The sequence below is a fragment of the Camelus ferus genome, chromosome 19 (assembly GCF_009834535.1).
Source record: "Camelus ferus isolate YT-003-E chromosome 19, BCGSAC_Cfer_1.0, whole genome shotgun sequence".
In the NCBI taxonomy this organism is placed as follows: Eukaryota; Metazoa; Chordata; class Mammalia; order Artiodactyla; family Camelidae; genus Camelus; species Camelus ferus.
Window position 1 is genome coordinate 15,278,667 of NC_045714.1, and position 112,708 is coordinate 15,391,374.

The window sequence follows — 112,708 nt, forward strand, 5'->3', positions numbered from 1 at the left end:
AAGGGACTGAATGTCTCTGAGTCCTGGCCCTGGGAAGGTGCGGCTGTGGCAGCCGCTGTCCGTTGGGACCTTGAACTCTTGGTCCCCACCGGCCTTCCCCCTGCAAAGCAGGATCTGGCCTCTTTTCCAACCTGTGACCATGTCTTCTTGTGGCCACCCTCAGGGAATCGCCTGGCCCCTGGCAGTGCCGAGGCAGTTTGAGGCCGTGGGCTTTATTGGGGTTACTGACCATTGGAGCAGTGTTTGTCTACTTTTGGGGGGGTAGTCCAAAATCAGCGGCCAGCACCTTGCTCCTCTGTGCCCCAGAACTGGGCTCTTGGCCGGGAAGGTCGTTTCAAGTCTAGGGGTGATGGGGCACCAGCCTCACCGAGACTTGAGAATGAATGAAGCAAGGAAGGAGTTGTAGTTGGGAAACAGAGGCACAAGGTGCACCCCTTCGCTGAGCCCCTTCCACCCGCTCTGTCCACACTGGAGCAGCTTTGGCTACACAGCTTGTGGGCAGGGCACAAAGGACAGGGGTAGATTTGGGGCCTGCTTCTTTCGAGGGAAAAAGTGCCCACAGTGGGGCAAAGGCAGGGTGGGGCCCTCAGTGGGGAGGTAAGTTAGTCCTTCCCTTGGAAATCAGAGCCAGAGAGGCCCATGTGATCCTTCCCTCATTCCTGTGCCTGGGGTCAAGACATGCAGGACTTGGGGAGAGGGGTCAGTGTGTGTGCCCTGAAGTGCATCCAAGGCTGCCAGCTTTCCCTGTGTAAGTCATGTATGATGCATCTGTGTGACGATGTGTGTCAAGCAGTGTCCTGTTTGGTGTCAGGGTATGTCTGTGTGTCCTGTACTAGGTGAGAAGGATGCCTATCGTGTTTTAGCATTCAGGTGATGTAGTGTGTAGGAAGGTGTCTGGGTCTCAGCCGGTGTTTGTCCAGGCAAAAGCGTGTCTGGCGATCAGGGCATCGTGTTATGTCATACGTGTTGTATATGGGGTGTGCTGCACCTGGTGTTTTTCTGTCTGTTAGGTGATCATGGGATGCTGGGACACTGTGTATCAGGTATGTTGTGGGTCTGGATGCTGGTGTCATTGTCTCTGTGTATGAGCGTCTGTGTGTCCAGACTGCAGCGGTCAGTTTCTGCCTCTGTGTATTTGCTCGTCTGGTTGCTGTGTGGGTATGTGTATCAGTGCATGTGCTGCCACACGTGTGTTTCTTATCTAAGTGCATTGCCCTGTTGGGGTGCTAAATGAGGACCCCAGGAGATAGCTACTTCAGATCTCTGAAACCTGTGAATGGACTTTATCTGGAAAAGGGCTTTTGAAGACATAATGAAGTTAAGGATCTAGAGATGAAGAGATCATTCTGGGTTATCTAGGTAGGCCCAGTGACAAGTGTCCTTGTAGGAGGGTGATGATACCACGGAATCCAGGGTGGAGTGATGGGAGAACCCGGGATAGGTAAGGAAGCGTTTTCCCCTGAGCCCCGGCGGGAGTGCTGTGCCGCTGAATTTCAGGCGTGCGGCCTGAGGAACAGTGAGGAAGTCCATTTCTGGTGTGTTAAGCCTCCCAGTTGTGGTCATTGGTTACAGCAGCCCCAGGAACCTAACACACCTGTGTCCGAGCGTCTGGGTGCGGTCCACAGGGCTGAGCCCTCCTTCATAGCCTTTGCCAGCTAGCCTGGCAGGTCCGGGCGTAAACAGGCACCCCGCCAGGATGGAACACCACTGCCCCCTGGTGGCCACAGCTGGAGACAGCTGGTCCCTGACTCCCTACCCCACATGCCTGGTTGGCCAGAGCGGGACACCACACTTAGGTCGCTTGAGAACCGGGTTTATTTCTGGTCTTTTTGTCAGAATGTAAAAAAGTTAGCACAGAACAAGGAAGACAAGACAAGCATGGTGGGGCCAAAGGGACAAGACAAGGAGGGGGAAGGAGGTAAGGGAAAGGGCTCCCGGAAAGGGAGCTGTCCTGATGGCAGGAGGTGGCCAGGGGCACTTGGGGCAGCCAGACAGTATAAGGAGCTTCCCGTGGGGGACACAAGGGATGGGAGGCACCAGGCGAGTTGTTCGAATTCCACTTGGGACCTACACACCCAGCCTCCCATCCTGAGGCCAACTCAGAGCACAGAGAAGGGGCTAGAGGCTCAGCCTCATCTGTCCCTGAGATTTTCAGAGTCCCCTAGGGGAGTAAGTGGGCAGAGGAGCAAGAGGGTGGGGGTGCCAGGACCACTCTTGCTATCCCTCTGCTGGGCAACGCCAGCTAGCCCCAGACCTGGGACTTTCTGGCCCACAGGGCAGTTGCTCAGATGCTGGCTGGGTCTCCAGTGGGTGGGGCATGGGATGCAGCCATCAGGACAGTTCTTGTGTGGACCCGGGATTTCCTGGGAAAGGGACAGTGGGAATGCCCACCCATGACTATGCCTCAAAGGTGATCTCCGTGACCCTGGGAGGAGAGGGATGTTTCCAAACCAAAGGCCAGGACACGGCTGAGCCCAGTGCTGGGTATGGGGTGTGGGGTCCTCACTGTGCCACTCGGGTCTCGGGTGCGTGTCCCAGTTCCCGCAGGTAGCCGAGAGTGTGGTGAGAATTTATGAGAATAAATGAGTGAAAGCACTTGGCCCGCTGCCCTGCCAGGCCAACACTGATGCCCATCCTCTGGGCCGGGGAAGGGGAGGGCACACACCAAAGGGAGCCTTGGCAGTTTGTCCCACCTGTGCAGGGCAGTCCTCTGGGTGCTTGGGGAGGGCCTAAACAGGGGGCAGACCTCCAGCCCTGGGAGAGAGCAGGATGCCTAAAGGACATGTGACTTAGCAGGCGATGGAGGACAGACATTAACGGGGTGAAGGGAACATAAATAAGCAGGCTCCCTGGGAGTCTAGGGGACGTCCAAACCCTCTCTGGCTCCAGGTGGCTGTCCTGCATGCTGCCAGCAGCACCAGGGGGTGGGCCTGGGCTCAGGTCCTAGGACGAAGGGCCACACTCAAGCAGCCCCTGCCCGCCCAATCCCAGGCACAGCCCAGAGTGCACAACCAGAGGTGGCTGGAGGTGGCAATTCTGGTCCCACCTGTCCACGGGACTGGCCTCAGCCCCTGGGGCCTCCTGCAGGGTCCCAGAAGGGCTGCGCAGCCAGCTCTGCCTCGTCCTTGTCAGGGGCTCCGGTCACAGTGCTGAGGTCTGGGGTTCAAGCCTCAAGCAGCAGCTAGGACATGTTTCCAAAGGAAGCTACGGGGTGGATGGGGGTAAGGAGGGTTGGGGATCTCCAGCATCATCCACTCTGCCCTGAGTGCCGGATGGACCTTACTCGGGGTCCCGCACTGCTGAGGTCAACTCACCCACCCTACTCTGGGACCTCAAAGCCCAGCCCCTCCCTCCCTGCCCCCCCAGGCCTTTCCAAACCTCTCCGGCACTCCTGGCCCCTCCCACTGACCTTGGCTGAGCAGCTGCAGGCTCCGCCCCTCCTCGCGCACCTGCAGGCGCAGCACCTGCTGCAGCACCTCCTGTCGTTGTGCCTCCTGTGCCAGCCCCATCCGTTGCAGCTTCTCTGCATTCAGCCGCAGCAGCGCCCGGCCTGGGGGGTGGGGAGATGGGTCGAGCCGAGGTCAGCATCCAAGGGGCTTCAAGGGCAAAGGCAGAGAGAGAGAAGGGGGAGGGGGACACAGAGAGACTCAAAGACAGGGAGGGAGGGAGAGAAGGAAAGATGGGGTGGGTGGGGGGAGGCAGAGACACAGAGGGTGACTCAGAGAGACAGGGAAAGAGAGGGAGACAGGCAGAGGAGGACAGGGATGAACAGAGACTGGCCAGAGCAAAGCCGGGTGCAAACTGAAGCAGAGAGACTGGGAACAACGATGAAGATGCTGCAAAGAGATGAAGATGCTGCAAAGAGACAAAGACCCAGAGGAGAGAACGACACAAAGAAGACAGAAGCGGGGAGGGGCGAGGGGGCTCTCTCTCTAGTGCCCCTGGGTCCCTGGGCCTCCTGCACCCCAGCCCCTGGAGCCCTCCAGCCCCCAGGCCCACACCGGTGATGGCGTGCTGAGAGAAGGCCTCCACGTAGACGAGGTAGTTGTGGGGACAGTGCTTCTTGAGCCACTTGCAGACGTCCTGCTGACTCCACAGGACCACCGGCCTCGTCAGGCCACCCAGCGAGGGACTCGTGTGGTATAGGCCATAGTGGTCAGAGTACCGGCCCTGTGGGGAGAGGGGTGGCTGGTGGAGCAAGGTGGTGAGGAGGGTGGGGGCTCAGGGGGGTGTAGCAGGTGGGTACCTGGGGGGCCTCTGTGCCTGGCTGTTGCAGGAGCTTGACTGGCCGGCCGCCAGCTGCCCTCTGGCTGCGGGAGTCGTGCCATGTGAGGCTGGTGCCTGGCGTCCGAGGCAGGTGGCAGGGGATGCTCTCGGCAGACACCGTGTGCTCCAGGAGGGTCTGACAGAAGCTGAAGTGGGCAGTGGCTGCAGAGCAGGGGTGCTAGGTCAGAGTGGTCAGGGCCAGGCCAGAGGCTCCTTGCCCGGGGCCAGCTTCCTGCTCGGCCCACTTTCCCTCCGCTGCTTTCCCACTAGGGGTTCCCAAGCCCCCAAAGCAGATGGAAGCTTGCGAGAACTGTCCTGAGGACTCCACCCAGCCCAAAGCTGAAGAACTGGAAACACCTCTCCCAGTTAGAGTCCACAGTCTGTGCTCTGGGGAAAGGATAGATTCTGTTTAATTAGAGAGAGATATGCCCACCAGGAAGTCCAGCACTCAGAGCCAGGCGAGGGGCTACCCTGAGACAGCCCAGCGCTGCCTTGTCTTGGGCTGGCACGTGCCACATCAGACCAGGGCCCGTGCACAGGACTTGCCTATGAGGAAACTCTGGCCCCATGGTCCTGGAAGACCCTGTGTGGTGGGGAGACCCTCATGGGTGAGCTACCCACCCCTTGTCATCAAAGGCACTCAGTCTATGCCACCAGACCTGGCGTTGGAGGCTTGGCCTCTGTCCTGTTGTGCTCGCTGGCTGTGACAAGAAGCCTGAACTTTGGGCAAGCTGACGGGGTTCCTGCTCCCTTACCTCCCACAGGCCCCTGGCCCCAGGGCAGCTCCTGTGCATGGAGGGTGTCCAGAGGGCATGGGCTGCTTCGTAGAAGCGGGCAGGGTGCAGCCAGGTGCTCAGGGACCAAGGGTGATGCCTTGTGCTTTATATTCCAATACCAACTTCATTACATTCATCAAGTTTTGGTTTTCCCGTAATTTCTGTGCTGGTTGCTGACATGACTCCGGGGAGGGCAGGCACCTGGATGGGCCCCTCCCAAGATCTTGCACAGGTCTTGGTACACAGGAAGTGCCCAGAAACATTGTGAATGAATGGCTGGATGCAGGAAGGCTCTGCTTGGTGTCCACAAGTCAACAGAGCCCTAGGGAGAGACAGGAAGTGGGACCCAGCCTTGCCCCCATCTTTATAGCACACAGGCCCACCAGCAGGATCAGGCTCCCCTTCCAGGGTCCTTGACCTAACCCATTCATCAGGAGAGTGAGAGACCTTCCCCCAACAGATACAGCTCACCCCCCCCCCCACACACACACACACTGAGGGCAGGGTTTGGTGATGTGCCCAGGAGGTCTCGGTACTGGGGGAAACCCACATCTTACTCCCCCTCCTTCCACCCCATAAGATGCCTCCTTCCTCCTCATATTTGCAACTTTGTGAATCAGAAATTTGAGGTCTGGGGTATGAGACAGGGTGTGGCCAGTGTGGCGGCACGGAGGTGGCTTCTAGTACCATGGGAGAAGACTTGTTCTAAGCCAACACCGGTCAGGGGACAGGCACCTGGGTGACAGGGCTTCGCCTAGCTGGGCCTCATACCAGCCAGGCCCAGGCCAGAGAACCAGTTGGACGCCTCTGCCTGTGCCGCACCTGTCCCGGGCCGCCAGACCCCTCCCATTTCCTGCCTGCGCTCAGGGGGGATCTCCATCTGTTCAACAGTCCGTTGCTCCCTCCCAGCCCCAACCTCAGAATTCCAGTAGGAAATAGGGGTGGGGGCTCCTGAGACCGGCTGTGGCCTCGGCCACCACTCTGCTCCACTGCAGGGGCTGGGGAAGATTTTCTCCGCGCAGAGGAAAAAGTGACCGCAGGGTGGTGCTAGCCTGGGGGACAGGAGCCCCCGCAGGTCACCTCCCCCTAAGGCGCGCTGATCCCTAAGGCCTGACCGCCGCCCCTTCATCCCCGCCCCAGCGCAGGACAAAGACACCAGGGACCCTGTTCGGCCAGGACGCACCCACGACTCCGAATGCAGCCGCCGTTCGGAGTCCGCCAGGACCCGCCCCTGTCCCTCTAGGTCCTCAAGCCCCCAGCCCGCGATATCCCCCGCTCCCGGGTCCAGTCCCGCTCACCGTCCACATCCCGGCGCTCCCCGAAGCCGGTGCGCACAGCCCCGGCTCGGCCTCGCGGGGGGCTCAGTTTGGTCCTCAGCTCCGTGAACATGGGGCCCGCGGGTCCCCAGCCCAGCCCGTGCACACGCCCCTCGCCGGGCGCAGGGCGGCCCGTGCGGCCAGCGGGGAACGCGCGCCGCCGCCCCGCCCCAACCGGCCCCGCGCCCGGCGAGTCTGCGCGGCGAGGCACCTGCCGCTGAGCTTGAGAGCGGGGCGCGCTCCGGGAGCTCCGAGTTTTGTCGGCGGCGCGCGGACCTGCGTACGCGGAGGGTGTCTGCCGCGGCGAGGGGCATCCGTGCGCACCCAGGCATGGGACTGTGCACCTACAAGGGGTCCAGGCTCTGAAGGATCTGAGGCAGGGACGTAGGGGTGCATTAGTTCCCTGTGTGTGTGGAGGGTGGGGGGGTATCCTACCTGCTTCTGGGACCCTCTGCCCACTGGGACCCAGGTCGAGGGCCCAGACCCCCCCACCCCCAGGTCCCTCCATTCTCCCACGTCGGTTTACTTACTTATTCCTTTATTCGTGCATTCTCTGGGCCTCTCCGGAGGGCTCTCCTTCAAATAGCCACTCACTTTCCTAGAGAAGCCAGTTTGACCCTCTCTTGCCCCCCACCACACTATGAAGGTCAGGAGGGCAGCTGGGGTCTCTCTCTTTCCCTCTGTAGCCCCAGAATCTGACTCAGTGCCCACGGTGTCACTCCAAGGGGCTCAGCTGGGAACAGGGAGGAGAGAGAAACTCGGAGGAGGCCGCAGCAGACAGGAGGGATGTGTCTGGTTCATGACCCCTGTGAGAAGTGTTTGGGTGGGCTGGGGGCTACCTGGTCCAGCAGAAGACCAGACTTGTGACTAGCTTTTTGCCTGCTCTGCCAAAGAGACCGAAGGCTCTCCCCAGGTGTATGTGGGGGCCAGAGGATGTCCTACACCCACCCCAGCAAAGGTGCACACGGACAGGCAGACATGCATGCATAGGACAGTCTTGCGTATCCACCTAAAACATGAACACAGATGATCTGACTTGCACCAGTGCCCACCAACACACTCAGGTAGATTTGCACTGAATCCACCCACATGCTGTGACCGCCTATGCCCACACACTGACTTACTCTGTTGCATTTATTTATTTTCATCAATTAGCTCCTTAGGGTCTGGGCTCCCACCGTCATCGGAACCACCAGAATCACCGGGATGTTCAGGGTATGGTGGGGGTGTGAGTGGGGCTTGTATAGGTACCAGCGCCAGGACCGAGCCCAGAAATCTGAGTGCGAAGAGCCAAGGCAGCAGTCTGCACACGGGGGCACCGCAATCACGACACATACACACCGCACAAGCTTACACACTGGCTAGGTGTGCAGCCCGCTCAGATGTGTTAGGCCCTGCCCCAAGCCAGGGCGACTCTGAAGGGTAGGGTGGGCGGCTCAGGGGTCCCTGACGACGGAGCTGGCTTAGGGTGGAAGGGGACCCATGGGTCCTGCTCAGACAGGCACGTCTCGGAAATGCATCGAGAACAGGCAGTGAGAAGGGACGCCCCAGGCTCAGCGCCGAGGTCCTGCGGAGCTAGTCCAGGAAGATGTCACCAGCCCACCGCGCCGCGAGCAGGCGCTGCCGCGCGAGCGCTCGCCGCATCTCGGCCTCTCGGTAGCGTCCAGAAACCACTGGAAGCCGCGGGAAGTCGCGTTTCGGGAACTTCCGCCCGAGGAGTCCGTGGTGGGCGGGGCTCCGCTCTGCTTCCGGGGCGCGGGTGACGCAGGCCGGCGGCCTCTTCCTGCGGCGGGGCCTGGGACAGCTGTGGTCTTTCGCCTCGGTCGCGGCCTCTGTCCCGTTCCTTCCCCGTCGTCGGTATCACCAGCGCCATGAACAAGAAGAAGAAGCCGTTCCTGGGCATGCCCGCGCCGCTCGGCTACGTGCCGGGGCTGGGCCGGGGGTGAGGCCTGGGGCGGGCCGCGCGCTGGGCGCAGGGGCCCGCGCAGGACCCGCCGGAGGCGGCCGGGTCGGGGCAGCCGCCGGCGGCGCGGGGAGGGCGAGAGTAGTGCTTGCGTGGGGTCTGAAGGGTGCCGGGCGGCGTGGCGCGGTCCGTGAGGGAAGACGGGCGCTTTGGGTTAGGACAGACCCGAGGGAGGCGCCTGCCGCCAAGGGGGGGGGAAACCTGGACTTCGCGCGTCGGCTCCGAGCCCGGTTTTCGTCTCCGAGGTGGGTGGTGACACCGTCTTGCTGTCGCAGGGGCGAGGGGCCGAGTCCCTGTCACGTAGTCAGAGCGCCGGGGCCACCCTCCCCAGGCCGGGCAGACCCCCGGCCTTGTCGTGAGCATACCTGATTCTCTCCCCACCGCCCCGGCCACTCGCTGTGCCGTGTTGGCCGTCATGCACTGCTTGTCCAGACTCCCAGCTCCCCAAGGCCGGATGGCATGTGTGAGGCGTCAGAGTCCCCCGTGCCTGCCACACAGATGACTGCCATAAATTGAGTAAACAAGCAGTCATTGTCATCCTGTTTGTTGTTCGTTTGGTTAGGAAGGAAGACAGTTGTTTCTCCCTTTGGGCATATTATGGGTGAATTATGTTATGGATGTCACAATCTGGGGTACACACAAGTCTAAGATATTGACACCATCTTCTGAGAACCTGTAGTTTACTAGGAGAGATGTGGTATTTGCATAAATAAGTACACAGAGGAACAGATTTAGAACTCGGGTTCTAGCAATCAACATTTGAGCCAGTTTGGGGTAAGATTCAAGGTTAGGAGACACTGATGTTTTCTATGTTGGGCAGTTGAGGAAAGAGATGAGGCATGGAGGAAGAGGAGGGAATTGCCAGGAGTCTCTGTGAGTAGAATGTGTAGTGGGCGGAGGTCACAGGAGCCAGAGCTCCTGCAGGCACTGGAGAGGCAGAGCTGTGCTGAAGCATAGGAAGGTTACCTGCCGGGGAGCTAACTTGGTTGCCAGCTGTGATGGGAGGAGGGATTTTGGAGGTAGACCCGAAGGACTTGGTGATGGCGGGGAGGAGGCAAAGCTCATGCCGTGGTGCCCAGGATGCACCGCCACTGTCAGCTGAAACAGCTCAGAGCAGCTGCAAGGTGGTCACAGAAGAGGAACTCTGACTGGGCCAAGGGGTCTGAGGTCCTGCTTGGATTTGGAGAGGAAGGTGATTAGCAGGTTGTTGAAAACGGGAAACTGGGACTTGGATGAGGAGAGGGTTCTGGTACCTTGGCGAATCTCTGTCAAGGAGGTTGGAGGGTGGCAGAAGATGGCCTTGGTAACCACCTCAGGTTTCCCTCCTGAGGAGAACAGATCTCTGATGTTTGGGAGCACGGCCTTGTGTGGTTCCTGCCACCGGCACCTTGGGAGGTTTCCCAGAGGAGTTGGAGGTGCTGTCACATGGCTACCATGGAGGGAAGAGCCCAGGGACAAGGCCAGCCAGATAATCAAGCATCTTGGGGTCTCCTGCAGTGCCACTGGCTTCACCACCCGGTCAGACATCGGGCCTGCCCGCGACGCCAATGATCCGGTTGATGACCGCCATGCGCCCCCGGGCAAGCGGACGGTGGGGGACCAGATGAAGAAGAGCCAAGCTGCGGACGATGATGACGAGGACCTGAACGACACCAACTACGATGAGGTGACCCGTGCTGGCTGGCTGGCCGGCGCCCACTTGCCCCACTTCTCACCCTACTTCTCACCCCACTTCTCACCCTGTGACCCTGTGCGCTGCGGGCACTGGGGGTGGCGGGACACTTGCTATCTCAGCTGCTCACGGACTGGGGGGCTCGCTCAGTGTGAGGGGGAGCAGGAAAAGTGGAAAGAAATATACACTGTCTTCAGAAGAGGTGCGCTTGCACATGTTAGAGCTGCTGTGTTGGGTTTTGTCTCGACCGGGCTTTAATAAACATTTTAAGTGGAATTGGTGGTAATATCTGCTTTCTTTTGCTTTAGCAGTCATCTTCTTAGTTGGTATTTGGTCAGCTGATGTTTTTTACAGGCGTGTTATGACAGATGGCATTTCTCCCCAGAAGAAAAGATTTTTAAAAATTCAATTCTGAAATAAATTTTTTTTATTTTATTGTTTGGTGGGGGAGGTAGTTATATTTACTTATCTGTCAATTTTTTAGAGGAGGTACTGGGGATTGAACCCAGGACTTCGTGCATGCTAAGATGTGCTCTGCCACTTGAGCTATGCCCTCCCACCTCAGTTCTGAAATAATTTTAAATTTACAGGGACTTCCAAAAGTAACATGAAGAATTTCTGCATCTCCTTCACAAGCTTCTCCCCATCTCACATGACCCAATACTAGTCTTGAGGGAGGTTGAAACTGATGCAGCATTGTTAACTAACCTCCAGATCTTTTCTGAATTCTACTGGTTTTTCCACCTCTGTCATCATGCTTCTGGCCCAGGACCCAGTCCAGGATCCCACGGTGCATCTGTGTCCCCTTCTGTGTCTCTTTTGATTGGTGCGGATACTCTGCCTCTCATGCCCTTGGCTCTTGAAGAGTACTCATCAGCTCTTTTCTTATCCCTCAGTTTGGGTTTGACGATTTAAAAAAATGCTTAGCAAGCATTTTGCAGCCATACGTGCTCTGTTTCTGCTGGTGGGGGCTGTGCTGGAGGAGAGGCTGATCTCTGTTGTGTGCTTCTCAGTTTAACGGCTATGCTGGGAGCCTCTTCTCAAGCGGGCCCTACGAGAAGGATGACGAGGAGGCGGATGCTATCTACGCGGCTCTGGATAAAAGAATGGATGAAAGGAGGAAAGAGAGACGGTAAAGCTCTTCACACTCTATTTATCCAACTTCTAAAAAAAGTTTTACTTTGGTTTATTTCAGACTTGGAGAAAAGTTGCAAGAATAATATGTGTGTCTGCTCAGCTTTGCGGTCACCTGCGTCTTTCTTTAAGGCAGTCACACTTGGAAAACCCTGGGCTGTTGCAGAGTAGCCTGGGGACTGGAGTGGAGAGCTTTCTAGAAGTCAGCAGAATTTGGGGAATTAGTCTGACTACACGTCAGGGTTACCATCTTCGAAATGTGTGTGGTGATGTTGGTCACTGTGTACTAGGTAAATTAGAGGTTAACTGAAGATGGCAGGTGAACATTTCAGTCCTTGTGGGCAGGTGCTGTGTCTGGAGAATCTCGGTCCACACAGCAGGGCTGGGCTGGGCTGGTGGGGACAGACTGCGTGAGCCTGGGGGAGCGAGGCCCAGGCAGGCCGAAGGAGGATGTGCCTTGAGTCTTTGGGGGTCTGTTGAGGGAAGACCGCTCTCCCGCAGGGGCCCTCGGGTGGATGTGCTGCATTGAACTTAGTCCAGCACGTCTGCTGTGTTGATGTCACCTCCGTGGCAGCTTTCTGATTCCTTGTCCTTTCTGGGGAAATTTATGCAAAGTCAGCACAAGGTCTTGCAAACTATAATAAGTTTTATTACTTTATACTTTTTTAAAATGTTTTATTACAGAATGAATACATTCTTATTGTAGACTATCAGGGCAGTGAGAGTAATTGTGGATAAGAGGATAACACTTACTTGTAAGTCTGGAATGTAACGGTTAACATATTGGCTCACTTTTTTCTTTCTGTTGCTCATCATACGTACAATTTTGTTACTTCCCATAATATATGTAGAATTTTAAAAATTTTCACGGTTTTTTTTCAAGATTTTTTTTTTTTTTAGAACTTTTTTGGTACTACTTAATTAATTAATTAGTTAACCAATTTTGGGGAGGAGGTAATTAGGTTTATTTGTTTATTTTTTAATGGAGGTACTGGGGGTTGAACCCAGGACCTTGTACATGCTAAACATGTGCTCTACCACTGAGCTATATCCTCCCCTCAAGATTACTTTAGAAAAGAGAAATACTGCTTTTCAGTGGAGGTTTAGAAAAATGTTATTAAATCAGTGTGAGTGAATTTATATATGTATGTATACATACATATATAGTAATTAAATGTGCATGGTTCGTGTATTAAAGAAGGTTTGATTCCAGTCTTCTGGCATTCATTCATTAACACATAGAAAGTTGTCGTATTAAGTGGTTTTAGGGAAGTGTTGTCTTTTGAGAAGTTTTTGCGGGACAGACAGGTAGAGGGAGCAGTGGGGCGGACACTCATGCCCTGTGTGGTCTCTGTGCTGCACACAGTTTGCACATTTGCTTCTTCTGCATCCGCAGGTGGTCTTCGCTGGGCCCCTCAGGGTGTCTTCACCCCAGCACCGAGTAGTCCGTCTTTGTTAGCCAGTCCACATCCCATTTTCCCTGCTTGTGCCCAGAACAGCATAGAACTGCCTTTTCCGGGCCAGGACACAGTCGGAGCCACCCCTCAGCGTGTGTCCCGCCTCCGCCCATCTCCTCAGGGTGCCCTTTTACTTGTTACGCTTTCAGCATTTCCTGAGGAATGGAAAATTGGAGCCTGAGGCTTGATTAAAATCTTCGGCCAGAAACGGAACGTCTTCGGCCAAAAAACCTGGCGGGGATGTCTGTGTGTGCTTTCTGTCAGAAGCCATGATGTCAGACCATCTCCAGCCCACAGAAGGGTGTTTGTCTTTTCTAGGCATTCATTTGTCGTAATACTTTCACATTCCCACCTGACCTTCTAGAGGAAAGTGTACATCTCAGTGTTGGGAAGTCTTAGCTGCTGGGCTCATGTCCACTCCAGTTTACCCTGCTTGGTTGATACTTTGCCAGTTTCCCACTGCTCTTTGTGTTCACATCTGACCTGGTCCTAAATCACCAGCAACCTAGGAGCTCTCAGTTCCTGGAGGCCAGTTAGCATGTGGGTGAGGATATAGACCATTAGTTCTGGCAGACGAGCAGTGGACAGCTGGTTTGTTGCAGGTGACTTGACTTGGAAGGGTGGGAGACAGTGACAGATTGAGCAGAGAGTTGGATGGACAAGTGGAGCAGTGGTTCAGATTTTCTTCTGAGTTGAGTATTCATGGGATGGCCCTACGGAGTTTTGTAGAATTTTAAAGCAGTAAACACACTTGTGTTCAAATGTAAGTATTTATCAGAGTAAGACAGTGGTTTTTTTTAGTGAATTTCTGCATGTTTTCATTTGGTAGAGAATTGAATTATTTGTGAATATATCCATTGTTGCCTTAAAATATATTTGATTTAGGTGCTGAGTGTGTGGAATTACTCTTTTGGTGATTTAATTAGGATTAGTAAAATGACTGTTTCAGTATGCACATCCAGTATTTATAACCTATGCACGGATTTTACTTCCTAGGGAGCAAAGGGAGAAAGAAGAAATTGAGAAATACCGTATGGAACGCCCCAAAATCCAGCAGCAGTTCTCAGATCTCAAGGTGAGCAGATGGGTGGAACTGTTGCTCACACGCTGCCCAGCAGAGAGCAGACTGCTCTGGGGTGAAACTGATGAGACTGTGCTAACTTTGCTTTTTGTTCAGTTCAGATGGAAGGAAGGTCCCTTCTTTGTGTGTTTACTTACACGTATATGCAGGCAAAAGCCTCTCCTCACCAAAAAAGTTGGGATAAATGAGTTTACTTTCTTTGTAACTTTAACTCCATTTAGATGTAGGGTTTTCTAAACTGTGTCTTCTGGGCTTTGACAGTTTGCGTCTGAGTGAAGTAGAGCTGGTCCAACAAGTTGATTTTCCAAATGAAAGAGATAACTGTCTTTACATCAAACTCTTTTCTAGGGCATAATGATTTGGGGAACAAGGGTCAGGGAAAGCGTAGTTTTTCTTGTGCATGTGAAATTCTGCCAGAGAATTAATGTTTTGGGGGCCGACGCTTGCAGAGGAAGTTGGCAGAAGTCACGGAGGAAGAGTGGCTGAGCATCCCTGAGGTTGGCGACGCCAGGAACAAGCGCCAGAGGAACCCACGCTACGAGAAGCTGACCCCTGTTCCCGACAGCTTCTTTGCCAAACACTTACAGACTGGAGAGAACCACACTTCGGTGGATCCCCGACAGACTGTGAGCATCTGAGGAGGGTGGCTCCTTTCTGGTGGGAAAGATGAGTGGTGGGAGGGGCGTGGGGTGCTGGAGTTGGAGGAGGTGCTCCTGCAGGTCAGCAGCTGTGCTGCGCAGCAGTTCCCGCATCAGGCTACATGGAGGGATTTTGGAAAGATGAGGTTCTCCCATGTGAAAACACAAGCCAGCATCTTATGCTTTCTCCCCTCAGCAATTTGGAGGTCTTAACACCCCCTATCCGGGCGGACTGAACACTCCATACCCAGGTGGAATGACTCCTGGACTGATGACACCTGGCACAGGCGAGCTGGACATGAGGAAGATTGGCCAAGCCAGGAATACCCTGATGGACATGAGGCTGAGCCAGGTGTGGTTTGTGTCCCGTGTGGGTCCCTGTAGATCATATCAAAAGGTTTTTTGTTTTGATTCTTAAGCGGATATATATTTGTGAAAAGTTCATCTTTTGAAGTGCTTTGTCACAAGTTAAGCAGACCAATGATGACATACTGGTCCTTGTCCCTTTAGGAAAAGTGGCAGGACTCTGCACTCTGGCCGGCCTGTGTAGCCACCTATGGGGTGGGCGCAGGGGCAGTGCACTGAGTGCCAGCAGCGGAGGGCCAGCCCCCGGTGTGGTTCTCCTGCTCCCTCAGGCCTCAGGCCGACGCAGGTGATGGAAGGCTGCTTGACGGGCGCCAAACGAAGGCCACATGGCTTCCCACTGACATACCAACACCCTTCCCACTCCAAAAGCAGTGATTGTGCATGCTTTCTTCCTGCACCTAGCAGTTGTGCTGGTTCCTAGGGGCGTGCTCTTTGTTCAGTGCTCGTGAAAACCCTGTCTCATCCTGACGTGCACATCAGAAACCGTGAAGGAAGTCCTTTTCAAATTTGACTACGTGCAAATTACAAATGTTTGCATAATAGAAAGCACCATAAAGTCAAAGGAACCAACACACTGAAGAAGAGTCATCATGCACATGAAGCCCAGAGGCAGAGCAGCGTGTGTGTAGGGAAGCGTGTCCACCCAGAGGCGTTTGCACACGCCAAGGACGTGTCCAGGGCTCCACACCTAAGCCACCAAGGAACGCTTTGTGTAAACATTTTTAAGGAAAATTTTCACACATACTTAGAAGTAGAAATTAGTAGAGTGAGCTACTCAACCATTACTGTTTGATGCAGTGGTAAATTTTTAAATTTTAATTGGATTTTTGCTGTACTACTTGAAATTTTTGTGGTGAGCAAATGTTTTGCAGTAAAAAGAGCTTAGAAACTTACAGATCTGAAAAACTACATTTTCATGTTACTAAGTATGTATTTTATAAATGGGAGAGCAGTTCGTTGTGTGTGAGTATCATGGTTTAATCTTTGATGGGCCTTTTGGGTGGTTTCTACTTTTTTTTTTTTTGCATTTTTGTATGGTCAGTTCACAATGTGTCAATTTCTGGTGTACAGCACAATGTTTTGGTCATATATGTGCATACATGTATTCATTTCCATGTTCTTTTTCATTATAGGTTACTATAAAATTCTGAATATAGTTTTCTGTGCTGTACAGTATAAACTTGTTGTTTATCTATTTTATACATGGTAGTCAGTATCTGCAAAATCTCGAGCTCCCGATTTACCCCTTCCCACCCAGGTTTCCCCTTTTCCTGTGATCACAGACCCTGTTTTGGTGAGCTCCTTGTGCTTCTATCTTTGCAGGTGTCAGTAATCATTTTTATAGTATCTTTAGTGAAATTGTTGGATCTGCATATTTTCACTTAAGTGCAGAATTGTCACTCAGAGACAAGACATTTCACACTCAGCGTCATGGGTGAGCATGCCTGGTCACACCAGGTCATGGTGATCACATGGTGGTCACACCATTGGCAACCCTGGTCAGAGGGGTGTTGTCTTTGTCTTGGCCAGTCTGAGGGGCACATCCCTCCCACAAGCCCCCCACTCAGTCTGCACTCCTGTTCGGGGTGGAGCTGAGCCTCTCTCGTGTGCTGGTCCCTGGCGCCCCTTCTGTGAAGTGCCTCTGCTGTCAGTTGCCCGCTTCCCTCTCGACATTGTTTTATTGCCAGTATCATTTATGTTTTCGTGTGTCTTTTTCAGTTCATTATTGCTTTCACACTTTTGTGTGGAATATAGAAATACTTTCTGTAAAAAAAAACTTGGTATTATGGTACTTTTTTTTTATATATAATGTAAAGTTTACATTTTTAAGTGTATAGGTCAGTGGCATTAAATGCATTCATATTGTGCAGCCATCGCCACCATCTGTCTCCAGAACTTTCTCATCTTCCCAAACTGAAACTCTGTCCCCATTTAGACACGAACTCTCCATCGCCTCCCCCAGCCCCTCGTAACCCCATCCTGCTTTCTGTCTCTGACTTGACTTCTCTAGGAACTTCAAACGAATAGAGTCGTACAGTGTTTGTCCTTTTAGGACTGGGTCATTTCACCGAGGCTCACTTACGTCCTCAGGGCTCGCCCACGTTGCAGGACATGTCAGGATATCCTTCCTGTTGAAAGCTGAACAGTACGACACTGTATGCCTGCACACAGCACATTTTGTTTGTTCACCTGTCACGACGCTTGGGTTGCTTCCACCTTTTGGTGGGATTTGGGGTGGCTGCGAGCCGTACTGCTGTGAGCCTTGGTGTACAAGTGTCTGACCAAGTTCCTGTTTTCAATTCTTTTGAGTATATACCCAGAATGGAATTGCTGGATCGCGTGACAATTCTAGGTTTAATTTTTGAAGACCCACCATACTGTTTTCCACAGCAGCTGCACCGTTTTAGGTTTACAGCATGGCAGCGCTGCACAGGGGCTCCAGCTTTTCCACGCCTTTGACAACGCTTGTTGTTTCCCGGCTTTTTGGTGGTAGCCGTCCTGATGAGTGTGAAGTAGTGGTTTCCATTCGCATTTCCCTGCTTGGTGATTTATATCTCTTCCTTGGAGACGTGTTTGTTTAAGGCCTTTGCCCATTTTTTTTAAAGGACTTTTTTCTTTTTAAGAGAGCTTTTAGATCACAGCAGAGTCTCGAGGAAGGTACAGAGATTTCCCACATGCACACACACAGTCTTCCCCGTGGTCAACATCCTCCACAGAGTGGTGCGTTTGTTAAATTCATAAACCTATGTTGTATCTCATCATCACCCAAGTCCATAGTTTGCACTGGGTGTGAACATGATTCACGGTGTTGTGTGTTCTGTGGGTTTGGACAAGTGTGCAATGACACGTATCCACCATTACAGTGTCACACAGCCGCTTCACTGCCCTCAAGGTCCCTTGTGTTCCGTCTGGTCCTCCCTCTCTTCCTCCCTCTCTTCTACCAACTTCTCATCTTTTACTATGTCCATAGTTTTGCCTTTTCCAGAGTGTCATATGGTTGGAACCTTTTCAGACAGGCTTCTTTTACTTAGTTATATTCATTTAAAGTTCCTCCATGTCTTTTTGTGGCTTGAAACTTACTTCTTTTTAGCTGAACGATATTCCACTGTCTGGATGCACCCCAGTTTATTTATTCATTCACCTGCTGAAGGACATCCTGGTTGCTTCTGCGTTTTGGCAGTTGTGAATAAAATGCCTGTAAATGTATGAGGTTTTTGTGTGGATATGAGTTTTCAGCTCTTTTGGGTAAATACCAAGGAGCGCAGTTGCTGGATCGTGTGGTAGGAAATCGCCAGACTGTCTGCAGAGTGGCCGCTCTGTCCTGCATCCCCGGCAATAGCGAGCGAGGGTTCTTGCTGTGCCACATCCTCGCTGGCACTTGGAGTTGACAGGGTTCTGGATTTTGGCTGTTCTGATAGGTGTGTAGTGTTATTCCATTGTTGTTTTAACTTGCATGTCCCTGATGACGTGACGTGGAGCATCTTTTCATGTGGTTTTTTGTCATCTGTGTATCTTCCATGGTGATGGGTCTGTTAAGGTTTTTGACCCGTTTTTTCATTGAGTTTGTTTTCTTGAGTTTTAAGAGTTCTTTGTGTATTTTGGATACCAGTTCTTTATCTGATGTGTCTTTTTCACACGTTTTCTCCTGTCTGTGACTCGTCTTTTCATTCTCTTGACAGTGTCTGTCACAGAGGAAATTTTAAATTTAATGATGTCCAGTTTTTCAGTTTCCTACACGGATTGTGTCTTTGCTGTTGTATTTAAAAAGGCATTGCCAAACCGCAGGTCATCTAGATTTTCTCCTGTGTTGCCGTCTGGGAGTTTCAGAGTTTCGCACTTTACCTTTAGATCTGTGGCTCGTTTTGAGGTAACTTTTGTGAAGGGTGTGTGGTTTGAGCCTGTGTTCATTTTTTTGTACCTGTGTGTCTAGTTGTTTCAGCACCATTTGTCAAAAACTGTTCTTTCTCCATTGCATTGCCTTTGCTCCTTTGTCAAACATTAATTGACTGTATTTATGTGGGTCTCTTTCCAGGTTCCTTATTCTGTTTCGTTAGTCTGTTTCTCTTTTTCGGGGGTGGGGGCAGCAATACCACGCTGCATCGGTGCAGCTTTATCGTACGTCTTACAGTTGGGTGGTGTCCTCCAGCCTTGTTCTTCTGCTTCAGTGTTGTGTTGGCCTCCTCTCCGTGTAGACGTTAGAATCAGCTGGTGTGGATCCACGAATAACTTGCAGGGATTTTGATTGGGATTACAGTGAATCTTCAGGTCAAGTTGGGAAGAACTGACTTCTTGACGATGTTGAGTTTTTCTGTGCATGAGCATCTAATCTTTCTCTGTTTATTTAGTTTTTCTTTGAGCTCACTCATTAAAGGCTTGTGGTTTTCCTCACATATACCTTGTATGTGTTTGTAAGGTTAGTACCCAGGTGTGGGTGATGTTGGGGGCACTGACCCGTACGCGACGGAGGGTCTTCGCGTCCTGGGATTCAGCCAGCAGCTGATCGTTGTAGTGCTGCAGTACGTGTTTAGTGAAAAATTGCAAGTGCGTGTGGACCCACGCAGTTCAAAGCTGTGTTGTTCGAGAGTCCAGTGTTTCACAATTTTGGGTGCTAATGTAAGAGCTGTGTTTTTAATTTCAGATTGCTTGTGTTCGTTGCTGGCGTGTAGGACAGTTGTTGACTTTTGGATGTTAACCTTGTGTCCTGCAGCCTTATTAGCTCTTGGAGGTTTTTTTTGTTGATTTTTTCGGATTTTGTACATAATCAAATCATCTGCAAACAAAGGAAGTTTTATTTCTTCCTTCCCATCTGTATGCCTTTCATCCTTTTCTTATCTTGTGTTTTTGCTCATTTTTCACTCAGGTTTTTTTGTTGTTGTCACAGTAACTTTAAGACTCACAACTAGAGAGAATGATACAATGAATTGCTACGTGAAAACTTAAAGAACGTTAACTGAAATAATCTTACTTTATGATTTCTGGGTTTCACTCATTCTCAGGTGGACCTTTCTTATGTGTTCATTTTAGTTTTTTCCCCTAAGACTTTTACGGTTTCAGTTTTTGAATAGAAATCTTTGTTCTGTATGGATGAAATTTGCATATTTCATTACAAACTATTGTTTAAGTTAAAGTTGTTTTTACTTTCAAAGTTTCCATATCCATTGGTAGTCAGGACTGCGGGAAGGGGCTCCTGGGACCCTCTAAGGACTTTGTTTCAGGCATTCCTGGCTCTGTCTGACCAGCTCTGCCTGGCCTGTGTTGCAGGTGTCTGACTCAGTGAGTGGGCAGACTGTGGTCGACCCCAAAGGCTACCTGACAGATCTGAATTCCATGATCCCGACCCACGGAGGCGACATCAAGTGAGTGCCTGCAGAACCACTGGCCTGCGCAGGCTCAGGTCTCCTGGAACATTTTGGATTTCATTTGAAAAATAAGCAACCAAAAGAGGATGTGGATGGTCTAAGAAATACATAGTGGAGTAGTTCAATTTTCTGTTTAAAAGTATCTGTGTCCATGTCCATTCACTGTGGACATTAAATGTGTTGAAATGACACTCCAAGTCTCTGCTCGCTGAGCTGGCGAGCAGCTTGCTAGTCGTGTACCAGGCCTCTGACCTCGACCTGGTGCTCAGGGCCTGTTTGCGTGTGTGTTAATAAGCAGGCTTGGAAGGGTGCTGATGGAGTTTTGAGTTGGTTTTATCACTGGGGCATCAGATTTGCTGGTTCGGAAGTCGTGTCTGTAGTGGCCCCTTGGTGGGCCAGGCACACCCTCAGCAGGTGGCGGCCTGACCCTGTGCTTTCTTGCCTCTCAGTGACATCAAGAAGGCGCGACTGCTCCTCAAGTCTGTTCGTGAGACGAACCCTCACCACCCGCCAGCCTGGATTGCATCGGCCCGCCTGGAGGAAGTCACTGGGAAGCTGCAAGTAGCTCGGAATCTTATTATGAAGGGGACAGAGATGTGCCCCAAGGTAGGGCGTCCTCCTGGAGGGAAGGCTGCCCAAGCCCCCGAGGGACCCTCAGTGTCTATGCCACATGGGCGCCTGTGGGAGTGAGCTTGGCTTAGAGTCAGCTGCCTGCCTTTTGGTGTTTAGGCTGCAGGCAGGTAGGGCAGGCGAGGGAGGAGGGAGAGTGGGAAAGGGTCTCTCCTGCCTGTGTTTACGCGGAGTGAGTGCTTGACTGGGCTAGTTTAGTAGCAAGATAACCTTAACCAGAAAGAGCAGAGTCGGTCAGCCCGTCTACCTCCCCTGACGTTAGAGACCTAGAGGCGAGCGCTGACGCTTAGGGGCCCACCCCAGCACTTTTTCTGGGAGCGGCGTGGTTAGATAAGCTTCAGAAGGCCCTGTGAGACCCTCTGAATGACCGTGTGCTTGCTATGAAGACGGGGGTACCCTTGACTAAGAAAGATGCCCCGTGGACCCCGGCCCAGGACGTGAGGCGTGTGTGGGACCCCCACGGCCACCTGCCTGTGCGTCTCCACCTGGTCCGTGGGTTGACGTCCTATCCTGGAGGGCAGGCTCTCCTTTCCTTTCAGTGTTGCGGCACGTCTTTCCCCACCGGACACAGACATGTCATGGCCACGTTCCCATGCGCTGGTGTTATAGGGGGTCTCAGGTGCAGGGCTGTCTGAGGCTGAGCTGATGGACTTCCATTTGACTGTAAAACCTGGGTGCCGTGGATCTGATGAACCCAGCCCTCCTGTTTCCAAGGCCTCTGTGTGCGCTTCCGGGGGTGCCCGCTGCTCTGTTGTGGCCTCCAGCCTTGGACACTTACTGTTCTGTCCTTTACTCTACAGAGTGAAGATGTCTGGCTGGAAGCAGCCAGGCTGCAGCCCGGGGACACCGCCAAGGCTGTGGTAGCCCAAGCTGTCCGTCACCTCCCGCAGTCTGTTAGGATTTACATCAGAGCAGCAGAGCTGGAAACAGACATTCGTGCCAAGAAGCGGGTTCTTCGGAAAGGTGAGCCCCGCTTAGGGAGGCCCGTCAGGAGCGATGCGCCTGTGCTGTGTCCCCATGAAGAGTGTTGTCTCCTCCACTCCAGTGCTGGGCTCCTGGGGGCAGCTTCTCTGCTGCTTCACACAGGCTTCTGCTGGACAGCTCAGGAATGGTTAGCGTTCTCCAGGCCTTTTTCTGGGCTGGGTGGCTTCTGCCCTTGGACCCTCTGTCAGGGAAATTTCCACCCTGGCTCGGGTGCTTGGGTTGAGGTCACACTCCTGCCTTTTCCTGCCATGCGACCCGCAGTGAGTTGGGCAGTTGCTCTGGCCCAGTTCTTCCTCAGGTGCTGAGCTTGGACAATGCTCGTCCAGGGCTTGTTTCCTGGGCCTGATGAGGTGGTGTGCAAAGGGTGGGCAGAACCGCACGGAGCAGGATGTTAGTTAAACTCCTTCCCATCTCATGACATTCCTGCAAGGCAGCGCACTGGCAGTATGTGCCACTGGCTCGTGTCACACTGAACGGTTTGCATGCCCAGGAAACGGAGTCGACCCAGGAGTACCTGCCACGGTGGAGCTTTCGTGGGCAGTGTGTTTTTTGTGCCTGTGGAATTGAGAGCAGAAGAGTGTCACTCCTTCCCCAGAGCTGTGTACCAGGCGCTGCTCGTGATCTCTGGTCCGCCGCAGGTGCTGGTCAGAGGGCTGCTGTGCAGTGAGCCTGTGCAGGTGGCTGTGCTGCCCGCGTTTGTAGCAGGGGAGAAAGAGGTGCATTTTGTGGAGTTGAGGGCCGTTTTCCGGGGGAGGTTTCTGGCTCTTGTTCTTAAGATGTGTGTTTGAACCGTCAGAGAGAGGCGTGTGCCCTCAGTCATTCAGAGATTACCGGCGACGTCTCTGACTCTGCTGTCTGTTTGATAGGGGCCAGGTGTTGGCCACCTCACATGTGACCCTGACTGTGCGTGAGTGTGTGTGTGATTTCAAGTGTGTTGTCCTCTCTCGGGTCTGGTTTCTTGATTGTAACCCTGTTGCATGTTAAGTGCTCAGAGCCAGTCTCTTAAAATGAGGCCAGAAGCAGAAAGTTAGCGCCTGTCTTGGTTTATTAAATCAGCTCATCTCTTTTCAGCCAGGAAAATAGTTCTCTAATGACAAACACATTAAACTCTGGGTAATTAGCAATATTTATTTAGGAACGCTCTACTGAATTTTCCCTGCCACAGTGTGATGAATGGTCGAATGTCTTTGTGGCCACTCCGCCTTCACCATTTCCAGTTGGCTTCACATTTGGAGAGGGGATTGGGCATGAAGGTGGGGCCTTCAGGGGAGCATTGAGTGCCTGGTTTCTGGGCTGTCCTGGGCCTAGAAGGGAGAGGGCCTCCTGGCTCTGCTGGCTCAGGTTGGCCGAGGTGGGGACAGCACCCAAGTGTCCTCCCCTTGGGGCTGGGCTGGAGAGCACAGTGGCCTCTGTCCACAGGCTGTCTGGTTCAGACTACTCTCGGCCTCTGGGGACACCTTGGCAGGAGCCAGACTGCTCAGCTGAGGTTGGTTGTGACACTAGTCCACAGGCTGTTGATGAAGTGCCCCGGAGGAGTTCCCAGTCTTTCCCCAAAAGTGGAGCTGGGGTCCTGGGCATCGTGCCCGCTGCTGGGTGAGGTTAACGGGCCCAGCTGAGTGTTCTGTGCCTTAGAGACTGAGCTGTGCCGGGTGGGGAGTGCAGGAAGAAGATGGGTAGCTCTGTGCTGGCTCCCTCCACTGGCGCCCTACCGGGTCAGGCTTCTTTCTCTGGACGTTTCTCTGAAGGCGCGGTGCCTTCAGTGGTCTTGCTCTCTTGGGTTCCTGTTAACTTTAACTCCGAGAAATAGGGATGTTCAGTCAGGACTCTGGGCTCCAGTCGTGGTGTCCCCTCCTGTACATGGTGGCAACTCAATCCCCTGTGGGAGTCAGGCCACTTCTGCAACCAGGGCTGGTCCAGTGGCCCCAGGAGGCCTGGGATCTGGGCCCGCCTCTGCTTTCAGGGCAGTGGACCCACGGCCGTGCGCCTTCGTGGACACATCTGCCCTTGGCATGAGAACTCTCAATGGCAGAGTTCAAACGTGGGGATGGAGTCAGGCTCTCCCAGGGCTGGTGACAGGCAGCCCAGAGCCACTCGAGCATCAGCGCTCCTCTGTGGACCTGTGTGTCCTGTCTAGGGGAGGGCCCAGCTGCAGGAGGTTGTCTGTCATGGTGTCTGTAGCATCCTGTTGCTTCAGGGCGCTTCTCTTGCTGGTGCCCTGCGTGCTCAGCAGATGGCCTACAGCTCTACCGGGCGGTGGACTGGATGGTGAGGTGTGGTTAGGTCGGGGAGAATTGGGGGCCAAGCCCTTTGCTGCACCTCTTTTGCTGTGAAGTGAGTTCTTAAATACGTGGTGGGTAACTCCACAGACGGTGGTGCTGGCAGAGCCCTGCAGGCAGGGAGGGCCAGTCCGACCCCATAAGAACCAGCGCCTGCCCCTCCAGATGGGACAGGTCTAGGGTGTCGGCTTGGTCTGGCCTGGGGTGTACTCAGCTCAGTGGCCGGCAACGTCAGAGCCTTGTGAGGGGATCCTGTGTGGCTGTGACCCTGTCTCCACGGCGCTGTGCGCGGCCCCACAGAGCAGACGGTGGGCCTACTGCACCAGGATGTGAAGCTTCCTCCTCAGAACCCAGACTTCCACCGGCTTCCTTCCGGCTCCTGGAGACACAGTCAGACCTCTGCTGCTGCCTGAATCAGCGTAGGTCCGTCTTCTAGCCCTCTCGGTTGATCAAGGGGACAGTTGGGTGAACATTGGATTCCAGGTCAGGCAGCTGTGCTGGTGCGCCGTGCAGAGCCCTGTGTAAGGCGTGCCGGTGTCTCCTCCTTAGTCCTGAGGTGATGAGTGTAGGGCCGGGGGAGGTGCAGTGGGTCAGCCAGTGTTGGAGCATCGGCCCCAGGGCCCGGGCAGCCCACCTGCGCCGTGCCTACCTCCGCTCTGCCTGACCCAGGCTGCGCCGCATCTGCTCTAGCTGTGTGCTGGTCTCAGAGAGTGACCAGTCAGTTGAATGAACCAGGTCACTTGTCACTCAGCGTCCCTAAGCCAAGGGTCTGGTCTCTGCCTGGGCCCAGCAGCCAGCCAGGGGCTGCCAGTGTCTGCAGGAGAGAGTAGCTTTGTCCCACAGTTCTGGAGGGGCTCTGACTCCCATTAGGCCTCCCCTGAGGCCCCTTACGGTGCCCTGGCTGCCCCTGGGAGACCAAGTGTTGTTGGATACGTGAGGTCAGAAGCAGCCTGGCTGCAGCCTGGACCTGCTGCAGAGCTGTCTGCTGCCCTGCTCACCCCCCACCCGCAGCAACCTGAGGTTTTCAGGAAGTGGGTAAAGGGACACCCCGAGGCACTGTTGACCCCTGCAGAACCCTGGGCCCCAGGCTGGGGCATCGCCCACCATGGCAGGTGGCTCTGGAGTGGCAGCTCATTGTGCATCATAGAGGGAGGTCCCTGTGAGCCCTGAACCATGGGAATCTCTGAAACCCACTGAGGGTGGGCCCCTGGGCTTCGCGGGGTGTGTCCCCACCTCTGGCCCACTTGTGTTGAGCACCTGGGTGTGTCCTGCTGCTTGCTCACCAGCGTGACGGCCGCCAGCCAGGGACTGGCGTGGTGTGCTGTGCCCTGGGTGGCCGCTGACTTGTTTGGCTGTTGGGGAGAAAAGGGGCACCCTGTTTTCATAGGGCCTATGAAAGGGAGAAGCCCCATCTCCCTAGACACAGGAAGCGGGCTGTTTCTGCTGGACGGACTCTCAGGGTGTCACACCCTGGCTTTATCCAAGTCCCCCAGTTGGCCCCAGTCTTTGCCCAACTTCACGTGAGAAGCTTTGTGGGTCCGCAGATTCTGCAGCATTGAATCTGAGGTCTGCTTTCCCTAGCCTGGCCCATGTGTTTTCAACAAAGAAGAGCTCTGTTGGAAGCTGCCTTAGAGGTGTTCTGGTGTCGTGCCGTCATCAGCTCTGCGGTCCCTGTCCCTCTGCCCGGGGCTGACTGGAGGGCTTGCTTCGCCCTCCCTGGTTATCCCACTGCAGGGCTCCGCTTATCTGCCTTGTGTTTGGGGCTTTTCAGTTAGTTCATCTGAAGGCTCTGCTGCTTAAACAAAGGTTTGGAAGCTTCTGGACTGCATGATGTGGTAGCCTCTTCTGAGAGTGGGTCCCCTTCCCCGGTGTCACTGCGTGTGCCTCTGAGGCCCCCCTGCTGTCAGCGTGGAGCAGCTCCTGGTGCCTTGGCTCTTGTGCTCCAGGAAGGAGCCTCAGATGCACACAGCCTGGGCAGGTACAGACCCCAGAGCCATGTCCGCTTTCTGTTCTGTGGTGTCGGCACGCCCGCGCCTGCAGTCTGTGCAGTGGGCCTTCCCCGTGCAGGGTTGCCGTCTCCCATCTGCACTGTTGTTTGTCATCGACTGTTAAGTGTGGGTGGGCCTAGAGGTGACACACAGCCCTCTCTGCTGCCCTTGCTGACTCAGGGTGTCGGCGCTGGCCTTGTCTGTGTCTGTCCCAGACCTGAGGGGTCCATGTGAGGCCCCGGCCTGTCACTCAGGCCAGAGATCATCTGGCCCCACCGGCAGCAGCATCCTCGGCGACACAGACACGGTGTGTTGCTTTCGCTTCCCCTGTTCTGTGACCTGGTTTCTTGTTGGCCCTCTCCCAGCCCTTGAACACGTTCCAAACTCGGTTCGCTTGTGGAAGGCGGCCGTTGAGCTGGAAGAGCCTGAAGACGCTAGAATCATGCTCAGCCGAGCCGTGGAGTGCTGCCCCACCAGTGTGGAGGTGAGTCCCCGCCCCGGGGCCTGTGCCTGAGGTCAGCGTCCAGAGTGGCCTCAGCTGGGCATTGAGCTCCGCGAGGCTGTGGTTTCTGGATGGTAAGGCGGTGTGAACCCACGGGCTACTGCCCTGTCTCACGGCTGCTGGGCAGCGTGGTCGCTCGAGCTCTTGGTGGAAGTGCGGGGGCAGCATCCCAGCTCACCCCTCCCACTGCAGAGAGTGCTGGGCTGAGCTCTTTCTGGGCCTTCCAGTTCAGCCCAGAGTTTGTCAGTGGGACCTGGGGAGGGAGGGACAGAGGAGACCAGTGGGTCTTGCTGCCAGCCCAGCATGGGGTCAGCTCTGCCTCAGAGCTACTTGGATTACTTTACTTTTAAGCTTTCTGGTTCACAGCATTCTCTGCAGTGATTTTTAGTTTTCGTTTTATGATATCCAGTATGTCTTTAATTATCCTAAGGGGTATTGTGAAATTCTCCAAACAAAATCAATCTTAAGTTATTTACATAAAAATAAATAGAGCCCATACACATTTTTGGTGATGAAATACCGTGGAGTCAACAGCTGGGGTGTGAGAGTTCCAGACGGCTGAGCACCCCTGTCCTTTTAGCTTGTGAAGGCAACGGGTCCTGCTCACTGTCCTGACACCTGCAGTGAGCCTGGCACCCTGGGGACCTTTAACCAGTGCATGGAGCGTGTGACCGAGAATCTGTCAGCTGTTCACATTAATCAGTCACTAGATAGTCAGAAGCATAACCATTGAATAGTCACCAGAGGAGGTGAAAAGTGCTGCTGTGCGCATTAATGGGCCCTGTTTAAATGGTCAAGAGCTTTTACAGAGAATTTGTGCAAGTGTGGGAGGCCTGTTGGGGTCCGTGTGACCTGGCAGGTTGCAATGAGTGCTGTCCCTTCTCCCCACACAGCTCTGGCTTGCTCTGGCGCGGCTAGAGACCTACGAAAATGCCCGCAAGGTCCTAAATAAGGCCCGTGAGAACATCCCCACAGACCGGCACATCTGGATCACGGCTGCCAAGCTGGAGGAAGCCAACGGGAACACTCAGATGGTGGAGAAGATCATCGACCGGGCCATCACCTCCCTGCGGGCCAACGGTGTGGAGATCAACCGGGAGCAGTGGATCCAGGTGAGGTCGGCACGGGCGTGGGAGTGGGGACTGCGGGATGTGACAGATGGCCCTAGAGGAGGGCCTTCCCTGGCTGACCACACGATGGCTGAAGCGGAGGGCAGGAGGGCGCGAACATCTGCAGAGATTCCCCAGCCGCTGTCTTCAGAGAAGTCAGGAGACAAGCAAGCAGGCACAGGTGTGGCCTTCCCTCACGTGATCACATGTGGCTCTGCATGGAGTTAAAACCCAGAGTGCGTCCGGGGGTGGGTGCTGCTCTGAAGAGCTTCAGCACACAGACGCTTGCAACCGGCCCCGCTTTCTGAGTAGAAATAGTAGGATCTAAAAGAGAACGAACCTAGGGCTGCTTTCACTCTCCCTGTCTCCTGACTTCTCTGCAGACAGCGGCTGGGGAATCTCTGCAGATGTTCATGCCCTCCTGCCCTCAGCTTCAGCTGTTGTGTGGTCAGCCAGGGAAGGCCCTCCTCTAGGGCCATCTGCTGCATCCCGCGACGGGGGCGCTGCAGGGCAAGCCCCTGCGCTTCCCCCAGTGCTCCTCAGGCTCGGAGGACGGCCCAGGCCTCCTGCGCCCTCCCTTCTTCCTGCCCATGCTGCCATACTCCCCTCAGCGCCCCCCGGCCCCCGCTGTCTGCCCCTGAGCTGTGTGGGAGGAGGTGGCCCCCCTGTTCTGTCCCCTTCCTGGGTCTGGGCGGAAGGCCTCGTGGGCACCTCCACAGTCTGGTCATCTGGGCTCAGCCACTTTACCTCCTTAGTGTTTGAACCATGTTCCCGTTTTCGATGCTCTCATTCCTCTGTGTGGATCCCGGTGTCCAGCTGGTTTCACCCTCCTTCTGCCTGAAGGGCTTTCTTTAACATTTCTTACAGTGCAGCCCTGCTGGTCAGTTCTTCCAGTTTTAAATGTCTGGAAACAGTCTTTATTTCATCTTTGTTTTTGAAACATACTTTCTCTGGGTGTGGAATCCTGGGTTGACTACTTTTTTCTTCCAGTGTTTTAAAAGCAGTACTCCCCCACCTTCTGGCCTGCATTACTTTTAGCAAGATGTTTGCTGTCACCTTTTTGCCTCTTTATATAGTATCTTTTTTCCTTTAAAAATAATTTTAATTAAAAAACTAAAAAATTTCTAAGTTAAAAAATTTCTAGCCTGTTTTAAGATTTTTTTCCTTTATCATTGGTTTTGAGCAGCTTGTGGTTTGCTTTAGTGTAGTTTTTTGTAACGTTTCTTGTGTGTAGAGTTTGTTCAGTTTCTTGGAGCTGTGAATTTATAGATTTCATCAAATGTGGAAACTTTGTGTCCACTGTATTTTTATTTATTAGAATCAGGCTTACCGTCTAGTTTCATTTATGTTGCTTTCTGTGGAATAGTCCTGAACTACATTTTTAAAAATTAATATATTTGGAGAGGATGGGAGATAGCTAGGTTTATTTATTTATTTTTGGAGGAGATACTGGGGATTGAACCCAGGACCTCGTGCATGCTAAGATGCGCTCTACCACTTGAGCTATACCCTCCCCCCACCGCGAGCTATTGAGTTTTAAAATTATCTTTGTTTCCTTTTTTAAAGCAGTTTATTAAGCTATAGTTCCATAAAATGGAACTTTTATGGAACTAACATTCCATAAAATGTACCCATTTAAAGTATACAGTTCAGAAGATTTTAGTGTATCACAGGGTATGTGGTCATCACCGTGATCCAATTTAGAACTTTCTCATCACCCAAGAAGAAACCCTGTACCTTCCCCCTAGCCCTAGGCAGTCATTGTCTTTCTCTGTATATTTGCTGCTCCTGCTTTCCCTGTGGATTTTAGTTTACTGGACACTTTATATTAATGGAGTCATACACCATGTGATCTTTCGTGACTAGGTTTTACTTAGTGTAATGTAGCATGGATGTGTTGAATCTTCTGTCCATTTTAAAATTGGGCTTTGCTTTATTATTTATTATCTATTTTTTACTGAATTGTAAGAATTCTTCATGTATGTTCTGGATGTGAGTCGTCTGTCAGATTGTGTGGCTTGGAGACTTTGTGGATGGTCTTTTCGCTTTCTTGGTTATACTGCTTGTGGCACAAGTGTTTTAAAGTTTGATGTAGTCCAATTAATTTTTTTCTTCTGTTGCTCATGCTTTAGGTGTCCTACCTAAGAAACCTTGCCTAACCCAAGATTATGAAGACTTGCTCCTATATTTTCTAAGATTTTTATTTTTTTGGTACTTACATTCAGGTCTATGATCCATCTGAGCTAAAAGAGTTGGACTCCATCGTTTTTCATGTGCGTGTCCAGTTGTCCAGGCACCACTCGGTCTTCCCCACGGAGTGGTGTGGGCACCGTTGTGGAGAACCAGGGGGTCATAAGTGTACGTGTTTTCTTCTGGGTCTCCGTTCTCTTCCGCTGGCCTGTATGTCTGTCTGTACCAGCGTCAAGCCACCCTCCTTACCGAAGCTCTGCAGTAAGCTCTGAGATAAGGATGCGGGAGTCCTCCTGCTTTGTTCGTTACAAGATTGTTTTAGCTCTGCTTGGTTCTCTGTGTTTCCACGTGAATTTTAGGAGCCAGCTGGGGTTTGGACAGAGATTGCATTGAATCTGTAGGTTGTTTTGGGGACTGTTGCCACCCCAACAGCAGTAAGTCCTGCAGTCTGTGAGCATGGAACATCTCTCCATTTATTTAGTTCTTTAAAAAGGTTTTCAGTAGTGTTTCCGTGTACTGGTGTTACACTTCTTTTGTTTTACTTATTCTAAAGTGTTTTATTATTTTTGATGCTGTTATAAGTGGAATTTTTTTAAAATTTCGTTTTCAGGTTGTTCATTGTTAGTATATATATATATTGATCTTATGTTCTGTGACCTTGCTGAAATGGCTTATTAAGTTGTAATAGTTTCAGTGGATTCTTTGGGATTAACTGTATACAAGATTACGCCGTCGGTAAATACAGTTTTGCTGCTGCTTTTCCGGTCCGGTCACCTCTTAACTTCTTGGCTTCTCGCCCTGTTAGGACTTGCAGTCCACGCTGAAGGGCAGCGGTGAGAGCGCATCTCTGCCCATTCTTGGGGGATGACTGGTCTTCCCTGTTGGCTGTGGTGTCAGCTCACACAGCTCGCCAGTTCTCTGGTCAGTTACAGAAGTACTTTCATTTTGGATAATTTCTATCACTTTGTCCTTGAGTTTCACTAACCTTTCTTTCTGTGATGTGTAACCTGCTGTTTATCTACTGAGGGCATTTTTCATCTCGAACCTTGCAGTTTCCACTTCTAGAAAGTTTGCTCTTTTTAAAAAGCTTTTCTCTCCCAACATAACATTCTGAACACATCAGCTGCAGTTACGATGTGTTGTCTCAGTGCCCTTGTCTGCTCACTCTAACGCCTGAGTTAGTTTGGGTTGATTCTGATAGTACTTTCCCCTCGTCATGAACTGTCTTTTCTTGTTCCTCTGCGTGCCTGGTCATCCCTGATTTGTTGCAGACACTGTGCGTTTTCCTTGGGTGCTGGACGCCTCTGCCCCTGCGAGTGTTCTGGGCCTTGGTGCTGGAGTGCAAGTCATGTTACTGGAGACACTCTGCCCCTGTAGATCTTGCCTGGACGCTTTGCTGGGTGGGGCCGAGTGGTGGAGTAATCCGCTCTGAAGGCGGGGCCTCTGGGTTCTGCCCCGGGCCCTGGCCCCCGGGGGTCTCCATTTCTAGCTGGGGGACCCGTATCTCCAAAGGTTGTTCCCACTAATCCTTCTGGATGATTCCTTGTCAGGGGTCATGCACTGGTTTGCATCCAGTAAAGGCCCGTGGGACCCTCTGCAGAGCAGACGTTGGGGTTGTCACTGTGCTGCGCTCTCTTCTCGTGCTCTGTCCTACTCTGTCTTCCGGGGCTCTGAGCTCTGCCTTCTTCTCTGGCCCCCTTGGGCTCAGCAAGTGTGGCCCCGGCTGTTCCAGGATCTCAGTCCTCACTGCCCTTTTCTGCCGCTGTCTGGTGTCTTGACAGCCACCGTTTCACCAACCTGGTCTGGGTTTCCGGGCTGTGTGCAGAGGGAGGAGCTCGGCTGCAGCAGCAGTGGGTCCTGAGTCTTCCGAGAGCTCTTCGGATGTGGGCTTCCCACCCCGCAGGCCTCCCTGAGCACCCCCTCGGCCTCCAAGGGGCTTGGGGGAGGGCTGTGCTGTGCTCGTGCACGTCCAGGAAGCTCCAGCACGTCCACCTGCCTCTGCCTTCTCAGTGGTGTGCTCGCCCTTCACCCTACTGCCTGGCCGACTTAGGGGGTCTCTGGTCGATGGAAGCAGCAGGGGGGGCTTCCACTCCTTCCCACTGCAGACAGCACCCGGTATCCCAGTGCACGCACCGTCGGGTGTACCCCCTAAGGGGCATTGCTGGCTCAGCGTGTGTGCGTCTTATTCTCATAGAGAACTCAAAGTTGCCCTCCACAGAGGTTGTCCCCACGTCCCTGTCCGCAGCCACGTACAGATCCTCTGCGCCCACCTTGACCCCGCGAATGTGTCTGCACACATCTCCAGGCTGTCCGTCTGCCGGATGTGAAGTGAGCATCTCCTGCACTGTTGCTCCTTCCCACCTGGTGTGCTGGAGGCCTCCATGGCGTCTGTGTGTCGTGCTCTGGAACCACCACTGTCTCTTCTGCGCAGCCTGAGATTTGCTCTCTTGAAGTCAAGAGGTTTTCGCGGGTCAGCCTGCCCCTCTGCCTGATGGAGTGCCCTTGTGACTGGCCCCTCCCCAGGTTTCTGCCTCACCTTCCATGTGCCGGGGCCCCCTCACCCCTGACAGTTCGTGTGTCAGGTTCCGAATGGCTCTTCCTCTTGTCTGTCTCGAACCTTGAGCTCCAGGCTGACAGCGTGTGTAAGCGTGTCTCACGCCCACTGGGTGTCTTTCCGTGTAGGAACCTTGTATGGTCCCCGAGTTGCCTCCCATTGTGCTGGGACACAGTGGGTTCTCACGTGATGTTTGTTGAGTGGGTGGTGCGAAGGGAAGGCACATGAATGAATGAGGCAGACATGGCAGGTCCTTGGGGTGTCAGGACCTTGGGAGCCCACGTCACCTGCAGGCCTCGCCGTCCGGGCCTAGCAGCCCCTCATCGGGCACTGCAGCTGTGGGTGTAAGCCCAGTTTTGTATCCCTGTTTCAGGATGCCGAGGAGTGTGACAAGGCGGGGAGTGTGGCCACCTGCCAGGCGGTCATGCGAGCTGTGATCGGAATTGGGATTGAGGAGGAAGACCGGAAGCACACGTGGATGGAAGATGCCGACAGCGTGAGTTTGGCTGCCGGGGCTGGAGCCTGTGTTTTGGGGGAACAGGCTGTGGTTTGATGGTCTTGCTGATCTGCTGATTTTGAACGTGGCTGCAGCTGTCAGGAGGGCGGTTTTCTGTGGACCCAAGTCTGCGTGCAGAGCTGGAGTCTGAGCCGTGCCGACCTGCAGAGCCAGCAGGGCTCCAGCTCACACGGCTCACAGCCGGTCACCTCTCGACGTCTGGGCTGTCCCCACCCCCGTTTCTGCTGTCAGTTGCACTTCAGAAAGCGTTTGCACGTGAAGCCCTTGCCGCCTTTGAGATTATTTCTTGGAGTAGCGTTCTAGGGAGGAGACGATGGGGTCAGAACCGATGCGCACAGCTGAGGCTTTTAATCCCTTACACGTGGGCTTCTCTTTTTTAGCCTTTTATTTTAAAATAACTGTAGACTCACAGAAAAGCTGCCCAACTGTGTGGGGAATTCTTGTGTGCCCTTCACCTAGACTCCCCCACATTTACCCATTTTGCCGCATTAGACGTGCGCACACGCCCCTTATTTCTCCCGAGCCACTTGAGAAGGCGCTGCAGGCGTGTGAGGCTTCTCCCTCTGAGTGCCACCATGCGTGTGTCATTAGAAGAGGACATTTCTCTTCACATGCACAGCACGGCTCGGATTCGGGGAGTCCGTGCTGACGTGGCGCCAGGCTGTGATCTGCAGTCCTGGCCCAGATTTCGCCAGTTGGCTCGCTAAGTGCCTTCTGGCCAAAGGAGAAACCCAGCTGTGTTCTGGCTGAGTGGATGCCAGGGTCACGTCCTCAGGGCTCTGTGGCCCTGATGGTCTCAGGGAGGGCTTTGGTCTGTCTGTGTTTGCTGTGAGGCTGATTTTTGTGGGGCCCCTCGGTTTGTGCTCTGGTCCTCCAGAACACTGCTCTGGTGGGCTGTGGGGGGCACATCCAGCTCCGACCAGCTCAGGTAGTGTCTGGAAGGCTCCTACTTTGCCCTTTCTAACTAGGCCGTGTCCTGGGGGAGACACAGACTACGTAGGTCTCACCAAACTCTGACGTGCCCGTCTGCAGGTCCATTACTGACCTTTTTGGCCTGTTATTACTGTGCTGTTTGCCAAATGGTGATTTTCTGAGTATCGTGCTTCTGCATCTGTTAGAGCTGGTGAGCTGGACCTCTGCCCTCTGGAAGAGCTCTCCTTTCTCCCTGCTCATGTGGACGGGGGTGCCCGCAGGGTGCTGTGTGACCGGGGCCTCCTGTGCACTGAATGTACTCAGATGCCAACCGTCGTGGTTTAAAGGCTTTTGTTACGTGGGATTTAAGACAGAGAAGTACCAGCAGTGACCCGGCAGGCTCCCACAGTCTGTGCCCTGGGAGAAGGTCCCCAAACACGCAGAAGAGCCCAGCTCCCTCTGGTTGTTGAGCCCTTTTAATTCTGAGTGTGGCCGGGAACGCTGCTTCTTAACTCCTCGCTCTAGATGACACTCGGGCCTCGGTGGGCGTCACTCTGCGGACGACAGGTTGTGGGGGCAGAAAGCCCCGAGCCCTTCCAGACTTCCTCTCGCTGTTTGTCATCTCTTTGGTTAAACCAGACTAGCACAGATACCCTGAGTGCTTGTGGCTCTGCAGTGAGAGCTGAGGCCCCTTCTGTGCTGGGAGGTGTCAGGCAGTTCCTAGTGCCCCTCCCCCGGTCGCTGTCACTTGGTCTTGTGGGGCCACCAAGCCTTCGTTTCTGGCCCCCAAGGCGTCAGGCAGGAGTCAGGGAGGGCACGTGGCAGCTGGGACTGCGTCTCAGCTGGCGTCCTGCTCAGGCCTTGCCCCCAGGGCCCTCCTGGTTTCTCTGGCAACTGAGTCAGATCGAGGCCCTGTGACCAGGGAGAGGGGCCCAGCTCTCTTTCCCTCTCTGTGCCCACCTCCACGCTGGAGGTGCTTGAACAGCACACTGATCCTCGGAGGGTAGCTGCCATCTGGGAAGTGGCCCTGGGGGGCTGCCCCACTCGCTTCGTTCCGGGCCGTTTTGATGCCCACACCTGCAGAGCTTTGTTCTGACACTGTGTTCCTAGTGGCCTTTCCCTCACCTCAAGACCCAGAACCCTCCTCGGCTCGAGAGCCCTTTCAGCGTCTGCTAGGGGTGGTGGGGGCAGCCAGCAGGCACCCAGCACTGACGTCTGTGCTGGCCATCGCCGTGGTCCCGAGTAGGGTTCGTGAGAACAGCTGTCGGCCTGCCCTGGCGGTGTCAGGGGTGGTGAGCACCCAGGGGTGATCTCACAAGGAGAGACAGGCTTTTCTGTCGTTCCCTTGATTCAGACCAGGGAGGAAAGTCGTAAGGAGAAGACGCCTAGAGGAAGCAAGGGTGTTTATGGCAGTTCTGTTGGAGTGGAGGGTTTTTTCTTTCATCTTTGCGTTTTACACGTTTCCAATGATTGTTACTTTTAAAATGGAAAACACACTGCACCTAATTGTACAGAGGAGCAGTGTGTGTGGCGTTCGTCCCGCCCATGGCTGGCGCACCTCTGTCCCAGCCCTGCTGCTGGTGGGGCCTGTGTGCGTCTGTTTTGGTGCTGCTCTGCTCCTCCACGGGGCCCCTGCTCCTGGACTGTGCATCTCAGGAGACTGTCCTGTGCACGGTTTCTGTCTGGGCCACCCCTCCTCACACCGTCTCTCTGCTTTAGTGTGTGGCCCACAATGCACTGGAGTGTGCCCGTGCCATCTACGCCTACGCCCTGCAAGTGTTCCCCAGCAAGAAGAGCGTGTGGCTGCGAGCCGCCTACTTCGAGAAGAACCACGGCACCAGGTGCGTGGGGCCGCCGCCCTGGGTGCTGGGCGCCAAGTTCAGGCCCACGGGGGGGATGAGGGCCTAATTCAAGGTCCAGCCCTCTGCAGTGAGGGCAGACCCTCCTGTGGCACTTGGGACTCTGCCGCCGGGGCTGTCTTTGTGGGACCTTCTGCGACAGTATTGCCCCACTTGCAGAGTTGAGAGACCAAGGCACCGAGGGGTCCTGTCTGCCCAAATGCCTGCAGCGGGGCTGGGGGTGCCTGGTGGTCCGCGGGGTCCCTGGGGCGAGGCTGGAGCCTGAAGTCCCACGTGTGTGCCGGCCTGGCCGGGGCAGTGTGGGTGGTGCAGGCGTGTTTTTCATTTAAGCTGTGCTGCATTTGGGTTTGGACTGTTTTTGTGCTCTGAGGAGGTCCTTGACAATTTTCTTTAATTGTACTCCTTAATTGAAAAAACCTTTTTGGTCTGCCTCGTTAGCTGTAACTGCTGATTAAATTTGATGTTGCAACGTCTGGAGTCCGGTGGGCAGCCTCTGCCCAGCCCATCTGCTGCCGTTCCCTGAGCTCGGGCCCTGCTGGTCCCCGGTGCTTTGGCTGGGCGCACTGAGCCCCTGTTCTTTCCTTTCTTTTCCTTTTGTCAGTTGTGGCCTTTTCAGGGTGTGTTTGAAGGCTGCTCCCTCCCCACTCCCACCGGCTGCCATGGTGTCTGCAGTTTGCTCCTTCGGGGACGTTCTCAGATGACCATGCTGCCTCACCCTGTACACGTTCACCTGGACAGTCGAGTCAGGAGCAGGGGCCTCTCCTCAGGTGTGGCCTTGGGGGTCCCCCTGCCCCGCTTTGGGGGCCCTTGTGCCTGCCACTCACGGAGTGATGCAGCGAGTCCGAGCACCCAGGACCTGGGGGTCTCGGTTCCAGCGTCGGGCTGCACTCGGGGCAGTGGCTCCGTGCGCTCGCTCTGTCTTGCTGCAGAGCCCTGAGGAGGTCGGCTGTGCGGGGGTCATTGCAGAGGGGTGCTGGGCAGCTCAAGAGTTGGGGACTTCTCATGAAACCCAGGCTGGAGGTCTTGCTAATCATGACCTAAAAGAACTTTCTTCCAATGAGACAGTTTCTCTGGATGCCAAAGAATAGAGTCAGGGCATAATCTTTATTGGCGGATCTTGGTTGGAGATGAAAAGGCCCCGTCACCCAGACTCGGAGTTATCTTGCCTCCGGGACATGCAGCTGTGAAAGGCTCTCTTGAGAAGTTCCTCTGTCGGGCTCTGCTGTTTGAACAATGCATTGCTTTGTAGCACCCTCTTCAGTAGTTGATTTTAGAACCTTTATGGAGAGGAAAGATTTCCCCACACTGTCCCCATTGTGAAAATCTGGTAAATCATTTATGGTGTCGAACTTTGAAGCAGTAACTGTCTCTTTGGCGCCCAAGGTGCGGCTATGAGTGGCCTGTGTGCCCTGGTGGTGACCGAGCCCTCTCTCTTGCAGGGAGTCCCTGGAAGCCCTCCTGCAGAGGGCCGTCGCCCACTGCCCCAAAGCAGAGGTGCTGTGGCTCATGGGTGCCAAGTCCAAGTGGCTGGCAGGGGACGTGCCCGCGGCAAGGAGCATCCTGGCTCTGGCCTTCCAGGTGGGTGAGGGGCCGGCCACGCTACGAGGGGGCGTGGGCACGCGGACCCCGCCCTCAGTGCTGCCTGAGGCCCGAGGGCTCCGGTGTCACGTGCTCTCCTCAAGCCCTCCTGCCACTTGTAGGGAGCTGACCTGAGAGGGAGGATGGGTGTGGTCAGGACGCGTGGGGCTCTGGCTGCTCTGCAGGCAGCTGGTGCTCTGAGGGGGCCTGAGAGTAGGAAAAATGCCTCTTGTTTGCCGCTGCTCAGTGTGAGCACAGGCTGTGTGTTCCAGAGCTCGGAGCACAGGGCAGCAGGCGGGCCAGGCACCAGGGGGAGCATTGCAGCCCCCGTGATGGCACAACGACAGCCGTTCTCCTGCGTGAACTTCGAGGTGTCCAGGCCCGCGGGAGGAGGGCACCGGCACGTGCATGGGGTCACCCATGGGCCACCTGGTGCTGCCCAGGCCCCTCAGGTGGGCGGAGTTACATTCAAACAGTTGCACCAGGCTGGCTGTGGTGCCTTGAGCTGTGTGTTTTTCTAAGGACCTGACTTTTATTGTCACATCTAATATCCTGACGCTTTATGACAACACTTTATGTGTCAGTGGTTTGCAGCATCCTTTTTTATATATTGTAGAGTGTTATGTGAGTGTTACCCAGGCCAGCATGGTAACATGTCCTTCCCTGAGTGAACACCATGGAAGGGACAGGCCTGGGTCTGGCCTTCTGCTCTGTCTGTCGAGGGCGCCCCATATTGAGGGCACTGCCCTCTCAGGCAGTCACGGTGCTCTCCCCCCACCGCTGGGGCAGCGCTGCCCGTCTCCACTCGGAGGTGGCTCTTGTCCCCTTACCTGTCACCGTGGGCTGGGCTGGGTCTGTGACGTGGTCAGGCTGACTGTGGCCAGCAGGTGGCCTTGCTTTCAAAGGGTGCGAGGGCACCGCCCATGTGTCTGCTGGACACTGGGTTATACATGGCCCAGACCTGACCCTGGTAGCCATCTCCACACCACCAGCGACACCCTGGGCTCATTTTGTCCTACTCATGTGGACACACTGGGACGGCCAGTTCCTCATCACCAGGCTTGGGAAGGAGCAGGCCTGGGTGTGGGAGACCCACAGGCGGAGGACGTGGGTGACCGCCTTCAACAGGCTTAGGGTGGACCTTGGAGAAGGTGGCTCTGCCTGAGTGTCGTGGGGACCTCATGTCTGGACCATTGAGGTTCTGGCTCGTCCTCAGGCAAGTCAGCGTATTGGCGCTGGACTCTGCACTGCTCTCAGCCCAGGACACACTGGGGTTGGCTGCTTCTGCCCCGGGTTGGCTGCTTCTGGCTAAGACTAGTCTGGCCCTGGCCACGCCTGCCCTGAGTGGCCACGCCTGCCCTGAGCCGTCTTGACGCTGCTGTGCTCGTCCTCCAGGCCAACCCCAACAGTGAGGAGATCTGGCTGGCGGCCGTGAAGCTGGAGTCTGAGAACAACGAGTACGAGCGGGCCCGCAGGCTGCTGGCCAAGGCGCGGAGCAGCGCACCCACCGCCCGGGTGAGCAGGGCTGCGCGCCCACGCGGCCCTGGCCCGCCCCACGGTGTCAGGAGGGCAGTTTGAGGCCACAGCACTCGAAGCTCCTGTGCACACTAGGCTGTAAGATGTATCCACAGGGTGGGGCACAGCTCAGTGACAGACCACGTGCTTGGTGTGCGCGAGGTCCTGGGTTCCATCCCCAGTGCCTCCGCTAAGGGAAAAAAATAAAATAAAGTGTATTCGCGTATGTAGCCCCAGCTTGTTCCAAAAGGTGGGAGGCGGCCTCCAAGAGTCCATAGCGTGCAGCAGGGGAGCCGCTGCAGAGGTGAGCTGTAGTGCGAGGCTGGGCCAGGGCTGGGCGGACCTCGTCCCGTCCTGACACGCCTGCCCCCAGGTGTTCATGAAGTCTGTGAAGCTGGAGTGGGTGCTGGGGAACATCGCGGCAGCCCAGGAGCTGTGTGAGGAGGCCCTGAGGCACTACGAGGACTTCCCCAAGCTCTGGATGATGAAGGGGCAGATCGAGGAGCAGCAGGAGCTGGTGGAGAAGGCTCGCGAAGCCTACAGCCAGGGGGTGAGCCTCAGCCCCGGAGGTCAGCGCCCTGGGGTGGGTTCTTGCCCCTGACGTCTTACAGGAATCAGAGGTCGGTGCTCAGCGACCTGCTTAGGCCTAAGCCAGAGGAGCGGTGGATGCGGGGCAGACCCGTCCCATGACTCAGTCCTGTGCTTTTCCCTTCCACAAAGCAGTGTGCTCGTGAACTTATGCCCCATACATGTGTGTGCACAGCACAGCCACGCATGTAAACACGGCTGGGCCTCTGGGGGCACGAGCAGCCCTGGCTCAGCCTGAGGAGCTGGCCACAGCTCTCAGGCTCCCAGACACCAGCTGACCCTCTCACTTGTGTGTCTTGGCCGCAGTTGAAGAAGTGCCCCCACTCCACACCACTGTGGCTGCTGCTGTCCCGGCTGGAGGAGAAGATTGGGCAGCTGACCCGAGCTCGGGCCATTTTGGAGAAGTCTCGTCTGAAGAACCCCAAGAACCCCGGCCTGTGGTGAGTCCCCTCACGCTCTGAGCTGACCTTACCCCCTTTCTCAGGCTGCGTCTGGGGTGCAGCGTTTGCACCTCAGGCTCTGTGGGAGAGTGGCAGGTGCTCGCCATGAGGAATCCTGGCCCCTGCCTTGGGCCTGAGGAGAGCTGGAGGCAGTGTAATTTGTGCTCTGATGGAGGGTGCCCATTGGAGCCAGGAGTTAATGGTGGGGCATTGCGAATGGACGAAGCCGAGAGAGTGGACTCCACAGAAAAGGTGTTATCTGGGAGAGGCCTTGAGGGATGAATAGGAGTTTGCTTGGTGAAGATGGCATTCTGTCCATAGGAAACTGCCCACAAGGTGCAGCTTTGGGCTCCTGGGTGTCAGCACCCGGCGTGCCCATCCGTCTTCACCCTGCCCATCTTCACTTGACCTGAATGACACCAGGGTCCCAGGTCTCTGCTCCCGTGGCAGCTGCCGGTGGGCTGATGGTGGAGGACACCAGCGTCTCACTTCCCTGATAGATGAGCTCTGCCTGGCAGGGCAGGAGCCTTCAGAACTGCAGCTGGACTTGTCGAGCTGCCAGTGGATGGTGCTTGACCTCCCTTGTGCAGGTTGGAGTCCGTCCGGCTGGAGTACCGCGCGGGGCTGAAGAACATCGCCAGCACGCTCATGGCCAAGGCACTGCAGGAATGCCCCAACTCTGGTAAGGGCCCCCCGGCTCCCAGACTTGCGGGCAGTGCGCTGCTTGGGCCCCAGGTTCAGACAGACTGAGATGTTTGTTTGTGTGAGTCATCTTACTCAAAAAGTTTCCATCATACTTGTTTTTTTAGACGTTTGAACTCGAGTCTCTGTGTGAGGAGTTTGACCTCATGTTCTGATGTGCTACTATTTCTTGTTGTTTTACTTTTTATTTATTTTTTTCTTTTTAAATAATTGCCTTTATTATTTTTTTTGATTTATAATCATTTTACAGTATTGTGTCAAATTCCAGTGTAGAGCACAATTTTTCAATTATACATGAACATACATATGTTTATTGTCACGTTCTTTGTGAGCTACCATAAGATCTTGTATATATTTCCCTGTGCTATACAGTATAATCTTGTTTATCTTTTCTACAATTTTGAAATCCCAGTCTGTCTTTTCCCACCCCCCACCCCCTTGGCAACCACAAGTCTGTATTCTATGTCTGTGAATCTATTTCTGTTCTGTATTTATGTTTTGTTTTTGTTTGTTTGTTTGTTTGTTTTTTTTAGATTCCACATATGAGCGATCTCATATGGTATTTTTCTTTCTCTTTCTGGGTTACTTCACTTAGAATGACTTTCTCCAGCAGCATCCATGTTGCTGCACATGGTGTTATGTTGTCGGTTTTTATGGCTGAGTAGTATTCCATTGTATAAATATACCACATCTTCTTTATCCAGTCATCTGTTGATGGACATTTAGGCTGTTTCCATGTCTTGCCTATTGTAAATAGTGCTGCTGTGAACATTGGGGTGCAGGTGTCATCCTGAAGTAGGGTTCCTTCTGGATACAAGCCCAGGAGCGGGATTCCTGGGTCATATGGTAAGTCTATTCCTAGTCTATTGAGGAATCTCCACACTGTTTTCCACAGTGGCTGCACCAAACTGCATTCCCACCAGCAGTGTGGGAGGGTTCCCTTTTCTCGACAGCCTCTCCAGCATTTGTCATTTGTGGACCTTTGAGTGATGGCCATTCTGGCTGGTGTGAGGTGATACCTCATTGTAGTTTTGATTTGCATTTCTCTGATAATTAGTGATATTGAGCATTTTTTCATGTGCCTATTGATCATTTGTATGTCTTCCTTGGAGAATTGCTTGTTTAGGTCTTCTGCCCGTTTTTGGATTGGGTTGTTTATTTTCTTCTTGTTGAGTCGTATGGGCTGCTTATATATTCTGGAGATCAAGCCTTTGTCGGTTTCATTTGCAAAAATTTTCTCCCGTTCCGTAGGTTGTCTTTTTGTTTTACTTATGGTTTCCTTTACTGTGCAAAAGCTTGTAAGTTTCATTAATTTGTTTATTCTTGCCTTTATTATTTTTCTGTTTTGTTTCACTTTTTCGGAGGGGGGAGATAATTAGGTTTATTTGTCTATTTTAGAGGCGGTACTGGGGATTGAACCTAGGACCTCGTGCATGCTAAGCATGTGCTCTACCTCTTGAGCTATGCCCTCCCCCCATATCTTGTTCTTTTAAAGTTTAATTTTTATTATCTTACCCCAAGTCTGTAAGGAGGAGCGAAAAAGAGGATGTGGAAATCACCTGTAAGCCCACTATTCGGAAAAAGTTACACTCTGTGTTTAGTTTTATGCTTTTTTTAAAAGTTGATAGTTTTTGTGAGAATTTTCCATCATCATTGAATCTTTATGGTTGTAAATTCTTCAGTGGCTTCACTGAACTATCTGTGTGTATGCCAGAAGTGCACCGCTTCCCCAGTGGTCAGTCTGCAGTCTGGTATCAACCCCAGATTGTCTTGCTGCCTGAATCCTTAGTAGCATTTCTGATTGTTTTGTTGCAAAAAATTCTTAGACATGAAGTCACTAAGTCAGTAGGAATGAAACCTTGAAGGCTGTTGGTACTTTCACCTCCTTAGCTCCCAGAAAGTCGTCCTGTCTGTGCCGGCGGGGCTGCTGTGGTTCCGAGCGGCACAGGTGGCCTCTCCCGTTCTCCCCAAGCCGACCTATGAGCAGATGTGCGGGAGGCACGGCTGAGGTCTGTGGACACCCGGGTTAGAATCCTCAAAGGCCGTCCTCGGTCAGCCAGTGTGTGGACGGGCACATTTCTGAAAGCAGGGGTGGGCGTCTGAGTGGGTGTCTCTGTGTCTGAATTTCAGGGGTCCTGTGGTCTGAAGCCATCTTCCTGGAGGCGAGGCCCCAGAGGAAGACCAAAAGTGTGGATGCCCTGAAGAAGTGTGAGCACGACCCCCACGTGCTCCTGGCTGTGGCCAAGTGAGTGGGGGTCTTCATAGTGTTGCTGACCCTCTCGTGGGCGTCTCCTGGTCCTGGGAACAGGGTGGGCTCCCCGGTCCTTGGCCACCACAGCTCCCTGACGGGGCGCGCCTCCCAGCAGAGGCCACGCGGACGTGGGCTACCTGGATTGCCCGCGCAGTCCCGGTCCCCTGGGAGGGCGGCCTCTTTGGGCCACTGACCTTCCTTCCCCGCATCCTGGTTCCTTCGCATGGGTCTGCTCTGTCTCTGCCACTTTCTAGTGTATTCCTGCGTGTGCCTTGGGTTGCAGGATGGACACAGGCTTGCTGATGTTGGTCCATGCATAATTTGTTACAAGCAAACCTCGTTTGGATCAAAGGGCTGTGAACAGGAAAACTGTCATCCTGTTAGGGTGAGAAACCAGACCCTCTGACACATGCTACCCCAGGAACAACCCAGGGCCTAGTCAGGGTGCCCGGAGGTGCAGAGGTGGACGAGCCCTCTCCCTCAGGGTGCGCAGCCCCACGTCGAGAGGTGAGCACGTGGCCTCCCGCTGCGAGCTCGTGTGGGTACTGGGTCTGGGAAGGCGCGAGGAGACTGGCTGAGGTTGTGGCTGGTGCGTGGAGGGTCTCTGCTCCCTTCTAGAAGCAGGACGGCAGCCTGAGAGGAGCAGGGCCTTCGTGCAGGGCCGGGGTTGGGTGTGGTCGGGCTGGGAGGGTCCTCGGGATTCTCACCTGGGCGAGGGGGCGTATGGGGCCCAGGAGCTCCCATCGCTGTTGCCGCCTGGGCAGAAGCCTGGCCCCCCCACAGGATGCACCCGGGCGCCAGGGCCCCTCCTCAGGTCCTGCCCAGCACCTCCCCCGCCGGCTGCTGTGGAGGCTTCCCATAGGCACCTGGGGCCCAGCTCTGGCCGCCAGGGCTCCCCCTCTCCTGCCTGTGCCTCCGCCTCCACGGGTGACTTGTGTGTGATGCTCTGATAGGGCTGCCATAAAACCTCGTAAAAGGCTTTGTAAAGTAAACAGGACCCTCCTTGCTCTTCCCAGGCTGGGGCTCTGTGTGCTGCTATCTGGGCTTTGTGCTCTTAAATCACAGTTTATCTAACACTAAGCAATTAAGAATACCACAAGGCTTAAAAACCAATCAAGCTATCAGAGTAGCTGAGACCAGCCCTACAGCTGCCTGGAGGGTCCGCAGTGCACACACGTCCCTGGTGCTGCTGGCTGCGGAGTTGCGTGGAGGGGGCAGCCACCCCGAGTCCCGGGCTGTCAGACTGCCCGCTGTCCTGCCCCAGGCCCCCGCCGGCGCCCCCGCCGGCCTCCCTGCGGGCCTACGGGGGAGGCTCCGTGAACCCCTGACTTGGCTCTGCTCCTGGGCCTGGTTTTCCGGGGTCTGTGTCTGCTTGGGTTCCTGCTGGAGCCACCTGACGGGGTGGAACGTTCCAGAAGGTGAAGGTTGAGGAGCGGGCAGAAACTCCCCTTTTCCTGATCAGTTTTTGTTGGGTTTACTTTCACCTCCTAGTATTTTACTCAGAAGAAAGTAACAAGTTAAAGGGGTTTGAGGCTCTTGCTCAGCGTGTGGTGTTTAAGACACGCTTAGGTCAGACCTCGAAGGATGGTCTCGGGTAAGCGGCCGTGAGTGGTCTCCAGGTGTCCAGGCCTCGTTCCTCGGCAGCCCTGTCGGGAGCCCAGGCCCTCTGGGGAGAGGATGAAACTGGTGGTGTCCGAGCCCAGTTCTGAGCCGCCCGCAGCCAGTCACCAGGCTGGCTGTCCGGCCCACACGTGGCCAAGCTGTGGCCCGAGGAGGTGCTGCTCCCGTGGCTCCTGACAGCCCCTCAGCACTATCCTGTGGCTGCTTACTCTGGGTTCCCGGCCTTCTGCTCCCTGGCAGGCTGTTCTGGAGCGAGCGGAAGATCACCAAGGCCAGGGAGTGGTTCCATCGCACGGTGAAGATCGACTCAGACCTGGGGGACGCCTGGGCCTTCTTCTACAAGTTCGAGCTGCAGCACGGCACGGAGGTGAGGCCTTGCTGCCTGCGCCCCTCCTCTTCTGGGGAGCTCTGAGGGCTGCTTCCTGGCTGTCGCCTTGTGGCCTCCCAGCCTGAGACTTAGAGTTCTCGCCACTTTGAGTGGCCTGTTGGCATCTGTTAATGAGAGGGTTGTGATGGGGGTCGGGGTCATGGCAGAAGTAGGACTGGAGCTTGAGGCCTGGGGGCCGTTCTCGTGCTTCGGTGGTTCTGTCTTGGCAGGAGCCCTCATGGAGCCCGACCCTGTAGGAGGTGTGCACACGGGGTGGGGCAGCCAGCTGTCCTGGGGTCCCCACAGGATGTGGGAGCCATCTCGGGAACCTGGCCGGCTCCTTGTTAGGGGTGGCGGCACTGGTGTGGGCTGAGGGTATGCAGGGGCGGCCTGTGGGCAGCCCTGCCTCATGTGCCACGGCCCCCACCCAGGAGCAGCGGGAGGAGGTACGGAGGCGCTGCGAGCACGCCGAGCCCAGGCATGGGGAGCTGTGGTGCGCTGCGTCCAAGGACATCGCCAACTGGCAGAGGAAGATTGGGGAGATCCTGGTGCTGGTGGCGGCCCGCATCAAGAATGCCTTCTGACTGCAGGGCCTCGGGGTGCACACGGGGGGAATCTGGTGGGGAACAGGGGCTGAGGGGCCCTGAGCGGTCCATCCTGGTCTTTAATTAAAGGTTTTCTAGGTAGTTGTGGGGTGAGTGACCTGCTGGTTTTCTCTGAGTCCCATCCCCCCCCCCCCCCCCCGTGTGTGCTTTGGCCACTCCCCAGTGTGGCCTGGGCTGTGCAGGGCTCAGGCTCACTTTCGAGGAGGCATCCTGCAGACAGCCTGCGCCCCACGGAGGACGCCCAAGGGAAGAAGGAGCCTCACTGAGGCTTTGTGGAGAAGGTGCTGGGGTCACGTTCTGGGGAGAGGCCGTGCCTTGGGGGCAGCAGGTGGCTGGCCCTCCTGGCGACTCCAGTCCGTGTCCCCTCCTCCCCCCGTGCGTGTGCTCTCCCCAGGGCGGGCAGAGGGCCCCATATCACAGGACTGCAGATGTGGGGGCTTTGCAGCCTCACTGAGAGCAGACAGGCCTGGCTCCCCGCAGTGCTACTGAGGACGTGAGTATGTGGGGAGTGAGTTTCTCCCATTTGCAGGTGAATTCATTTTTGCTAACTTATAATCAGCAGTTTTACCCTAAAGCACTTGTAACTGCTTCTCTCTAGACTGAAAGTGTATTCGTTACTTGGGAGCCTTGAGTGTGTTTTCATCATGTAAGGATGAGACTTTCTTGGGCTCTGGATCCTTGCATGTGTGTTTGGTTGGAAATAGCCAGTTCTCTTGGAAGGGCTGTGTTGGCCATGGTTGGAGACATGTGGCCAGAGGTCAGAGGTGGTCCAGAGGCTGTGGGCCACGGAGAAGAGGCGTAGATTGTCATGTGTGATAACAAGAAGGCCAGCTGGCTGTTGTTCCCACACATTCTCATAAGGAAAGGTCCCAGGGGGGCCCCTTGGTGCCTCATGGTGGGGTGAGCTCTCTCGTGGCGGCCAAGGTTGGGGTGCATACCTCTCCACGTCAGCACCTGGGGTGTGGGCATCTGTCCGGAGAGTGAGGGCCCTGCTGGGTCCACCTCCGATGTTCTGGCAGCCCCAAGGACAAGGCCAGCCCAGGACTGGACCAGACCGCCCTGTGTTGGGGTAGGAACTGCTGTTGCCCAGGCAGGCGACCTGGGCTGGGCCCCGCTCATATGGGCCGACTCTGGGGGTCCGTCCTGTCCTCACCCAGAGAGGCCAGTCCTGGGGAACCATGCTGGAGGGTCTTAGGTGTTTTCACTGAAACTTGGGAGTTTCCTTTGATCTCTGGTGGTGGGGGGAGGGATCCCGCCCCTTACACTGAAGAGTGAGCCCTGAAGAGTTTAGAAGCTTGAAAGCCAGCCTGTCCCTATCAGATGTGGAAACTGAGGCCTAGGAAGGGGCAGTGACTTGGCTGCGGCCACAAGGCAGCTGTGCCCTGAGTCGGGTGTGGCTTCTGGGGGCACTTCCTCCAACCTCCAGTCAGGTGAGGCCACCCGTGGGGCCTCTGAGAAGTTCCTGAGCATCTGGATTGTCCAGGGAACGTCTCCTTTCTCCTTTGCCTGGGGTGCTTCCCTCAGCACCTTGAGGTGGCGGTTACATCTCTCTTCTCCCTGGGAAACACCCCTTAGCTTTTCTTCGGCTGCTGCTTTCCAGTCCCAGCTCAAGGCGAGCAGGTTCCTCTGCTTCCTTGCTCTGAGGCCTGGGGTGGGGAGGTTGGGGGGTTGGCTCCCTGCAAGCCCTTTTGGGCCAGTGGCCATGCCCACCTCCCCAGTGATAGACCCCTTAGTCCCTGCAGGGGTGAGTAGCAGGAGGCACCTCTGCAGTGCTGGGCCAGCGGGGAGCCTGGGAAGTCCCACGCCTGGGACCTGCTGGGGCAGGACCCCCCCCCCCCCCGCCCCATGGCAGGGGAGGGAGCTGGGGTTGGGGGGTTAAGTCCTGCTCACCTGGTTCTGCCTGAGGCCAGGTTCCTGGAAGAGACAGCACCTGCTGACCACTGAGGAAGGCCCCTGCCTCTCCTCCCCTCCCCCAGCAGCGGGGCCCTGCACTGCCCTCTGCTCACCCAACACGCTCCCCCTCCTCCCCCCTGGGCAGAGCAGATATCCCGGGTCTGATGGCTTAATCCAAGAGCCACTGGGTGGGAAGACAGCCCAGTGGGGCTGGGCTCCAGGGTCAGGTTAATTGAAGAAGCGATTGGATATGGGGTGGGGAGACGTTGGGGGCAGGGCTGGGATCCTGGGGCCTCCCTCTGCTCCCTCCCTTCTTTGCTCAGAGGAGCCAACTTCAAAAGCCTTGTCTGCCTGCCGCCCATCTGCACGCTTGTAGCCCGCCAGGGAGCCCTGGTGGCCCGGCTTGGAGCAGGACCTGGAGTGGCAGCTACACTCCCCACCTGAGGACCCCAGGTCATGTGCGAGGCCCTGTGGTGGGAGTGAGGGAGAGCCTGACCCTGAGAGGCCCATGGTGAGCAGCTGCGGGCTACTGGGGAGGGGGCTTACTCCGGCCAAGGGGCAGGGAGCCTGTGTGGCTGGGAGAGGCGCCCCACTGGGAAATCCCCCTGGGTTGCTGTCACTGAAGCCTGGCCCTGGGGGCCCTGGGGGCCCCTGCCTGGCCTTCCCACCACTGTTGAGAAGACTCCCTCCTGGTGCCAGACAGGCCTCCCCAGGACTCCCTGGTCAACCAGGCTGCCCCACTTGGACAGCACCTCCAGCATCTCCAGCTCTTGTCCTCACTGTGACCTCTGACCCTCAGCAGGCAGAGGGGCGACTCAGGGCGGGGGTGCGTGGGTTTCAAGACCTGGCCACAGCCAATTGCATCTGCTCTTCTGGGTGCCTCAGGCAGAAGCCCCCCCGCGGACTCCCAGCTCTCGTCCTGTGAGGTCAGGCTCCCCAGCCAGGGCTGGGAAGCAGAGTCGAGTCCTTGCCTGAGTCCTGAGTCTCACTGGGTTCACATGATTAATTTTCTGGTCACTGTGGAGTCCAGCCTGGGTGCTGGGAGCCGGGGACACGTGGCTCTTTCTCTTTGATGTTTGGGCTTGTGCTGAGGGTGGGTCTCTTCCCAGAGAGCCAGTTCCCTCCATTCTGGGGGAGGGGAGGTCTGCAAGTGGAATGTTTGGTGAGGCGTAACATGGCCCCTTCCGCCCTTAGCCTCGGGCTTTCCCCAGGCCTTCCCCTTCTGAAGGGGTGTGGCCTTGAGCTCTGAGCCCTCACCCCTGTCCTGGTTGGGTTGGGGGTGCTGCCCAGCGGTAGAAGGGAGCAGGTCTGTTCCGCTCTCCTGCAGCGAAGGCAGAGCAACAGCCGTGCAGCCACTGCCCAGGGCACCCAAGGCCCCGCAGTGTGCTGAGGATTAGGGTGCTCAGGGCCCAGCTCCGGTGGGGGTGGGTCAGGGCATGGCCGGGGCGAGGCTGTGCTGAGGGTACTTCCTGCTATGGCTACCCCAGACCTAGCCAGCCCTGCCCTCCACAGGCCTGTGGGCACTAGAGCCCTCACACCTGTGCAGACCAGAGGTCCAGGTGCTCCTGCCCTGGGAAGCCTGTCTCTTTCCTGACCCCCAGCATTCACCCTGCGATCTCTGCATGAGTTGAGCTGTCCAGCGTGCAGACATTGTCCATCCTTCCCTAAACCTGCCAGACCCAGACCCACACCCAGAGCATTTGCTGCATGGCATGGTGATATCTCCATACCAGCTCACAGATTGTTCTGGGGTGGTCGGGGTGGGGTGGCCAAAGCACATTGCCTGGGGTGTTGCAGGAGGGAAGCCCCCTTCCACAGGCCTGGGTGCCCCACCCTGACCCGGTGTCCCTTGCAGGGGCCCCCCAAGCCTGCACTCTGGGCACTCCTGCTGGTGCTGCTGGGGACCACACAGGGCCGGGCCGGGCTCCGCACCTGCAGTGTCCCCGACGTGCTCCGCCACTACCGGGCAGTCATCTTCCAAGACCTGCAGGCCGCAGCGAGGTGGGTGGGGCCAGGGGCCGAAGGGACGGGGCTGGGCTCCAGACACCTCCATTTCGTTCAGAGAAACCTGACTGGAGCTGCGGCCTCCCGACGGCGGGGCCGGGTGGGAGCCTCCTGTGGGGCCCAGAAGGTATGGAGACACCCCCACCCAAGCCCTCCGTCCCCCTGAGGCCCCTTCACAGGGCTCGTCCTCCAGTTGCTTATTTCCTCCCCTCCCAGGAGCACAGCATCCTACTGTCCATCCTGTCCCTGGGTCGGACCCTACGTGGGGCGGTGGCCCGGGGCCGCCGTCGGGCACTGGAGAAAGTGGCATGGACTGTGGCCACGCGCACCGAGGCGGTGATGCAGCGCTACTGCTGGACGCTGCGCCAGGTGCGCGTCCCCGAGACCCCCATCCCATTCGCTCCCGCAGCCCCATGGCCTCACAGCCTGGGGGCGCGAGTCGGGCCCACACCGTGCTGCGACTCCCCCAAGGGCTGGACTTGAGGGCGGGTGGGCCTGGGGACCCTGCCCACTCCCTGACCGAAGCGTCTCCGACAACAGAGCTGGCGGCCTCAGACGCGCCCTTCCCGGCGTCGAGGCGGCCGGAGGTGGCTCCTGCTACACGCCCTGGACACCATCGCCACCTGCTGGGAGAAGCTCTTCGCACTGCGTGCAGCGGCCACGCAGCAGGGTGAAGAACGAGCGAGGCTGAGAACGAGCCTGACGGGGGCACAACCAACGCATCGAAGCCTGTGCTCCCCACAGAGCCCATGACCAGGAGACCCGATCCCACCTGGCCATGCTGGTCCCAGAAGGGCCCGCCCCCCTCGCCCCAAGGAGGCTCCGATAAATTGAGCTGGTGCTGCGGTCTGGTCTTCCCTTTCTTCACCTGCTCCTGTGGGGCCAGGCGGGGCTGGGCCGCCCCAGATCTGCACCTTGGTGGGGAGCGGGCCCTGGAGCCACCGACACACGTGGCGGGGGCCTGAGGAGACACTTTTCCTCCACACCTGGGCAGGGGCGGGAGCGGGGACAGTGCTCCCAGGCTCAGGCAGCAGGGGGCAGCTCGGGACCCTGGACGCGACTCCTGCTCAGTCCACGCCTCAGGCTTGGTGGAGGGGGGGGTCCCGCCACCCGGGGACTCCTGCCGCCCTAAAATGTGGCATATCCGGCCTGCTCCACTCTGGAATGGGGGAAGGGGTGGAAATGGAGGGGAGGGGAAGGCTGAGCTTTGTGCATTCAGAGCAAAACAACCGGATAAAGGAAATGGGCCTGAAGGGAAGCTGGGCCAGGCCGTTTCCTGCAGCCCCGGGAAGGGTGGCGGCAGCCCCCTCTGTGGGACTGGACAGGCTGGCCAGGGACACACTGGCTTGTGTCCTGGGACCCAATGTTTGCTTGGCGGGGTTGGGGGTCGCTAATCCCTGGACTCCCCCACGTGCAGCTGCATAGGCCTGGAGGGATGGCCCCCCTGTAATGAAAGCCTCTGGAGGAGGGGAGACAGTTGAGCAAGCAGAGCACCTGGCCAAAGGTGGAGGGCCTGGTGGACACAACACCTGTCATCACTCTTCTCCTTGACAGGTGGGCGTACCCCGGAGGCACTCAAGCAGGCCTTCCCTCTGGGCTACCCCGCAGAACGAAGGCAGGCAGGAGGTGCAGAAAGGTCTTCCTGATGGAGCTGGCACAACTGCCCCGACCCAGCCCTGCTCTGTGTGTCAACATACGCAGTCTGTGCAGCAGGCATGACTGTTCTACAGACCAGGGAGCTGAGGCTCTGGGAGGTCACAGGACAGCCAGAAAGCTAAGAGCTGGGATGAGAGCCAGGCCCCAGCAGCGCTACACCGCACATGTGCCCTGGGCACAAAATGGGGTCCTCAGTGTGATTCAGTGACCTTATAGGCTCCCAGGCCACGAGGTACAGCTCACCTAGGGGGCCATGCTCTCTGAGTGTGAGGATGACGCCTGTGGTACGTACGTACGTACACACACACACACACACACACACACACACACACACCCGCATGGAGCATTCTCACAGCACTTGTGCTCCGCACACTCCCTGGTGTGGTCAGTGGGCTGTGGGGAAGGGCGCGCTGTGGGGGCTCCAGCTGGGGCTCGAGCACTGTGAGGGGGGAGCTTGGCAGTGCCCGCCCAGCAGGGTCTAAGCCGAGGAGGGACGTCAGAGGCAGGGTTGAGTCAGATCCCTGTCCCTGCACTGTGCGTGGAGGTGGCGTGTGCAGGGGGCCTGTGTGGTGAGGTGGGGCTGAAGGAGGTGGGCCTGGACACGAAGGGGTGAGGGGAGGTCCAGCCAGCCCTAAGGTCCTGGCCTCAGACTCCACTTGGGAAACCCTGATGAGTGTGGTGAGGGGAGCAGGCCCATGCCTGATGGGCTACTCCCCTCGCTGGGCTCCCGCCAGGCAAGCCTTGGGGTGCAGTCAGGTGTCCAGCTAGGAGGTAAAAGGCCCACTCTGGTTGGGGCACAAGGCATGGCACAGCTGAGCTGGGCCTGGGGAAGGTCAGTAAGAGTCCACAGGCCTGGGTGCAGGGACTGGCTCCTGGCACTTGGGCCTGCCCTAGCCCGAGGGCCTGGGGGGAAGAGCATGCCTCTCCTAACAGCATCTGGATGTGGCTTCCAGGGCCGCCCCTCCATCCACCCATGCCTGAAGCAGGTGCAAACCAGCCACAGTTTTGGGGCAGCTGTGGGGAGGGGTGGGGCCTCAGAGTTATGGGTGGACAATCCCCATCTGAGTCCTGGGCTGCAGACACATGAGTGGACAAGATACTCCTGCACCCTGGCCCCACTGTTCCTTCCTGGGGGCTCCTGCCAGAGCTGCCCTAGAATGTGGATGTGAGTGAGTGTGTATGTGGCGTGTACGTGCAGGTGTGTGCAGGTGTGTGTGCTTGTGTGCGTGCACACACGGGTCCAGGCTCCCTGACCTGGCGCAGCCTCCTGCCTCCCGCCTCCCCTTGCCTGGCCGAGCTTCCCTCTCAGGCAGCCCCTCCTGATTTGTAACCCTGGTCTGCCCTGGGTGTGGGGGCTGGAGGCCTGTGGCCTGAGCTCTCAGAACCCAGTGTCCCCCACCCCCATCTCACTTCTAAGTTGTTCTCAGCACAACACCCCCCCCCCCAACAGACACAGTGTCCACCTTCTGCACCTTTTCTTGAGGCCTCAGTGCTGGGCAGAGGCTCTGCACATCTTGCCCAGTCCTGCTTCTGCCAATCCCCAGATGAGGGGCCAGCCTCTGTCCCCACATCTCAGAAACCATCTGCATCAGTCTCCTAGGGCTGCTGTATAACAAGCTGTGTGGCTTAACAATAGAAGTTTCTTCTCTCGAAGTTCTGCAGGCCAGACGTCCAGAATCAGGATCACTGACCTGAAATCTGGTGTTGCCGGGCTGTGCTCCCTCCAGGGGCTCCAGGGGAGCATCTGCTCTTGCTTCTTGCAGCTTCTGGTGGCTCCAAGTACTCCCTGGCTCGCAGCTACATTGCTCCGATGTCTGCCTCTTTCTTCTCTCTCTTACGAGCATCTTTGCCACTGGATTTAGGGCCACCTGGATGATCTCCTCACTTCAAGATCCTTAATCACATCTGTCAGGACCCTTTTTCCAAATAAGATCCTGCTTACAAGTTCTGGGAGGTGGATGTATCTCTGGGGCCGCCATTCAACCCACTTCAGCATCTTTCTTCATGCAGTTGGGAGCAGGGTGGGCTTCTGGCTTCTGGGACAAAGGTCACTTGTCCAGGCTGGGGACAGACCCGGTCTGGGGCAGGCGCAGAGCCACACTGAGCTGCTGAGAGACACAGAGACATGGGATGGGGGGGAAGCTGGGGCCGCCCTGCTCAGACCCCATTAGAGGACTCAGAGGTGCCTGCTCCTCAGACTCCGACACCAGGGCACCCCGTGAGCTGCTCTGATGTTCACTGGCTGAAACTGACCAGAGCCGACACAGACTTGGAAGGAGACTAAACCGTAGGGACAGAGCCATTGGCCGTGGGGCCACGCAGGCCAGACTGTGGGGGTTGTGACCTGGTGGGCAGGCCCTGTCTTTCGAGGAATCGAGGCCTCGAGGCATCTGCCAGGCCTGGGTGCACTGCCCTCCCTGTCAAGAAAGGGGCCCGAGCCTGGTTCTTCCTCCGTAAAACGCTGTTTTTGGGGCACATGCGTGGTGGGGTTGTCCTAGCCCACACACGTGCCTTCTCAGCTGCTTCCATGGAGGTGGAGGGGTGGGGCCCAGAAGGAGGGGCTGTGCCAGGGTGGCAGATGGGGCCGCAGGGCACTGGCCAGGGAGCCAGACCCCCCATGTGCAGTGCCGCAGGGAGGGGCCAGGCAGGCTTTGAAGGGTAGTCTGGGTCCCACGACCTCCCCAGACTGGGAGCCTTTGAAAGAACATCTGGAACACGGGCGACAGGCTAACTAGTCTCTGGATTTGAAAACCAAAAAGTGAATCCCAACTTTGCCACTTGTGTGTTCCCCGTTCCTCACCCTGCTCCTCTCTCTCCCCACCCCCACCTCCCACCTCCGCCCCTTCCCAGGCTTCCAAGGGGCTGCAGGGTGGGGTCTGTGCCAGCCCAGAGTGCTGGCCCTTCGGAGGGCTGCAGACTGCCTTTGTCCTGCCCTAGGCCAGCTCCTGGGCTCCCCGGCACCTCCCCCTCCCCTCCCCCCTCCCCTCCCCCACTGGCCACCACCCTAGCCCCTCTGAGCACCAGGAGGTGGTGGGTGGTGGAGGGAAGGACCTGCCATGCCAGGCCCTGGAGGCGCACTTCCCATTTTCACGGAGCACGGCTGTGGGACAGGACGTGAGTTAGCCAGGACTTGCATCTGGTGCCGGGTGCTGTGCGGGCCCTGGAGGAAACACCTGCACCTGACCTAAAAGGGCATCTGGCCCTTGCCTGCGAGCCCGAGTGTGGGGTCCCCCAGCCCCGCAGGCATGCAAGGAGGTGCCTGCCCCAGCTGTGGCTGACGCAGAAACAAAGAGGCTCCCACTCCAGGAAGCAAAGCAGAGACTCACGGGAGGGGGAATACCAGGTGTTGGAGACCATTGTCCCTGCCAGTGGCCTGCGGGACCCTGGGGGGCGTCCAGGCTCAGTCCCCATCCTGCCCCCTGCCTAGGAATAGACCCAGCTTTGTAAACACAGAAACAAACAACCAGTGTGCTCCGCCTCCCCCCCCCCCCCCCAGTTAAAGTTGGGAAGAAGCAGCAGGGATCCTGCACCTGCTGAGTGAAATGAGCCCTTGTCTAGGGGGAAATGAGGAGGTCAGGACCTGGAGGCCGGACTCCCTGGGGTTGGGCGCTGGTCCTTGGGTCACCTCCGGCCTGGAGGGGCCCAGCTAGGCCTCCCTCCATGGCTCAGTTGTGGCTTGGGGGTGAGGCGGCCAGGACGCCCCGCCAGGTGAGCAGGCCTGTCCTCCTCAGCCCCAGCGTCCCCTCCCCTGCCCGGCCTGCGCGGGGCGCGAGGCCAGGGGTTCGGCTGCGGCCGGAGATAAGCGCCGCACGCACCAGCCGCTGCTTCCTGCGCTTCCTCGCACCGCTGCTGCCGCGGGCCCCTTCCTGTTTTCTCGCGCGGGCGGGCTGGGGCGTGGGGATGGGGCGGGGTCGTGGGGAACAGGGCGGGGTCCTGTGATACTGGGCAGTGCCGGACTGAGCGCGGGACTGTGGGGCACACAGGGCGGGGTCGTGGGAGATAAAGCAAGGCTGGGCTTCCCTGGGAGGCTGAGCGCCGGTGCAGAAGTAGAGGGGGTGGGAGGAAGCTGAGCGGGGCCGTGCTCTGAAACACAAAGGAGGAATCTCAGTGCTCCCCCCTCCCCCCCGCCCAGTTCTGGGCAGGGAACTCGCACACACTTGGCCAAGACCCTCTGTGGACTGGACTGGAGCCTGCTCCTTGGGGCCCCTCCCCAGTCTGGAGTGAGCTGAGGATTGAGTCTTGGTGTTGGGGGCCTCGCTGGGGTTAGAGGTCAGCTGCTCTGACTTTCTTGGGTAACTGCTCCAGCATATGGATTTAAGGTACTTAACCTGTTTGCTCAGACTTAGAGATACGGATTTATGTTACTTTAATGAAAACACATCCACATAAAACCTTGCACAGGAATGTTCATAGGAACACTAATCACAGCAGCCAAAACGTGGAGACAACCTAACTGTCCTTCAGTTGACGAGTAGGTAAATGCAATAAGGTTTCTCCACACAATGGAATATAATTCAGCCCTTAAAAGGGACAAAGTAGTGATTTATGCTACAACATGGATGAACCTTGAAGACATGATGCTCAGTAAGAGAAACCAGACTCAAAAGGGCGCTTACTGTGTGATTCCATTTATGTGGAACGTCCAGAACAGGCAAATCCACAGAGACAGAAAGCAGATTAGTGTTTCCCAGGGGCTGGGAGCAAGGAGGATGAGAACGAACAGCTAATGGAGATGAGTTTCTTTTTGGGCGTGATGGAGAAGCGCTAAAAACTAGTGGGCATAGTTGTGCAACCCTGTGAATATATTAAAACCTGATGAATTGTCCACTTAGAAGTGTATGTACGGGGAGAATGCAGCTCAGTGGTAGAGTGGGTGCTTGGCATGTACGAGGTCCTGGGTTCAATCCCCAGCACCTCCATGAAAAAGAACAATAAAAAAGTAAATGAATGAATAAACCTAATTACCCCGCCCAAAACGAAGTATATGTAGGGTTTGTAGGATGTGAGCTGAGTGGCTGGACTGTCCAGTGTTTGTCCAGTTGAGTGGACAGTTGGGTCCCTCCTTACCCACCCAGCACAGTGTTACTGGGGTCGGTGTATGAGTGCAGCCTTGGTCCTGGTGTGGTGTGTGGCTGGTTGTGTGTGTGGTATTCCTGAGGGTGTCTGAAGTGATGACTGTGTCTACTAGGGAGAGAGGTAGACCCTACCTGCTTTCAGCAGCCCCTCCCTGACTTCCTCCTCAGGGTGGCTTGCTGGGGAGGGTTCAACACCTCAGCTCAGGTCACTCCAGGGCCAGGCTGGGTCCTGGGTGTGGGAGCTGGGGCTCATGCCAGGCAGGGCTGCTAGAACTTCCCGCCAGGAGCTAGGTCGCCTGGGTCTGTTCCTGGCGGGCCTGACTCAGCGGGAGCTGGGGGTGGGGACTTCCCTTCTCTGACCCTAAGGGAAGCAGGTGGGTGGAGCCAGGAGGGGGAGGGGGGGTAAGGGGACGCCTGACCCAGGGCTGGAACCAGCCAGGCCCTGGGGCCCTTGGTCCTGCCCAAGAGGGCTGTCCAGTCCAGCAGGGGCAGAGCCAGGTCCCTTGGGGAGCTCCCCAGGCAGGGTGTCCTGGGAGGGACCTATTGAAAACAGCCACCCTCTGTGAGTGTGCGCACGTGTCCTGGCCTGATCCTGCTCCTGGATGCCCCTAGCCCCAAATTGGGCCCCCCTGGGGGAAGGGCTTCTGGAGAGCAAGCCACTCTGCCCCTCCCTACTGGGGCGGTGCGGCCTGTGCCAGCCTGAGGTACCTTGTGGTCCCCATCCCCCAACCTGAGGGTGGGGTGAGGTGCTCAGAATGATGTTAGAAGATTGACCCACGAGAGACAGACAGCCACGTCTGCCTGTCTGCTGCCTTTCTCTGGGTGTGTCAGTGGGTGTCTCTGGGCTGGGGGCACAGGTGGGTCCAGGCAGGGAGGCCGTTCACATGGCCTAGGCTGTAGGAGAGGCTGGGCTGGTCCTCCCTTCCCCTGGCCTTGGCCTGGGGTTGGGTGGGTAGGGTGAGGGGATGGGAGGATCCACACCTGGGGCAGAGGTTCCTAGACTCTGGCTGTGATGGTCCCATCCTGCAGAGGCTGTCCCCACGGCGGTGGGGGGTGGACCCCCAGGATCCAAGGAGTGGGTCACCCAGCCCCTCACCAGGGGCTGGCCCAGAGTGGGAGTTGGGGGCCCTGAGCTGGGTGTGTGCACTCTTGAGTGCTGGGGGCCTTCATGCTCGAGTCCAGGACTCAGCATTGGTGCCTCAGAGCCCCCCATGACGGATGTGGCTGGATGGACCACCCTCATCCCTTTGTGCCTCATTCCTGCCCCCTCCTGTGGACCAGCCCTGTCCTTGGTGTCTGTGGGCTGTTTCTGTCTTTCCCTCTGCCCACCCAGGACTGCTCTCTCCACCTCCGAATCCATATCCTGCCCTCCTCAGCTTGGTTGTTTCTGTCCCTGTATGTGTGTCTTACTGTGTCCCTTTGTCTTTGAGGTTTCTGGGTCCTGCTCACAAAGGGATGGGGGATAGGGGCCCAGGTGCCACTCGCCACTCTCCCACTCCGCCAGCTGAGGTGTGGGGCTTGTGAGTTAACACAGAGCTGATGTCACCTGGTCTCTGAGAGGCAGGACACCTATAGAAACAGCCCCACACCCAGTTCACCTCTCCACACGCTCAGGCAGCAGGCCCACGTGCGTGGACATCCAGGCTTACGCACAAGCACCTGCACACCCATGTGCACACACACAGCCTCAGACACACTCGGTGTCACACGGTCACCCTGATGGCTGGGCATGATGAGTCACACGGTCACACTGTCGCCACAACACAGCCATGCTTGGAGCCTCATGTGCTCACACGTGTCATCAGATTCAGGCTCACTGCGGGCCCAGAGCAGCACACAGCACCTCCGTGTCTCAGTCACCCAAATCCCAGGGGAAAGCACTGCACATCGGGGGTGTCAGAGGTCAGCTGGACCCCATATGCTATGGGGGGGTGGGAGCCGGGACTGAGGGACACATGACCCCGCCTCTTGGCTGAGAAGACCTGTCGGGCCCTGAGACATGTGTGAGTGTGCAGAGGGCTCACTCAGGACCCCGTCCCAGGAAAGAAGAATCGCCCAAGATGATTGTTGTGAACTTCCCCTGTGCCCATGGGCTCCCTAGTGAGGGGGACCAAGGAGGCACGTGGAAAGAGGGTGTCCAGTCCTGCTGGGGGGGTGGGGCCAAAGGGCAGTGTGATGTGTTTCAGGGTAGGAAGCTTGAGATGTGAGGCCTGAGCCCCTTGCTCTGGTCAACGACTCTGTGTCTCTGGGCAGAGCCTGGACAGATCACCCTGGGGAGCATCGTGGGTTTGTCATGGTGCTGCCCTCTCTGGGGACACTAGGTTGAGACTGATGGATGGGGGCCCTAGGATGTCATGTCTACATACAAGGTCAACCCCTCCAGCCTCCTTGGGAGAGAAGCACTGTCAGGGCAGTAGGGCAGAGGGGCAGTCGCTGGGCTTGAAGGAAGTTCTAAGGAGGAGACGAGGAGAATGAGACCTGGGTAGGGGGTGAGACAGGAGGGGAATGAGGGCTGGGAGGGTGCGGGGCGGGGGCCCACAATTCCTGCCTCCCACCCACTCTGTCTAGGGTAGAGTCCTGTAAGGATGGAGCAGTGCGTGGTCCATGCTGGGAGTTGGGCTCTCTGAGGGAGATCTGGAGGGAAGGACACGTACAGGGCCCTTGGGGGGAGTGTTCCTCCCTCCCTGACAACCACAGACACGGGAGTTCAGAGGAAAATGTGGCGCTTTATCGTGGCCGCGCCTGGCCCCAGGGGACCCAACTCCCAGCTCTTGCTTTACAGCAAACGTTATTTTAAAAGCCCCGCTACATTGGTGCTTTGGATCACTGAAACCTCTTGGGAGAAAAGGTTTAAAAGTTTAATTAAAAATTAAATATATTGTTTTCTGTATATAAAAAAAGTAAAGTAAAAAATACAGCCTGGTTCTGGAAAATACACTGCAAGAAAAGGATGAGGCGCTTCAAAAACTTAACCTGTCCTAGGCCTGGGCTTCCTGGGAGAGCCCTGGGACAAGTGGGAGCCACCCCTGTGGGCCGCCCTGGGCGGGTGGCCAAGCACCAACCTCGCTGGTTCCCGCGGGCCTGCTACAAGCAGCGGCGTTAGACACCTGTGAGAGAGACAGAGTGGTGATGCACGGCGACACCAGAGCGCGCCGGGCGGCCGGCGGCCTAGCCGGAGATGCACGCGCTGTAGTAGACGGCAGAGCTGGCGTCGGACAGCGCAGCGATCAGGCTGCTCTCCTCCGGGCAGGACATGGCGCGCGGGCCCAGCTTGGCCAGCGCCACGTGGTACGGGAGCCCGGCGGCATCGGGTCGAGTCCGGCTGCAGTTGAGGTACTGGTCGAACTCGGTGAGGTCCACGTCGGCCCACAGGTCGGCGGTGGGACCCAGCGGCTCGGCGCCCTCCAGCGGCGGGGCCTCGGGCGGCGGGGACAGCGGGCCGGGGTACGGGCTCGGGCCGGGCGCGCCCAGGGCGCCGTAGTAGAGGCCGGAGAGCGGCGCGGCGGGGGCGGGCGCGGTCCTGAGCGCCTCGGCCAGGGGCGCCCCGTAGCAGCCGCCCGGGTCCCGGGGCAACTCGGCGGTGGCGTAGGGCGCGCGGAAGGGTCGCAGCGCGCAGTCCTCGGGCACCGCAGGCGGAGGGAAGAAAGCGGCGTCGCCGGGCTCCAGGCCGTCCAGCGGCGAGCGCTCGGGCGTGGGCAGCCCCAGGCCGTCGAACTCAGCGCCCAACGGGGGCAGCTCGCGGAAGGCACGGGCTGCGCCAGTCGCCACGGGGAAGGGCTCGGGCGGCGGCGGCGGCGGCGGCGGCGCCAGGCCCGGGAGCAGGAGGCCGGGCTCCGGCCGCCGGGCCTTGCGCGCCTGCTTCTTGCGGCGCGGCCGGTACTTGTAGTTGGGGTGGTCGCGCAGGTGTTGCACACGCAGCCGTTCCGCCTCCTCCACGAAGGGCCGCTTCTCCACGGTGCTCAGCTCCTTCCACGCCTTGCCTGCGGGCCACCGGCGCGGGTCAGCAGGCTGCCGTCGGGCGGGCGGACGGCCGAGCGCAGCGTGTGCCCTGGCCCACCCCCGCGCGAGGTACCCCCGCCCAGCCTGCCCGCCCGCGCCACTCACCTAGCATCTTGCTGAGCACCGCGTTGTGCAGGTCCGGGTTCTGCTGTGCCAGCCGCTTGCGCTCGTCCTTCGCCCACACCATGAAGGCGTTCATGGGCCGCCGGATGCGTGACTCGTCAGCCGCCTGGCGCTCCCCGCGGCCGGCCGGGCTGAGGCCATAGCGCCCCGGCTCAGGGCTGCGCGGCGGGCTGCGCGGCGGGCTGGGCGGCGAAGCGGGCGCGGCGGGCGCGGCGAGGGCGGCGGGGGCGGCGGGGAGGCCGCGCTGCTCAGCGGCGGCCCCGGATCCCGGGGCCCATGCACAGTCGCGGCGGGCTGGCGGGTCGTCTTGTGCGCCGTAGCCGGGCGGCGATCTCTGCATTCCAGCTGGGCGCGGCTTGGTCGGAATGGAGCGCGGGAGCGCGGAGAGTGGGCGGCGGTCGGGGCGGCTGTGGCGACGGCGGTGGCCTCGCGCCGGGTGGGCACCCAGATATAGCGGCGCGGGGCCAATAGGCGGTGGGGCGGGCGGGCGGGGCGGGGCGGGCCGGGCCTAGGCTGCCCCCTCCTCCTGGGGGCTTCCTTTCTTCTCCGCCCGGTAGGATTCCGCTGTGGCCTCCTAGGCACGGCGACCCCAGCATCCTCCCCAAAGGAGAGACCCCCGAGTGGGAAAGGGCGGCTGATACGGCCTGAAACTTGGAAGGGGGTATGTTCATGGGGCTGTCAGACTTTCAGAGACGAGCTGCCCCCCACCCAGAGTCAGACCCCCGACCGGTAACTGGGGGAGGCTGCCTCCCCAATAGAGTCTAACTCCGAGGGCAGGACGCCTTGGGAAAAGTGCCCTGTGTCCTGGGGGAGCTGCCCTGGGGGAGCTGCCCTGGATAACCCCAGGGCGTCATGCTTCTCCATCCTCCAGCCACACGTGGAACTTGCAGCACTGGGGGCTTCGAGCCCCCGCAGGCCTGTTCATGGGGTTAAAGGGAAAGATGGTCTTGGCATGCCCCCGCCCCTACTCCCGAACTGATGGGAACCAGGTGGGCCACAGCTGAGTACCACTGGGAGGGAGAAGGTAGATGCTCTGGACCCATGCCAGAGCCAGAGGGGAGGGATCTAGAGTGGGTGGAGCCCCAGGTCCCACCCTCCTCCCCAGGGCCGGTTGGGACCAGTAGCAGCTGGGTTCCCCTGTGCAGCGGGGTTAGCGCTGCTGCAAAAGAGCAGGACTGGACCCCGGGTTCCGGCAGGTGGGGGGAAAGGGGCCATCAGACGTGGGAGGGTGTCCAGAGGAGCTTCCAGCTTCCTTGCAGTTGCCTCCCCACCAGGAGTCTGGGCTCCAGAAACTGAAGGGTCTCTCCTGGGGCAGTCTCCTTCCCAGTCCCCTCCTGCTGAGGGTGGTTCTGCTAGAGGTGGGACGAGTGCCCTCAGCAGCCCTGGGGAGGGATCAGTTTTCCCTCCCGCACATCCATTGGTAGCCTGGGAGGAGCCTCACCCCTCAAGTGCTGGGAGCTCCATGGTGCGTGGCCACGGGTGTCGGTGACCCTGGGTCTGTGTGGCCAGAGGCTCTCAGTACTCTGTCCCTGGTAGTCCCTTAAGGCCACATACAGTCAGTGCTTGTGAAGGGGGTGAGTCCCCTGTGGATCCTACAGCTCCCCCCTCCCATATCTGCTCCTGAGCTGTCCTGGGGAGAGGCCAGTGCCCCACAGGGGTTCTCACACGGACGCTGTTGGGTGTGCGCCCTGTCCCCAGGTCAGGTGTTTCACGTAGGGTTGGTCCCAGACTAGTTTCCAGATCTCCCAGGCCTGAGCGCCTAATTCACTGATTCAGCCCACGCTGGTGTACTGGGGCAGTCAAAGTGGCTTCTCTTGGGTCTAGAAGGGAAGACTGACTTTTTCTGGGAGGCAGGCAAGAATGGGGGGCCCTTGGGGACAGGTGTACAGGCCTCTGCCCCGGGGCCAGCTCCCCTTTGACCGCTGTGGGCGGCTGGGTGGGCCGAGCAGCCTGCAGGGATTGTGGGGAGACATGAGTGAGGAAGACTCATCACCCAAGGGGCGGGTGCTTAGCAGAGGTTACTTCTCCCTGCAGTCTTCTGGGTGTGGCCTGGGGACGCCAGGGACTGGTTCAGCCTGGGCAGCAGCTAACCTGGGATGAGGATCACTGGGTTTGGGAAGGAGGCCTCCAGGGTCCTCCACTGCTGCCCCCTACCGTGGGATGGAGTTTTGGTTCCCCTAGGGGCCCCTGACAGCCCAGAGTTGTTCAAGCTGGGAGCCTAGTGGTGGGCAGTGCCCAGAATTACCTAACCCCAGATGGCTCCAGCCCTCTTGGCTAAGCTGTGGGACTCAAGGGTCTGGCTGTCACGTCCTGTGGGCTGGGGCTGGGGCTGGGCAAGGCAAGGGCGAGCCTCCTGGGGTAACTCCTCATCTCTAGGTCAGGTACCCTCCCCTGTGCGCTGTCTGGCAGGGGTGCTAATGGTGGCTCTAGCCCACTGTCCAGACAGGAGAACGACGGGGTGGGAGCTGCAGTCAGGGTGGCCCTGACCTGGGAACCTCAGGGCCAAGGGTACTCCCCAGGGCTGCAGGAGGGCTGGCGAGGGTGGGGCCGGCTGTGCCTCAGAGGTGTGTGTCTGCATCTGCGTGTGGTCTGTGTGTATGTATCTGCCTGGGTGTGAGGGTGAGACTGGTCAGAGTCCCACTAGGAGCAGAATGGAGGCTGTGGCTCTCAATACCCACCATGGGAGGGTTCCCACGATTTCTCTGGCTGCCAAGCTGTGGCCCCCACTTCATCCACAGTGGAGGTGATTCAGAGTCTGGGGTGTTCCTATGTCTTCAGGATCACCTCAGGCTGGCCTGGTCCAGGTCTGTTGCCACCCACCCTTGAGGGGGCCCTGTCTGCAGCCCCCATCTCCCTGGACAGAAGGTGGTATGGAGGGCAAGCTTGCGCTGTGAGTGAGGGCTGGCCTGGGTGGCCAGTGGACACTGCTTTCCTGGCCCTCTGCCTACTGCCTCCCTCAGCCTAGACCAGACCCCCAGGCTCCAGGCAAAGCCCACAAAGGATGCTGGGAAATCCCTCAGTGACTCTGGGTGGGGGATTGGCTGGGCTCTGGGGGTGGCGGACCTCCCAGGCGCTGCCCGGGGCATAGACCTCACAGGATCCCACCCACCCAGCCCCGGCTGCTGCCGGAGTAGCTGGGGCTGGGACCAATTACTGAGTCCCACAGGGCTAGACCCTCCTGCTCCCAGAGGTGGGGGTGGGGTCCAGGTGGAGAGGACTCTCTGGTCTCCTGACACCTCAGCTCTGGAGCCAGGCTGCCCATTTCAGACCCTACCTTGTGGTCCTGGAGGCCAGGGCTCCAGGCCTAGCCTGGGTCCTCCTGCTCATCCTTGAGGCTGCGCCAAGGACTGGAGGAGGGTGGGGTGGGCATGAGGATTCTGGGGAGGCTGTCCAAAGGCCTAGAACCAAGCCGACACACGTTTGTGCACAGTGCAGGCATGTCTCACAGGGGCAGGCCTGGTGCAGGTGGACCCTGGGGCTCGTGCCTGGGGACAGCGGACTTGCCTGGCCCCATGCCTTCCTGCTCTCAGTCCTGGGCGCTGGGCCTGGTGTGCAGAGAGCCGCTGGGCTTCCCAAGCACCATGGGCCTCACTCCTGGGAAAGAGCAGCTGGGGTAGAGCTGGAGAAAACTGGCACGGTGCCCACACTTGCCAGGCGGTAGCTCTCAAGAGTGCTGGGATCAGTGCACAATTTGCCCCTTTCCTGTGACCTGGGGGTCCCAGGCAGGGCTGGGTGTCTGTGTGCTCAGTGGTGGTCAGGCTGTTACTGTGGGCGTCTTGGCTGCATGGAGAGGACAGCGCAGTTGCAAGTATAGGGGTGTCGTGCAAGGGTGGGGTCTGCCTTTTGTGTTTGGCTAGCAGGACCAAGAATGGGGCTTCTCTGGGTGGGAGGGCACAGGGCCTGGTGGGTGTGGAGGCCCTGAACGCAGCATGTGTAAGGAGGCCCCCAGTACGGTGGCCGCAGGGCAGATGAGCTGTGGACTGTCCAGTTCAGTCACTTGGGTGGGTCTCAGGTGTCACAGAGGCTGTTTCCAAATGCTGAGGATACTGTGCTGGACAAGAGTTGGGGTGTCCAGCTATGTGAGCCCCGGGGTGTTGGGGCCATGCGTGTCCTCGGGTGTTGCTGCGTCCTGTGTGGGCTCCGCTCGGTGCTCAGCGGGGGCTCCGTGGGAACGGGGGGGGGGGGCCCTGGCTGCCCTAGGTTTCCACAGCAACAGCAGGGAGGAGCCAGGAAACACCAGCTCCGGAAGGAAGGCCGCAGCTGTGAGGAGGGAGCCGAGGGCCAGCCTGGCTGAGCAGGCGCCAGACACTCTGTCTGTCTAGTTGTCCGGCCCGGCTGGTCGGCCAGGCCCAGTGCCCCTGCCCCCACTCTGCCCCCCAGGCTCTCAGTCTGGGCTCCGGGGCAGCTGCTGGTGAGCCTGTCTTTATTCAGGTACCAGTGCCCGGGCCTGGGTCTGCAGGGGTCCTGGTCCCGCTGGAGTTGTGCCCTGGTCCCCCTTGGTGGCTCTTGGTGGAGCAGATGTGGCTCTCTGGGTGCCCTGCCTGGGGCCTGTGTTGACACACTTGGGTATCCCAGCCCCTACCCTGCCCATGCTACCCTACCCCTCCCTCTCCTGCCAGGCTCTGCTGACAGTCTGCATGTGCCCTGCAAATCCTGGGAAGAAGGAGCAGAGACCCCTGGGGGGGGGGGGTTGTCACTGGCCCAAAAGGCCCTGGTGGGCACTGCAGTGTAGGGTTTTTTTGCTGGTGCCCTGGCTTTGGTAACAAATGGCTTTGATGACCCAAGCAGTTGGGGCTGCCAGATGGGCTGGGAGGCAGGCCTGTGTTCTTGGGGACCATCTACCCCTTCTCGCTTGGGGACAGGAATCATCCATCCTTCTGTCCCTCCGTCCACTGGACACTGACCCACCACGGATTGGGCCCCATTCCAGGAGGTAGGGATTTGGCAGTGAGCAGAACAGACCCGAGTCCCTGCCCCTGCCCGTGGGAGAGAGACAATTAACAAGTCCGCAAACAGGCCAGGATACTGGGTGCCAGGCTGCTGCCAGCTGTGGGGGAGAGGGGCCGTGTCAGGGTGCTCACTGCCTGTCCTTTCTTGAGGGGCTTGTGGGCCAACCCTGAAGGAAACATGTGAAAGAGATGAGAAGATACACGGGAAGCGTGTTTTTTTTGCAGGGGGAGCAGCATGGGCAAAGGTCCTGGGGCAGGGAAGTTTGCAGAAGGGAGGGGACGGCTGAGGGGCTATGTGGGGCCTGGGAGGGTCTTGCTTTCTGACCTGAGGAAGACTCTGACTCGAGTGGGTTTTGAGCAGAGCAGGGTATTCTCTGACTTAGCTCTCTACAGCTTCAGTACAGCTGCTACGTGGGGACCCTGTGCAGGCTGTAAGGGTGGACTCACCAACTCCCTGCCAGGAGAGAAGGGCAGGAGTCTGCTCTGGGATTGAGGCCTGGCCAAGGTGACCTCCCAAGGTCTGGCTCCTCCTTGGTGATCCGCCTCTCCCAGGAGTTTTCTTTGTCTCCCTCCGGAGGTCAGGGCCGGTGTGCCTGGACCCCTGGGGAGGCACTGCCTTAGGGACCCCTGTGAGTCAGATCGCCTGCTTTCACCGAAGCCCCTGGCCCTGCTGTCGCCTGGGGGGGGCCCCTGGGGAGGGGGAGGGGAGGGTGGAGTGGCCGCCAGGCTGGCGGGCTGGCAGGGCAGGGAGGGCGGTGTTTCTGGGAATTGTGCAGGGGGAAGCGCATTGTTAGAGCTGCTGCTGGCCTCAGGGGGACAGGCCGCCTGCCTCCCGCCCCCAAGCGCTGCCTCTAGGGGAGGGAGCTGGGCCTGGGCCAAGGCTGTAGGCTGGGCTGGGGACTTTCCGAGAGGCTGCCCTGGGCGGGCCATTCTCCCCATTCTGCAGGCTGGGAGACTGAGGCCCAGAGAGAGGGCTGCTGTGCTGGCACATGGGACAGGGACTCTTGCTGGATCTAGTCCCCGGGGTCACTGCCCTGCCTGACCTCAGTGGCTGGGATCTGAGAGAGGCCTCAGTGGGGTTGGCTGGGGCCAGAACCCCACAGAGCCTCTGTGGTGGGGACCTGCAACCTCAGGGTGGGCTGGAGGGTCTGATGAAACGGGGTGCAGAAACAGCTGGGGGCCTGGGTTGGGGGACAGCTGTCCACGGGGTGGCAGGGGCTGGGTAGGGGTTTCCAGGGCTGCAAGAGCTCCCTGCCCCTGGGGCCAGGGGAAGAGGGGGTGGGGGCTCCATGTGAGTTTGGCAGCACTGGCCTTCCCACTGAGCCCCTTGCCTCAACCAGAAGGGAAGCATGGGTCCGACCTGCTGGGGTCACGGCTGGCTTTGGGCAGGTGAGCAGTCGGGGACACAAACAGAAAAATAAATGGCCTGACCTTCCGACATTTCCACGGACTGAGGACTGGGGAGGTGCTCGCCTCTGGGCTAAAGGTGCAGCCAATCCCATGTGTGACGGACCCCGAGGGTGTTGTTGGGGTGTCCCCAGGCCCCTGTTGGGGCTTTGTCTGCCCCTTCAGAGCTCCCAGGAACGGGCCAGGTCCCCTGCAGAGTGGGGCTCCTGACAGCAGCCCCATATATCTCTCTCCGTAAAGGGGTCAAGTATGGAGGACCCTGCGGGAGGGGACACCACCCCTAAGGAGGCGCTGGGGCTGGGCGTCCACCCTGGGGGGATGGGGGCAGGAGTGGGGCTTCTACCAGTGCTTCTCGGGACCGGTGTGGGAATGGAGGGGGCCCCCTGGCGGTGGGCCTGGGTGTGTCCAGGAGGGCTTGCTGGCAGAAGGAGACTGGTAGGTCTGGGAAGGTAAACTTGGCTGCCCAACCCCCGCGCCCCTGACGGCTCAGCCCCTGCTCCTTGCTGATCCCTCTTCACTTCTGACCTCTAATCGGAAGGCCCACCCCCCCACCCACATGCTCATGGCTCAGTCTCCAAACCCAGCCTGGCACCTGGCACCTCCTCATCGGGTCCACTCGCACCCACTCCTCTGCCTGGGCCCATCTCAGCAGGAGGTGGAGGACCTGGGGGTCCCAGGGAGAGGGCCCTGCCTGGCTCTAGGAGGGTCTGTGTGTCAGGCGTTTAGCCCAGAGCAGCGAGCGGGCCCTCTCTGGGGATGGGTATGGGGCTCGTCTTTGGGGCTCCCCTACTGGGTGGTGGCCAGTATGTGTTGGTTCTTTCCAGCTCCACCGCCCCAGTGCCATGTTCCTTCTTTCACCTATTGGGTGTCTGGGGGCCAGAGACACGGCAGAGGAAGGAACACAGGCCCTGTTCTCCAGGCTGAGCAGTTCGTGGGAGACAAGACACCTCACAGGCAGTCCGTCTGTGTCTGTGTGTGTGATCTGTCCTGTGCCCAGTGTGTGCACACGTGGGTAGCTTCACGCATCCCCATGTGACTCGGGTTGTATGCTTGTGCACACCTGAGACACAGCAAAGAGGAGGTGGCGTCAAGTCGGGTCTGTGGGTATGGCCAGGTTCACACAAATGCCCTAGAGGAGAACCCCATGGTTTCATGTCACCCTCCAGGGTGGCATAGGGGGGTCTGTGTGCCCAGGCAGCTTGTTGGGGGGAGTTCCTTGGAAGAAGTTCCCAGGGTTGGGTGGGGTCCACGAGGGGCCTTGAGTGGGCCATGAGCGTCCTGAGCAAGGTTCCGGGGTCGTGAACTCATGAGGGGCCCTGGGACCAGGAACTTCTAAGGTGGGAAGTGGGTCAGTCATTGCTTCTCCAGCTTGAGCCCTGGTGAGGGTGGGACCTGCTTACAGCCCCCACAAGTGAGGACCACTCTCCAGGACTGACCACAGTCCCACTCTGGCTGATTCACGGTTGTGGCCAGAACCAACCGGCCCTCCTGGGAGGAGTGGTGGATGCCTAGCCGGCAGCCGGTCTGTGGCTCACTCCCACCACCTAGAGGCTTCTGCGCAATGTGGGTACTGCAGGTTGCAAGGCAAGGTCACCCCGCGGGACTCCCACTTCCCACTCCCCCTGCAAGGGGTCACCTCCCCCCGCCACGGTGGTGGCTTCTATGCAGGACTGCCCTGTATCAGGGTTCAGGGAAGGGCTATGGCTCCTAGGTCCCCAGCTCAGAAGCACCCTGCCTCCTCTGCCACCCACCCCCACCCAGCCGTCCTGTCCATTTGCTCTGCCCTGTCACCCGTCCTCCCCAAGCTGGGACCTCCTCCCACAGGGCCCATTACTCTCGAGGGCCATGGCGTCCCTTTGTCTGCAGCCTCGGGGCTCCAGCCGAGGTCCACTGAGACATGCGAGGCTCCCGGTGAGCTGTCTCTGTGGCCCTTGCCAGGGACCTCTGAAGTCAAGGCTTCTCCTGAAGGAGGGGGGCCCAAGGTGGGTGGCCTGGATTTCCACTCTGGCTGGGCAGTGGCAGGGCCTGGTGCCCAGCTGACAGCACCTCCTCGCCTCTGTGTCCTCGCTTTGGTGCCCCATCACGGGGCAGTGCTCAAAGCGAGACTCAGTGTTACCAGAAGACCAGTTACACGGACACACAGTTATCATATTAGTTCCTAAAACATGTGATGTAGAAACTGAGGTGCCTCTTACCACTGCAGTCCCAGCAGCACTGAGTGACAGCAGGACGTGGGGGTGTCAGCGGGATGACCACGGCACAAAGTGGCTCGAGTGTGTGCTGGGCTCAGTCCCAGCACTGTTACTGCTTCCTTTGTAACTGAAGGGACAGTATCCCCCACCTCCCGAGATCAAAGCAAAGGAGACGGAGAGACCTTCCCACTGGGTTTCTTTTCTGATGGGAAGGTTGGTCCCTGACTCCCTCTCACCCGCCCCAGTCCCCCGCAGTCAGTCCCTGTCCTGCGACTGCCTCTGTCCCTCTCAGCAGCCTGGATACGGGCACAGGGGCTGGGGTACAGACTCCTGACCACCACTCACCTACCTACCAGCTCTACATTCTCTGCACTCTCAGAACACAGCTCCCAGCCCCCTTAGCCCCCGCCCTCCTCTGGGTGCCCGATGCTCAGTGCCCAACCAGGTGGCTGGAGGCCTGTGCCTCTGCTTCGTGTGGTCAGAGGACAAAAGCCCCAGGGCCCCACCCCTGGGGATACAGAAGGCAGGGGGTCTTCCTTGTTAACCAGCTCCCGGGGTCATGTTTGAGAGTCTTTGTGGTTTAAAACACCCAACCCAGCCACACACAGAAGCCTCCCTTCCTCAAAGCCCTGGCACTGGATGGGGGCAGCCCCTCGCAGGGTGGTCTGCCCAGCACTGGGAGGGGCGAGTTCTCAGGCTGGTTTTCCCAGGTGCCTGCACATCCAGACCTTTCCTGAGCACTTTGTCCTCATCTGTCCTGTGGAAATCAGGTTGGGATTGGCCTCAGGGCTGGCTCCTGAACAGTGACCTGCTCCCGGGGGCTAAGCTGACCGACCAGACCCTGCCCTAACTGGTGCCTCCACCGGGGCCGGTCATGTGGCTCAAACCCTTCCACAAGCCCCGGTGATGCTTCTGAGAGGCCTGTCCTCATCCTCTCCTTTCTGACTCCAATCTTAGGGACTGGAAGCTGTTTGAGGTTTCTCGGACATGTATTTGCCTGCTCCGGAGGGCCAAGGCCAAGTGTTCTGCTCCATGTGGGTATCCCTCTGCTCCAGCCTTGGTCAGAAGCCATGGCTGAACTCAGCATTTCACAGCGCCCTGTTATGGTGCTAGGGGGTCTCCCGAGGGGAAATTACCGCCAATCAGTCCTTCAATCAACTTAACCCTGTGTGTCAGGGGGGGCCTAACTGGGCAGCCTCCATGTATACCTGCCTGTGTGGGGGCTCCTTCCTCTGGCCAGTGGTCCACTTGAGAGCAGGGTTGAAGGGTGTGTGCCTCCCAGCTTCCCTGTGTCCCTGGTGTGGTCAGAACCTCAGAGGCTGCAAACACTCAGACCAGGGGATTTTGGCTATGGAGACTTGTTTGGTTGGGCTGGGCTAGAGCTATGGCCCCAGTTTACAGTGACGGGCAGGATCAGAGCTAGTGTGGAAACTGGTGCTGTGTTCACCCATCACAGGTCTTTGCTGCCTATGAGAAATTCCATGATTTTTCTTATGATTACTAAGGAATCTCATAACTGCCCATGTTTCTCTTCACTTTGGCTGCTGGGAAGCTGTCATGTCTAAATGCCACTTGGAGTCCAAGGCATGGTCATCTGGACATCTCATCTGCCACCTAGTCTCACAGTTACTTGGCCTGAATTTCAGTGACTGTGGGGCCCACAACACTAGGCATCAGTCCCCTGGCCTCTACCCTCCACCAAAGTTGTGCCCCTTCTGGCAGACCACCTAGCTTGTGCATCATTGAGGAGGTGGCAGACGTCTGGTGGTTGTGCTGGCCGTGCCCCTCTACCCAGCCTTCCCGAGGCAGGGCCATCCCTCCAGTTGAGTGCAGTCTTGTCCTTCCCAGGGCCTCCACCAGCAACGGGGATGACAACCCAACTGCTCGTGCTCTGTCCCCTACCCGCTCTCAGTGCACGACGTAAATCAGCTCTCATCATCCTGACAGCTGCCCTGTGAGGCAAGCACTACCACCATCCCCGTTTCACAGACGGGGAGGCCGAGGCACAGAGAGCCCGGGATTCGCACCTGGTAGCTGACTTCGGAGACAGGGGCCCTGCGCACGCCTCTTCAGGCCCCCCGGCGCCTTCCTAGCCTCAGCCTGGGCGTCTCCCAGACCCAGCACCCCGCGACTGCCCCCTCCACCTCCCTGTGCACGAGGCCCCGCGGCCAGTATCCAGGCCCGGAGAGAGTAAACGGACTCCAGCGTGCCTCTGAGGCCCCGCGCAGTCGTACCCGGGCCTTCCCAGCTAGGAGCGCCGGGCCCCGCACCACCGTCCCCAGGCCCCTCTGGACCCCGCGCTGCCGCAGCGCCCTCCGCCGGCTAAGCTGCCCGCGCGGGGGCTTGTGGGACTGCGAGGCCTCCGGCCTCGGGGGCCTCCGGCGGCCGTCCGTTTCAGGACTACACTTCCCAGGAAGCTGTGCGCGCTCGCCTGGCCCCTGGGGGTTGTGGTCCGCAAAGGGGAGAGCGCGCGCAGGGTGGTCAGGCGCGGGAACTACGTGTCCCAGGATGCAGCGCGGCGTCGCGGGGGTCGGGGGTTTGAACGGAGGGTCTCCCGCCCGCGGCAGGGCTGCGTCTGCTGCGGCGGGTGAGGGAGGCGGCGGCGGCCGGGACTGGGGTCCGGGCCGGGAGGCTGAGGCTGGCGCGGCGGGCGCTGGGGGCGCTGCCCCCGAGGCGATGATGGGCAAGGAGGAGGAGATTGCGCGGATCGCCCGGAGGCTGGACAAGATGGTGACCAAGAAGAGCGCGGTGAGGGGCGCGGGCCGCCAGGACCCCGGGACCCCCGCCCGGCCGAGCCCCCGCCGAGCCTCCCGAGCCCCCGTCAGGGCCGGGGCGACCACCTGAGGGGCAGGACGAGACCCCACCCCGGCAGAGACTCCCCGGATGCGGGGAGACCCCCCGCCCTGGGCTAGCCCTTCCCTTCACCTCGCACCCACGGCAGAGGCCGCGATCCGGCCTGGACTTTGTCCCGGGAGCCACCCGCTCTGGACTCAGACCCCAACTGCCAGGCTCAGACTCTGCAGGCCTGGGATCCGCCCGCCTCCCTGTCCTCTCACTCCGGACCCCCGGGCTGGCGGAGACCCTCCTCGACCCTGCCCCTCCAGACCCTGCGGAAGCCCTGTCCTGTTCAGCCTTTTCTCTCTGGCTGCCCCGCCCCCCTTGCCTTCCTTCTCCCGGGCCTGGGCATCTTCGCAGGCCCCCTCCGCCCAACTCCCCACCAAGCCCCACCTCCGACTCAAGAGCCCTCTATCCCACCCTGGGTTTCCCACGCCGTTTCTCGGCCTGCAAGAGTTTGGAGTGTGAGATTGGACACCCTTTTCCCCCTGGAGCTACAGCGCCTGCCCCTACCTCTGGCTGGCCTGGGGCTGCGGCCCCCATCATCCTATTTTCGCAAGCCGGCCAGAGGTCTTTCCTGGTGGGAAAGCCCTTTTTCTTCCTTGTCTGTGCAGCTCCCCTTAGAACCAGGTTTCCCTAATAAATTTTTTCCTTAGCCAGGACTCAGCTAGCAGCAAGTGGGGAGTGGTTAGACACCTTGGGGTAAGAGCCCTAGGAGGACCCTGAGCCTGGCTTGGGGAGGCCTGGGTGTGAGACCCCCTTGCTAATTGTGCTCACTGACCTGGCCGGTCGTTCCTCGGCCAGTGAGCCTTTGGAGGAGGCTGTGCCGCGGCCTCTGAGAGGGGCCAGGCTGCCTGGGCTCCAATGCCAGTCCCCCTCAACCTTGGGACCTAGGCACCCTGCGTACCCTTACAGAAAGCATCTTTGGTGGCTAGTACCTGCCTCCAGAGGGTGGAGAGGGGTCCTGCTGGCTTTGAGAGGCTCAGTAAACATGAGTAAACATGACCTGCCCTTTTCCCAGAATGAGCTTCTGGGCTGGGGTGGAATCACCCCAGGGCAGTGTGCCTGCACTGGTGGTTTGGGGGTGGTGTTTTAGGCTGAGCATGGTTGAATCTGGGTCTCCGTTGACCTGGGTTCTAAACAGGGTTTTTCACTGGGGCTGGTAAGGGGGCTGGCTACAACGTTTTCGTTCATCCATCAAGCAGCAACAACCCCCGTCCCCACGATGTTCATCCTCCTCGGAGGCTGTGGGCAGCACAGAGCAAGGGTGTGGGAACATCTATAGCTGTTTCTAGAGATGACCACAGAAAGAAGCTGCTTCCCCTCAGGAAAGAGACAGAACAGACATCCCCCAGGTGGGGGCAGAGATGCATCATGGAACCCACAGAGGGCTGGGTGGGGTCAGGCAGGACTGGGGTGGGGTGGGGGGAGGGAGGAATCCAGGTAGATGCCCAGGGGAGAATGGGGCAGGGGGGCAGGTGTGGACTGGGAGGGAACTTGGGGGCTCAGGAGAGTTCCTGTGGTTCAGGCAGCCTCTCCCCAAAGCTGAGATGGACAGCCCAGGAAGGTCAGTGGGGGTGAGAGCCAGCAGAGACTCCTGGTGGGTCTCAGCGCTTCTGAGGCCCCTTGGGAGAATGGGGTCCACCACTGGGAATTGTGTTTATGTCTCTCTGGTCCGGAGGCCCCAGAACGCAGGTGTTCTGCACCCTGAGGCTCCTTGGGGAAGATGATTGCCAAGGGGCACTGTGCCCTTGGCTCTGGTGACCACACGTCCCCTTTGAGGAGGTTACCACAGGACTGGACTCTGCACAGCCCAGGGGCAGGGGCTTGCAGGGGGGGATGAGGAAGAGGCTGCAGCTGGAGCAGAGACGCCACCTTGATTTGGGAGGGGGCAGGTTTGGCCCCTCCCCAGGCCCAGGCTGCAAGACGTCTGAGGCTCTCACCACCTTGGGTGGCCGCGTCAGATCCTCTCTGCCTCCTTCATGTCCCTAGAGACACGCACATGTGAAGACACATCTGTGGGTTAAGAAGTGAGGCTTCTGCGGAGGAAAGCAAACGGGGAGGGTGGGGTGGAGCCTGGGCTGCTGGCAGCCTTCAGTGGGAGAGGCCTCACTGAGAAGATGTCATTTGAACATGGAGGGAGGGTGGGCTCAGGCGTGTCGCTGGCAGTGGGAGCAGCAGGTGCAGAAGCCCTGGGGCAGCCAGCTTGGCCCCTGGGGAGCTGAGCCTGTAGTGGAGAGGTGTGGCCACCTGTGCGGAGCCTCCCTGAGCAGGCCCTGAGGAAGCAGGTGTGGGGCGTGGGTGCGTGGCAGGGGAGGGTGCCTGGGGCTCTGTTGCAGTAGTCTAGGTGAGGTGGTGGCTGGCCCCAGGTAACTGGGCTGGAGAGACCAAGGAGGGGTGTGTGCGAGGCAAGCAGAGGTGCCTTGAGGGTTTGGCCTCAGCAGGGACACTGACTGTTCCTGGGTTGGCTTGTGGGGAGGCTGCCTGGGCCATGTGGGCAGGGGCCGCGGGCTTGGGCAGTAGCAAGTGCTCCTGAGGCTGCACCTTAGCCTGGTGTGGTGCTTCTGCCGAGAAGGGCTGCAGCCCTTTGCCCTGACGAAGGTCACGGCCTCTGGGCTTGGACTGAGTGGGAAGCCGCCTCCCTTCTCGTGCTTGTCCTCCCTGGGCATCTGCCCCAAGAGGGGTCTCCGAATCATCACTGCCTGTGTCCCCCCTAACCCTTGTGTGCAGGAGGAGGTGGGGCTGCCCACCAAGATCTCAGGCTTTTTATGAAGGTTCTCCCCTCTCCTTCCAGGAGGGCGCCATGGACCTTCTGCGGGAGCTGAAGGCCACGCCTGTCACGCTGCACCTGCTGCAGGTAGGCCGGTGCCCCCCCAACCCCCGCTCCCAGCTCCCAGGTGCGTGGCTGGGCTTTCTGGCCCCTGCCCTGGCCCTTGGTGGGCACGAGCGCCTGTCCTTGAGGAGACTGTCCCTGCCTTTCTCTGTTACTCCTCTGTTGCTCAGTGAGGCAGGGAGGGGCGTTCAGGGGTAACCCACTGTGTCCCTCACTGAAGCTCCTGGGTTCCAAATGGGACAGTCACCCTTGGGAAGGGCTTCCACCTCCCCTCGCTGATCCCAGCCCTGCCCTGTGGGAGTCCCCGAGGGTCTGTGGGGACGTTCTGACCCTCACCCCAAGCCCAGCTGCTTGCCTTGCAGTCCACCCGGGTCGGCATGTCCGTCAATGCCCTGCGGAAGCAGAGCTCCGATGAGGAGGTTGTCACGCTGGCCAAGTCTCTCATCAAATCCTGGAAGAAGCTTCTGGGTGCGGGTCAGGCAGCCTGGGCTGAGTGCTGAGGCAAGGGGCACCCAGGATGCACTGGCCCCTCGCTGGTCAGCACTGGGTAGGGTGCTGGTGGTGCTGTCCCTGAGCCAGGGACACCTGGGAGTGGGGAGTGACAGAGCTGGTCCAGGAAGCACTGACTCAGAGAGTGGTGGGAGGGGCTGGGAGGGGTGGAGTTGAGGGTGGGGTGCTGCACCGAGCCCTAGAGGGACCCAGTAGGGCTGGAGGAGGTCACATGGGGGCGGAGGAGTGTCTGGGCAGCTGGAGGTTGGGGACCTAGCGGGGGAGGGTGGTAGGAGAGGAGAAGGGAAGGGGAGGGGGAGCAGGGGGTGGGATTGAGAGGGGACAGTGGGGTGCCTGGGGGTTGCAGAAATGCCTTGAGGTTCCTGTCCCTTGCAAGCTCCTCCTGGACTCTGTCCAAACCCTTGGGAAACAGCTGCATGTCCTGTGAGGCCATTGAGCTGTGTGTTGGATGAGCACGTGTGTTCTAGTGGCAAGTGGGATGCTTCTCGTCCTGTGGGAAGGGCCCCAGTGCAGGCAGGGGCTGACTCCAAGGCTTGCTGTGGTGCCTGAGGCCCAGCTGGGGTGGGCCTGGGCCTGGCCTGCCTGCAGGGAGCGGCCTTTGTCCAGGTTCAAACGCTTCATTGTGGAGACCATCGCTCTGGGGTGAATTTCATTCTCAGGCGTCACTTGGTGAATGACAACCCCCTCTGCCAGGACAGGTGGTGGGGTGGACTCCGGAGAGGCCCCACAGGTGGCCTGCTTGAGTGAGGGTGTGAGTGGGAAGTTGGGGGGGGGGGCTTCCCAGGCCCTTCCTTGGCTGGGGGAGGGCCCTGGTTCTGAGCAGGAAGCTGTGGTTGGAAGCGGGGTGTGTGGGCTGGGGCTGGCGGTCTGGCTGAGCCTCAGTGGGGATCTGCTCCCCTGCCTGGCCCGGCCCTGCCCTTTGGGGTCTGCCTTCTCCTGGCCAGCCCTCCCCTCTGTCCTGGTTCCTGCAGATGCTTCAGATGCCAAAGCCAGGGAGCGGAGGAGGGGTGGGCCTCTGCCCACGTCGACGTCCTCCAAAGAGGCCTCTGAGGCTAAGGATCCCAGGTAGCCCACTTGGAAGGCAGGCGCGCACCTCCCATGGCCCTACCTTCTCGGCAGAGTAGGGTGCTTGAGTTCCAGGTGCCCTGGGGGGCTGAGGCCATGAGAACGCGTCAGCCTTTTCAGCTTCTTGGAGGGGATTCTCCCCAGGAAGCCATGCCCAGCCCGGTCAACCTCTTGCCGGACACTTTCTCTCCAAGGCTTCTCTGGATGCTGGGTCTTTTCAGCCCCAAGCATCTTAGGGGGAGGCCGTGTCCACCTGGCTACAAGGCGCTGACACACACCCCGAGCGGGCCTGTGGGAACCCACTGCTCATGTTCCCCAGCTCCAGGCCCCCATCCTGGGTCTGGTTCTCGTTGGCCAGCTCTGGCTGCCCCGCTTTGGCCTGCTGTCTCGCTGCTGGTCCCTCCCTCCCTGTGAGTGCCCCAGGCTGTGGTTTGGTGCAGGTTTTGGGGCCACTGAGGTCTCACTGCTCTGGCTGCCCCCGGGAGGCGGTCATAGGAATAGGCTGTATCCGAGAGGCTGATTTGCCCTTGACCTCTGGGCAGCAGCGGCCAGGGGCCAGGGAAGTTGAGCTTTGGATTCATGGTCTGGCTGTGCCAAGACAGGGGCTCATCCGCCCAGTGGCACGCCTTGTTTCTTCTCCAGTAAGCCACCTGCTTCCACTGACTTCGTGGAGGTCACAGGGTCACGAGATGCAGGAGTGTGAGAGAAGGGATGGGTGGACACAGCCTCGTGGTCAGGCAGCCTGTGGGGGTGGCCAGACGTGCGAGGGCATCCATGCCAGTTGGCACAGCCTACAGAGTGGCACCTAGGCTTGGGTGACCCCCAGCCCCATCTGCCTCTCCCTGACCTGGCAGTCTGTGTTGGGCAATGTGGTCCCGGGTTCCAGGCCTCCCTGAGGGCAGGGACCCTCACAGGTGGTGCTGCCCCCATTGTGCCCCATCTGGGAGTGTGCCCCTCAGCCAGCCTCATTGCCTCTAGCTGGCTGGGCAGACCCCATGGACATGCGGGCCCGGACTGTGGATGGCCAGGGTTGTGGGGCGCTGTCAGGGTGCAGCAAATAGGATTTGCGGACACTGTGCCTGTCATGTTGGCTTTTCTGGGGACTGGCATATCGTGGGGGTTCATGTGGCCCATGTGGGCCTGTCTCTCTCCAGCCGCAAGAGGCCGGAGCCACCTAGGATGCCGTCGACCCCGAGGATCACCACGTTTCCCCCAGTGCCAGTCACCTGCGATGCTGTGCGCAACAAATGTCGTGAGATGCTGATGGCCGCCCTGCAGACGGGCCGTGAGTGCCCAGGCCCGGGCCCCACAGCACACCTTGGGGTCCCGATTGCTGCAGAGGCCTGAGTCCAGGGAGTCCTTGGGGACGGCCCTCTCCGCAGCTGATCTCTGCTGACGTCGGGTGGGGGAAGGGGGTCTTTGGGATGAGAGTGCCTGGGGTCCTGAGTTCTGGCTGCTGGTAGCTGGGCAGCTGAGGGGCAGCTCGTCAGGGCTCCTTCTTGCAGATGACCATGTGGCCGTTGGTGCAGACTGTGAGCACTTGTCAGCCCAGATCGAGGAATATATCCTTTGTACCAGGGCTCAGGGCTGGGGTTTCTGGAGGTCACGGGGCCAGCCAGGCCCAGCTTCCCAGTGGCCACTGCCCTTTTGCCTTTGCCAGGTGCTGGGCGGTTGGGCGAGTTCACTCCTCTTGGCCAGGAGGGCCCTCCCAGACCCGCTGGGGCACTGTTTGTGCCTGCACTGGGGCTCAGGTGTCTGGGCCTCAAGCCTGCAGCTGAGGCTTAGCTATGGGTGCGCTTGCCCCTAGGCCCACCTCCGACATGGCTGCCACAAGAGGCCCTCGCTGGCCTGGCGGGGTGGGTGGCGGGCAGGGCATCGGCCTTTGGTCTGGTCCTTAAATGCTTGCACGCATCTTTCGGGACGTGGGGAACACGGACATGAAGTACAAGAACCGCGTGCGGAGCCGCCTCTCCAACCTCAAGGATGCCAAGAACCCCGGCTTGCGGCGCAACGTGCTGTGCGGTGCCATCACGCCCCAACAGATTGCTGTGATGACTTCGGAGGTGAGCCTGCCGAGGGGCGTGGGGGGCTGCCCCGAGGGGCTGCGTGCTGAGCACGCGACACGGACCCTCGCCCCAGGAGATGGCCAGTGATGAGCTGAAGGAGATCCGCAAGGCCATGACCAAGGAGGCCATCCGCGAGCACCAGATGGCCCGCACGGGCGGCACGCAGACCGACCTGTTTACCTGCGGGAAGTGCAGGAAGAAGAACTGCACCTACACGCAGGTGAGCCCGCACTGCCCCCAGCCCATGCCTGCCCAGCATGTGAGTGGCGCTAGGCCACCGTTAGCCTTTTGGTCTCTGAGTGGGCTGGGGAGCAGTGGTTCCCCTGGGGACCTCCCCCCTGGCCGAGGACCCCAGGTCCCCAGTAAGCAGGGTCTCTGGTGGTGGGTCCCCTTGCTTGCTCTGAGGCACTCAAGTTGGGGGGCCTAGCCCAGGTAACCCAGGGGGCCCAGGTGCTGTGAGGCCAGCCCTGCCTGAGACCACGGGTGCGGCCTCCCCGGGTTGTGACTCCAGGGAAGACCCACTACTTGGGGCCTCCAGCTCCTAGTGACTGAGGCCCTGGGGCTGGGGCCCTGCCCACCACCGCCCTCCCGACAGGTGCAGACCCGCAGCTCCGATGAGCCCATGACCACCTTCGTTGTCTGCAACGAGTGTGGAAATCGCTGGAAGGTAGGTGGTGAGCCCAGAGCCCGCCCCCCTGCTCTCTAGAGGTGGGTGTCTCCAGCCTGTGTGGGGTCTGCGGTGTGAACAGGGGGACAGCCATGCCACCAGCCTCCTGGGAGCTTTGGAGATGGTGGATGGAGACTCTTCTGCCCTGGGGGAGCCCCGTGGCTGGACCCTTCCACCCCACCTGTTTCTTGCAGTTCTGCTGAGCCCCTGTGCACCTGTGCCTGCAGCCTTGGGCCGAGGCCAGCACTGGCCACCACCTCCCCCATTCCCTGCCAACAGATGCAGCTTCTCTGGAGACCTGCCCTGTGCCCACCTGGCCTTCCTCAGAAGGCAGCACATCCTGCCCCACCCCACCACTCGCCTGCAGTGCACCTTGTCTCTTTCCCCCAGATTATTAAATGTTTCTTTTTGCCACCGTTTTGTCCCTAGCCCTTGGGTCCTGGTGGGCCACGCACAGGCTTGGGCTTTGAGCTGGGCCCCCTATCCCCCACATCTGGTCTAACACCCCACCTCCACCTGGGCTGCAGGGGCAGCCCTCCTCCCTGGGGTCAGGGGTCACTTGGCCTGGTAAGGCAGGGCCTGGGAGGCCCCATGTGAGGCTCATGTGGGAAGGGCCCTGGGCACACACAGGACCCATGGTCTCATGACCTCCCCCTACACTGAAGCTCAGGGTCCAGGGATTGTGGGTGGGAGGCCAAGTCTGGGCCCCTTCAGGATCCCCTCCCTGGCTCGTTGAGGCAGTGTGGATGGGGGTGGACTCCCGACCAGAGTCTCTGGGCCCTGGTTGCAGCTTTGAAGTGCTTCACCGACCTCAAATTAAGGGTCAGGGCGGCAAGCGTGTGCCTTGTGTGGCCTGTACAAGGCACGGTACAAGTGACAGTGCCTGGCACCCAGGGACGTCACCCCCATCAGTGTCCTGCCCTAGCTGGCCAGCCTCTGATACCCTGCCCACCCATCGCCTGCCCAGTGCTGCTTGTATCATCAGCCTTGGTGCCTTGGTGTTGAGAGGCTGTGGTGCCCTCGCGTGGGAAGGGGTGAGCACAGCTGCCCTCTGGGCTCGTTGCTGACAGGTGGGCCTGGGGCAGAGCACGCGGGACCAGGCCCCTTCCCTGAGCAGGGCTGCTCCCCTGCCGGGGGTCTGGGACAGCTCGTCCTCTAACCCCCCCACAGCGTGGACAGAGGAGAGACTTTGGTTTAAAAGCATCTTCAATAATAAGATCCTATTTTAGGGGGGAGAGGGGTGGAGTTAAATATGAAAACAGTTTTCTTTTTTTTTTCATAAAACACACAGTGAGGACCATGTTTCCTGGTTTAAACTCTAAAAACACATAAAAGAGATACTGGGTCCTGCTCCCTTGAGCCTGGTTCTGAGGTTCTGGTTCTGGGATCCTGGGGTGCAGATGGCACCAGCTGGAGGTCTCATGTCAGAGAACTGGACAGTTCAGAGGTTCTCTTCCCCACCAGGGCATTTCTTGGGGCCCCCAACTGCCTGGGGAGGAGGACCCAGTGAGGTTTGTGGGTCCAGGGTGTTCCCAGGGAGGGTGCCTCCTCTTACCACGTGGGACCCCAGCAGGAGCACTCTGCCGGCCAGTGGGGGCTGGTGTGGGAGGGGGCGCTAGGGCCCAGAGGCCCTCACATCTGCCTCTCAGGAGGACTTTGGGGCACTAGGACCCCTAGGCAGGGAAGGGGGCTTCTGCCCTGCCCTGCACCTGGAGCTCCTACCTGGGACTGCCCCAGGGGTGCTGGGCCCTGCAGGTGTGCCCGACACCTGCTGACATTCGTGAGAAGTCTCTGCCCACGGGAGAGGGCCCTAGTCTGGGCTGCGAGAGTGGGCAGCCTAGGCCTCGCTGGAAGACGGGGAGCCCCCCCGGAGCAGCAGGGCACGGTAGGCAGGGGAGCTGAGGAAGCGGGGGTAGGAGTCTCGGTGCATGAGTGTGTAAATCTGCAGTTGTGCGTCGTCGAACGTGTGTGCCGACGGCTCCTGCATCTTCTTGTTGATGCCCTCCCGCACCCGGGAGTCCAGGCTCACCTGTGGGTGGGACAGGGCACCGCGGTCAGAGGGTCTGGGAGGCCGAGGCCCCCGCCCCCGGCCCCGCGCAGCACACCTCCTTGGGGGACAGGATGGACACGTAGTCCTCATAGATGAGCCGCGCCTTCTCATCCACCACGTGCTGGTTGGCCTCAGCCTTGAGCTCCTCGCAGGCCAACCAGAAGAGCATGTTCTCCTCGCTGTACTCCGTGCGCAGGAACTCCCGGAACACGCTGCGGCCAGCCGGGCTGTGCATCAGCTTGTCGAAGGACCGGGCCCAACTCTGCACCTCCTCGGGGCTTGGTGCGGTGCTGCGGGCAGCCGCCACCTGGCCAAGTCAGGCCTGGTCCCCTCAGCCCGGTTTGGCCCCCTCCCCGCCCTGGCAGACGTGCACCCCCGGGCCACTCACCAAGCTTCGCAGCTGGGGAGGGGCTGTAGCCTGCTGTCCCGCGAGGCCCGCCATGCTCGCCGCCGCTCTTCGTTCCTGGTGGCAGAGAGAAGGGTGGCACTGCCGTCCTCTGCACGTGTGTGAACGCAGGATGTTCAGCACACAGTAACACCAGCACGTGTAAACCCACTGCAGGTGGGCAGCCCTCGGGTCTGCTGCTTTCCCAGCCCATCTGGTCCCTGGGCCCAAGGCCCGGCCAGCAGCACGACTGCCTGCTCGCCTTTGGGACTTCACGGGGCCCTGATGTGCCCCTCCCTCCCTGGCCTGGCCACGGCACCCCCCTGCTTTCTCCCAGAGACCCCAGCTGCTGCAGTGGAAGCCCCCAGCCTGTGTCTGACCCCTGACTCTTCCTAGGGGCCCTTCTCACTCCCTTGGCTTCTAGTACCCCATCATTGTGGGCTCCCAAATCCATACCTCCAGCCGGACCTCTCTCCAGGGCCACTAGGATGGCTAATAGACAACTCAAACCCAAAGGTCCAGACAGAACTCTGTCCCTACCCTACTGCCTGCCAGACCTCATACTGCCCACAGCTAAACTCTCAATGAGTCCTGACTCTTCACAGCCTCCCGGCTGTACCCCAGGCCACCCCTCTCCTGTTTTAGGCCTGGGCTCAGGCCTCGGTTGCTCGCTGGTCAGCTGACCCCCTCTTTGGGGCCCCTCAGCGCTGTCTGCTCAACAGCAAAGGCTGGAAGCCTGAAAAGAGCCAGGCCTCCACAATGAACCAAAAACCCACAGGTTCCCGACATGCCTAGAAACCAGTTACCCCCTAGACACCCCATGCCCACCACCTGTACTGTCCCAGGGCCACATCTCTGCTAGAAGCGACCCCACCTGACACAGTTTGTAGGACGTCCTTCTGTCTACGCCTGCTGTAGGTTCCCAGAGTCAGCCTGGGCTGGCTTATGCTGCGTGCGCACACGCGCACACGCGCGCACACATGTGCTGGCCAGGTGCCTGCACGTGGACACATCCTTGAACACACCAGGCATGAAAGTCACACACACACAGGGGCCTGGGCACGGGCTGCTGGTCACCAGGATGCTGGATGAATGCTGTGGGTGGCAGGGTGTCCTACCTGCAGGTGACACCTCAAAAGCCACTTGAGGGGCTGGGAAGTGGGATCCTGGGTCCCAGGTCTGCTCAGCCCACCCCTCCCCACCAGGCACCGCATGCATCCCCAGGCCCACGTACCAGGAGCAGCTGCAGCAGCAGCACCAGCACAAGCAGCAAGGGTTGCGTCTTGGGGGAGCCGGGGGGGCCGCATCATGACTGGACATTGAGGGGGGCTGGTCCGCCTCCTCTGGTCCTATGTGCTGGGGGAAGATGGGGCTGCCTCAGCCTCCAGGCCAGAATCTGTCGGAACCACACGCCTCTCCCCACCAGACTGCCCGCTGGTGGCGACGCTCGTTCCCAGGGGCATGGCCTTCTGGCCTCCCAGGTGTTTGAGGATCTCCCAACTCCCTGTCATGCCCCCTCCAAGTTCCTCCAAGGGGGCAGAGGGGGCGCACCTGCTTCTCAGCCTCATGCGGGGTGGGCATGGATGGGAGGAGGTCTTTGGGGCTCCGTGGTGCCTGCTCCAGGACCCTCACCACAGCCTGGGGGTCTGAGAAGAGAGCGTGGGTTCTCACTGAGAACTGGACACCGGCCCCTGCCAGCCCCCCACCTTCCAGACCACTCTGCCCAGGCTCCAACCCCCCACCCCAGCCTACACCAGGGCTGTGAGGGGGTGCAGGGTCAGGAAGGAGGGGGCCCCAGACAAGATCTCTGTAGGAGGTTCTGGGACACCCCCATCTGCTCAGTCCCTGGGAAGCCGGAAGCCTGGGTTCCTCTTTCTTGGTTTCCGGCTCCTGGCCCCTCCCAAGGGGGCAGGGGGCCTGCAAGAGTCTGGGGCTGTCAGGTTGGTGCACGGGTGATGGTCAGACCTTTAGACACCCCCTAACCCAGCTTCCTCCATCCCAGGTTTTCTGTGGGTAGGGCTGCCCCTGACCAGGAGGCCAGATTGGCCTGCTGGCCCCAGAGAATTCCCACCTGCTCATGGGGACTCAGCAGGGCAGCGGCCTAGGCCTGCAGCATGGAGGATTTGACTAGGATGTGGGGCGGGATGTCCTGAGGGGGTGGGAAGTGGAACAGGGCATGGGTGAGGAGGACCAGGAGCTGCCAGGGACTGCTGGCTTCTTAGTCCCAGACTCCTCCCTTGGTACCCCTACCCTTGGCTGGCATCCTACCGCGCCCAGGGTCTCCCGGCCTCCCTCCCCCCTCCCCCCACCAGGCTGCGGAAACCACTGCGGGCCCGAGGCCTCACCGCAGGGCGGGCGCGCCAGGCGGGGAAGCAGGCGGCAGCGGGGGCGGGGGTGCGTCCTGCTCCCAGGTCTGAGCCGCTGGGTCCCTTCTGCTTGCCGTCTGAGCGCACCTTCCCAGTGGTGCAGGGGTATGGGGGACGCCGAAGTCCCAGCCGGCTGAGCAGCTCCGGCCTGTAACCCGCAGAACCAAGTGCGCGCGGGCGATGCGCGGGGCGGCCAATCAGTGTCCGGGAGGCAGTTTTGAATACCTCCCCACCTTCGCCTCTGCCGGCGCCCTCCTCCGCCCAGGTGAGGGCCCACAGGGCCTGGGGCGCCCCCCTGCATGTCTGCAGCACGGGCCTTCCTGAAAACCCGCTGCCGGTCTGGCAGCCAAGAGATTCACGACTTGGTTTCACTTTATTTTCTCATTTAATTATCATTCTCCCTGCTGACCCGCTATCCCTCTGCTTTTGGCCTTTGAATGTCTGTTCGGTCCATATTGGCCTCTCGTGGTCTCTGATGGCAGGAGAGGAGGGTGGATGCCCTAGGCAGTCACCAGGCTAGGCAGCGCCTGCGTTCCAGCTCCTGGCCAGGTGTGGTGCTCAGAGGTGACCGCCCGAGTTATGCACACTGAGGGCACCACTGCCTCCAGAGGCCCCTGCCCTGACCCGAATCTAGGGGCAAGGTGTAGGGTCCCATGGGGCCTTGGCCCCTCACCACCTGCTTGGCTTCCCCTGAGATCGTGGTGGCGGGACCCTCAAACTGGGTCCCACCAGCTTCCAACAAACAGGTGGGGGAAGCAGTAGCCCCACAGCATGCCTTCCCTCAGGGGTCAAGTTTCTAGGGAAAGGAAGGGGTGTGGCAACCTCTGAGGTCTGGCAGCTGTACCCCAGACAGGCTGTGACTTCCCCAGGCAGAGCGGCTCTTCCTCCTCTGCACCCCCACCCACTGTGAGTCGGGGCAGGGCCCCAATCCCCTCCCTCACCCTCTAGCACCCTGAAGACTATACCTCCTCAAGGCTGCCTTCTCCAACTCAGCTCTGAATTGGAGGAGGGACCTGTCTGAGTGCGCAGTGCTGAGGTGCTAGGGGCCAAGTCTGGGGCGGGGAGGCAGTCCCTTCTGTCCTGGTTACAGGCCCTGGATCTGGTCGCCCATCCCTGGACCCAGCTCCTTGCACCCTCCTCAGGCTGGTTGGGGCCACCTGTGCCCCCGGGGGCACCTGCTCTCCTTCCTGGTGAAGGTATAGGGTCTGAATTAAGTTTCCTTTCCTCTCATCCTGGCATTCGACAGGGGACTCCCTCCCCTTCCCCAGCCCTGAAGTCTGGGATGGGAGAAGCTGGATAGGAGGCAAGTCTGGCCTCTGGGGACAGAGGCTCCCTCGGGAGCGGCTGCTGCTCTGCTCCACAGAAGGAAAAAGAACGTCCCCGAGCCCGCCCAGTCCAAAAAAAGAATAAGAATATGTGACAATCCCAGGAAAAAATGCCATAACCTTTGGGAAGGAGGTTGACAGAGGGGCTCCATTCCTTTCTTCTCATCCGACTCAGTACCTTTTCTATTTGCTGCCCCCCTCATTTGGCTAGTGGGAGACTCCCAGCCTGGCTCCTCCAAGGCAGGACAGGTCTTCCCAGCCCTGGTGACCCTCGCCCCAGCCCACCTCTGCAATGGTGGTGGCAACTCACTCCAACTCACTCTCTCTCTCTCTCTCTCTGCTGGTAGGGTCTGGCCTGGAGAAGTCTGCCTCCTTCTTCAGGGTCCCTTCCTCCAGCCTTGACGCTCCCACCCCTACCTCAAGGAACTCCCCACGCGACCCACTCACCAGCGACCCAAAGGCGAGGTGGGGGCGGGAGGGGCCAGGTTCGCTCTGGGCCCCACCCTGGCTCTGCCGAAGGGGCGTGCACTGCAGCAGCAGGACTCGGGTCAGACGGCAGGAGGTCCTCCTGCACGTTCTAGAGCGAGGCTGGCGCCAGGAGCCCCCAATCGGCTTGGGCTGGGGGCGCAGCGCCTCCCCTGCGACTCGCAGTGCTGAGCGGCTGCCAGATCCAACGGGGTGGGGGCGGGGGCAGACCCGCTGTCCCGCCTAGGGCCCTCCCCACCAGGCTGAGGTGGGGGCGGGAGACGCGGAAACCTGGGTTCTTCCGGCCCCCCCCACTTTGAGCAATCACTTCCCCAGGCTTAAAGCTGCAGAAAAAGGGGAACCCTGTTGCAACGCCCCCTCCCCCACGCGCGGGGACTGGCTTCTGTCCCGCCGCGGCCCAGGGTCCACGTGGACCCCGCGGCGGGAGTCCTTAGGGTGCCGATCCCGGCGCCGGTTTACGAGGCTCCCGCCCCGCGCGGCCCCCGGGCCAGGGGCAGGAGGGACCAGGCCGCCGTCCTCGGCGCCGCGCGCGCGCACTCACCAGCCGCGCTCCTGAGTCGCTCGCGGCGCAGCCGCCGGCCCGCGCGCTCCGAGGTCCGACCGGATCGTCGGGGAGGGGGCGCAGGGTGCAGTGCGCAGGCGCCTCGGCCGCACTTCCCCAAAGCGCGGGGCCGGGACTTCCTCGCGCGGGGAGGCGCCCGGCCCGGCCCGCCCTGCCCGGCGCGCCCCGCCCCGCGCCCGGTCGGCTCCGCGCCCCACACGCCCCCTCCCCATCGCCCTGCGCGGTTCCGCGCGGCGCCTCGGTGCCCACCGCCTCTTAGGGGGGCCTGTGGAGCTGAGGTGCTAATAATGGGGCCTCTGGCCCCCTGGGCGGCCTGAGCTGGTACCGTGGTAGATGGGGGTGTGGCCATGCCCCCAGCTGTGCTCAGCCTGGGGCCATTTCAGCTTTGCCTTTACGGTGGGGCGTCCGCGAGACTCCAGCGTCCCCATAGGCTGCTTGCCTACCCCTCTCGAAGAAGGGAGAGACCTCTGGAAAGGGCTGCCTGGTGGTCATTCGCGGCCCAGCCCTAGCCTTTCTGACCCTGGGTGTCCTCACCTGTAAAATGGGGTTAAAAGCGCGCTCTCACCATGCTGTAGGAGCCTTCCCGATGAGGGGGGTTCCTGTGCTGCGGTGCCAGTGGATGCTGGGGATTTGAGTTCTTATATCTGGGGTCACCAAATGTCCCTGTGCGTGGAGCCTGGCTGAGTCCCTTTCAACCCCTCTACTTGCCCCAAGATGTTCTAAAGTTCAAAGTCACACCCTCCCCTTTGCCACGAATGCCTGTCCCTTCTCTATGGCCAACTCTCCCCAGATTTTACTACGCTGTACAGCTGTGAGTTAAATTCCTTATCCCAGCATGCTTTGGGCCATTGTCTGGGCGGCCCTGACCCTGCTCTGGAAGTGGTCTGCAGAGTGTCTGAGTCCCCCGGGCCTTGGACCATGTGTAGCTGCTGTCCCCAGTGCAGGCACTCAGCCCTGTCGGCCCTCAGTGCCTGGGTCCTGCTCACAAAATGCCTTCCAGTCACACGGGTTGTGTGTGCTCACGTTTTTCAGAGCTCTTGGGGGAATGAAGGGAAGTGAAGGATTTATACAAACTCTTCGTTCATCTTGTAAATATCCAGGTGTCCCCCGTGTGCCAGGCGGTGGGACGTAGCAGTGACAGGACACAGCAGCCCTGGAGCAGATGAAGTGGACTTGTAGACTGGGTGAGAGTTGAGGAGGGCTACGGAGAACCAGAGAGCGAGGAGGGAGAGGTGGGAGGTGTTAAGCACAGAGCTGGAGCCAGCAGGGCAGCAGGACAGGGGCCTAGGGGGTGGAGGCCAGGCTGCAGGAGAGCGAAGGGCAAGTTCAGGGAGTTGGGGGGCCCCTGGAAGCCAGGGTGCCCAGGGGGCCGGGTGACATGATGAGAGACCTGTCGGGCCGCCATGTTGACAGGCTGGCCAGGACAGGACAGATGCGGGAAACCTGCCCAGAAAGGAGGTGGCTGCTTCTTATTTAGCTGAAGATAACAGTCCTGGGGCGTGGGGCGTAGGTCATACAACTTCGTCAAGGTCTCAGAGCCATGCTGATCCCATGGTGTGCGATGTGGCATCTCCATCCACCTCCTGAGAATTGTGTGTGGCAGCTGGATGTGGGTGGGGGTCAGCACAATTCTCTCCCTCCTTGGGCCACTCTATACTCCCTCCCTCCCCGCCTTCCATACCCTGTCCTTGCTCTGGCCACTCTCCCACATCCTCGGGCCACTTGGGCCTCTCTATTCCCCTTGCCTCGCCCTCCTGAGTCTTTTGCACCTCCTCTGGGGAGTCTCTCCCATATTCCACGGGAGGAACAAGGGGACTGGGCAGGGACTCATTCAAGGCTATGCAGCAGGTAATGCTGGAGCTGGGGTTTGAACCCAGGGTCCTCTGTCCAGAGCATGAGCTCTGGGCCACAGGGACCTACCTGATTCCTCACAGCCCCCAGTGCACTGGGCGGTGGCCCAATGCATTGCTCTCCCGTAGTAGAAGCCTCCTCCAGCCCCTGCAGATATGTCCCTGGCTACTTTCCCAGGCCTTCTCAGCAGATCTAGGACCCCTCCCTGGGTGGGGACCAAAGGATGCCCTGTGTGCCAGCCCCACACCCGGTGCAGAGATATCTGTGAGGCCACCGTCCTGCTGGCTTCCTCAGGGCTATGTGTGCCTGTCTCACCCTCTGTCCTCACGTGTCTGCCTGATGCAGAGTGACACCATCCCCCATGGAGTTCTCACTGTGTGGGGCCGTGGCACCAAGTGAGACCATTGAGACTTCCTTTTTAAAGATAAAGAAATGGTAGCTCAGAGAAGTGATGAAATGAAATGTGCTTTTACTAAACGGATGAAATCATCCTAGCACTCAGTACGTCCCCAAGAGACAGAATGCTGGGGTTCAAGTCACATGAGCTTAACCAGGGAGCCAGGGCTGGCTGTCATCCTGTGCTTGTCACGGTTTATGTGCTGCCGCTCCTGGACAGAGGCACTGCCTCCCTTTCCCTGTCCCTCTGTCCCAGGCCACAGCCACCTTCTCTCCCCCTGTTCCTTGTCTCCTCTCCCTGCCTGAACCTCCGACCACCATCGAGAGCCTCCCCTCCCTCCTGGAACTGCCCCAGACTCCAGCTCCAGATCCTGGGTGTGGATCAAAGCCAAGGGTGCAATGGCCCAGAAGGGGCGAAGGGTCTTGTGTGGGGGAGGAGCTTGCTGAGGACACAGAGGGCCCAGGTCCCCATCCAGAGCCTGAGCCTGATCCTGAGGATTCCTTGCTGGACCCTAGCTCTGACCTCTACTGGTAGAGGACACACCCCTCTGGGATCAGTTCTCTGCTTTGGGCAGTGACGCTGCAGGAGCCTCCTCGCAGGGGAGTGCCTTGTCTGAGACCCCCACCTCTGCAGCCTGGTAGATGGGCCGGGAGGGAGGAAAAGGGAGAGGTGGCCAGAAGAAGTTGGGGAGAATAGTAAGTTCTCAAAGGGGAGATCTGTCTGAAACTCGGGAGGCTCTTCAGAGTCCAGAGGGTTGGCAGGACGTGGGTCTGTCAGAATGGGACAGGGGCAGTGTCTCTCCTGTCGTGTGTGTGTGTGTGTGTGTGTGTGTGTAGTCTGCTAAGGGGCAAAGGAGGACAATCAGGATGGAAAGGAAAACCAGAGGGTTTCTGTCTGGGTGGCAGGGGCCTGTCTGAGGGGCTCCCCTTCTCCAGTCTCTCCATCCTCTGGTGGACCTCCTAGGCATGGCTGACTTGCCAAAGGCCAGCTTGGGCTTCTGCAGTCACTCTTCTGCCCAGAGTATCACCTTCCTCTCTGACCCCCTGATGGAATGACCTGCTGTCTATGGTCCTATTTGGGTACCACTCTCTCCGAGGCTGCTCGCTCTTCTTGGGGCGTGACTATTGCCAGCCCAGGCTCTTGCTCCTGTCACAACCAGACTAGGGGCCCCCATGGATTCACAGGGCACCAGGTTACGTGATGGGAGTAGCATGGGATCTGGGGGATTAGGAGTGTCCCTGCCCCCTGTTAACCTGACATATGCCAACTTGCACCTTCCTACTTTGTTGGAGGAGCAGCATGCTGTGTACCCCGATGTCAGTGACTCGCATGTGGGAGAGGCGGCCTCCACACTTCCCCACTTCCCTCCCAGGGGACCTAGAGAGGGAAGCGGAGAGACCAGAAGGGGCTTGGAAAGTGAGAACTTTATGTCCGACGGTGGGGAGCGGCCGGCCGGGCACTTCGGGATATCCGTCAACGTGGGAAGATGGTGCCGTCGACTGTCTCCTCCAGGATGGTCTCCACGCGCCTCCGCTGCAGGGAAGAGGGGCTGGGGCACGACGTGCGGGGAGGCGGGCGGGCGGGCCCCCTCCCCTGCCTGCGGGCACCTCTTGACGGTCCAGGGGATCCGGGATTCGCGTGGGCTTCAGCTGCCGCGGCAGGAACAGCTCCAGCCGGATGGCGGCGCGCGCGGACTTCTGCCGCAGGATGAGGAGCGAGATTTCCTCGGCCTGCGGGTCCCGGGGTTGGGGCGTGGGGGGAGGGGGGAGAGATGTTTCAGAGCCAGTGCTACGTGGCAGAGCCCCAAGCCGGGTCGCGACCCCTCCTGCCCGCCCGGAGCCTCACCCGCATGCGGGCGTAGCGCAGTCGTAAGGCGCGGACTCGTCCTCGGGCCTCGGCTGCTTTGAGGACGCCGAGGAGCCGGTCCTGGCGCTCCGCCGGCCGCTCGAGGGGCTGCGTCCACGCGCGCGGGTCAGGCATGCGGTACCCCAGCTCCAACGAGTCGCACGGGAAGACGGAAGCGGCCGCGCCCACGTCCTCAAGCAGGTCGCCGAAGAGCAGGTGGCTGTGGCGTTGCCCGGGGCCCATGGCAGCCAGCCCCTCCAGCGTCAAGGCCCAGCCCGGCCTGGGGGGCTCCGCCGCGGCCGCCCCTTTGGCGCGCTTCTCACCGGCCCCTGCGCCCTGCGCGCCCTTTCCCGCTCGCCCCCGCGGGCCCCTAGGCCCGGCCTCCTTCTCCCGCGGCTGCTGCGGCGGCGCCAGCGTTGGTTGCATTCTCCGAGGGAAGGGGATGTCTGTTGGTGCCCGAGCGGTGTCCGTTGTGCCCGCTCCTTTGGCCTGACCTGGCCCCACCGCGGGCTTCCAGCTCTGGCCCCTCTGGACTCCCTGCCGCCCGCCTTAGGCCCCGCACCTCTGGCCTCTGCACCTTTGCCCAAGCCTAGCACACGTCCTGGTCAACTCAGCTTCCCTGCTCACTCCTGCTGTCAGCTAGAACTTTCTGATCCACTCCCTTTCTGGAAATTCCCTTCCTGCCCACCAGCTGTTTCTCTGTCCACTGAGAAAATGCTGAGACCCCTGAGCTGACCTCAAGCACTACCCAGGGGTGGAGACTGCTGAGACTGCCCTGGGTGAGGCTTGGTGGACAATTCCCCACGATGCTGGGACCCTTGCTGTGTTCAGTCCCCCAGGTCTGCATTGGCCCCAGGCCTCTCTGTCTTGATGTGAGGGGCTGGAGATGGAACGGGTGGGCCTTCATTATATCTTGGGCAGAGAACTCATGCTTTTCTGGGAGGGGTGTGTGTGTGTGTGGGGGGGGTCAGTTTGTATGTCTGTGGGAGGTCTCACGTGTGTGTGTGGGGGAAGCTCAGAGCCAAATGGACAGCTGGCTTGCTACAGGGGAGACGTCCTCCTCCTAGCCTGTCCCTGCTGGGACTAGATTGAGTAAGGGAGAGGGGAGCCCAGGGAGGAGGTGATAGAGGGGAATAGGGCCCACGAGGTGGAAAGGGAAACTGCCCTAGAAGTCCTAATTCAGTCCTGCAGGGCTCTTTCCCTCTCCTGGCCCCTTTCCCACAGTATCCCTGACCCCAGACCCTGGGCTGAGTCCTGGCCCACTGTGGGACAGGCAGAGCCACAGTCTGGGTGTCTGGTAGCATCCACTCCCTCCCCTGCCTCATCCTTGGCTGCAGTGGTCCAAGGGCCCGGCCCTCACCTGCCTTCTGCACACCCTTCCTACCTTCTTCCTTGCTGGGTCTGAACCTCCAACTCAGCTGGGACTCTCTGGGGCTTGTTGATGTGGTTGCTGGGCAACCAGGAAGCCTGCCCCTCCCCCAAGCCGGCCGGGGTGGGGCAACCCCTCCGGAGGTACATGGGCAGAGCTGTGCCCAGAAGTCCCAGGCCATATGTCCTGCCAGGGGCATCCCAGGCTGTCAAGGACTGGGAAGGAGGTGACCAACAACTTACAGCCCGGTATGCTTTTTCCCTTTCTGGGGAGGCCTAAATGCACTCTTCTGTGGGCCCAGCTTCCTGGCTGGAGAGGTCTTTGGGGGCTAGTTTTGGAGTCAGGGGGCACAATCGTGAGGAGACCTTCATGAGTGAGCCCCTTTCCCCTCTGCATGGCCAAGAGGCCTCCCACAGCGGAACTCAGGACGCTTCACCTCTTCTGGGGCCAGTTTGGAGTCCCAGGGGTGGTGCAAGACCAGACTTGGGTTTTGATGAGCCCTAAGTCTCTGGGTATTGGGTCCTAGATTTCTGTAATTGACTTGTGCATTTGTTAGTTAGCTGTAATATTTTATAACGGATTCACTTAGTTAATTCTTTAATTTGTTCATGCATTTGTCACTGTACTCTAGATTCGTTAATTCATGTACTGATTCCACAGTTTATGGTAGGCCAGCATTAGTGCATTGAGTGCATTGAATTATTCATGTACTGGTGGCTCCCACAGTACATACGTTCCACTCCCCTTCGTTAGTGGATGTGCCGGAGGGCCAGTGTGGGCGCTGGGATCCATGGATGGCCTGCTTTGGGGGTTCAGGGCCTAAGCCCCTGGGAGGATGGACTGTCCTGGCTTTGGGGGTGAGGTCTCTGCTGAGGTTCTGCCTTCTGGACAGAGGCTGTTGAGTGTTCCCATTGTTTTTGGAAGCTTGTTCTGGCCTCCTGGTGAGAGGGAAAGCTATGACTCTCCGCCCTCCATGTCCCTGGAGTCTGCACGCCATCCCCCTTCCTGAAGCTGCGTGGAACTGTTCATCCTTCCAGCCCCTAAGCCTTTGCAGGAGCTGCTCCTTCCTGCCCTGCTTGTGCCTTTAGGGTGGGTCTGGGCCTTGAGATTTAGCATCAGCCTTGGGGCTTGTTGAAGACAAAGGTCTCTGGGCTCCAGAAGAAGCAGAGAGGGCTTAGGAAGGATGATCTGGCAGGCCACCTCCTTCAGGCAGGCCTCCTGGATTTACACAGCTCCAGCTGGGGCCACCTCTGACTCTAATTCTGTGCTCCCACATGAGTGAGTTCTACAAGACAGGGATCTGGGCCCTCCTCTGAGCTTCCCCAGGGCCCAGGACAGGGATAGGCAGTGGGGGAGTGGTTAGGGGGCATTGTCTCCAGGAAGAGGGGACTTGTAACTTTCCCTCTGCTTCTGTAGGATTGAAAACCTTTGACACCTTCTCCTCCCTAATTCCCAGAGGGCCTGGTGTCCACACAGCTCACATCCCTGGGCTTGGTTTCTTTCTGCTTCTCCACACACCCCTGGGAGGAAGGTGCTCCCACATGTTTGGGCCCAGCCACTGTGAGACAGCAGGCCACGTCCTTCACCTGTTTCTGTGTCCAGGATTCATTTTATTATTTTTTTCTTTCTTTTAAAAAATTTTTTTTTAATTGAAGTGCAGTCAGTTACAGTGTGTCAGTTTCTGGTGTACAGCACAAAGTCCCAGTCATGCATACACATACACATATTTGTTTTCATATCCTTTTTCATGAGAGGTTATTACAAGATATTGAATCTGTATTCCCTGTGCTGTGCAGAAGAAACTTTTTTTTTTTTTAAGGATTCATTTTCGAGGGCTGATGGAAATGCTGAGGTCCAAAAGCACGTTGATCTTGTAATAACCTTTAATGAAAACGAATATGAAAATGAATATATGTATGTGTATGCAGGATTGGGACATGATGCTGTACACCAGAAACTGGCACATTGTAATTGATGGTACTTCAATTACAACAAAATTTTTTTTAAAAAGCATGTTGATCGATGCCAAAGGCTGAAAATAAAACTTCAAAGTAAAATGAATAAGTTATTAAATGACTGCAAAATTTAACATTATATTGAAAATCTACAACTCAGTTCTCTGTCACTGTATTTAAATAAGAAGAAGTTAAAATCACAAGGAAAAAGTAATTTTTTATGAGGAAATCATTTTGCTTTTTAGCAGCGCTGCTGGCCTGGTGACTGAATACCCTGGTGGATAGATGTCCTGGGTGAGCTGCCTACGACTATGCTTCGACTCCTGTGCCCAGCTCAGAGGTGGTGGAAAGTGTGGAGACTGAGGGGGGCAGACAGCGGGCCTGCCCCAGGCAGTTAGGGCCAGTGCGAGCCTGCCATCTGGCCCTGATGGGCCCTGAGTCACTGGGTGCAAGAGTGAGGTGTGTTCTGCGCAGCCTGTGAGTGTAAACGGCCCTCAGGGCCCTGTGTCCTGCCCCAAATGCCTGTGACCTCCAAGTGCAGCCCTTGTGTGGCTTTCACCGTAATTTGTGGACATGTGCTCTGCCCTGTCATTCCCATAAGCTACGTGTCTTTGGCTGCCCTGGCACCCCACATGCTTTGCTTTGCCTGCATATGACATGTGTGTTTGAGGTTGTTTTGCTTTGACACAAGTGCTCACATGTGTTCCCCGCTGACCCGTGTGTAACCCATGTTTTCTGTGTCTTACCCTTCTGTGCCGGGTGGAGAGAGGCCTGGGCCATTTCCTTGGCCAGCCCCCTTTGTGGGAAATCTCCAGGGTCCAGGACTGGGTGGCTGCCACCCCCAGGGAGTGTAGTCAGCATCCCGGCCTGACCACCCACTGGCCTAGCCACCCACTGGCCTGTCCTTGGGCTGAGACTGCCTGTGAGCGGCCAGGTGTCTGCCTCTGGGCATCCTCTGCGCTGGCTTCATCCAGTGCGCCCTCACAGGAGATCTGTCCAGACCAGAACTCATACCCAGCCTCAGAGCAGCCTTCTAGCCCAGGCTTTTCCTCAGACTGAGGCCTGGGCTAGGAGGCAGCTGAAGGCCATTAGGAAACACAGCTTAGCTCAGTAAGCTGCCCCCAGGCAGCAGGGGCAGGAGGGACTGGGGTTGGCTGCTCAGACCTTGGGGAGCCAGCCTGGGGAGGCTGGGGGAGGGTGAGCCTCCCTGGGTTGCTGGGCTCCTGAGGTCAAGGCAATGGGGTTTCGATCTTCACCTGGAGAATGTGGTGCACGTGTGTGTCCCCTGGGTGTCTGAGTCTGCGATCTGTGTGTCTGCCTGCTCTCTCATGCCTGCTACCTGTGTGCCTCACATGCACCTAAGTGTGTCTGCATGTGTGTGGCCCATGATTTTGTGCATCCCTTCAAGTGTCTGCATTCCTGAGCATGTACTTTGACTGTGTGTTTATCCTTGTGCCTGTTTGGGCATCTTTGTGTGTGTCTGCAGTTATGTGAGTCTTTGTGTCCTGAGTGCCTTCTGTGGATGTGCCTCGTGTCTCCCCACGTGTCCCTGAGTCGACTGCAGTGAAGATGCAGAGATAAGTCCTGGGGGACAGCTTGGGATGCTGAGTCCTAGGGTATCTGCCTGCTCTGTCCTCTCTTGATTTGCCAGGTATCCTAGCGACGCTGCTGCCAGTTGCCTAGCAACAATGTCTCCATCCTTGGAGACAGATGCACAGAGCAGGGTCTGGGCTGTGTGGGCAGAGCCCACGTGCAGGAAGAACGACCCCTTGACTGGGTGGGGCTGGCGATTCAGCTCAGGGGTCACCCACTTGGCATGTGACCCCAGTGCTGGGAAGGAGGCAGCTCTCTGTTCAGCTGCATGGATGCTGGGGGCCCAGGCTGTAAGGGAATGAGGCTCAGATGTTGTTCTGGGGCAGAGATGTCCCTGGTGTGTCTCAAAGCGACAGAGAGACCTGGGTTTGAACCCAGTCTCTGCCACTTTGACATGTGGCTTCACAGCTGTGAGGCTTAATGATCTTGTTGGCGCTGAGGTGATGCTGATGGCAACGGTGAAGTGTAGTGGGGCTGGATGGGCTTATGCTCAGGATGGGCTTGGCACACAGTAGGCACGTGGGGCACACAGTGGGCACACGGAGTGCACAGGAGAGCCCAAGCATCCTGCTTGTTTACTGCGAGGCTCTGATCTGCTTAGGGCGGGCTGGGCAGGGGCCCTGCTGTGTGTCCACCCACCCGCTGGCCTGCTGTGGCTCAGCTTCCCTGGGGCCCAGCCGAGGGGCACTGCTCCGGGCACGGAATGCCAGCTCAGGCAGGTCTGAGTCCGTCCAAGGCTGCGTGTCTGTGTGTGAGATGTGGCTCCGGTCTGTCTCAGCCTGTCCTGTGTGTATCTCTCTGAGTCCCTGTCCCATGTCTTTGTGTGTTTCTGTGTGTCCCTGTGTGAGTGTCTGTGTCCACATGTCTGAGTCCCTGTGAGCATCTGTGTCCCTGTGTCCGGGCTCTGTGGGTCCAAGCCTGTCTCTGTTCTTCTCTAAGTGTGTGCCCTGGTCCTCGTGTGTGTCCGCATGCCGCCTGAGGACTGGCGCCCCGTCCCTGCTGCCCCCTCCTCCAGCCTGCTTGGCCCCTCCCCCTCTGGAGCTGCAGCCTCCTCCCCCTCCCCCGTGCACCAGGCTGCGGCGTCTGGCCTGGTGTCTACTGAGGAGGAGCAGCTGCCGCTGCAGCCGCAGTCCCCAGTCCCGTCAGACCCGGTGCTGAGTCGGGGAGGGGCTCCCCGGCCTGCTGGCCAGCCAGCCGTGGGTTCGGGTTCCCCGGTCTCCGCTCCCACGGAGGTGACTGAGGTAAGGCTGGAGCTGCTGGGGTGGGTGTGGAGGTGACCCAGGATGGGCTGCAGCGGCCGGGCAGGGCTGGGGAGGCACGGGGGGTTGCCGGGTGTCCTGGGTTCCAGGTGTTTCTGGGTATGCGTTGGTTGGTCCTTTTCGTGCCTGCATGTGCATGAGGGCAGGTTTGGGCATCCGTGTGTGTGTGTGTGTATGTATGTGCACGGCTGTGTGTCCACGAGTCCCCGTGGGTGGACACGTGTCCTGGTATGTGACTACATCTACACAGCCCATGTGGGAGCCTGCAAGCTGAAGGGGACTGTATCCCTGTGTGTGCACATATGCCTCTGTGTTTGTGTGTCTCTGTCTGGATATATGTATCTGCTTGTCTCCATGGCCCCAGCATGTGTGTGTGTACCTGTGTGTGCACAGGTATGCGCCTGTGTCCCTGTGCACGTGGCGGTCTGGGGGTGCGTGTGCCTCCGGGCCATGCACACTGAGCTTGGAGGCCGGGGCTGGTGGGTGTTGGGCACTGTGCTCACATGTCCCTGTGCCTTCCCAGGTACAGGTGGCTCTGCACGTCAAGCGGTGGCATGGAGTCCCTCTTCCCTGCCCCGTTCTGGGAGGTCCTCTACAGCAGCCACCTGCAGGGAAACCTGTCCCTCCTGAGCCCCAACCACAGCCTACTGCCCCCACACCTGCTGCTCAATACCAGCCACGGCGCCTTCCTGCCCCTCGGACTCAAGGTCACCATCGTGGGGCTCTACCTGGCTGTGTGCATCGGGGGGCTGCTGGGGAACTGTCTCGTCATGTACGTCATCCTCAGGTAGGCTGGCCCCCAGCTACAGGGGGAATGGAAGCAAGACACAGGGGCCATTCTGGGCAACCTGGCGCTGGGCAGGGTCAGGCCCGAAGCCCTGGCTGCTCAGCTCCTCAGGGTGGGGCACTTGGTTGGGGGAGGGGCCATCCTGTCCCAGATGGAGCGTCACCCTGACTGCTGACAGATGACGTTCAGTCTGAGCCGTGGGCCAGGCTCCCCGCCAAGCTGCCGCATGGTTATCTGACTGGTCCCACAGCGACCCCGAGAGGCAGCTCTTGTCAGTCTGTCCAGGGCTGGTGCCAGGGCAGGTCCCCTTCCCTCCAGCTCCAGGACTCGTGCTCTCTGCTAATAACCTGGGCTGATTCCAGCATTTGCTGTTGCTCAGAATAGGAGTGCTTGTGGGGTTGAGGAGGGCAGCCAGGCTGTTGGGGGGAACATTATAGGGGAGCAGTGTGGGTTAGTGTGGGGACACCTTGGGGGACAGAGGGGAGACAGCGTGGTAAGACAGCATGGGGAGAGAGTGGGGACATGCATGTGTGTGCAGGCATGTGCAGGTATGTGTGTGCACTATGTGAGCATGTGCATATTTGTGTGTACACAAATGTGTGCGTGCACACGTGTGAATGTGCACATGGATGTGTTCACACATGTGGGAGTGTGTGCACGTATGGGTGTGTACATACACGTGAGTGTGCACTGCACCTTGAACAGGCCTGTGTGTGCATGCATACAATGCATGGAGTATGTGCATGTTTGTACACATATATGAGTGTGTACACGAATGTGTGAGCATGAACACGTATGTGCGCACATGGGCACATGTGTTCATGCCCGTGTGTGCACTGTGGGCATGTAAGTGCGTACTGCACAGTGTACATATATGTGTGCATGTACACACGCACTTGTGTCTGTGTATGTGTCTGTACACGTGTGAGCATGCACTTGTCTGTGTGTATGTGTTGGTGTGTATTATGTATGTGTTTGGACAAGGGGCTGGAAGGAGCAGCTGCCGCTTCCCCAGTGCTGACCCCCAGGGGACTAGATTCATGTGCCCCTTTGTGGTTGGAGGGTGTGTTGTGGGTGAGAAACACAGCAACTGGGGGTGGTTCTGTTCATCCTTCCTGCTGTTAGAGCTTCTCTGTGTCTCTCTTCTGCCCTGGGGCATCAGAACTGGCAGGGTCACGTCTTGGATCAGAGCAGACAGGGAGGTGGTCTTGTCCACAAGTGGTCCCCAGAGAGCACAATGCGCAGCAGCCGCTGGGACCACACTGGCCTGAGAGGCAGCACAGTGTATTCCGAGCCAGTGGACTGGGGTGGGCTGCCTCATGCACCAGAAACACCCAAGTTCCAAGCCCTGCTCTTGTTTAAAGACTGTTTTTTTTTTTTTTTTTTTAAAGAGCAGTTTTAGGTTCACAGCAAAATTGAGGGGAAGGTACAGAGGTTTCCCATTTGCCGCCTGCCCCCCACCTTCCACAGTCTTCCCCATGATCAATCTTCCCACCAGAACAGGACATGTTTTACAGTTGATGAACCTACACTGACTGTCACAGCCACCCCAAGTCCATAGTTTACATCAGGGTTTCCTCTTGGTGTTGTACATTCTGTGGGTTTTGACAACTGTATAATGACACGTACCCACAATTACAACATCACACAGAGCAGTTTCACTGCCCTGAAGATCCCCTGTGCTCTGCCTGCGCACACTTCCCCACCTCCCAGGCCCTGGCAAACAGTGATCTTTTTTCTGTCTGCATAATTTTGCCTTTTCCAGAATGTCATGTAGTTGGAGTCACACAATCTAGCCTTTTCAGGCTGGCTTCTCTCACTTAGTTAAATTTTTTTTTATCGTTGAGTAATAGTCCATTTTCTGGATGGAAAGTTTATCCATCCACCTACTGGAGGACATCTTGGTTGTTGCCGGGTTTTGGCAATAAAGCTGCTGTAAACATCTCTGTGCAGATTTTTATGTGGCTATAAGTTTTTAACTCCTTTGGGTAAATACCAAGGAGTATGATTGCTGGATCTTTTGGTAAGAGTCTATTTTGTAAGAAACTGGCAAACTGTCTTCCATAGTGGCTGCACCATTTTGCATTCCCACTAGTCATGGATGGCAGTTGCTTGCTGCTCCCCCTCCTCACCAGTGTTTGGTGCTGTCAGGGTTCTGGATTTTGGCCATTCTAGTAAGTGTGTAGTGGTGTCTCGTTGTTGTTTTCATTTGCGTTTCCCCGATGCTGCATGATGTGGAGCATCTTTTCATGTACTTACTTGCCGTCTCTGTATCTTCTTTGGTGATGGGTCTGTTAAGGTCTTTGGCCCATTTTTAACCAGGCTGTTTGTTTCCTTGTTGAGTAGTAGGAGTTCTTCGTGTGTTCTAGGTGGCAGTCCTGTGTCCGATGTGTGTTTGGCAAATCTCTTCTCCCATCTGTGGCTGGTCTTCTGGTTCTCTTGAGCCACTCACTCTGCTTTTTGCTCGCTCTACGGCCCTGAGAAGGCCACTTAGATCCTCTGAGCTTGAGTGTCCTCCTACATGGAATGGGGATCAAAATAGCGTTTTTGAAATCTTAAATGAGATAAAATCCAAGTGAAGAGCTTGGCACAGGTATCTGCCACTGTCACCGCCATTGTTACTGGGTCATAATTAAGACCTCTTTGTGCTTATTCTTAGTCCCTCCCTAAGAGGCAGAACTAAATTGTAGATTCCTTCCTGGCAGCTTAATTGACATGGAATACTGTCATCTCTAGCACTGCCACTGCCATCACCACCACCACCACCACCTTCATCATCATTATCACTATCACCATCACCACCACCTTCATAACCACCAACAATCACCACCACTACCGTCACCACCTCCACCATCACCACCACCTCCATCATCATCACCACCACCATCTCCATCATCACCACAACAGTCACCACCGCCACTATCATCATCACCTCCACCATCGTCACCACTGCCTCCACTGTCACCATCACCACCACCGCCACTTCCACCGTCATCACAACCACCACTACCATCATCACCTCCACCATCACCACCACCTCCACCACCACCATCACCACTACCCACCACCTTCATCATCATCATCATCACTATCACCACCACCTTCATAACCACCACCATCACTACTACCGCCATCTCCACCATCATCACAACAATCACCGCCTCCACCATCACCACCACCTCCACCACCACGATCACCCACATTCATCATCATCATCATCATCATCATCATCACTATCACCATCACCTTCATAACCACCATCACCACCACCTCCATCATCATCACCACCACCATCTCCATCATCACCACCACCTCCACCACCACGATCACCCACATTCATCATCATCATCATCATCATCATCATCACTATCACCATCACCTTCATAACCACCATCACCACCACCTCCATCATCATCACCACCACCATCTCCATCATCACCACAACAGTCACCACCACCACTACCATCATCACCTCCACCATTGTCACCACTGCCTCTGCCACCACCATCACCACCATCTCCACCATCATCACCACCACCATGTCCACCTCCACCACCACCTGCAACACTGTCACCACCAAAACTACCACCATCGCCAACATTATCATCCCTGCCATGACCACTGCCATCACTGCCACCACCTGTTACCTCCACCATTACCACCACCACTGTCAGTACCAACACTCGCCACCACCACCATCACAACTAACAATCCAACAAATATTTATTAAGCACCCACAATTTCCCCAGCCCTGTTTCAGGTTCTTAGACACAATCAGACACCATCAGCACCCGTCCCATCCCTGTCACCACTTCCTGTCTCCATTGGTAGATAGCAGTGAGGACTGGTTTGCTGTGCTCTTACAGATTCTGGAGCCCTTGGGAACCTCTAGCAGTGGTAGGGACAGCATTTTGGTCCATAAAGGGTCTTAACAGATATTTGAAAGGGAGGAGGGCAGGTTCTTTTGTCTTATGAGCCCTGCCTCTTTGCTTCCATGCAGGGTCAGGCATATGTTCTGCTACCCGCCATACCCATCTTTTCCAAGGCAGACCAGTCTTTAGGTTTTGAACCCTTTTGTGTGTCCCAGAAGTACCTGAAGAATTTTTTAAAATGTTTGCCTTCAGGCTCCATGTCCTTGGGCTGGGACCAGGAGCCTACATATTAATGAGGGGTCAGAGTGGGTGCCCCCGTGATGGCCTTTGCTGGAGGCCCAGCAGGGTGGCCACATGAAGCCTTCCTCCTCCCTGTCCTCTGCAGACACACCAAGATGAAGACAGCTACCAACATTTACATTTTTAATCTGGCCCTGGCGGACACTTTGGTGCTGCTGACCCTGCCCTTCCAGGGCACAGATGTCCTCCTGGGCTTCTGGCCATTTGGGAACGCCCTGTGCAAGACAGTCATCGCCATCGACTACTACAACATGTTCACCAGCACCTTCACGCTGACCGCCATGAGCGTGGACCGCTATGTAGCCATCTGCCACCCCATCCGCGCCCTTGATGTCCGGACGTCCAGCAAGGCACAGGCAGTCAATGTGGCCATCTGGGCCCTGGCCTCTGTTGTTGGCGTTCCCGTGGCCATCATGGGCTCAGCTCAGGTTGAGGATGAAGGTCAGTGGTGGCCCCTTCCATGGTGCCATGCTCCCCTGGCTCCCTGGCCACCTGCCCTGACCCTGCTTCTCTCCCTGCAGAGATCGAGTGTCTGGTGGAGATGCCCACCCCGCAGGACTACTGGGGCCCCGTGTTCGCTGTCTGCATCTTCCTCTTCTCCTTCATCATCCCTGTGCTCATCATCTCTGTCTGCTACAGCCTCATGATCCGGCGGCTCCGCGGCGTCCGCCTGCTCTCAGGCTCCCGGGAGAAGGACCGGAACCTGCGGCGCATCACGCGACTGGTGCTGGTGGTGGTGGCTGTGTTCGTGGGCTGCTGGACTCCTGTCCAGGTCTTCGTATTGGTCCAGGGGCTGGGCGTTCAGCCAGGCAGTGAGACTGCAGTGGCCATCCTGCGTTTCTGCACGGCCCTGGGCTATGTCAACAGCTGCCTCAATCCCATCCTCTATGCCTTCCTGGATGAAAACTTCAAGGCCTGCTTCCGCAAGTTCTGCTGTGCCCCTGCCCTGCGCCGGGAGACGCAGGTGTCAGATCGTGTGCGCAGCATTGCCAAGGACGTGGCCCTCGCCTGCAAGACCTCGGAGACAGTGCCGCGGCCTGCATGACTAGGCGTGGACCTGCCCATGGTGCCTGTCAGCCCACAGAGCCCGTCAACACCCAACACGGAGCTCACCCAGGTCACTGCTCTCTAGGCTGACACATGACCTGAGCATCACCAGCCTCCGTGGGCTTCCCTGTGGCCTCAGAGGGTCTGCTGACACCATGGGACAGGTTAGAACATTGTGCCCCTGCGGCCCAGGTCATACTGAAGCTGCCCTCCCAGTGCAGGGTGGGGAGGGGGTGCAAGGACTCACCTGTGAGCACATGGGTCCAGAGCCATGCTGACACTCTGAAGCTTTGTGGACTCTTCTGGCCTCTCCCTTGCTGCCCTTGGCTCTGGTGGGCACACACCTGGCATTGTGACAGCAGCTGTGCAGTCCCATGTGCTGCATGCCGTCATCATGGAGCCCTGTGGCATCTCCTCGAGGCAGCTGGATGAGCTTGGCACTGCCTGGAGAGCCCAGCAGACATCTCTGGGCTGTGAGACTCACCCTGAGAGTGGCACTCCCTTCAGAGGATTGTCAGTGAGCCTGTTTCCTCCAGGAGGACAACAACCCATTGCACTGCAGATGTGGCCATTCAGGTGTGTGAGGTGGCCAGGAGGACCTGGGGGGCTGCATGACCACTGCAGCCCACTTCATCATGTGTGAAGCAGCCCCATGTGTGTGATGTGGGGAGGGCTTTGTCGTGCCCCGTCTAGGGGTGCCTGTGTCCCCCTCGGGCTCCTCCTCCCAGTCCTCCTTCTAGACTTCCATCAGAGGTTCTGTAGCTGGCAGGACTCTGTGCCCTGTTTGGGTCCCAGTGGCCTTGGAAGGTGGCAGTTGGGACAGGTGCTGCTTTGCATCCCCAATTACTTTTACAAGCCTCCAGGTGTCTGTGTGGGTGGCCTGAGCTTTCTGCTGCCAGGACTTGTCTAAAACTCCAAATCACAGGATGGTTTCATGGGGAGAGCAGGTATGAGAGGTGGGGTCTGGCAGGTTCTGCTTGAGCAAGGCTACAGGGACCATCTGGGCTGGGGGACCCTAGGCTGGGGGTGTTGTTCTGTTGTGGCCACCCAGAGAGGCCCCCTCCCAGTCTGCAGACAGAAGCTGAAGGTTGGTGACTTGGCAAACATGCTTTCTGCAGACGAACTATTAAAGCACCTGCAACACTGGAGACACCATTCTGCCTCCACTTGTAAGCTGAGCCGCAGACCCCGGCCAGGTGACCTCAGCACCTTTAGAGAACAGGAGGCACTGACTCTGGACTGGCCTCTCCTGCTCTGGGGAGCCCTGGCCCTGTGGGATTGGTCCGGGGGAGGACGGGGCTCTCTCTGTGCTGCCTGCAGCCAGAGGCTCTGAGGACCAGAGCTGCCATGGCTGTGGCATTTTCGTGCCAAAGTTGAAAGATTTGTGACTCTGTGCCAGTGAAGCACGTGTCTTCTTGTATCTGTGCATGTGAAGCGTGTCATTTCCCCTGCATGTAACCAACCCTGAATCTGTCTCCAGGGGTCCTGATGCAGGGCCCATAATAAACCCCTGCACACCGGCCAGGGCACTCCGCCCATAATGGGTGTTTCCTTGGGGGGATGTTGGGGTAACCTCTCTGGGATGAGCATGTGGGCTGTAGGTTGACTTATCCTCCCATCTGCTCTGTGCTCCTCACCTGACCAGGCTCTGTCTTTGGCAGATGGTCCCCCCGGGAGGCTCCCACTTTGGGAAGCAGTCAACCTGGCCGTGATGTGCTGGGGAGCTGTCGCCTTTCTGTAGCAGAGTTTCTCCCCAAACATCAAACACTGCACAGCCTGCCCTTGCAGCTGGAGGTTCTCACCGATCCAGTGGGCCGGTGCTCCCCCATGGCGGGTCATGAATTTTCTTCACCCCGTTTAGTCTTAGCAGACTGCTCCGCCTCCAGCTCTTTTCTGCCTCCTTGAGCCTATCCAAGGGACGTTTGATGACAGATGAACAGAACAGCCTCCTTTGGCGGCCCTGGGATTCAGATGTCCTCCTGGCTCCTGTGTGGGACAAGTTCTGCCCGGGGTTGAACCTGGGGCAGACGACCCTGTCAGAGAGGGGCTTTGGGTGGGGTAGGGGGTAAAGGGAGTGGGCTTGGTCTCAGTGTTTGGGCACAGGCAGATGGGCCAACGTCCGGTTTCATGTACGTTTTAATGACAAGCAAATTGTTAACCCAAACAATTTAGCATCAAGGGAAGGCCGGGGTGGGGGGCACTCAGTGGCAGTTAGCATGGGGGGGCGCTCAGGGCACGGTGAGGTCCTGGCGGAGAAGGCGGCTCAGAGTGGTTTCCTGGAGGTTGTGATGATCCCACCGACCAGGCCGACCCCACAGCGAGTGTCTGCGCTCGTCTCTGTCCAGGCTGGGCTGAGGGGCCGGCCAGCAACCCGGGGACCTCGGAAGCAGGACCACGGCTCGCTCCCTCTCCGCATCTGCGCGCGGATCCCACGGTTCCCGCCTCCGGCCCCGCCCCTCCCCCGCCCCTCCAGGCCCCGCCCTCGCCTCCGTCCTCGCCCCTAGCCCCCTGCCCCGCCCCCACCAGCTGGGTTGGGTCAAGTTCCCCGGCTTCTCTGATCCTCGGTTTCCTCTCTTGAGCGAAAGGGACACTGAACCTCCCTTGCGGGGTTGCTGGGGAAGGCCGGGCGATGGGAAGGGGTCAGCGGATCCCTCGGCCTCAGGGAAACTGCCGGCTCACCTGCGCTTTGGACTTTGCCCACCAGGGGCGCTGTGGCCCGCGGGAGACCCCGCCCAGGGGCCGCGCTGGGCGGTGCTGGGCGGTGCTGGGCCCGGGTCCGGGGCAATGTCCGTGAGATTTGGGGACTGGAAGTAGAGCGCCAGCTCTCCCTGGGAGCAGGAGCCCAGAGCAAGGAGACACTCGCTGCCCGCTCCCCACCCCGTGTCTGGAAGTCACGGTGAAGGCGGGGCATTTTCCTCGGGGTCTGCAACTCACTAGGGCAGGATCCTGGTGAGGCTTCGCCTCTCTCCTCCATCTTGGCTCCCTCACCCTTGGGGTTTTGCGGGGGTACCCGCCCTCTCGGATGTCGGGGTGGGCGGGGGTCTGTGCCTCATCTGCCTCGGTGTTCCCAGTGCAAGACTGCTAGGCTACTGATGGGGCAGCAGCCACCCCGCGGAATAAAGGGTGTGGGGTCTAATGAGGAGCCTTGGTCGGCACCTTCTGTGCTGTAGGGATGTTCTGCTGGGGCCAGATGGCACACTGGGGACCGGGTGGGAGACTTGCCCTGGCGCGGCGCCCCTCCTCCGGCGTTCCCGGAGGCGTCTCGGCCCCCGCCGCTCGGCGCCTGCTCGCGCCGCGTTTGCACCGCGCGCATTTACACCTCGCTGCGCTGGGCCCGCTGCGGGCGTAGCTGGGGTGTGGGAGTCGCAACTTCCCCTCTCAAGGAGCTCTCAGGGCACAGGATGAGCGCTGACAGGGTAATTATGGCTGCTGTTGGGAGAGGTGTGACTGCTGCGCGGCAGGAACAGCCAGTTCTTCCTGGGAGAGAAGCAGGTGCAGGTGGGGGTTTAAGTGCCCACAGCCCCTGAGTGTGGGCTGGCCTTGGGGGCTGCTTCTGAGGAGCAGGCTGTGGCCGAGTGGCTTCAGAGATAGGCCTTGAGAGGTGTTGAGGCTCCCCTGCTCTCTGTCCGATGCTGCCCTGGGGACCTGTGCTCTGTCCTGCAGACGCCCAAGCAGCCCTGTGGACAGTCCACGGGGTGAGGAGCTGAGGCCTGCTGCCAGTGGCCATGTGGTGGACCGGCTTCTCCAGCCCCAGTCCAGCCTTCAGGTGACTGAGGCCTTGGCCGGGGTCCTGACTGAAATCTTACAGAGACCCTGTGCCAGAGGCAGCGGAGAGTTGCTCTAAGATTCCTGACGGACAGGAGTTGGGAGATAGGAAATGTCGTTCTGAGCTCTGAGTTGGGGGGAAATTTGTTATACTGCAGTAGCTTGCTAATAGGTGGTTGTTGGGAAGATAACAGGATGGAGGTAGTGTCTGAGTTGTTTCAGGCTGAAAGCGAGGAGGGAGAGTGATATGGGCCTGAGCCATTGGGTAGGGGAGGCGGCCATGCGCCCTGGGGGCCACCTCACCTGGTGGGAAAAGGTGGGTCCTGCTTGTCATCTGGACAGACTGGCTAGAACCGTGTCACAAGGACTGAAACCATCCAGGGGCCCCGTAAGCTTAGAAGGGTTACTGGATGCTGGGCAGGTGGCTCACGGGACAGCACAGCTGGAGCTCCGGGTGTGGAAGCCACTGGGAGCCATGGGGCCAAGAGCAGGGGGCCTGGCAGAGCCCCACCAAGGTGGTCTTCAGGGGCCTGACCCTTGCCCCTCCCAAGTGGCAGAAAGCGGTCTCTGAGCAGCCGGCATCTCAGTGCCCTGCCCAACCCCTGGAGGCCTGGCGTGGAGGCCCTGCCATCTGAGTCTAGGCCCCAGGCCACACAGAAGCCAGGGAGGAAGGGGTCCAGATGCCAGCCTGTAGAGTGACAGATGCTTCCTCTAGACTGTGGGGGTCCAGAGGTCCTGGCAGAAGGGCCCTGGGTCCTAAAGCAGGACATGGGGCCACAGGCAACGGCTTGGTGGGACAAGGGGGCATGGGCCTCCTCACTCAAGGAGCCAGGAGGGGATGTGGGCACAGGCCTCCTGGCAAAACATCACCTGAGTTTCGGCCGTGAGAGTGCACTTCGTGGCCTCAGTGGATGGGCGTCTTTGGCATTTCAGTGGCGCCTGCCTTTGCTGCCCCAGGGGTCCCACTTTTGTCACCTCCCAGTCCTGTGTCAGGAGGAACCCAAGGGACCCTGATGGTAGGATGCAGAGCCGGCCCCAGGGCGAGACCACAGCTCAGGCTTCTCTCCTCCAGACCGCGGACGTCAGGGAGGATGAAGAAGGAGCTGACCAGGGAGGTGGTCTGTCTGTCCCTCTGTGGCTGCATATGGCCAGGATGTCTTGGTGCTGGATCTTCTGTCTGGGTCTGCAGGCGGCATGGGGGGCCAGGACCTGAATCCCCGCAGCTGACCACCCAGGGGCTGTCCAGGGGGCAGAGACATGTGTTAAGTCCATGTCATCTCTGCAGGTCCAATGGCCAACTTTCGTGAGTCTTTATCTCTCTGCCTAGAGAAGACAGTGACAGGATGTGAACAAGTGGGATATTCCTTGAACAGGAGAGTGCTTTTCACGAAGTCTGGGCCATGGCAGGAGGGGTGCTCACGGCCCTGGGCACCGGAACATGGCACGGAGGTTCTTTCGAAAGGTGTTGTCCAGGAAGGCGTAGAGGAAGGGGTTGAGGCAGGAGCTGGCATAGCTGAGGCTGGTGATGACGTAGGAGACAGTGATGACCAGTGGTGTCTGGGGCAGGTCTGTGGCCAGGGCCACGACAGAGGCCAGGTGGAAGGGCGCCCAGCAGAGCAGGCCCACAGCCAGCACGGCCAGGACCAGGATGGTCACCTTCCTCCTGGCCTTGCCTAGAGCTTTGGCCCCAGAGTGGAGCCGCAGGGCTCGCAGCCGCCGCAGCAGGTCCACATAGAGCACACAGAGGGTGCACATGGGCACCGCGAAGCCAAGGACCAGCGTATAGATGCGGCTCGCCTGGAACCAGGCGCGCTCTGGCCGTGGGAAGCTCAGCCCGCAGCTCGTGACCTGCAGCTCGTTGCTGTAGACGCCGGCAAAGGTGAAGAAAGGCAGCACTGCCACGGTGACGCCCAGCCAGACGCACAGGCTGGTGATCTTCGCCCCCCGGAGGGTGCGCCGGGGCACGCGGCGGGAGCGCGCCGTGGCCAGCACCACCAGGTAGCGGTCCACGCTCATGGCAGCCAGGAAGTAGACGCTGGAGAAGATGTTGCAGTGGTCGATGGCCAGCACCAGCTTGCAGAGCAGCTCCCCGAAGGGCCAGCGCTGCAGCACATGCTCGGTGATATTGGCTGGCAGGACCAGTGTGAAGAGCCCGTCGGCGACGGCCAGGTTCAGGATGAACACGTGCGTCACGGTCTTCATCTTGGGCGCCCGTAGGATCACACAGATGACAATCGTGTTGCCCATCAGCCCCACAGCACAGATGACAGAGTACACTACTGGCAGGAGCACGTAGAGGGCCGGCAGGGGCTCTGGGAAGGTGATGTTGTGTCTGGTGCCATTGTCCCAAGAGAGGCTGGCGCCTGGCATGCCTGCGAAGGGGGAGGCTCTGCTGTCCAGACCCTCCGGCCCACTGGCTTCCATTGTGAGTTGGGGCTGTTACTAAGTTGTGCCCTGGGCTGGTGAGAGGTGCTTCAGAGCCGGGGATCTGGGCAGGGGCCTCCTTGGGCTGGATTCTGAGAAAGAAACAACCAGAAACTTTGGGATCTGGCTGTCAGCTTAGAACAGCAGCTGCCTCAAGTTCTCTGGCAGAGGCTTAGGTCACTTTGCCAGGGTCAGGGACGCATGGAGTCTCTCTCCATCCATCCCTGTCCAGTGACCAGAGAGAGCCTGGTGGAGTGCATGGGGGCCTCCTCCAGGGCAGCATTTTTGACTGGTCAGTTTCCTTCCCCCGGCCCCCCTCCATCTGCAGAGAGCATCTGCTGACCTCCCTTCAGGGAAGGGAGGGCTTAGATTCCTCCCCCCAGCCCCTGTCCCGGCCACACCCCAGAGCACAAGCTACAGAAAGTTAAGACAGCCCTTTCGAAAATGCACCTTCCAGCATATCCCCGCCCACCTTGGAAACCCGGAGTCCTGGAGAGGTGCCCTCCCAGTCACACAGCAGACCCTCTGTGTGTGGCTACCTGCTGTTTCCCTCACTGACCTGTCTGGAGACACGTGACCAGAAGTTGGTGGCCTTGGTGGGCATGTGGCGGTGGCCAGATCAGGCAGTGGCAGGGGTGGAGGTGTGGCCTCCACCGACAGGCCCCCTCCAATCCGCTCTCAACCCCCTGGGGGCCTTCTAGGACCTGCTCGCCAGCCAGCAGCTCTGCAGCTCAGCGGGAACTGGCTTCCCCCCCAAGGTCTCCAGCCTGGTGGCAGCGCTATTGCCCGTGAGGGAGGGAGGGAGGCGGGTCCCACTGGCTGACGTGGAGTGGAGCCGGGAGGAAGGGGGCGGGAGCTGAGGCGGCGCTGCAGTCATCCCCAGGGCTGCTGCCGAGCTCACTTGCCTGGCTAGACTCTCCAGTGGGCAGCCCTGGTGCGTGTCTGTGCGTGAGTGTGCCTGTGTTGGGAGGCATGCAGTGCAGGGGCCTCTGGGTGAGCCCGGGCTAGGGGGCAGCCTGCGGGCTCCACTGAACACATTTGGGCCTCTGTCCGTGGGTCTCTATGGACCTGGGCACACTTATCTGCGTGTGTGGGTTTCTTGGAGGACCTTGTGAGTGTGCATGCGTGTGCATGTGTGTGTTCCCGTGTACACGTGTATGCACACGTGTCTGCGTGCAGTTTCTTTGGTGAGCTCTGTACCTCTGTCTGGGGGGGATCTGTGCAGCTCCCTGTCTGGGTGTGGTGGTCGGGGTCTCTGTATGCCTTCATGTGGATTCAGAACCTGTGGCCCACATACAAGCCAACTTCTTCTTTTTTGTTTTTCTGAAAGAGGAGCTCGTACATGTAAAAACTCACACAAGTGGTGGAAGACCCTCCCTTGGTCCCGCTGCCACTGCGATCTCCAAGAACTCTGCGCTGGTGGTGAGAACGCATTTCACTCTGCACTCAGTCTCCACTTTCCTGCCCAGCTCCGCGTTTTCTCGGTCTACTGGACACACATGACTTATTTAACCCCAGTGGGTGGACGGCTGGGCTGTCTCTGGCTGGGCTGTCTCTGGCTGTGCTTTTGCAGGTGACGCTGCAGCTAGTGACAGTGTCTGGCGCCCTTTTCGGGCAGCAACTCAGGTGGACTTCCAGGTCAGAGGGTCTGTGTGCTTCCAGCCTGGGGAGACGTGGCTGTTCACTGCCCACAGGGTGTCGAGGCTGTCATTGCCCTCACAGGCCTGCTTCCTTCACTAGAGTTGTGGTCCCTCTGCCTGTGGCCTGGGCCAGGACAGGAGCCCGGGCACTTTCCCAGGCACCCTGAAGTCACCAGGCCTAAGGCTGCGTCCAGGGGCGCTGGCCTCCCCTTCTGTGGGCCCAGAGGTGGGTGTGGCCTGCTGGCTCTGGGAGGCTGAGGGCTGTGAGCCTTGGCCTGGAGCTCCAGCTACCCACCAGGGCTGAGCCTTCATCCAGTGGGCCTCCCCCAGGAGTGACCCTCCACGCCCCTGGTTCCCCAAGAACTCCATGCCTTCAAGTGGTCTTTATACACAGGCTTTCATTTCTGGTGTGTGTGGGGCACTGCGGCCAGGACTTCCCTGGGGACCTTCACTGTCCCCTAGGAGCACCGCAGACCTTGTAGATTTGAATGAGGAAATTCTTGATGAGAAGCAGGGTGACTGGCTGGGCACTGCTCTCCTGGTCTTGCTTCTGAGAACCCTTGGGCCTGGGAGGGAGGGAGCCGCCCTTTGGTCTGGATGGGGCAGGTTCTGGACTGGTCATTGGTGCCCCAGGCTGAGGCCCAGCGAGGCCAGGGGATGGGCAGTCAGGGAGTGTTAGGAGAGGCCCCTGAATTTAGGGCTGAATTTCGTGATTTGGGGGTTTTTCAGGGGTGGGAGGGGTGCTGGGTCAGTTCACAGGTCCTGGACCCCAGAGACAGGACAGAGAGCAGATGAAGTCTGGTGTACGGGCTGCCTGTCCCCCTTGATCGTGCAACCTGCATGTGGACAGGCTTGTGGGCCGGGCTGGGCTGGGGAGGGAATGGCTGACCACAGCCAGGTGCTGGACCTGTAGGGAGTGGCCCAGGCCTCCTGTCACTCAGCTGTGTCCCGAGTGTGGGGCAGGGCTTACCCCTCTGGGCCTGGTTGTGGGCCTCCCGGGGGATGGATGCTGGGGAGGGTTCCCATATCCTGAGCATCTTGGCGGGGGGGGGGGGGGCGGGCCAGAGCTCTGTCTGCCCGCCAGCCAGCACGTAACTGACTAGTCCCCCCTGAACACGGGCCTGGGGTGGGGGCTCTTTGCCCTTAGGCCCCTCCTGCCCTTTGTCCCAGCGCGGCAGGACACCAGATGCCACCCCCAGACTTTCTGCAGACCTGGCTGCTCTAGGAGGTCTCCCCTCAAGCCCCCGGGGGGGCAGGCACAGCAGAATTACAAGACCCCTCGAGGGCATTTTCCACCTTGGCCCTGGCTTCCTCTGAGGCAAACTGAGTCTGGGGCCCCCCTCACCCCGCAGTGTCAGACTGGGAAGTCTCATCTCTGCTGTTCCTAGTCTGTCCTGAGGGACTGCCTGGCTCCCTGCCCAGCCTGTCACATCGAAGTGGAGAGAGGAGGGGGGCCCAGGGCAGCAGGGCTCAGGGGGCTGAGGAGGGGCTGACGCCAGGCCTGCAGGTGTGGGGATCCGCAGATGCCCCTCGCTCACCTCGTCATCCGCCCTTGGGGCAGCAGGGCGCTTTGTCTGCCCATGGGTCAGGCATTGTGTGAATGTTGCTCTGTGGAGAGCAGTTCCATTTTCAGGTTTGCAATCAGCCCATGAGGACTTTCAGGCTGTGGAGCGGGTGGTGGAGGGGAGGGGCTGGGGTGGGGTGCAGCATGTGAGTCTGCGTGGCCTGAGTGTGCATTCACGGGCTGTCTCGTGCAGTGCTCGCTGTGGGGAGAAGCAGATCCCAGCAGCCCAGTGAGCCCCCCGTCCCCAGGTGGTGACTGGCCCTGCCCAGGGGGCTGGCAGGCAGTGAGAGCCAGGACCCAGACTGTAAGGCATGAGCAAGCAAGAGTGACAGTTGTGTCATTCACCTGGCTTGGCACCACCTTCTAGCTGACCCTGACAATTGTCACACACACACACACACACACATGCACACCATACACGCAGACACAGGCAGACACACAGACACTGCAGATGCATACAGTTAGACACACACTTACCCGGACACACGTGCACACACTCAGGCTGGCGAGCCTTGCTCGCTCACCTGTGTGCCTCTGTGTGTGTTTGGCCACCTCAGCTCCGTCAGGCTGGCCTGATGCAGGGGGCAGGCTCTCTGCCCTGCAGGCTGGATTCCAGGCCTGCCCACTGTCCCGCTCTCCGGGCGCACTCGTTCAGAGGACAGGCCCAGCAGGGTAAGTGCCTGGGCCCCGGCTGCCGCTAAGTGGGTAGCTGGGAGGCTTAGCTTGCTGCATAGAGGCAGGCGATTCAGGTCCCATCTCCAGGGAAGCAGAACGAGAACTGTATTTGTAAAACCAAGAGGGGCCTTTTCAGATGTGTCAATTCAGGACTCCTGGCCCTGCCTGTAGGTCCCCAGCCACCTCTCTCTCCGTTAGCACTGGTGGGCACCAAGCCCTCCCTGGGGGAGGTCATGGCTTGGGGGTTCCTGATGTTTTCTGACCTCCCTGTGCTCAGGGTGGGTGGGAGGGGCCTGGGGCAGCCAGACTGGGGTCCCACTGGGGCCTCCGCTCAACCATCTGGCAAATATCCTAGCCCTGAGCCCAGGGTCATTCATCTGCCCTGCAGGTGTCTGTCCAGGAACAGAGTGGTGAACAGGGAGGGGAAAACGCCTGCTTTCCTGGGGCCGACCTTTCAGTGGGGGAGGTAGTAAACAAGGTAACGAAGTACCACGTGCAGTGTGCAATTTATCCAGAGATGAGGAGTGCCTGGGAGAGGGCAGAGACAACCCGTAGTCCTCGCCGAGAAGGACACTTGTGCTGAAACCACAGAGGTAGGAGAGGCCTTGTGAGTGTGTGGGGGCCAAGAGCCTCAGGGGAGGGAGGGGCCTCCAGGGGGAGCTGGTCCACCCTTCCCAGGACACTGTCTCTGGCTTTCCTGA

At 58.6% G+C, this 112,708-nt stretch overlaps 9 protein-coding genes across 29 annotated transcripts; 4 read left to right on the forward strand and 5 right to left on the reverse strand.

Annotated features, from left to right (window-relative positions):
• Positions 1 to 1,797: 1,797 nt before the first annotated feature.
• On the reverse strand, positions 1,798 to 7,993 carry SAMD10 (sterile alpha motif domain containing 10). 2 transcript variants are annotated; one of them, XM_032461643.1, is made up of 5 exons: positions 6,341 to 7,993; positions 4,247 to 4,428; positions 4,002 to 4,170; positions 3,450 to 3,550; positions 1,798 to 3,204 (listed from the first exon to the last, which is right to left on the reverse strand). In XM_032461643.1, exons 1-5 carry the CDS (start codon positions 6,864 to 6,866, stop codon positions 3,142 to 3,144), a joined length of 1,041 nt encoding a protein of 346 aa, XP_032317534.1. In that variant the 5' UTR covers positions 6,867 to 7,993; the 3' UTR covers positions 1,798 to 3,141. The 2 variants fall into 2 exon arrangements, with proteins under 2 accessions (XP_032317534.1, XP_032317533.1); XM_032461642.1 differs by having other exon boundaries at positions 3,410 to 3,550; positions 6,341 to 6,557.
• A 107-nt stretch (positions 7,994 to 8,100) lies between these two features.
• Positions 8,101 to 45,297, forward strand: PRPF6 (pre-mRNA processing factor 6). 2 transcript variants are annotated; one of them, XR_004313041.1, is made up of 21 exons: positions 8,101 to 8,300; positions 9,819 to 9,987; positions 11,007 to 11,125; positions 13,581 to 13,659; positions 14,115 to 14,291; positions 14,500 to 14,655; positions 19,932 to 20,026; positions 20,479 to 20,635; positions 21,460 to 21,622; positions 26,273 to 26,391; positions 27,303 to 27,521; positions 32,636 to 32,758; positions 35,411 to 35,532; positions 36,990 to 37,128; positions 38,524 to 38,643; positions 39,017 to 39,193; positions 39,538 to 39,671; positions 40,262 to 40,353; positions 42,504 to 42,618; positions 42,908 to 43,009; positions 44,485 to 44,617. XR_004313041.1 is itself a non-coding variant. In XM_032461640.1 (21 exons), the coding sequence occupies exons 1-21, from the start codon at positions 8,230 to 8,232 to the stop codon at positions 45,193 to 45,195; spliced, it is 2,826 nt and encodes a 941-aa protein (XP_032317531.1). In that variant the 5' UTR covers positions 8,102 to 8,229; the 3' UTR covers positions 45,196 to 45,297. The 2 variants fall into 2 exon arrangements, 1 of the variants encoding a protein (XP_032317531.1); XM_032461640.1 differs by lacking the exon at positions 42,908 to 43,009 and adding an exon at positions 45,043 to 45,297 and having other exon boundaries at positions 8,102 to 8,300; positions 44,485 to 44,611.
• A 144-nt stretch (positions 45,298 to 45,441) lies between these two features.
• Positions 45,442 to 49,960, forward strand: C19H20orf204 (chromosome 19 C20orf204 homolog). Its single transcript, XM_032461644.1, has 4 exons — positions 45,442 to 47,620; positions 48,965 to 49,240; positions 49,330 to 49,482; positions 49,654 to 49,960. The coding sequence occupies exons 1-4, from the start codon at positions 47,618 to 47,620 to the stop codon at positions 49,864 to 49,866; spliced, it is 645 nt and encodes a 214-aa protein (XP_032317535.1). The 5' UTR covers positions 45,442 to 47,617; the 3' UTR covers positions 49,867 to 49,960.
• An 8,720-nt stretch (positions 49,961 to 58,680) lies between these two features.
• On the reverse strand, positions 58,681 to 60,422 carry SOX18 (SRY-box transcription factor 18). The gene is made up of 2 exons (XM_032461645.1): positions 59,949 to 60,422; positions 58,681 to 59,824 (listed from the first exon to the last, which is right to left on the reverse strand). The coding sequence occupies exons 1-2, from the start codon at positions 60,304 to 60,306 to the stop codon at positions 59,013 to 59,015; spliced, it is 1,170 nt and encodes a 389-aa protein (XP_032317536.1). The 5' UTR covers positions 60,307 to 60,422; the 3' UTR covers positions 58,681 to 59,012.
• A 10,600-nt stretch (positions 60,423 to 71,022) lies between these two features.
• Positions 71,023 to 78,905, forward strand: TCEA2 (transcription elongation factor A2). Of its 4 annotated transcripts, XM_032461650.1 has the most exons (11): positions 71,124 to 71,262; positions 72,555 to 72,704; positions 74,144 to 74,206; positions 74,545 to 74,650; positions 75,664 to 75,757; positions 76,912 to 77,042; positions 77,263 to 77,319; positions 77,666 to 77,820; positions 77,897 to 78,043; positions 78,419 to 78,490; positions 78,685 to 78,905. In XM_032461650.1, the coding sequence occupies exons 3-11, from the start codon at positions 74,153 to 74,155 to the stop codon at positions 78,691 to 78,693; spliced, it is 825 nt and encodes a 274-aa protein (XP_032317541.1). In that variant the 5' UTR covers positions 71,124 to 71,262; positions 72,555 to 72,704; positions 74,144 to 74,152; the 3' UTR covers positions 78,694 to 78,905. The 4 variants fall into 4 exon arrangements, with proteins under 4 accessions (XP_032317537.1, XP_032317538.1, XP_032317541.1 ...); XM_032461646.1 differs by lacking the exon at positions 72,555 to 72,704 and having other exon boundaries at positions 71,023 to 71,262; positions 74,530 to 74,650; XM_032461647.1 differs by lacking the exon at positions 72,555 to 72,704 and having other exon boundaries at positions 71,024 to 71,262.
• Positions 78,906 to 79,678: 773 nt separating this feature from the next.
• On the reverse strand, positions 79,679 to 85,795 carry RGS19 (regulator of G protein signaling 19). Of its 14 annotated transcripts, none has more exons than XM_032461651.1 (9): positions 85,644 to 85,752; positions 85,064 to 85,425; positions 83,271 to 83,439; positions 82,997 to 83,074; positions 82,477 to 82,571; positions 82,160 to 82,281; positions 80,929 to 81,003; positions 80,596 to 80,830; positions 79,679 to 80,519 (listed from the first exon to the last, which is right to left on the reverse strand). In XM_032461651.1, exons 5-9 carry the CDS (start codon positions 82,504 to 82,506, stop codon positions 80,328 to 80,330), a joined length of 654 nt encoding a protein of 217 aa, XP_032317542.1. In that variant the 5' UTR covers positions 82,507 to 82,571; positions 82,997 to 83,074; positions 83,271 to 83,439; positions 85,064 to 85,425; positions 85,644 to 85,752; the 3' UTR covers positions 79,679 to 80,327. The 14 variants fall into 14 exon arrangements, with proteins under 14 accessions (XP_032317542.1, XP_032317543.1, XP_032317545.1 ...); XM_032461652.1 differs by having other exon boundaries at positions 85,064 to 85,204; positions 85,644 to 85,748; XM_032461654.1 differs by having other exon boundaries at positions 85,064 to 85,144; positions 85,644 to 85,742.
• A 933-nt stretch (positions 85,796 to 86,728) lies between these two features.
• On the reverse strand, positions 86,729 to 90,198 carry LKAAEAR1 (LKAAEAR motif containing 1). The gene is given in 5 exon segments (XM_032462337.1): positions 86,729 to 86,865; positions 89,195 to 89,289; positions 89,373 to 89,501; positions 89,503 to 89,642; positions 89,758 to 90,198. Coding segments are annotated over 5 exon segments (927 nt in total). The 5' UTR covers positions 90,184 to 90,198.
• OPRL1 (opioid related nociceptin receptor 1) lies at positions 89,835 to 103,363 on the forward strand. Of its 3 annotated transcripts, XM_032461666.1 has the most exons (5): positions 89,835 to 89,973; positions 93,327 to 93,558; positions 96,457 to 96,720; positions 100,978 to 101,333; positions 101,414 to 103,363. In XM_032461666.1, the coding sequence occupies exons 2-5, from the start codon at positions 93,509 to 93,511 to the stop codon at positions 101,935 to 101,937; spliced, it is 1,194 nt and encodes a 397-aa protein (XP_032317557.1). In that variant the 5' UTR covers positions 89,835 to 89,973; positions 93,327 to 93,508; the 3' UTR covers positions 101,938 to 103,363. The 3 variants fall into 3 exon arrangements, with proteins under 3 accessions (XP_032317557.1, XP_014406908.1, XP_014406910.1); XM_014551422.2 differs by lacking the exons at positions 89,835 to 89,973; positions 93,327 to 93,558 and adding an exon at positions 95,149 to 95,915; XM_014551424.2 differs by lacking the exons at positions 89,835 to 89,973; positions 93,327 to 93,558; positions 96,457 to 96,720 and adding an exon at positions 95,149 to 95,915.
• A 3,757-nt stretch (positions 103,364 to 107,120) lies between these two features.
• Positions 107,121 to 108,128, reverse strand: NPBWR2 (neuropeptides B and W receptor 2). Its single transcript, XM_006175596.1, has one exon. It carries the CDS (start codon positions 108,126 to 108,128, stop codon positions 107,121 to 107,123), a length of 1,008 nt encoding a protein of 335 aa, XP_006175658.1.
• Between the last annotated feature and the right edge of the window lie 4,580 nt (positions 108,129 to 112,708).

Excerpts from the sequence above, each read along its gene's own strand:
- SAMD10 (XM_032461643.1), bottom strand. The coding sequence starts at position 6,866 with ATGGAGGGACCTGGGGGTGGGGGGGTCTGGGCCCTCGACCTGGGTCCC. Across the intron at positions 4,429-6,340 it reads GGAGCGCCGGGATGTGGACG|CCACTGCCCACTTCAGCTTC; the intron begins GTGAGCGGGACT and ends CCTGCTCTGCAG. Across the intron at positions 3,205-3,449 it reads AGCAGGTGCTGCGCCTGCAG|CTTCCTTTGGAAACATGTCC; the intron begins GTGCGCGAGGAG and ends TCCACCCCGTAG.
- PRPF6 (XM_032461640.1), top strand. The coding sequence starts at position 8,230 with ATGAACAAGAAGAAGAAGCCGTTCCTGGGCATGCCCGCGCCGCTCGGC. Across the intron at positions 26,392-27,302 it reads GCTGCCCCACCAGTGTGGAG|CTCTGGCTTGCTCTGGCGCG; the intron begins GTGAGTCCCCGC and ends CTCCCCACACAG. Across the intron at positions 37,129-38,523 it reads TCCTGGCTCTGGCCTTCCAG|GCCAACCCCAACAGTGAGGA; the intron begins GTGGGTGAGGGG and ends CTCGTCCTCCAG.
- C19H20orf204 (XM_032461644.1), top strand. Across the intron at positions 49,241-49,329 it reads CCTCCTGTGGGGCCCAGAAG|GAGCACAGCATCCTACTGTC; the intron begins GTATGGAGACAC and ends CTCCCCTCCCAG. Across the intron at positions 49,483-49,653 it reads ACTGCTGGACGCTGCGCCAG|AGCTGGCGGCCTCAGACGCG; the intron begins GTGCGCGTCCCC and ends CTCCGACAACAG.
- SOX18 (XM_032461645.1), bottom strand. The coding sequence starts at position 60,306 with ATGCAGAGATCGCCGCCCGGCTACGGCGCACAAGACGACCCGCCAGCC. Across the intron at positions 59,825-59,948 it reads GGTGCTCAGCAAGATGCTAG|GCAAGGCGTGGAAGGAGCTG; the intron begins GTGAGTGGCGCG and ends GGTGGCCCGCAG.
- TCEA2 (XM_032461646.1), top strand. The coding sequence starts at position 71,023 with ATGCAGCGCGGCGTCGCGGGGGTCGGGGGTTTGAACGGAGGGTCTCCC. Across the intron at positions 74,207-74,529 it reads TCACGCTGCACCTGCTGCAG|CTGCTTGCCTTGCAGTCCAC; the intron begins GTAGGCCGGTGC and ends CCCCAAGCCCAG. Across the intron at positions 77,043-77,262 it reads GGCCGCCCTGCAGACGGGCC|ATGACCATGTGGCCGTTGGT; the intron begins GTGAGTGCCCAG and ends TCCTTCTTGCAG.
- RGS19 (XM_032461658.1), bottom strand. The coding sequence starts at position 82,506 with ATGCCCACCCCGCATGAGGCTGAGAAGCAG. Across the intron at positions 82,282-82,476 it reads CGCATGAGGCTGAGAAGCAG|CACATAGGACCAGAGGAGGC; the intron begins GTGCGCCCCCTC and ends ATCTTCCCCCAG. Across the intron at positions 81,004-82,159 it reads TGCTGCTGCAGCTGCTCCTG|GAACGAAGAGCGGCGGCGAG; the intron begins GTACGTGGGCCT and ends CTCTGCCACCAG.
- OPRL1 (XM_032461666.1), top strand. The coding sequence starts at position 93,509 with ATGGGCCCTGAGTCACTGGGTGCAAGAGTGAGGTGTGTTCTGCGCAGC. Across the intron at positions 96,721-100,977 it reads GTCATGTACGTCATCCTCAG|ACACACCAAGATGAAGACAG; the intron begins GTAGGCTGGCCC and ends TGTCCTCTGCAG. Across the intron at positions 101,334-101,413 it reads AGCTCAGGTTGAGGATGAAG|AGATCGAGTGTCTGGTGGAG; the intron begins GTCAGTGGTGGC and ends CTCTCCCTGCAG.
- NPBWR2 (XM_006175596.1), bottom strand. The coding sequence starts at position 108,128 with ATGGAAGCCAGTGGGCCGGAGGGTCTGGACAGCAGAGCCTCCCCCTTC.